The sequence below is a fragment of the Pituophis catenifer genome, unplaced genomic scaffold (assembly GCF_029215685.1).
Source record: "Pituophis catenifer annectens isolate HBS135680 unplaced genomic scaffold, rPitCat1.0.hap2 SCAF_2, whole genome shotgun sequence".
Lineage (NCBI taxonomy): Eukaryota > Metazoa > Chordata > Lepidosauria > Squamata > Colubridae > Pituophis > Pituophis catenifer.
Window position 1 is genome coordinate 105,521,543 of NW_027256882.1, and position 119,698 is coordinate 105,641,240.

The 119,698-nt window shown below is 39.1% G+C and overlaps 3 protein-coding genes across 7 annotated transcripts in view; 2 read left to right on the forward strand and 1 right to left on the reverse strand.

Annotated features, from left to right (window-relative positions):
• Positions 1-7,271, forward strand: part of CCNI2 (cyclin I family member 2) — an 8,574-nt gene extending 1,303 nt beyond the window's left edge. The window contains exons 3-7 of the mRNA XM_070937328.1: positions 966-1,100; positions 2,143-2,217; positions 3,527-3,667; positions 4,753-4,983; positions 6,853-7,271. Of these exons, the coding sequence (XP_070793429.1) occupies positions 966-1,100; positions 2,143-2,217; positions 3,527-3,667; positions 4,753-4,983; positions 6,853-7,230 (960 nt within the window). The 3' untranslated portion in view covers positions 7,231-7,271. The remainder of the gene's footprint in view (positions 1-965; positions 1,101-2,142; positions 2,218-3,526; positions 3,668-4,752; positions 4,984-6,852) is intronic.
• Positions 7,272-15,490: 8,219 nt separating this feature from the next.
• SEPTIN8 (septin 8) lies at positions 15,491-89,644 on the reverse strand. Of its 5 annotated transcripts, XM_070937327.1 has the most exons (12): positions 89,588-89,644; positions 48,287-48,401; positions 45,153-45,348; positions 42,790-42,976; positions 35,656-35,817; positions 33,883-33,979; positions 31,147-31,315; positions 30,724-30,856; positions 27,356-27,546; positions 17,418-17,531; positions 16,928-16,987; positions 15,491-16,206 (listed from the first exon to the last, which is right to left on the reverse strand). In XM_070937327.1, exons 1-12 carry the CDS (start codon positions 89,615-89,617, stop codon positions 16,152-16,154), a joined length of 1,509 nt encoding a protein of 502 aa, XP_070793428.1. In that variant the 5' UTR covers positions 89,618-89,644; the 3' UTR covers positions 15,491-16,151. The 5 variants fall into 5 exon arrangements, with proteins under 5 accessions (XP_070793428.1, XP_070793424.1, XP_070793423.1 ...); XM_070937323.1 differs by lacking the exons at positions 16,928-16,987; positions 17,418-17,531 and having other exon boundaries at positions 42,790-42,970; XM_070937322.1 differs by lacking the exons at positions 16,928-16,987; positions 17,418-17,531.
• Positions 89,645-106,444: 16,800 nt separating this feature from the next.
• SOWAHA (sosondowah ankyrin repeat domain family member A) lies at positions 106,445-107,923 on the forward strand. The gene has a single exon (XM_070933930.1). The coding sequence runs from the start codon at positions 106,445-106,447 to the stop codon at positions 107,921-107,923; it is 1,479 nt and encodes a 492-aa protein (XP_070790031.1).
• Positions 107,924-119,698: the final 11,775 nt, after the last annotated feature.

A 119,698-nucleotide genomic window follows, 5' to 3' on the forward strand; every position in this document is an offset into this window, starting at 1 on the left:
AAAGTATGAAGGCTATTGCTTAACGCATTGTAAGCCGCCCTGAGTCTCCGGAGAAGGGCGGCATATAAATCAAATTAAAAAAAAAAAAAAAGTACTTAAGGTCCATCTTTCCCCCCAAGCGCTGGGATAGGGTGAGACGTATGAAAGGATTTAATTAGGCTGTAGGAAGTTTAACTTTGGTGCCAGGTTTTTATTGTTTTAATAGATTTATGTTATGTTGCCCTTACTGATGTTGTTTTAATTGTTGATTGGGAGTCAACCAGAGTTCATCACAAGTTGGGCAGATACATACCTGTTTTAAATTAAATAAATAAAAACGTTATATTCTGTTCTTGCTTTTCTTGACCGCATCTATGAATACAATTGTACTTTTCTGGGGAAAGGATCTGTATCTAAATCTCCAAAGATGGGTATTACCATATCCTGATTACGGTGAGCTAGACAAAAATCTCGGGTATCTTAAAATGCACATGCCCAATTTTTATCATGTACACCCTCTTATGATCAATGGACTCAGAGAGATTCCAAATGATTATACAGGTAGTCCTTGACTTACAACAGTTCATTTAGCATTCAAAGTTACAACGGCACTGGAAAAAGCGACTTATGACCATTTTTCACACTTATAAACGTTGCAGCATTCCCATGGACATATGGATTACATTTGGATGCTTGACAACTGACTCACATTTATGACTGTTGCAGTGTCCCAGAGTCATGTGATCCTCTTTTACGACTTCCTGAAAAGGAAAGTCAATGGGGAAGCCCAATTCACTTAACAACCATGTTACTAACTTAAGAACTGATTGATTCACTGAACAAATGTGGGGGGGGGAGTCGTAAAATGGAGCAAACTCGCTTGACAAATGTCTCACTTAAAACAACATAAATTTTGGGCTCAATTGTGGTCGTAGGTTGAGGACTATCTGTACTGCTTTGTTCTAAGTCAGTTTTTTTCTGTTTAGGGCACCGATATTTCTCCATTCTCTTATGACAGAACTGTTTTGTGGATTGGAAAGTTAAGCTCACTCTTTCAGTTTTGCTTTCAAACCTTTTCCTTGGCGGTCAGCTTTCTGAACCGGTTGCTGGCATCAGTAAAGGTAAGGACCTCTGGATTTTCCTACTTGTTGTTTCTGTCAATAGTGAGAAGTGCAAAAGGAGCTCTTATCACACGTATAACCTCAGATGATTAAATCTTCAATCCTAGGCATATCTTTTTGGTAAAAAGCTCATTGAGGCTTATTCCAAGTATGGAAATAATTACAGGCTTACAACATAATCCTGTATGTACATTAGGGGTGAAATCCAGCAGGTTCTAACAGGTTCTGAAGAACTGGTAGTGGAAATTTTGAGTAGTTTGGAGAACCGGCAAATACCACCTCTGGCTGGCCCCAGAGTGGGCTGGGAATAGAGATTTTGCAATATCCTTCCTCCAGGAGTAGGAAGGAAATGGGGATTTTGCAGTATCCTTCAGCTGCCACGCCTACCAAGCCACGCCCACAGAACCAGTAGGGAGAAATTTGGATTTCACCACTGATGTACATATGTACTGTATGTATTTGTTATGATTTTATACCCCTCCTTCCCTCAAACCAGCTTTTTCATGGGATCCGCTTTCATGTTTTATCCTTCTAAAAGCAACCTTGTAAATTTGGTTGGACAGAGAGAATGACGGGGTCAGAGTCAACCAATGGGGTTCCATGGCTGAGATCAGACGTGAGCCTGGATCTAGCTCAAGGCTGTCAAACTCCCAATCCGCAGGGCCGGATGAATCACACACTGGCCACGCCCACACCCAGTTTAGCGAAGAGGGGGAGTCCCAATATGTCATGTAACGTGGTTCTTTCCATGGTAAATCTGCCCTGATCCACAGATCCAGCATGTTAGGTACTTTATTGGACACGCAAGAAAGGGTCTTAATTTTATTTGTATTATTCATGTTACATCTTACCCACTATCCTTTTTTATTTCTGTAAACTGTCTTGAGTGACGGAAAAGACAGAATGGTGTGACATAAATTCAATAATAAATAAAATACATTCTAGGTGATTTTTTACTTGATGCACAGGTATAGGTATACAATGTGTGTGTTTTCAGCAACTTGCACACAGCAGTCCTTTATTCTTTATCTCTCCGTTTTAGGCACAGCTGAAACATCTCCGTTGCATTGCAATATCTTGTCTACTTCTAGCAGCAAAAATCAATGAAGAAGATGAGGTAGGTGTCTTATTAAATAAGTAAAAGTTTGGACTTTGTTGAGTAACACATAAGATACTATTAAATGGGCCTGATGGAATGGCTCATTCATCAGTCTTCTTTGTCTTTCCTAATACAATTTTGACTAGAATAGAATTTTTTATTGTCCAAGTGTGATTGGACACACAAGGAATTTTGTGGTTGTGACTTACAATGCCTCAGTCATGATTTTGGTGATGGGGGCTGGCTCCTATCAGACTCTAGTTGGCTGAATGAGGTGCTAGTTTCTAGTAAACCCTTCCTTGAAAAAAATCAGAAATGTACACTGTTCAAATTCTCAGAGTTTTAAACTGTAGCTGTTTAGAGCCGTCATGGCACAGTGGTTAGAATGCAGTACTGCAGAGAATTCACTGTTCACTCCAGGAGTTCAAGCCTGACCAGCTGACTCATCCTTCCATCCTTCTGAGGTCAGTAAAATGAGGACCCAGATTGTTAGGGGCAATATGCTGACTCTGTAAACCATTTACAGAGGGCTGTAGAGAACTGTGAAGTGGTATATAAGTCTAAGTGCTATTGCTATTATACTGTATAGTTGTATAGATTGTGTTTGTATAAATTGGTGTAGAGAAGGTCTATTTCTAAGTAAATATTTTTTTTTCATTCCACTTAGTCATGTCCAAGTGTCAGAGACTATTTAGAAAAGTCGATTCCAATTATTTTTTGGGGGAGGGGGCAAGGTTTTTCAGAATGGTTGGCCATTGCCTCCTTCCTAGGACTGAGAGAAAGTAATAGGCCCAAGGCCATCCAGATGGCTCTGTGCCTAAGGCAGAACTAAAATTCATGGCTTCTAACCTGGTGCCTTACTCATTATACCAAACTAGTTCTCTTCTTTGTTTGTGCTTGTACAGATTGTATCTATTAGTGTTGAGTAGGTCTATTTCTAAGCAAATAAGATAACTAGTGGCTTGAAAAACACAACACTATGACTTATGAGCCAAAGCTTCAAATACAGATTACAATTACACAGTTGAGGCTAATTTTTACATTTCACAATATAGATTACTTCAGTGGATTTAGTCATGTACATCAAGAACTGGTATGGATGAATTAATTTTTATTAAAGTGTATGAGAATATTGTCTTGTAAATACACAGTTGAGCATCCTGGATGTTTTGATTTCACAGAAGAATCGCTTTAGGTGTTATTCATTTTATTACATGGACAGAAAGCAACTCTTCATCTTTCAGAGAATTGTACATACATCACCATTACACAATACTTCATAAGAACTGAGCTTTTTTTTATTATGTTTCCATTTGTTTTTGAACAGATAATACCATCAGTAAAGAAGCTGGCAGAGCAGAGTGATTGCAAGTGTTCTCCAGCTGAGATTTTGAGAATGGAAAGAATCATACTTGATAAACTTCATTGGGATCTTTACACAGCAACATCAATGGATTTCTTAAACATTGTAAGCGTTAAACCTTTTTGATGGTTAAAAGACTAAGCTGACATTTTAAAAACGTTAGTAAACATATATTCCTTTCTAGTTAGGCTCACAAATACATTTGCAGTTACCTGCAAGTATTTCAAAGTGTATTTTTTATCACAAAGATACTGAATTTCCATTTGAACATTCTACTTATTCCAAACACTTAAGCTGATTTACAATGTAAATTCCCATTTTGAAAGGACAACTGAAATGGATGTTTAAAAGAGATACTCATACTGTCCACTAGAGGTCTTCCCCCCCCTTTTTTTTTTCTTTTGCACGCTGCAAAAATATGTCTAACTATCTGAATCTTAATACTGTATGTAAAAAAACTTTCAAAATTTTTGCTACATTTCACAAATAGGTCATCTCAGATCAGCCTTTTTTTTTCACCCTGCATAAATGCACTTGACCCTCATTTTAGTTAAAATAGATCATTCTGATCTGGCACTTAAGTCATATATCTTAACTGCTAAACATTTATAGAAAGAAAACTTCCTTTTAAGAAATTACTATGTGCTATAGTAAGGCAAAAAAATCAAGTGATACAACAGTGTCTTAATGCTCCTCCTTTACCACGAACAAGTAGGTTTTTTTCCTCCCATCCTGGAGAATTTTGGATAAATGTCCTGTTTTAACCAACCAGGATGTTAACTTTATATTCCTGTATGAGTGATTTTTATCACACTCATTTATTTCTTTGTGCTGGCTTGGATATCACTATTTTCTTATTTATACAAATAAAGGAGAAATTGGACTTTCTGAATTTCCAATTGCGACAATGCAATGAATTCAGAATTAGTTACATTCAGTGTAAGCTTAAACATCTCAATATTTGGCAAATACGACACAAATTATAACAATGGAACATAATAATCCCAGTTTAAACATCTGGCTGACTGTGCGACCAACCATTGTAATAGATTTTAGAGGTTCCTGCCACTAATAAGAATTAGTTTGCACTTCTGGTCAATGACATAGGAAAACGTACAAAGTTCGTTGATTCATATATATATATATATATATGAATGATATAATATACTGATTGTTTCTCTTCTCTCCAGTTCCATGCCATGGTGATGTCCAAGTGGCCCCAATTACTAACTAGGCTACCTCAGAGGAATCCTTCCCGCCATGCTGCGTTCTTGACCAAACAGCTACAGCACTGTATGGCCTGCCACCAAGTGTTGCAGTTTAAGGGTTCCACACTGGCCTTGGTGATCATCACCTTAGAGTTGGAGAAGCTGACTCCTGACTGGTTTCCTGTAATTACCGATCTGCTAAAAAAAGCACAGGTAGGAGTCAGGTTGGCCCCTGCAGCTTAAATTGGAGACCAACACCCCGTTTCAAAAAGCAAACAAGCAAGCTAACAAGTTGTTTGAAAACATTGCACGTTTTAAACAATGTACTGTTCAGGAGTGCTTGCAAGTAGTTGTTAGGATGCCGTTTCTGTCCAAGGCAAAAGATCAGGTTAGTTTAATGGGATTTAAAGTTCTGATGAATTAAAATCATTAGTGGGTTATATGGAATCATGAGGTCATGCTTAGCTTAGTTTATATTTTTCAGATATTCCAGATGTTCTTACCTCAACCAGAGCCTTGCCTTTGCTCTGGCAGCTGAGAATATGTTAGCACCACTGTCTTTAGCCGGCTGCAGAGTTTAGCTTTATAACCCACAGCCATGTAATAGGTGGCTTAGTGAACCCAGGAGTCAGGTTTTTTTTAAAATTTCTTAATTACATCAATTTGTAGAGCCACCCATCCTTGCAATTGCGATTCTGGACAACAAACACAGGATTCAAACCACAAAAGCACTGTGACAAATAATAATAATAATAACAATAATGGTGCCCAAGGTGTTAGGAAATTTAAGGGTGGCCACTTTGGATATCAGCCAATGACATCATTCATAGCGTTAACGATGAAAATCATTGCTACGAAACCTTATGGTTTATTCAAAAACTTTGCTTTACTGTATGCATTATGCAGACTTCTTAAAGACAGAAATGAAACCCTTCTACTATGCTCCCATTTCCCTGTCCTCTTGAGCAGGAGTCTCCAACCTTGGCAACTTTAAGACCTGTGGACTTCAACTCCCAGAATTCCTCAGCCAACAAAGCCAAGATTGGAGACCCCTGCTCATGAGTGGTTTAGTACTTGCTAAATAAAGTAAAGGTTTCCCTGTCCAGTCATGCTCATCTTCGTTTCTTGGCCAAGGAAGCCAGCCTTGTCCGAAGACATTTTCTGTGGTCATGTGGCCAGCACGATTATATGCCAAAGGCACACAGAACATTACCTTCGCAACAAAGTAGTACCTATTTATCTACTTGCATTTGCATGCTTTCGAACTGCTAGGTGGGAAAGTGCTGGGGCAGGAACGGGAGCTCACCTTGTTATGCAGCACTCGGGTCTCGAACCTGGGCTGTCAGCTTTCCAGCTGACAAGCTCAGTGTCTTTAACCGCTAAGCCATTGTGCCCCCTTGCTTCATACCAAGGTACCATTGAGTACTGAAAAAAATTATAATGCATCTCTTATAACTCCCAGAACTTCAGGGCTTCATTGATGCATTAAAGTTCTCATGAAACAGAGCCACAATTGGGAACCTGTGATTCTACCATTGTTGTGCAGCTACATTTCCAGCTCAGATGGCTAAGGATAAAAGATAAGGCTTTGCTTTCTTGTCTGCCTTGTTCATCATAGTGCATTTGCACAATGATTTGAAAACAAAAGATAGATGCAGCATTTCTTGCCCCACTAAGCTAAGATAGGAGTCTGTGGCTAAAAACTAAACCACATTTGCTGTGTAATTCTTCTGTTGGTTCAGGACTCATTTCACATCATTTATCTTGAGGAAGCAGCAGGTTTAAAGCAGAGCACTCGCCCTAATTGTGGTTTAAAAGTACATTTACAACATTAAAAAAAATTCTAACATGAAAAGACATAAAAGTTTCACGTCAAGTGTGAACTCGGCCAAAGCATATCCAGATTTTCCATTTGTTGGCGCTGAGTCCAAGGATAGATTTGACTGGTTTTATAGAGCAAACTTGCTGGAATTACTGTAATTAAACGGAAAGACTTTTAAAAATGAATTATTGTTAGCTGCTAAAAATTAAGGGAACAAGGAGAAAATGGTTTGATCACATTATATTTATATTACGTGGCAGATCGATAGCACCAAATTCATCCACTGCAAAGAACTTGTGGATCAGCAGATCTTGGGCTTCCAGCTACCCAATGCTGTCTACATTTTCAACCCTGCAAATCAAAACATCCAAACTCACCTGGCTGAAGGATTACCCTGCTATTATTCCATGGAGAAGAAAGAAATGCAGTTTAACATGCAAAACTCACTCCTCAGAGGCGAGGCTTATGTGGATGACCTCCAGAGTGATGAATTCTATGATGGATTCAAGTACTTGTACAATGAAGATGGGACTTCAGAAGCTGGACCAAACAGTGAGATGGGAAATGATGGTATTCAGGGACCAGAGGAAAGTATCAATGCTTGCCCACCATTACAACCTGCCCCTCATATTGATTAGAGGTTCACATAGGGCAAAAAAGGGACCAAATACTAGACAAAGCCAAGGCTATTTCTAATACTTCATTAGTGAGGACTATGTATTAATCGTATATTGCCTATACTGTAGCTTTCAACTTTGTTTTTTAAAAAATTCTTTGGCCAGACTTATTTTGATTAGATCAAAATATAATCTAAAAAAAACATATTTGAACAAGGCAAAATTTCAGATGTCCCATGCTTAAAAATATTGATCAGTGAGGAATAGGAGCTTGCTTAGGGTAGCTTCTTAGGACAGCTTAAGTTGTTTGTTAATACAGATAGTCCTCAACCACAATTGAGCTCAAAATTGAGCCCACAAATGAGACATTTGTTAAGTGAGTTTTGCCCCATTTTACAACCTTTCTTGCCTCAGTTGTTAAGTGAATCACTGCAGTTGATAAATTGGTAATCTGGTTGTTAAGCGAATCTGGCTTCCCATTGACTTTGAAGGTCCCAAAAGCGGATCACATGATCCCAGGACATTGCAATCGTCGTAAATATGAACCATTTGCCAAGCATCTGAATTTTGATCGCATGATCATGGGGATGCTGCAAAGATTGTTACTGTGAAAAATGATCATAAGTCACTTTGAATGGTCACTAAACGAACTGTTGTAAATCAAGGACTACCTGTATTCAGCAACTAGAAGAATACATGATAGCAGTGTTCCAGTATTTGAGGGGCTGCCAAAGAGAGGAGGGGGTCGGTCAACCTATTTTCCAAGGCATCTGAAGGCCAGACAAGGAATAATGGATGGAAGCTGATCAAGGGGAGATTCAACCTCGAAATAAGGAGAAATTTTCTGACAGTGAGAACAATCAACCAATGGACCAGAAGTTGCCTTCGGAAATTGTGGCAGCTTCATCACTGGAAGCTTTCAAGAAGAGATTGGACTGCCATTTGTCAGAAATGGTGTAGGGTCTCCTGTTTGGGCAGGGGGTTGGACTAGATGACTTACAAAGTCCCTTCCAACTCTGTTAATCTGTTAAAAACTAGCTTGGTTCTCCTATTATTTGTTGAATTTCAGCATAGGAGTTTTCTTGCCGGAGGCTAAGGCTGCAGGTCTGAACTGTTAAGGCCTAGAGCAGAGATTTTCTTGATGGCAATCATCTAAATCACCACTAGGCCATCACTTTGTCCAAGTGAGCTCAACTGCTAGTGAAATAACGGTACAGAAAAGAGGAGGCTTAGCGAGCAATGTAACTTTTCTGGTTGTTGACTGATGTTTTGAACTGAGGCAGCACTGTAATAAATGGTCAGCACACTTCAGAGTAGGATACAAAGGTTTTCAGTTGATGGGTAGGCTTTACAAGTGAACAATTTTTTTTTAACACAGCTGAATGCCGCAGCCATGACTTTCCACCCCTATATAAATAGCAAAATTCATTTCATAGAAAGTTTTCCGTTGCAAAAAGATAGGTCTTGGACAATGATCCCACAAAAATGGGAAAATCCTTTCCCTTCCCATCTACATTGTTGTGTAATCAGAGCTGAATATACACGAATTTATGAGATCTCAGAAGGATAGGAAGTGAAGCAGGATTCCTATTGATCCAGGGCTAATTTTTTGCCCTTTGGATGATGTATTGTCATCCCACAATAAACTAGCTAGAATTATTACAAGGCCTACAGATAAAGTTAGTCTTTTCAGAATTCTTAATTTTTCAGCAGGAGCTTGAACATGATTGACTTCTTCCAGCTCTATATTTGTATGAGTTGTACACATCCAACTGAGAGGCTACCGTGTTTCCCTGAAAATAAGACCCTGTCTTATATTTTTTTGAACCCCGAAATAAGCACTTAGCCTTATTTTCGGGGAGGTCTTATTATTTTGGGGCGCATGGAGTAAGATGGAGCTCCTCTTGCCATCTTACCTGATTTCCAGCTCTGTGTTTAAATATTTTTGGGGAGGGCTTATTTTTGGGGGGAGAGGCTTATTTTAAAGCATGCTCTCAAAAGCCCGATTGGGCTTATTATCAGGGGATGTCTTATTTTGGGGGAAAGAGGGTAATATTTGGGGTAATAATACTGACTACCCAGCCTTATACATTCCCAGTTGAGACCCAAATAAGAATGGCTGCATGATTTTTTTTTTTCCAAATATATTCAGATGCCCAAATACTAAAGTGTCCTGAAGGATGAAAAATGGTTTCAGGGAACAATAAAATGGTTTAGCTAGAAGAGCACAAGCAAGTGATAACTGGTTTGCTCTTCATCTGATCTACATTTTTGTCTTTACCTTAGCCCGTTTGTTGCTCTGAACATTATGAAATGGTGTTGCCAGTTTGTATTCCATTTCCATGGAGAAATTAATTGTCTCTAAACCACATCTGTTTTACATTCTGTGAACTGAATCTTGGAACAGAAAACATCCAGTTGGAAAGAGTATTATTATCTTTAGTTCTTAGCTTGACTGGGCATGCTTCAAAAATAATTTGAATATGTGCACAATCACAATATCTCTCTGCTATTCATTAATACAAGCCAGGGGTGGGTTCTACTTACCTTTACTACCGGTTTGCAATGGGGCCGCTCGTGTGCGCTTGCTTTGTGCATGCATGCTCTTCTGCGCATGCGCAGAAGCATTTTGATGACATCAGGGTCAGTGGGCGGAGCCTCCCACCAATTTTACTACCGGTTCTATAGAACTGGTGTGAACCAGGGGCAACCCACCACTGATACAAGCTGTCTTTTTTCAGGTTGCTGCATGGAACTGAAAAATGTCTTTGTGTTCAGAGTTCAATAACTTAATGAGTTAAGTTAGCTGTTAATGCAGCACCATCTCATTTTCAACCTTGTGCATCATACTTGATGTGGCTGCTTTAATGAATAGAAGAAAGATCCCATATTTGTATAGATTCCAATATATTCCTGAACAGTTCTATCTTCTTGGGCAAGTTTCTTTCTATAAGCTTTATCTGTTTGTTTTCTCAGACATTCTGTGGCTTCCTTCTCTCCTCACATTCATGATCATCTCAAATTCCAGTGGGGACTACGGTACTAGGGACTAGGAGAGCGAAATGGTAGAAAATGAACAAGATGTTTATCATAATTTATACGTCATAACATTTAGCTTCTCCCAATGCAGCTAGTTTTAATACATTGACTTTGGAAAAGCATTTAGGCTTCCCTGTATAGAGATGCTCAAACCTTTGGCTAAATGGATTTCACTTTCAAATTACCTTAGAAATAAATGACTCAAGGAGCAGAGTAGATTCAAAATCTTCTAATTCCCATTGGAGAAAGGACCGAAGAGCACCCACTTCTCCTTGAGTATCCAAGTATAAAATAACCATTAGGTAACCAATGGAATTCTTTATTCTATAGTCTACAATGGGGGTTCTAAAACCATGGTTTGAGTCTCCCCAGGAGATGCCAACAATTTGGGAAGGGTGTCTCAAGCTCCATCTTGTGCACCAATTGCACTCCTTTTGGTACTTTGAGGCTGTTTGCAATCACTCGTGTCTTGGTGGACTACTGCATTCCCAATCCTGCAATGCACTTTACATGGGGCTGTCCTGGAAGAGCATCCCTAAGCTACAGCTGGTACAGAATGCAGCGGCGCAGGCAGTTATGATCACTTCTTGATCAAAGCATGTTGCACTTCTGCTTTGCAAGCTGCACTGGCTGCCAATATTCTTTCACATTCAGTCCATGGTGCTGCTTGTAACCTAGAAATCCCTTTATGGCATTGGACCAAGAGAAACCATCTCTCCTTGTTTATGTCCATTAAGTCTGGCAGGAGGCGTGCTCTGGGTCCCATCTCTATTAGGGAGTACCATTTGGTGGGGCCCAGGAAGATAGCCTTTTTGGTCATTATGCCCACCCTTAGGAATATCATCCCTCCTCCCCCCCCCCAGAGATTAGATTAGCCTTCACTTTGTCATCATTTTGTAGGCTGTAAAGATAGGGTTTGGTCACCAGGCCTGGGAGACAGGATGGTTGGGGTGTGTCGATTCATTTTTGATGAGTTTGATTTTACCCTAACTGTGGTTTCTATGTGTGCTGCCATTTGTTTTTTATTCATTTGTTTTATTTATTTATTAAATTTATATGCCGCCCATATCACTATCAAACATCTTTTGATGTTGCTTTTTTCAAAAACTATTATCAGCGACCCAGAATCATGAACTTGAGAGGGACAGCCGTATAAGTTGGGTGAATGAATGAATAAATGAATGAATGAATGAATGAATGAATGAATGAATGAATGAATGAATATTTCTAAAGCTCATTAGGTTTGCACACACAAGGCAGCAAGGAAAATCATTCTTTTTTTTTTTTCCAAATTATCTCTCAATGCTGTGTATTGCCCAAAGCAGGGGTGAAATGCTCCCGGATCGGACTGGATCGCCCAATCCAGTAGCGTTCTTGGCTGGTGGTTTGGCAATGTGGTAGCGATGGCAGAGTGAAGCCAGGAGGTAATGCTTTTTTTTTAACCTTCTGTGCATGCGCAGGTGTTGCGCATGCACAGGTCTGCGTGTGCCTGTGATGTGCGCATGTGCTTCCGAACCGGTAAGGAAGGCAAGTAGATTTCACCCCTGGCCCAGAGTCTTATGCAGTTGGATGTCCTTCCAAATCCAGCAAATGAATAAACTGCTGACTTGCAAAATTAGTCAGGGCTAAAAGGACCAACAGTTGGTTTCTCTCTTCTGAGAATCTTTTTTCTATCCAATGCTACTGGGATGTAATGGACTTTTCATATGAATGTTGTGAAACAAGGTAACCACAAAAAAACTACGGTTCTCATTCCTTACCTGTTTCCAAGTGGATATTGGACTATAGAACTACAAATGTAAGCAAGTGTTCATTATTATTAGTTTCATTATTTCATACATTTAGAAAGTGAGTTCCCTTCAATGCATCTTTTGGCTGACCCAGGCAGCATTTTCAAATAGTCTGCTTGAAATAGTTGAATACCGGATGATCATGTGAATGAAACAAGCGTAGCAAAAGGTATTGTTTTGGAATATATCAGAGCAGCACCAGTATGAATGCTGTGTCTTTCCCCAAACATTATGCTTTGTGTGTGCTGAAGAACTCAAAATAATGCCTTCACGACTTCACAGTGCAGGCAATCCTTGATTTACGGCTGGTAGCTGAGCAACCAAAGTTATGATGGACCAAAAAACCCAACTTGGATGACTGCCCCCCCTCCGCAGTCATGTGACCACATTTTGGGCACTTGAAGGCTGGCCTACATTTACGGTTGTTTGCAGTGTCCCATGGTTACATGATAGCACTTTACATATTTTGCCAGAAACTAGTGTTTATTTCTGGTTTCCAGCAAAAATGTCCACTGTGGGCAATGGTTCCCTTAACCACATGGTGATTCACTTAACAACCACCAGAAAAAAATCTTGCAATATCAGATACATGATGACCCACTTAACAACCAGTACAACTTACAACTGTAATTCCAGGCTTAATTATGGTCCTAAGTCAAGAACTACTTATATGTGAACATTGTTGATACAATAAGGGACATAGGAATTTAAGTTATGCAATGTATTAAAATGTAAAATCTGGTATTTTTCATATGCTTCGATGTCTCCTAAAGGTCAGTTTGGAAAATGTCTTGACATTCCTTTCAAATTATAGTATCAAAAGCATAATTGTAAACTGTGACTTTTTATATTTTTAATATTACCTATTTGGGGTTTCTCTTTTTTTTTAAAAGAAAGTGGGTGTTTTTGTTCAATAAAATCTAATTTAAAATCTTAGGTCTAATTTGCCTTTCTTGATTTTGCTTTTTTTCTTGGAAATAAGGCATAATTCTTGTGACTTTTGCAAATAGAAAACAAGCTAGTGCATTGAAGACATTGTAGCTCAGGGGTGGGTTCTAAATTTTTTTACTACTGGTTCTGTGGGCGTGGCTTATTTTGTGGGCATGGCTTGATGGTCATGTGACAATTCTTTAGGATTTAGCAGAAGTACTGGTCTACCAGGCTTTTAACTGCTTGCAGAGGTCTACTCATTTGTTTTTGCAGGCACTGGTCTACCCATTTATTTTTGCAGGCACTGGTCTACTCATTTATTTTTGCAGGCACTGTTCTACCCATTTATTTTTGCAGACACCGGTCTACTCATTTGTTTTCTTTTAACACTGATCAGCTGTAGGCAGCCCTTTGAAGCCCAGTGGCAAGAGTTTAAACAGGTTTTTTCCCTCTATACGATCAGCTGGGACTCAGGAGGTAGCAATAGATTGGGGGTGGGGCCAAATAAAAGGTAAGAATAATGCAGGGGGGTTGTGGGGGCAGAACCGGTTGGTGACGTCATATCGTCACCGCTACCGGCTTGGCGGAACCGGGCAGAACCCACCACTGTTGTAGCTGTATAGATACTTATCTGAAATATGCCTTGAACTCAATGGATCTTAACCTCTGAACAGGCTTGCATTCAATGGGCTATGATCTCAGCAACCAAATTTCTGAAATGTCCTTCAATCTGCAAACTATACCTACACAATGCATACTTTCTTATAGAATGAAGCATATTCTGTGTACTTTTACAGCATGTGGGAAATTAGACAATTCAAGGGTTGGGAAAAGAATGTGAAAAGGAGCAAACAAATTGCCATGAACACACTATTCTGTTTTGATTTTTAAATGTAACTATCAGGGAGGTGTATTCTATGGGGAAATTAATATTACCCAGTCACATACGTTCCTCAGATACAACAGTTTTCAGTGGATCTCATGAGGACATTATTTAATGTCAGACTAATATGAAAAAATCTGCATTTGGCTAAGCTTGGACTTGGTATTAAACACTTTTATTCTAACAGAATATAATTCTACAAATATCGAACATATTTTGGATACTATGTATCAGAAAAAAATTCAGTTAGTCTTGTTTTCCAAAAATGAAGAAATTAATATAAAATGCTTTATTCCAGGTATCAGAGTTCAGAGCGTTGAGGAATTTTTTAAAAGTTATATCATCTCTGAAACTACTTCTGCCATTTCAAGACCAAATCAACAATCAGCTCCCAAAAGGGGCCTCTGAAGACTGAAGAAAATTTTAACTGGCTATATACATCATGCTTATGCCAAAAGCAGAATTTCCTTTGCCTTCAGTTGGAACTCAATTGTTTCTTTTTGTTTGTAAAAACCTCTGGGGCAACTGTTTGTTTCCTTCTATCTTGTCACAAATGTGAAAGGCAGAAAACAATGGTAGCTGGATGTTCATAAATTCCAAGATGACATGAAAACACTCTCCTAGATGTTTCACAGTCTTAGCCCTCCAAATTTTCAGATATCTTGGGGAGGCTAGAAACTTCAAAAAAGTGAAGCATTTCTTAGCTGGGTTTATCAGGAGATGGCTCTTATGACCAAAGATGCTGAATGCTATTTCTCTTTAGAACAGATACTTCTGCACATAATCAGCAAATTGGGGAGTGGAGAGGCGAAATAGTGCACATTGTTCATTTTTAGTAAATTTGACCAAAAGCAGCCAGTTACTGCCACTGCTGCAATAAGATCCCTTCAGTTTTTGCATTTAATGATTCTGGTCTCTCTTCTGTTCAGCTTAATGTTCTGATATGGCCTCTTGAGATAACAATATTTGTGGCCACTTTGCTTCCTTCCAAATGTGGCAGCAGAGTTCTGCTGATTCAGCTTACTCCTGCTCGTACCGAGGGGTCCCTGGCCAGTTTCCTGAAAGTATTCCCTACAGGCATTGCTGTGTACTTCAAAACAACATAGGGCACTAAATTGTTGTTATTTTTCATCCAAATACTATAGGTCAGTTTGGATATGCTGGCCTAATTTACAGAACTCTTCTCCCAAAAAATGTCTTGATGTAGAGTCCTTCTACACTCCACTTCAGGTTTCTGTTTTGAATGAGGTGGCAAACTAAAGGACCAAATGTAAATTTATTTTGTAGCTCAACTTGAATGTATTTAGCTTCCCATATTAGAAAGTTTTATGCCAGAACAATTAGGATCTGTGCATCTGGGCTATGCATAAATATTATCCATTTTGCTAAAGGAAGAGGTCTGTAGGTGGTTTTCTTGTCCTATTTCAAGATCTTAACAACAAACCTATTAACCATGGAATTTCTCCACCTCTCCCAATTAGTTGTCCTTTTAAAATGGTTCATAAAAAGATTTTAATTTATTATTTAGAGACAGAAAAGGCTTTGGGCATTGTGGCTTTAAATAAAAAAAAAAGCAGATGCACATACAAAAAGGGAAAAGACAACAATGGTCTAAAGAGACAAGAATGGGAGTGTCCCTCTATTGAGTTGGGCACAGTAATTTAATGAGTTATTTTCCTTTCATACAAAATGTCTCATAATACAGACATAAGGGGGAATTTCTGCAAAGTTAGTGTTAAGAGATTCTAGAATTTCATAGAGAGGTTAGAGATAATTTAAAATGATCTTTGATGCCCCAGTTTGAAACACAGTGACATATTTGGTGTGTTTGTTTGTTTTTTTAAGGTGAGGACTTTTCTCATGTAGGGCTTCTAAATTACAATGTTTTTTTGAAAAATTGATCCATTATAGGTAGAGTCATTTTTAATGGATCCAACTAAACACATCGTGTCTCTGTTTATACTGGAAGTAAAACAATAGCTGAAACATTAAATTCACTGTGAATACCGTCTCAGTGTGTTCAATCTGTCATTAGGAAACTTTGTTGGGCTTTCTTTCTCCACATAGGAAGATTAGTGTTCTTTTTTTATTTATTTTAGTACATGCCATGCATTTAGTCTGAATTAAACATTTATACGTGAGTGATCAGTTTCTACTTAATCAAGGAACCTGATCAGGCAGTGCCGTCCAAACCAATCCTTGCTTTAGAATCTCTTCTGTGAATACATTTCAAGCATTAAAAAAGTAGAAGCACCAATTAAAACTCTTCTGCATGAGATGTTTTGGCCTTAATAAATCTTCTAATTTACATATCTTCCTGATGTAATGGAGCACGAACTGGGAAGACTAAAGAAGCTACAGAAAGAACAAGAAACAATATTTAGATTTCAGGCTCACTTAATTACATCAAACATACTGCAAGAAAACACATTCTGTAAAGATACCACTGCTGCTTGTTCAAATGTCAGCGTTATGATTTTCTTCAGATGGAGAAAAAGTTCAGTGGCTTGCTGCTCTCAATAATTCCAGTAATAAAATAAAAAGAGATCAGAGAGTCAATAAACCGTAATGTTTGTAGATCCGTCGTTGCCATGCAGAATTGAGAATAGATTTGGAGTGGGGGGTGGGGTCGGACTGGGTTAACCGAGGTTCTGTACCTCCAAAAACCATATAAACTCCAATAAGAGCTATAGAATAGGTGATGCATAGTGATAGAAGCTCCCATTTCAGTATATATCGGTGGCAAAGGCACCTTAACTAGCCCTTAATTGATCCGACACAACCATCCCTTGATTCTGACCACAAAACATAGATTTCAACATGAGAAGCTTATTGATAGAACCTTCTCAAAGTCCTTTTTACTACTCAGAATATGAAACAAGAACAGGCCCGCAGAAACCAAATGGTTCCTCTTGACTGCAAATGAAGTTTTTAAAATTTCACTATAGAAAGCAAGCTGCTTTATAGGCAATGTTTGCTTTAACTACTTCGGTAAGGGTAAATCCTTTCAATGATCTCTTCACAATGATACAAATCTTAAAGTCATGGATAAGTACCTATGCACTGATGATGTTACCTAGTTGGATAATGAAAGGTCTGCAAGCAAACAACCAAACTCAGAGAGACACCACAGACCGCTTGCTGCCACCAGTAGCCTCTTACCGGCCAGTACGCTCTCATAGAGAGGGGCTTCTCAGGGTGCCGTCGGCCAAACAGTGATGACTGGCGGCCCCCAGGGGAAGAGCCTTCTCTGTGGGGGCACCTGCTATCTGAGCTCCCCCCGGATCCCGGATTTACGTACCTTCCGCCACGCCCTCAAGACCTTTTTATTCCAACAGGCTGGCCTGGCCTAACCTCCCTTTTTAATTGTAAATTTTAAATTTGTCTATAATTTTAGGGGTGTTTTAATCTGTTCTGGGCCAAATTTATTTAATTAGGTTTTTATACTGTTTTTAAATTTTGTAATTCTGTGTGTTTTATCTCTTGGCAATTCACCGCCCTGAGTCCCTCGGGAGTAGGGCGGTATATAAATCTATATAAATCTAATAACAAAAAAAATAAATAAAAAAATTGGGTTACATGTGTTCTGATTCACTGGTACTCTCATAAAACAGAGCTCATATTCAACAGTTGCCAATTTAAGAAAAAGACAACCAGCAAAAGATACAGTATTCTTCATTCTAAAATGACATATATCTACAATTAGAATCTCATATATTTGCATCTCAATTTTTAAAATGCAATTTGCATTTTTTGTGATGCATTATCCTTGCTAATTAGCATTTTATCAGATTACCTATACCAGTGATGGTGAACCATTATGGCACCAAGTGCCCAAACTGGAACATGCGTGCATGCGCGCGCCGGCCAGCTGGACTTTGGATTTCCGGCACGCGCATGCACTCTGGCCAGCTGGTGTTTACAGGCACCAGAGGACCGGAACACAGCCCAAAACAGATTAAAAAACAGGCTGTTTTCAGGCCATTTTCCGGCTGTTTTTCAGGTTGTTTTTTGAGACTTTTTTTGTCCATTTTCGGGCCAAAAACAGCCTGAAAACAGCCCCCAAATTGGCCTGGAAAACTGCCCGAAAAGGCATGTTGTTTCACCTTTATTGGGGCCATGTTCAGGTGCTTCAGCACCCGTGAAGACCAGCTGGCGGGCGGGCGTGCATGCATGTGTGTGCTGGAAATCAGAAGAGGAGCTGGCGACGGTGCGCGTGCCCACAGAGAGGTTCACCATCACGGACCTATACTTTCATATCGATCTAGTAATATAGTTACCTAATGCATTACAATTTATGTTCTGCTTAAGACAGCCTAATTCAGCAAAACAAAATTAAATATGATCACTGTAGCAGCAGGACACCCTGCATCTATGAGATGGATTAGGAATAGCTATTTTATTCATTATTTTGCTTACACTTTTGCTACCATAGTGCCGGTATTACAAAATCATTAAATACTTAATGGTTCACTTCATAGAACATCAGGATAATTGACCTCATGTTCACAGCCCTCCAATGTCTCCCAAATCTGTTCTGAGGGTTAAAAAAAGGGACATGGACAAGGAATGGGGCCTGTAATAAGAAAAAGCATTATTACCCATCCATTTTCATAAGAACTATAATTATAGTTATTTTTCATTATGGTTGACCTTACTTGTTGATATTCTTTTTTAAAAAAATAACCCCGCTATTCAAACTGTTTTGAATGCAATCCTACATTTTTATCCTCCCGAATGCATATTCCTTATGTTATCTTACCCATCTTTAAAATGTATTTTCAGGATTTTGAGAATTGAAAATTCTCTCTGCCCCATTATCTGTGTGTATGATTTCCACAACTTGAGCATCCTTCAGCTCAGAATTTCCCAGCAACTAAGGCAATTCCACCAGAGTAGTACCTCCTTAGGTTCCTAGCTAAAGTTTTTGAGGCTAACAATGTGTTCTTCTTTCATAATTGAAACCTGATTATGAAATCATCTCTTTTTAAAGTGCAGACAAGCCCTAATTCCACCATTAAAAATTGCTCGGGGTTGCTGGCATCAATGAGAATATGGTTTTACCCCAGGCACATCAGCATTAAGGGTGCAAATATTATAGTTATATAATATGTTACAAGAATTTTTTCAAGTTAGAATTGAATGAAATGTGTAAAAATAAAAGCACAGAACTTAAAATGAAATGTAATATTTAATAAAAAGAAGTACAAAGAAAGCTGAAAAAGTGGTTAAAAAACTACTAAAACCGTAATGTAAGAACAATACATAATACTTCATTAAAAGAAGTTGACGGGTTCTCCTCTTGACACTTTAAAATATCATTCAGTATGATTGTCCAAGTGAACGTTTTTACTTCTGAAAACATAGATCATATACTGAATCATTACTTAAATTATACAAATTTTGAAAAAACAGGAAAATATGGGGTAATTAAAGTCAATGGAAGATGCAGCTCTCCACTAGTCAAACATTATAGAAAATAATGTAGGAAATAAGATTGTTGTGTTTTCCTGTTTTTCTTACTTCACACAACAGAGGTAAATCTTCAAGCTTAGTTTAAGATTTAATTTAAGGTTAGTGTCACATTATAATAGCTAGCAACTTATTAAATAACAATGAATAGAACTACTAAATGCAATTTGGTCCCATAAAGAAATATAAAGTACCAAATCAGACCTCAACCAAGAAAAGGATATTAGTTTCCACGGGACGACTAATTACAAATAGTTTAACAAAGATGGTAGCAAAATTGAGGCCCATATTTCAATGAAAATAACATAACAGGAAGCACAACATAAAATATGCACTCACATAACACTAATATTATAATAATTAATATAACGTACATACATTCTGAATGTCTTCATCAGACATATATTGTCATTTCGCTATGCCTTCTATATATTTTATATTTATTATTATTCCCACCTTCTTAATTAATTTCCAAAATAGGACAGCATCAAACTGAGGTCCAGAAAACCAACTGGACCAAAAAGAAATGTTCTGCATAGAACAGATCTTATTGGCTTTCACAAACTCTTAAGCTGCAACATTTTGCATAATTAATAGAACTCTATTCTACCACCCGGCAGTCTCCTTAGCATGCATTAATTTTCAGGCTCCTAATTTTGCCTCCCAAAGAAACTTTGTTTTACACCTTTAAGTAATCATGTACCAGAACTGCTACTATCTACATAAACAATACAATAGATCTCTTCTGCACTGCAATTCACCTTCAGTAATTATCCAGTTGCATTTTAGAAAATATATTTTATCTTAATAAAGGCACAGCCTTTATAAAAGAAAAAAAGAGATTAAAATGCAAGCCTGAAACAGTATAACTTGAAGAGGCTTGCGGGTTTTTTTTTCTTTTTTTTAAAATTTGATTTATATGCCGCCCTTCTCCGGAGACTCAGGGCGGCTTACAATGTGCTAAGCAATGTAACCTATGCTTACAGTTTTTTTTTTCATGAGGTTTTTTTTTCCCCCTCTTAAAAATATCAAGTAATACTGTAACATGATTTTCAATATATTCAGACATTGGCCGTAGGTTAAATGACAAAAGACTAAACAGTATTTCAACCTCTAGGCAAGAAGCTTCTGCAAGAAAATGTGCAAAACAAGGAACCTCAGGATAACTATATAGTTAAATTCTACTTTTGGAAAGGTTTTAACAAAAAAAAATCCAAGCAATGCTCTAGCACCACCAAAAATTTAAATGGAAGGACAACTAAAACTTCCCAAGCAAAACATTCGGTGAACAGCTGCTCAGTCAATATTAAGGCAACGGAGAGAAAACATGTGTCCATCCAGTTCTATGCAGTGCACAAGCTGGCTCTAACAGCTGCTGTGCATTTGGTTTTCTTACCAATTTCCTGGCAAAGAAAATTTGAATCTTTTTGTGGCAGTAAGGTGAAGCTTCAATAAACTTCACTTAAGCTTGGTTCAATTTTCTGGCAGCTTTATTTATGCAATAGGAATGTTTTGTAATTGATTTTTCCATCAGAAGTCACTGTATAATTGGAAATCTTGCCATTTGTCCAGATCCATTTGAGTCCAGTGTTAATTTGAATCTCCATATGCAATAAATGGATCAACTGGATCCCAGGACTGCCTGTCATATACTAAGTCAGCCTTTTCAGACTCACATTTCAGTTGTACATTTCCCCAAAGCATATAACAAGAGACAAGTCACATTTTAAAAGTAGACTGTACAGTATATAAGTAACAATTTAAACCAGCACAAAATATGATTTGAAAACCACTAAATGTTTTAATTGGCCTAATCTTAATTGGCCTAATTTTTTTCAGAACCCTTGCTATCAATGCCATCTCCATTTTTTTGCCTGGCCTCTATCATATACAACAAATTATAGTACTTGCAGTACTTGACATTTGCAATACTTATGAACTATTTTAAAATAGCCAAACCACCTTGGCTGAAAACCACCTGAGGGAAAAGAACCAACTTTAAAAGATAGAGATTAATGTTGAATTTTATTTTTTAAAGTAAAGTATGACTTTCTATGTTCTACCACTAACTATAGAGCTATTTTCAATTTTAAAATTTGAGGAGAGAATTAATTAAAGGAATTATATGTCTCCACTAGATCCTACAGCAAACTTATATCCTCTTGAAATTTGTCTTGAATAATATTTCAGTCACCAACAGAAATGCTAAGCTTTCTCATACTATAGTTCTTATTTTAATATAAAGTTAAGAATGTTGCCTCAAAACAGGTTTTGATCAGAAGTAACATTCTGGTAATCTCTCCCTCAGAATAAATTGCAAAAATTAAAACCAAAGGTAACTTTTCCCAATGGTAACTTTTACACTGCTACCTCTCTGCCTATATTGCATCTTAAAAATTGACTTGCTATATTTAGGGCCATTTGATACAGAGATGGTGACTTCGAGTTTAGAACAAATAGGTTGCGCTGCAATTACCTTCCCGACATTTCAGAACTAAATGTGTGAAGAATTTCCACCTTGAATCTGCAAAGGCAAAGCAAATCATTCTTTTTCTTAATCATGCTAATTTCCTGCATGGTCACCATCCATTCTTGAAAAAAGGCAGGTGATGAGTTTCTCATGCTGCTTCCTTTGCACAGTGGGATGGCAGAAGGATTCACAAGGTGGGAAAACAACAATTAACATACATATGAATATACAGAATCCACTCATGGCATTGTAATCTATGTGTGAGATTAACTGAAACAAAAACATAAAAAAACATGGATTAAACTATAGAACTCAAATGTAATAAGAACATAATAGCATGAAAAAAATAAGGATGATATGACCCTTTGGGACATGCCATAAATGCCCAACCGAATTATACCCGTCTCAAAAATCTGCCAGAAAGTAACTGCAATTAACACTCAACCACTTTACCTTACTAAAATATTAGATTGACATATATAAAGCCTCATGTTCAATTCCTAGTATTTTCCCACTTTTTAAGATTTGTGGTAGCAAGAGTGACTATCTCAGATCTCAAACCAGCAGGGATTCAGCATGTGGGTACCTACTTATATTCCAAGATATCCAAGTGGCTGCCAAGTTCAGGAACACTAAATTGCATTTAGTGAAAATAATAAGTTTTACAGTCAGAGCAACAGAGTATTTTAAAAAGAAATAACTATTTGAAGCATTAATTACTTGAAACAGAAGGACACGAGCAAGATACTAGTAGCTGTCCATCTTCTTTCAACTCCTGTCCTCTTTCTCTGATTGATCTAGCTGGAGCACATTAATAGGTTGTTGAAGACAATGTACAAATTCTAGAAGTGAAATGAAATAACTGGACGGGACTACCAAATGGTAAATGCATCTGCGCAAGAGTCATGGGCAAGATTCCCTACAGAACTCATATGTCCCCTGCTCAAAAACTCCAATTTGGATCTTTTGGTCCTTAATAACTTAATGTTCAGTTGGTTAATCTCCCCTTTTAAGAGAGGGTAAAACTGAAGATAATCCTGAAAGAAAGGAATAACTGAACTCATTCAGGCCTGATTATGTGACCAAATCAATACTGACTGCCCAGGGAACGAATGTGCCTTTGTTATCTTTTTATCTCTTCATTCCCCCTTTAAATTATTTTATTATTATTAGTATTCATATTTCTATGCTGCCCACTCTCTGAGGACTCTGGACGGCTTACACCAAAGATAGTATACTAAATAGCATATTGCCCCCAACAATCTGGGTCCTCATTTTACCCACCTCGGAAGGATGGAAGGCTGAGTCAACCTTGAGCCGGTGAGATTTGATCCGCTGATCTGCTGAACTAGCAGTCAGCTGAAGTAGCTGGAGTACTGCACCCTAACCACTGCGCCACCTCAGCTCTTGTGATATCCTAAACTAAACATGTGATATCCTAAACTTTCCTTGTAGGTTGTGAGCGAAGCATTACAGTGAAACCACTTTATTCCTAGATTAGCATTAGGTGACTATATCTTGGCTTCCTGGCAGTTATGGAACTCCAAAGTATTCCACTGTTTATAACATACTTTCCAGCTTTTTATAAAAGCTGTTGGAAGCCATTCTTAAGGAATCAGAGGTAAGCCTCGTTGATATGTGACATTACAGAGCAACAGAGTTAGGTACCATCTGAAACAAGAGAAATGAATTCATGCTCTTGACCAATTTCTGGACACCGCAGCAGGTTGGAGGAAGATCAACGGGCCGAGGCTGAATTCTGAAAATATGAGGACAATGGGAACATGATGTTCTCTTGTCATTTGAGACAGGACTGTACATTCCTTGAAAGAGTGCTGTTGGAGCCTCTTTACGATATGAATGGAGATTTTGACTAAATTGTACTTTGTAATTGGTGTGTGTGTCTTTTTGTGTGTTTGTGAGTGTCTGTTTAATAAACTGTATCCTTGCTTTGGCATTTTTACAGTAAAAATATCAGGTATGAATTACATAAATAAACCAGGTAGTATCAACTGGGCATCGTTCAATAGGAGATGTCCATACTGACATTCATCCCAACTCAGATGACAAACTTCGATAGCTTTGAAATGCAATAATGGCTAAATCTTCACATATTAATAAAGAACAAATGAACTATCTGAACGTGCTGAAACAGAAACTCTTTCATTTCAATCCATTTCTTGTCTTTTAGCCTATTAAGAAGGGCGATTTATTCCGGGCAAATAAGTATAGGAGACCGCAACATATATATAAAATCAGAAGATGAATACAATTATACCCCCTTTAATGCAAACTTTTTCATAGAGCAACTGCTCCAATTTATGCCAGCAAAAGAATCCTTTTCCTACAGCGGCAACTTTGTTCCAATTCATTTTAGACATTCCATAATAAAAGAAATAATTGTAGCAAAAGTTACCATGAAATCTTGCTTATTAAAATAAGTAGATGTCACAATATATTGTAATTTAAGATTAATTTTACTCCAAGCAAATCTGTAGTTATGAGTCTCCATTATAGGAGGAGAGGCATGTCAGTCTATGGTAGTAAAAGCTATGAATCTGATAATATCTTTTCATACTAACAAATTTTATTCAAAGACATAAGCTTTGATCAGCTATAGCTCACTTCATCAGATGCACAGAATGGCTAGAGTGCTCTAAATTTTAAACTGGGATGAGCTGGGGGTGGGTGGGTGGGAGAAGGGAGTGGAAGATAGGCTGATCCATGCTCCCTAATGCCAAACATGGTTTTCAAATAGTGGCAAAAGGTCACCTCAGTTAAATTATTTACATATATTTTGAATCTGTATTTTAAATTGTATCTGATTTGAGTTTTTATTGGTTTTATTAGCAGCCCAATTTCTACCTATCTTATTACTAGTGTATAATATATCTTCAGCTACAGTTCAAAATAATAAAATATACTATGGTCATTTCCTAATTAAGAAAAATGATGGACTTAATATTGCATCATTTAAACCTAAGTAATTGTTGGCCAGCTCTGCAGTTAGAGAGTTTATACTCAATGATCAAGATCACAACATTTTTTAAAAGGTAAAACATGTCAAGCCGTATTAAAACGAAGAATTAATTATTGCACTACCAACAGAGACTACCTAATATTGTATGCTATTGTATGCTAATCCCAAAGGTGTTTTTTCAAGAGGCAGCTTGAAATTGCCTCTTGAAAAAGTACTTTTGGGTCAACCATGACCTGGATAACTGAGAATCTCCATAGACATTGTATGCTAATATTTTATAATGAATTTTAGATGTGAAATATACCTCAGATGGGGGGAATCTGCATATGTACTATATCTAATGAAGTGCTCTAAATTTTATGCATCTGATTGTGTTCCACAAAAGCTTAGACAGATCTTAATTTATCTTACTTCCCAGGTTCCATAAAAATATTTTTGCTTTTGCTGCAAGAGACTAAAATAGCCATTCCTCTGGGAAATTATTAGAAGTTCATTGGCTATGCAATTCTCATCCAGTGACTGCTCTAACTTTGCATTAGGTAAAAGTTCATAAACCACCTTGAATAACTTTTTCAAGGGTGGCATATAAACCTTTAATAGGTAAGAAAAGTATTTCCATGGATGAACATATGCTTTGCCTATAATTGGACCCCAGGTTCAATTTATGTGGTTTCCAAATTCATGTTGGAAGGACTCTGGTCAGCCAGGTATCTATAAATAACATTCAAGGAGGATGCAATGACCTTGCTTGACAAAGGACATCTTCCTACCTCACAATGATTCTGCCTTTTCTATCTGTATAGCCTCTCATTTACTCATGCACTAAATGTAATTTCCTGCTATTTGTATAACTTCAGTACTCCTGCCCTATGGTACAATTTCTGGATTCTGCAAGGCATATAAGGGAGTCATCAGACAGTTAGAACAATTAATTCACAACTTGCCTCTGGAAGTTGTGAATTCTCCAACACTGGAAGTTTTAAAGAAGAGTTTGCACAACCATTTGTCTGAAGTGGTGTAGGGTTTCCTGCCTAAGCAGGGGGTTGGACTAGAAGACCTCCAAGGTCCCTTCCAACTCTGTTATTCTGTTATCTCCTATGTGATGTGTGATTTTCCAAATCCAGCTGCCTTTTATCACTGATAAAGTTTAAAAGAGTAGGCACCATGATACGGTACTGGCAAAGATAAAAAGATAATAAGTATGCTGCAGAAGTTTAAAGACAGTCTAAATAGGAAATATTCTTGATTCATTAATTTGGAAGATGGGAAATGTATTTTCTTAAAATAATCTTGTGTAAGAAAACACACATCATGATGCCACTGTATATTAAAGTGCTAACTTGAGATACAATTGCTAAACCTTAGTGTGTGTGTTCTGCTTTTCCTTCATCTTTGAATGCTTATTAAAAGTAAAATTTGGATCTCTTAATTCAAGACCCGATCTACTAGAAGTAGCATAAGCAGCTTTAAATAATCTAAATCTCTTTCATTTTTAGCTGACGTTATATCAAGTAGTAAACTCCAGAAAAACACATTTTGCTTTTAGTTGTTGATTCAGCACAAACAATATGAATTAATGCAAATATTGAAAATGTATCTTATGAATTGTAGGCAGTAAAAATATGGTATGGCCACTGGTTGGGATTGCTTTACAATGGGATCATACAGCTTCAAGATTATTGAGACATCCACAACATCTGAATATAGAGAAGGTTCTGCTATAGGTTATTCAAATCGTACAACTAAGAGAGGATAACTCTATATCCAAACAGCAGACTTTTTAAGAGTGTGCCTGATATTGGATCCAACTTAACAATTTTCATGTTTACTGGCTTTTATTTTTCACAGAGCAGTTATCCAGCATATCTGATTGAAAGGATCTTGGCAACATCATCAGGAAAGGTCTCTGCATGAAAACCTGAAGAGTTGTTGTTAGCAAATAAGTTTAGAGGGTCCAATGTTCACATTTTTGTTTCAAATTCAGAGCACATGATTCAGTTTTAATATACCAACACTGAGAAGGATAAGTGTACATTTATGGAACATAAATCATACTCTAAAATTAAGTACTCATGTATATGCTAAGTGCTTCTATTCCTCAATTCATTGTTTTCTGCTCTTCATTTTGTTGATGTCCAGATCCTGTGCTTCTGGTACTGCTTTAATATCAAAGATTGCAGAACCCAACAGTAAAGAAAACAAACTTCATTAACTTCCATGGGGATTAGCAGACCCAGCATTCCTTGCAGGAATCAGGATAATCAAGCATCAATTAAATAATCTTTTCAGATCTAAGAATCATTTGTCTTTAATTTCTTTAAAAGGTATTCCTTTGGCTTATCCTTTTAGGATTTGAAAGCTTTCTAAACGGGTAATTAAACCTTAGGTTTGATTTTATTACCAATACCTAACCAAACTTGTTACCAAGTTTGGTACTTGTTACCAAATGATTATTTATTGTTGCAAATAATTTATTGCACCAATATTGTTGCAACTTATTTGCAAAATTGTTCCAAATAACCATTGCAACATTTTTATTCGATCAGCTGTGAATCTTGGAAAAGGTAGATAAAGTGGCTTACTTTTTCTTGTCTTTATCTTTCTTCAGTGGCTGCTGTGAAGTGGCTTGCAGGTTCTGATACTGTAGTGTTTCAACTGCCACCTTCCGCCTGTTGAAGGCATTCATCTCCTCCTCTAGCTCTCGTCTTTTCTCCTCTACTTTCCTCTTTTCCTCCTGATGTATTCGCTTGAGATGTTCAAACTTCTCATGCAGCTGGTGGGAGAAAGAAAGGAAATCTAACCCAGGCTCTGTCTGGCACTAAAACCAATTATGGCCTGCAAAAAGGTCTTCTAATGAGGCAGATTACTCCAGAGTATCCATTACACACCATGTCAGAGTATACACTATGTAAGATATACGTAGAATACTGTAGTCATGTAGGATGTTTCAACTACATAGCAAATTTACAAACATTTCATAGGGTTCCTGTTCAGTTCCTAAACTTTCTCTCATAAAAATCCTTCAATCTCACAAATTGGGCCCAAAACATGTTCCTAACTCCTCCTCTTCCTCCTCCTTCTCCAATACCACCTCTATCACCATCACATTACTATTTATGAAAGGTCCAAAGAAAATTAAACAGTACAACCCCTGGACACAAGTGCCCATTTTAGCACTAAAAACCTGCATGCTTCTATTCTAATTTAGGTTGCATTAATAGAGTATGTGAAGTATTTGTACTACTTTGTAAGTCTTAGTAGGACCACTCTTAGAATACTGCACCCAGTTTTGGTCACCATGTTATAAAAAAAGATGTAGCGACTCTAGAAAGAGTGCAGAAAAGAGCAACAAGGGTGATTAGGGGGCTGGAGGCTAAAATATATGAAGAACAGTCACATTAATTGGGTTTGTCTATCTAGTGAGAAGAAAGACTAAGTGTGATATGATAACAGTGTTCCAATATTTGAGGTGTTGTCACAAAGAAGAAGGGGTCAATTATTTTCCAAAGCACCAGAAGGCAAGACAAGAAACAATGGATGGAAACTAATTTAGGAGAGACACAACCTAGAATTACAAAGAAATTTCCTAACAGTGAGAACAATTAACCAGTGGAACGGCTTGTGATGGGAGTGCTCCATTACTGGAGGCTTTTATGAAGAGACTGGGCAGCCACTTGCCTGGAATGGTAAAAGGCCGTGATGGCGAACCTATGGCACATGTGCCACAGGTGGCATGCGGAGCCATATTAGTGGGCACGCCAGCTCAGCTCTGGGGCGCATGCGCATGCCGGCCAGCTGATTTTCAGGCCTTCTGGGCCCAGAAAGTAGGGAAACAGGCTGTTTCCTGCCTCTGAAGGGCCTGGGGGCGGGGTGGGGAAGGCCCATTTTTCTTTCTTACCTGGCTCCAGATCCTCTCTGAAAACAGCCTTTCCCACTCCCTTGGAGGCCCTATGGAGGCTGAAAGGGCCCATTTTCTGACTCCCGGTGGGACAGGAAGTGACGTTTTTTCCTGTCCCCAGCCTCCAGAGACTCCTAGAGAGGCTCCTAGAGACTCCTAGAGAGGCTCCTAGAGACTCCTAGAGAGGTTCTGGAGGCTGGGGACAGCAAAAAATGTCACTTCCTGTCCCACCGAGAGTTGGGAAATGGGCCCTTTCAGCCTCTGTAGGGCCTCCAAGGGAGTGGGAAAGGCTGTTTTCGCCCTTCCCAGATACACAGAGAGGATCTGGAACCAGGTAAGAAAGAAAAACGGGCCTACCATGTGCCAGGAGCGGGGGGGAGGGGGTTGCGCACGCATGCGCGTGGGCACGTGCGCGCGCGACCCTCCCCCGTCCTCCCCTCTCCTGGCACGCGATGGCAAAAAGGTTAGCCATCACTGGTATAGGGTCTCCTGCTTGAACAGAAAGTTGGACTAGAAGATCTCCCTTCCAACTCTGTTATTTTGTTTTTCAGGTAAGATAAATGCATCATGGGTATATTCATTGGGCTCAGAGTTACATGCTTAAAGCCCCTTTATGGAAGCTTCATGACCACTCAAAACAGAGAATCTACAAGTAATTCTGTATAAAATTACTTTTACAATTTCAAGGTAATCCTTCCCTTAAAATATCATTTTTCTGCTTTATATGCTCCCTTATTCTTAATTACCGTATTTTTTGTAGAATAAGACGCACCTTAGTTTTTGGGAGGAAAATAAGAAAAAAGCTGATTGGCAGGTGGATTGGCCTCCCAGAATACCTCCAATCAGCTGTTCCCAGATGTGAATTTTAGCAACAGGTTCCTTGGTTGTGAGCTCTGTGTCTTGCTTTTTTTTCTTTCTCTTTTTTTTCTGCCTCTGAAACTTCTGAAATTCCACTTCAGAAAAAACTTTTTTTCTTGCCTCTGAAAGCCTCCGAAAGCCTCCGAAACAGAACTTTAGAAAAAAAGCCTCTGAAGCTCTGTTTGGGGGCTTCATTTCTGATGCTTTTTTCAGCCTCTGAAACCTCCATTTGAGAAGCTGGGCAGGGCTACATTCGGAGTATAAGACGCACCCAGATTTTCACCCTCTTTTTTGGGGGAAAAAGGTGCATCTTATACTCCGAAAAATACAGTAGCTGGATTATTTCCTTGAGAATGTACAGTATGTAAGCATTCTGTAATGTTGTTAGGTTTATACCAGTTTTTTATATTGCTAAAGTACATCATGTTTGATTGATATAGAGCAGGGGTATCAAACTTGCATCATCATGTCATCGTCACATGACGTATTGTGACTTTTCCCTCCTTTGCTAAAATGGGGGTGGGGGTGGCCAGCACATGACGCATTTGGGTCGCGGGCCACGAGTTTGACACCCCTGATGTAGAGGAAACAAAACGTTCCTAGTTCTTTTTGTTTTAAATAAATGACTTGCTGAATTCACTCTGTGAATTCTATCACAGTTTACTGATTGATACATGGGCAATTCCATCACTGTAAAATAAGCAGGTTCATGGGAAGTAACAATCCTCTATGATGCCATCAATTTGGGGCATTTTAAAACATAACAATTATGTTACCCTTCTCCCTGGGAAATCCGTCTTCTGAGTTTTAAGTCCTATTTAGTTTCACATTGTTGAAACAAAACAAAATTGAATAAATTAAAGAAATGGCAGGACTCTTAAGCTTTAACATCTACAGTGAGATGGGTGGCAAACAAATTTAATAAATAAATAACCAACATCTTATTACAAGCATTTGCATTGCATATATATGCCTACCCACACATGCATATAAGTGCTTTGTGTCCTAATGCTAAATTTCCAGAGGGATTTAATGGATCTACCAGTGGGAAGAGAATAGTAGGCCAGTTTAACCTGCTTAATATTAGAAAGATCTGGAAATTCCCCTTGATCAATACAGGCAAAACAAAAAGAAAAACTCAGTCCTATCTAACGTAGGAATTTGCCTAGTAGAGTCATTGTCTGCCATACTCACTTCTCTCTCCTTTTCTTTTAGTTCTGACTCCGTCTCCTTGACCTTGTTCACAAACATCTGTCTCATTTCTTCCTCTTTTTTTTGCAATTCACAAAGGAACTCTTTTCTTTTGGTCTCATACGTTTCTTGAAGGCTGGTGGAAAAAGCAAGTTCCAAATTGTCCAGACATTAAAAGAAAGATCTAAGATAAACGATTCAAGGTCACACACGTCTGAAAATGCATTTTTTTTTATACCCCATGAAAAAATGTCCATGTGTCAGAAAGGGAAAATATCAACAGAGAGAAAACATGAAGAGATATCATGTCTATCCCACACACTGAAGGTAAAACTCCCACAGGCCCCAAGAGAACATCCAATTTTCACAATTCCCTGTAGTGTATTATTGGGGGGGGGGGGAAGAAGAAAGGTAAGACTTTCTTACCTGAATGGCTGGCTGTCAGGATCTGTATCCTTGAAGCCCATTTCTTCTAGCTTACACCGCCTATAAAGCTCATAATGGCGAGCATGAGTTTGCTCTCGCAGGTCTTCCATGTTAACTCGGATCAGCATTTCCCGCAGCTTCATAAAGTCACAGTGGCTTTCATTTTCAACTATTTAAACAAAAAGCAGATGTGAAAACACATAGGAGAAAATGACTGGTTCACCTAGAGGCAAGCATCTGCACCAGTGGTGGGTTTCGAAAATTTTTACTACCAGTTCTGTGGGTGTGGGCATGGCATGGCATGGTGGGCGTGGCTTGGTGGGCATGGCAGGGGAAAGATAATGTAAAATCTTCATTCCCACCCCACTCCAGGGGAAGATTAAGGCAAAATATATGTTTAAATTATATATTTATACATTTTTGTATTTTATGTATACATATTTATGTATTTTACGTTTTATTGGGTTTGTTTTATTTCTTGTGAGCCGCCCTGAGTCTTACGGAGATAGGGCAGCATACAAATAATATTAAATAAATAAATAAATAAATAAATAAATAAATAAATAAATAAATAAATAAATAAATAAATAAAATCCCTATTTCCTCCCAATCAGCTGGGACTTGGGAGGCAGAGAATAGATGGGGGTGGGGCCAGTCAGAATTTTTACTACCAGTTCTCCAAACTACTCAAAATTTCCACTCCCGGTTCTCCAGAACTGGTCAGAACCTGCTGAAACCCACCTCTGATCTGCACATGTACACGTGTGCGCACACGCGCACACACACACACTCTCCTCTTGCAGGATTAATGCAGCATTGGTATAAAAACAGCATCCTCCAGAAAAGTAAAAGTGTTGGAAGAGAGAGATTAGAAACGATGATAGACTGCAGGCTCCTGTGTATATTTTGCTCAGAAGTTCATCACTCACTTCAAAAGGGCTCTGCTCCCTTGCAGCTGTGTTGAAAGAGGTGCTTTGCAATGTGTGGGAACACAAACAAACCAACTCTATTTGAATCGTTAAAGCAATCATGTGGAAGCCTCTGAAACGTGACATCTCTGCTTGGTTGAACAGCAGAGACTGATTTATTTATCCAGCATTTGTTGCAAATCATTTTGGAAATCCTGTTCTTCATAGGATTTCACTGGAAGCTACTTTTCAGAACCAACTACAAACATTAAAATCAAATCATGTATTGGTGTTATTAAACTGTTACACCCCTTCCTTCTTTTTACTTAATGTGTTCAAACATTTGTATGCCCTTCCACAGATATTAGTTTGGTATTTTGTTTGGGTTTTTTTATACAAGTTTTATTGGTTCCCCCCCCCACATTAACCCATATCTTTCTTTAACAGAGCATTGGCCATATCTTATCTTATACAATTAATCAAATTCAAATACATTTTACTCAATTACAGTTTTTGCCAAAATCTTTTTCCCCTTTTTTTATCATGTCTCAATATTTCTATGCTTGCTTACATAAACAACATCTTCATTTGCCCTTAAAATCTAATTATTGCTATTTATTCATATTTGTTCTCTTTTATTCTTTAAACAATTCATTCTTGATCTTAATATCTTACTGTATTTGTTCGGGATTGCCTTTCTTCCATTTCATCTTTTTTATTGTACAGCAATCTTTCTCCTCAAACCTACCACCTCTCTCTTTTCTTTCCTTCTTACTGTCAAACATTTGCATGCCCTTCCACAGATATTAGTTTGGTATATTGTTTAATGTGGTGACCTAGAAGCCAGGAGACTCTGAATTCTGTTCCGCGTCAGGCACAAAAGCGGCTGGGGCGCTTTCACAATGATTTTGGACTAGTCATTGTTTCTCAGATCAACCTACCACACAGGGTTGTTGTTGTGGGGGGAAATAGGAGGAGGAAGGAGTATTAGCTATGTTTGCCACCTTGACAAACTTAAAAAGTAATGTAGATGGGATAAAACTCAAATAAATAAAATTTTTAGGATAGTTAAACCATCAAACCTTGTAATAGGAAACAGTGGCAAAAGAATAAATAATCTATTCCTGTTTGCCACCTCTGCGCTGATGTGGCACAGTGGTTAGAGGGCAGTACTGCAGGCTACTTCTGCGTCCTGCCAGCTGCCTGCAGTTTGGCAGTTCAAATCTCACCGGCTCAAGGTTGACTCAGCCTTCCATCCTTCGAGGTGGGTAAAACGAGGACTCAGATTATTGGGGGCAATAGGCTGACTCTGTAAACCACTTAGAGAGGGCTGTAAAAGCACTGTGAAATGGTATATAAGTCTAAGTGCTATTGCTATTGCTATTGCTATTGCTATTGCTATTAAATATTAAAATGTATTAGAGCCCAATCCACAGGTGAATATAAAAAAAAAATAACACTTAAGGCAGCAACAACAATAACAAAAATGCTAATGAAATTATCTTTCTGATTGATTATTTCATGACTATGACATTCATTGGCATCCCAAAATTATGTTTTCATAAGCCCACTCCTTGTAATATTTATTGAGTGGGCACTATTCTTTTATTCAAATACATACAAACCTAGACACACATATATATGGGTTAGCCAAAATAGATAAAAAGATGGATAATTAACAGGTGAATAAATATGTCAAATCCAGTCTAAACATCTGGCTCACTGTGCAATCAGCCATAAGAACAGCAGCAGCAATAAATATTTTTTAGCAACCTACAACATACAAGGATTTCAGCCACTGTTAAACTTTTCTGGAGTCCCAACTTACCTTGTACAACACCCCATGGATACTGCCGAGCTCTCACCATTTTATTTCCCACTTTTACTTCTTCTGTGCTTCCCACAACAGCAAATGGCAGATGAGCCTTTGAGGAAAAAATATAACTTGCAATTCAGGGCAAAACAATAGAACTGTCCAAAAGGATTTTTTTTTATTTTACTTTTAATGCAAATTTCCTAATAGAAAACATTTTTTAAAAATGTCTATGGAATCAGCATGATGTTAAGACAGGACTGCCAGGACAAACAAAACAAAGCCTAATTTTTGAAAGATTATTATTCTACAACCCATTAAATAAAAGGCTACTCCTGAATTTGCAATAAAATCATGTATGGAATTTTTAAATCCACCAGTTTTGTGAACAATGTTTTTGGCACTCTTTACATATTGCATTCCACATCTTTGTATCCACACAGAAGTTTATTTTGAGCAATCATAGATAGAAGAATGAGCCAAACAGAACAAACCCTTGTTTTTACAAATCGTGCTAAACAATAGTTTGCTATTCTAGTTACTTGCAGAAATAGCTAAAATAGCAGAATAGCCAGGAGATTTTTCTGCCTCATAGCATGTTGTCAGATTAAGCTAGGGCCAATAATTTTCTCATTTCTACAAGGTAAATTCTATAGGGGATACCAGGTCTAAGTAGATCTTCCCCAATATATAAATTTCCAGGAAGACCAGACAATTCCTATATGAACCATCTTCTAGAAAATTCAAAACCCTTTATTACTTGTGCAATAGCCAAATCCTGTATTGCAATGATGAAAATAAGATATAGCTGCTCACAGACGTAACCACTTCTGTTTTATTCATCACATCAAGTTTAACATGTTAGTTGTCTTGTTTTTAGGTAATATATATGTACACTTGCAGAGGTAATTATAGTACTGTACAGTATATTACATTTTTATTTGGTATTTTATCTTTTTGATGCTGGTGTGTTATCTCATCTATTTGATTTTACTTTTGCATTGCATTTTTTAAAAAATGTGCTCATCACTGATCAAATTAAGAGTATTTCTTTTCTCCCACTTCTTGTGGGATTATTGCAAGAAATTTGAATTCCAAGCTAAATGGGATATAATGTAATACACTAATAAACGGGGAGGGGAGAGTCAATTTGTTATGGTGGCTAAGATGCTGGATTAGAAATTGGAAGACTGTGGCTTTTAGCATAAGCCACCTCACAAGATTGTTACTGAGGAGAAATAGGCAGTGGGACATTATGTATGATGTCTTGAGTTGTGCAAAGCAAAGACAAGTTATAAATGTAATAACAAATTAAAAAAGAAATGGAAACATTTTGCTCTCTCAGATGCTGGCAGATAACAATATCATTTTTCTTTCTCCTCCTTTTCCCTTATCTAAAGAGAGTAGTTACATCCATTAATCTGCCTGATGATATATGCCAAAAATTATTTCAATATTCTCAATCTAAAATGTATCCAAGAATATGAAGGACTTTATAGTGACTTTCCAGACTGCATTACAAATTCATATTCCATTCTAAACATACATTGAACATGAAATGTATCAAGGGAGAAGGATTATATTCCACACCAAATGACTGGATTGTCTTAAATGGCAACCACTCTAGACTGAGAGAATGCCACTGCTTCCTTGCATTTCCATTTGAGAAATGGAAGGAATAAACTCTATTATAATGACATTCACCAGGTAACACAACATACAGTTTCTCAGGGTCACTGCTATAAATACAGAAGCATAGAAAGTCTACAGAAGAAGCATGTTACTTACATTCATCACAGAGTTGATTTCAGATACAGCATCATCATCAGTAGGGAACTGATAAATCTGTACTCCGTTACTGACCAGTTCGCTCATGATCTTAATCTTAAACTTGTGTAATTCACTCTTGGAAATAGTGTCAGCCTTAGCAATGATGGGAATAATGTTCACCTGGAGAGCAGTGAAAAAACAAGAAATAACTGAGCTTTCTGTAATCAGTCACGAATTAGCTACAGAATGGATTAATGCCAGCTAGGAGTGCAGGCAGAATTAAACATTAAATGACAGTGGCTAGAAAATGAATGTAAAAAGATATGGACAAACTGAGATATGAACAAGTTCAGAGAAGGGCTATCAAGATGTAAAGGAACTGGAAACTAAACAATGAAGAATAGTGAAAAGAGCTGTGTATGTTTAGCTTACAGAAACAATGATTGGAAAAACATATAACTGTCTGTAAATTCTTGTAAAGGATTTGTTTGCTGTTGTCCTGATAGACAGGATCTGAATCCATTAAGAAAACGTAATCTAACATTTATTTGTTTGATTATTTATCAATTTTATATAGAAGCCCATCTCACCAAAGGCAACTCTGGGTAGGGCACAGTGGATAAAAAGCAAGAGTATAAAACCAGCAAATATAAATAAAAAAGACCATAGTAATAAATACCTCAAAAATCCAGAAATACAATTTATAGTTGAAATAAATAAATAAAAATGTGAAGAGGTTAGGGCTAGATGATTTCTGAAGCAAATTACACTTTTTCACAATTCTTCATAACACAAAATAAATGTAATTTAACAATAAAAGTGTGAATTAAATAGTTATTTATAAATGCAGCTTAAGTTATATCTCTCCTATTCTCTTTTGCAAGTTATTTCATTTTAGGTTTTGTTGTTGTTGTTGTTGTTGTTCAGGGAAAATATGAGGAATGCATGAGATTTGATAAAAACATGTGGCCTTAAAAAACATTCAGCAACACAGGCTGACCAAAAATAAATAACATTCTTTTTGCTGAATATTAATTGCTTTTGTTGGCACATCAAAAGAAAGGACAGGTGCAAAAATGCACAGATTATGAAGCAAGCAAGCAAGGTTTTTTAAAAAGAACATCATCCACTCTAGAGAAACATCTCCCTACTCTGATAAACAAGCTTACTTGTTTCATTCAGTCTAGAATTCTGGGAGTTGCTGAGGTTGGGAAACGCTGGTCTAGACAAGTGTGGTCTTTTTCAACTCTGCAGCTCTTTCTTCCCTTTCCCTTGGACATGACACTGTTTTGGCTCCTCTTTCCTGCTGCCATTTCGGATACTGATAAGGTGAATGGGAATCTGCCTGGATGCTAGGCCATCATTTTTCAATGATACTTGGGAAACCACTGATCTCCTTGAAAACGTAAAACCAAAAACTGAAGGGGAAGGTTAAGAAGAATGTTCCTCTCAGTTGTGCTTTTTCACTAAGTGCTAATGCTAATCTTTTCAGCTCCAATGATTCGTTGAATACCACCAGGTTGCAGATAGCACTACACTCTATAATGATATATCTAACTGGTCCTCCAAAACCAGATATGCAGAAAATAATCTTTATATATAGTCCTCAATTTACAAACATTCATTTAATGATGATTCTAAGTTACAATGGCACTGGAAGAAGTTATTTTCAGCCTGTCCTCGATATTATGACTGTTGTACATCTCCTATGGTCACAACTGGCAACTTGGCAACCGACTTTCATTTAAGATGGTTGCAATGGCCTACTACAGCCACAGGGTCATGATTTGCAACCTTCCTGGCAGCTTTTGACAAATAAAGTCAATGGGGGCAGCTGGATTTGTTTAATGACCATGTGATTCATGTAATGACCACAATAAAATGTTCATAAAATCATGTCTGGTCACATGATGAAATGACCATATCATTTAATGACCAAAATTCCAATCACAATTTTGGTCATATGACCAGGACTCCCTGTACATCATTGAGGACTTGAGGTGAGGAAGAAGTAAAATGAAAAAGAAGGAGAAAATTGTAGTCCAGTCCTTCTGACTTTTGGCTCCAACTCAACTATCAGTCACAGACATTACACATGTCACATGTAGGCAATTTGGACTCCAAAAGATGGATCCAATCTTTTCATAAATGCAACATGCACATATGTCAAGAGATTATTTCCAGATATCTGTCAGATATCTTGTAGCATATTTTGACCACCATGGAGAACTTCCTGACTGCAGAAGAGCTTTTCTGAAGATCCAAGAAAAGCAAAACTCCTGTTTTCCTGCATATGGTATTTCACATCTCAGCTTTTGCCGTTAACATCCTGGAAAGCTTTATGAAGTAATAGAATTTGGAAACAGTTGGCAACCAATAAACGTGTTAATACTTCTTATAGGAAATTGCTTGACTTTTCATTCACTGGCTTCCCAATTAGTTTTACAAAATGGGTATGTTTCGTTTTTATCCTGTTAAGTGAGAAAAATGTTTGTGTGTGCCAAAAAAGAAAAAAAAATCTACCAGCAGGAAGTCTAAAAGCAGCCTTATAAAAAGAATCACACCACTTCACTGAAATTAAGCTTCATGTTGAACACCTGGCCACATACACAACAGTGAAAATTGCTTTCCTAATGGCTACAGAAACAAAAACACAATGATCTCCAGCAAATTCCAATGGATGGATGCCCAGAATCATATGAGTTGGAAGATCATAGAAGTCATCTAATTCAATTCCTCTGTTGTGGCTCTTACACTCTAGAATTACATCCCTCCAGAGATCCAGATCAGTCCAATCCTCATGACACACAGGAAACTATTAAAGACCTGGCTCTTCTCCCACATTTTGGAGCAGAAAGAAGGTTGAGCCTCTGCTGGCTCATTTTATTTGGTTACAGCTTCCTTCTGAGGTTGTTCATGATTCTTTGTGTTTTGCTTTTATTTTTATTTATTTTTTACTTTTAATTGTAAGCAACCCAGAGTTGCTAGGAATTGGAAGGTCTACAGGTTGTGTACACAAATAAATAAACTCCCTGCCCTCTGCAGGATCTACTAGAGCATTATTTCTCAATCTCAGTATTTTTGACATATGATCATCCAATGGCTTTTTGAAGATCTCTGGTAAAGAAGAACTCATCACATAATGCGGCAGCTTGTTCCACTGGTTGACAGTTCACGCAATCACGAAGCCCCTCATAGTATCTAACTAAACTACCTTCCTACCGTCCCTGTAGTTTTAACCCTCTGATTCTGATCGTGCTCTCTGAGGCAACGGAGAGGAATTTCACTTCTTTTTCTACATGACAGCCTTCCAAATATTTGAAGACTGCTATCATATGTCTCCTCTTTTCTGTAGACCAAATATAGTCAGATTTTTTTAACCATTCGTCATGGGGTCTGGTTTTTCCAAAACCTTCACTAGCTTGATTGTGCTCTTCTGAACTTGTCCCAATCTGTTATTGTCCTTTGGGAACTGTGGTGCCCAAAGCTGGACATGGAGATCTCAACAGAGAATAAAGGCTGGGAAGAATTACTTTTCATGACCCAGACTTTATGTTCTGGTTAATGTACTCCACAATAATATTCGTCTTTTTAATAGCTGGATCATACTGCTTGTCTTTAACAAAGACACCCAGATCTTATTTTTTTTCTTTTTACAGTGAGGAAATTACCATCTCTGGCTAGAATACAAAAAAAAAAAACTATATATAAATAAATTATGTGAATCTGCAGAGGTTCTGGAGTTACTTTTATCAAGTAGCAATTTGCTATAGCACAAATGGATGTTTGGTTTCAGATCCAACTCAGCTACTCTAAAAAAAAAAATCAGAGCAAACTAGGTAAATTTTTATCATATAATTTGCTGGAGATCTCCTAGCAGGAAATCCACTACTCTTAAATATACATCAGTTTGAAGTCTCGTGACATCTTATAGTCTTTTCAGCTTTATCTTCCTGTACTATTTCTTGACTTTAGAGTTTAAATCCTGAGCTCTGGAAATATCACAAGGAAAAACCAAGCCTGGAGCTAGAACAAAAATGCACACCTTTCTATTCTCATTTAACAAGAGCCAGTCACAAAAGTCGTTCTAAAGAGGCAAGTATTTGGCACTATACTTTACTGTTGTATACATACACAAGTTCCATTTGAACAGTAAAGCAGGAAAGCTGCTAACATTCTCTTATTCCTTATGAACTGCTAGAGGTGGATCAGTTCCAGTTTGACTAGTTTGTTTCAACTGCAATTCCAACCACCTATTATTTAACTGAGGAATTCAGCTTTGAAGATGAGTTTTTGGCTGCCTGGAAGTAATTAGATACAGGAGGCAGCAGCTGGTTTGGTTATGAGTTCAGCTGCACACAGATGCACAATGGAAGAGCGGGCTGGGTAAAAAGGTCACCCACTGATGAAGTCACATTTCTGAACAAGATTCCTTAATATCATAGAAAATCCAGACAGTCTGCTCAAGTTTTACATCATCCTGCTGATTCTGCTGAACTGTTGAGCATTGGAACATAATGCCAGATGCTTAATAAAATATAAATCTTTGCTGAGAAGATGTCTGATCTCCAGCCAGTACATGACATGGGTCTCAGAAGAGGAAAGCATCAGGGCAAGAAAAAGAAATTAAGTAGAAAAGAAATTCCTATTTAATTAAATGTCAAATATTTTCATTTTTCAATCTTTCCCATAACTTTCTTTATTTCTTGTCTACCACAGCAGATTCCTCAAAGAAACCAAATTCAAAATAATAGCTGCATCTTTAAGAAAAGACCAGTTTATTATTTGGGGGAGTATTCACATTGCTTGAGTTGGGCAGAAATAAGGAAGAGCCAAATATAATAGAAGTTTTGTGGTAGAGGTTTACGTCCCTAGTTTTCCCCTGTTTTATAACTCATTTCTGATCTGTTGTTTTGATGCAAGATCAATTATTTAAACCCACATCCTTCCTCACCTGGGACTCTTTAGGGCCAGCCCCAGAATTAAAGCACAGAAAAAAGAAGATAGAGCCAAAAACAGCCCAAGGTTCACCTAGAGACAAGCCTTGGGCCCATTCCATCCATGGGAATGAGGTTTATGGGATTCTCCTCTGTAATCCATATCAGGATTAAGCAAAACAAGGATTAAGATTGTGCTCTTCTCCACTTCAGCAGAAAATCTCCCAAAATATCTGGAGAAGTTTTATGACCTAAGTCGAACTTGTTGTTAATGCTTACCAAGTGACAGGAGGATTTCATATTATATGAAAGTTTTCAATTACTACCACGTCCGCTGATATCTCCAGTAGTCAGATTGATATGTGCATGACCCCATACTACATCAAATCTCACCAAGAGTAAGGAAATAATCATATCCAGAAATCTACAGTCATATACAAATGCATTGGTCAACATCTACATATCCAACATGCAGCCCAACTGCAAAATCAATAGCTTATTAGGTAACAAAATCTACGGTGAATGAACTTCTGGGTTGCCTCTAGAAGTTGTGGATGCTCCATCACTGGAGGTTTTTAAGAAAAGAGTGGACAGCCATTCATGTGAAATGGTGTAGGGCCTCCTGCTTGAGCAGGAGGTTGGGCTAAAAGACCTCCAAGGTCCTTTCCAACTATATTGCTACTCTGTTTTGAAGTAGTACTGCTTAAAATCCAGACCACTAGATGACAGCAAAGAGTTGAGGGATTTCTTCACTTCTTTGTTAATATCTATTGGTTAGATTTTTAAAACCCGTATCTGGTTCTCCTAGGACAGTGATGATGAACCTATGTCATGTGTCTCACAGGCAACACTGCACATCATTTTTGGTGACATGTCAGGCCTCCTTCTGAAAGTGGCATAAGAGGACTCTGTTCTTGCACACCTTCTGGAGTCTCTGAAAATCACGTGAGAACAGGGAGTGCTTTCCACTCTTTTTAGAAGCTACAAGGCCATGCAAGAGCATTTTCCAGTGTCCAGGTTGTCTGCCAGAGATAGGAATTTCAAATAAATTTACAATGATGTATTTATTTAATAAATGTTAAGTTTATATAATTCATTGCTCTTTGTTATTGTTTCTCTTTTGTCCATCTCTGTGTGTTGGTGTCTTGACACGCCAGCAGAATCAAAAAGTGGGCACTTTTTTTGAATTTTTGATACGCCAAGCCCAAATGGTTTGCCTTCACTGTCCTCAGATGAGGAACCTCATCAGGATTTCCTAGCAAATTAGATGCTGCTGCTGCTATTTAGAAATAGCTCTGGGTTTGTTGGTTGGTTTGTTTGTTTGTTTGTTTGTTTGTTTGTTTGTTTGTTTGTTTGTTTGTTTTACCTTTTAAAAGGTAAAAGTTTGTTTGGGATGGGCATTATGATTGTTTTTTTGTGTGTGCACATGAATCTCTTTGCATCAATGACCTTTATAGTGTGCCTCCAGTTCTCCTCACAATGTGAACTTCAGAAGATCAGCTGTTCCTCTTTGATCACCATGTAATAAATTAAATTACTAGTTGTCAGCTAGGTTCCCTGAACACAGGCAGCATGGGAACAATTGGCAATTGCCAGTGTTCTGAGGAGGCTCTATGTTTGACTACCACATCACAAAAAGGCTGCTGCTTCAGATGCTCCCACAGCAATGTTTTATATCCTATTGGCTTCGACATCAGAACATCTGCATCTCATAGAACCTGAATCCCGGGCTTTATCTCTCTGCTACTCTTCCAGTGCTATGTTTTCCACCCAGCTGTTGAAATGTTCTAAGGACAGCAATGACTCATCTCCACATTACAATCACACTCACTTTCTTTTGTTCACATCTCAGTAGGATGCAGCTTGTAATGCTGAAGCTGCACCATCATTTTTGAATTGTGAAAGTAATGGAAAAACAGTCAACAGTTTGGTTAAAATGATTCCAATAAAGTGAAGATAGTCTCATAAAGTGAAGGAGTCTCATGAAAACTGGGAAGAGTATGTTTATACAGTTCTACTGAGGGGAGGTATAAAAATCTTTTGATAAAGGGAACGGTCAAGGTTTTTGTTGAAATTATCTTACATTCATTTATGCTTTCAGACAACTGAAGGAAAACTCCTGACCAAGTACATCATTAAGATTGATAATAAGTAAGAAGGGAGAGAGGTAGACAAAAATAAGAGCCAGTACTTGTGATGATGTGGGGATACTTACTTTACTATCCAGCTTTTTCATGGTCACCAGATCCAAGGACTTCAAGGAATGGCCGGTTGGGGTGATAAAATAAAGGCAGACATGGATTCTTGTATCGTGATAGTTAAAAAGGGAACGCCGGATTTTTAGCTCTTCTTGCAAATAATTTTCAAACTGCGTGTCAATGTAATCTACTATTGGCCTGTAACTAAAAACGAATTCCATTAGCAACTTGAATGGTACCATTCATGAAAACTGACTAAACACGTTCAACATGACTGCAACATTTCTATCCACCAAACCTTCATAAAATCTGAGTAAAAGAGATGCTGACTGTCTGAAACAGATTAAACCAAAAGACTGTGCATGTACAAAGTGCTAAACTAGTTCTGAACTGGTGCTGGATTTTACCAAAGACCTTGCAATATTGGCTGCTTTGGTGCACACCCGAAAATTGTAATCTGACAGTATCTGGCAATCATGCATTCTATTTTTTACAGCAATTACAGTTAGCCCTAAACCAACTACAGGAAGTCCTCGACTTATGACCACAATTGAGCCCAAAATTGCTGTTGTTAAGTGAGACATTTGTTCAGTGAGTTTTGCCGCATTTTATGACTTTTCTTGCCACAATTGTTAAGTGAATCATTGCAGTTGATAAATTAGCAACCCAGTTGTTAAGTGAATCTGGCTTCCCCATTGACTTTGCTTCTGAGAGGGTCACAAAAGGTGATCACAGGACCTTGGGGCATAGCAACAGTCATAAATATGAAGCAGTTGCCAAGCAACTGAATCTTGATCTCATGATCACGGGGATGCTGCAAAGGTCGTAACAGTGAAAAATGGCCATAAGTCACTTTTTTTTCAGTGCCGTTGTAATTTTGAACAATCACTAAATGAACTGTTTGTTGTAAGTCAAGGACCTAGCTGTACCCCTGAACTACAGATTGATTACACAGAAGTAACTGGAATGCCCTTCTACAAGCAGTCAATACTTTTCCTGTTGCGCAACTTCCTCCTCGTGGGCACCTTCTACTCAGACAACAATGACCTTTGGCTGCTTCGTTTTGTGAATGAAGATTTGCACACATAATGCAGCCACTGGAAATCCTGGAAGTTCACAGAGTGACTTTGGACATATCAATCTCCCAGATCAACCTATTTTATGAGTGTTAAAAGGATAAAACCTGAAAGAGGGAGTGTTTGATGACAATTTGCCTCCAGAAGTTGTGAATGCTTGCAACCCTGGAGGTTTTTAAGAAAAGGTTGGATAACCATTTGTGTGAAGTGGTGTAGGGTTTCCTGCCTAAGCAGGGGGTTGGACTAGAAGACCTCCAAGGTCCCTTCCAACTCTGTTATTCTAAATTCTAAATGACCTAATCTCCTGGAGCAAAGGCTGGATATAAATCCCATGATTAAATGAACACTTTGGGGACACACAAACAACTTGACTGGAGAAGTTCCTTGCAATAAAAGTAGCAAGCATATCTCATCAATTTCGGGTCCTAAAAACCTTAGCTTTACATTCTCCTTTAGATTAGTATTTGATTCTCAAGTGCTTTACAAATCAAATCATGGATTAACTGCAGAAACTTCAGTCTAGGGCATTTTCTATGTTTTGACTTGAAATACAAGTTTTGCTGTACATGAAACCCACCGGAAGTCATTCAGAACCTCTGGGAATTGAGCACCATGGAAGCCAAAGTCAGAATTAAATAACTCCTGTTTTCCTATGATGATCCTCTGGGAATCTCACATGTAGGATATGAAAACAACAGCTCTCCCCTGTTGCTGTTTAGCATTGGAACAAAAGAGCAGATACTAGCACCCCTGTATTTATTTTTGAAGGAAGTGGTATAGCAGCTCTCAAATGAAATGAACACAACTGATTCCAGCCAACTAATTTTGTGGGGAAATGGGAGGAAGGGAATCAGGATATCTGAGGGAAAAAGAGCTCCAAAGCCTCACTCTTTCATCTTCCTTTCAACATATGCACAACCCAGCAATTTACATTAGAACCAGTGGAGAAATTGAAAATGACTATAACTTGCAAGCTCAGAATCAAAAAAAAAGTAGAGCTTTCATTAACTCTTTAGTTTCCTACCAAGTTTCATGGAAATGTTATTAAATCTGGCAACTGTATGGATAATGTTACAGCTAAGCCACAAGGTGGCAATGGATTGTATTTTATCTGGCTGACATCTGAAATTTCCTATTTCTGTTTTCTCTTCTTCCCGACTACTGTGTCGTCTAAGCTTTCCATTGCAGATATTATAAGCAGCCGATCACAATAAATAAAGTCCTGTATTCCAGGTGGAATATACACATCCTTTCCCCATCAAAACAATGCATATGTTTCTGGAACAAACTGGAAAGTGACTTGCCTTTCATCTTTATTTATCTGATCTCCAAATCCGACAGCATCTACAATGGTCAGTTTCAGGTGGACATTGCTTTCCTGCAGATCATACGTCTGTGGCCGTAAACGGACTGTGTGCTCATAGTGACTAGCTTCCTCTGTCTCAAATGTTGTGTTAAAAAGAGTGTTCATCAGGGTAGATTTCCCGATGCCAGTTTCACCTAAAAAAATATTAAAATGTTTATTCCAACAGTGATCAACGAATGCTAAAAAAAAAAAAAAAGAAAGGAAATAGCATCATGAAGAAACATAATACTATTTTTTTCACATTTAAATTTTCAGCAATTTATAAAGTTTAGTCCTTTGTACTATGGAGCTGGGATACTTTTCCAGATATAAAATGGAAAAGCATCAAAACATCAGAAAGAGTAATGCAAAAACTTCAGTGCCAGAATAGTATTCTACTGTTCATTATGACAAATATATTCCTATGTTTTTTTTAAAAAAAAATGCTTTAAAATTATAGTTAATGGCAAAAACATCCTTTCAGGAATTTCTGCACATTTTAATACTTTATTATCTATCTATCTATCTATCTATCTATCATCTAATTTATGACTATATCTATCTGTCTGTCTGTCTGTCTGTCTGTCTGTCTGTCTGTCTGTCTGTCTGTCTGTCTAATTTATATAGCTGCCCATCTCAACAAAGGTGACTTTGAGTGGCACACAGCAGATGAAAAAACTAGCAAATACAAATCTAAGAATCATAAAAACACATGGACAAGCACAAAAAATTCTTGATGGGGCTAAGTTAGAAGATCACATGAGTATAGAAATGAATAGAAAATGAATCTAGAAATATTTGGATATGGCAGGCAACTACTTCATGCATGTGCAAGAAAAACAGAATAATAGAGTTGGAAGGAACCTTGGAGGTCATCTAGCTCAACCTCCTGCTTAAGCATTTCAGACAAGTGGCTGTCCAGTCTCTTCTTAAAAATCTCCAGTGATGGAATATCCACAATTTCTTAAGGCAAGCTCTTCTACTGGTTAATTGTTCTCACTGTCAGGAAATTTCTCCTTATTTCTAGGTTAGTTCTCTCCTTGATTAGTTTCCATCCATTACTTCTTAACCTGCCTTCTCATCCTTTGAAGAAAAGGGTGACCCCCTTTTCTTTGTGGCAGCCTCTTAGATATTGGAACACTGATACCATGTCATCCCCATTCCTTCTTTTCATTAAACTAAACTTTCATTAAAGAAAGAAACTGAATTATTGGAGTGGCACCAAAGTACAATAAAAGGACAAAGAAACATTCATAACTGGCCCAGATTGTCTAATACAGCAATCCATCTCCATGTATTTGTTCAAGTGATCACTGTTGAATGCAGAACATAGCAAGAAACTTAAACTGTGAGGGAGGAGTTTAAAACTAAAACTTAAAATGTTTCTCTTCATAAAGGCATCACATTACATCTTGTGAAAGACTATAAAGACCAGCAAGTGAAAGCTGAAACTTAAAAATGCAAATATCTTTTAAAACACATCTTAAATCATGTAAGATTTTTTCCAGAAATAAAAAATATTTTAGGTGTCTAAAACTAAACAGTTTGTTTAACAAGTCATTAAATATTGTAAACCCACAATTTCTATACATCACAAGCAGGTGGATTTGATTTAAATCGAGTTGATTTAAATCACAATTTAAATCATAATTTAAATCACTAGTAAAAAGGCTTGATTTAAATCAACTCGATTTAAATCATAATTTTTAAAGAGCAACTGTCATCTCTGCTACTCCTTTGACCCACTGATGACTCACCGATAGTCCCAGTGTTGCAGAATATACAGCCTCATGCTACATAACTAAGCGCCATTTCATGCTGAATAAACTAATTATTTAGTTAATTTAAATAGAAAACTATCTTACGATAGATTTTTACCCCAAAAGTTTTTTATTAAAATAAATTCGATAAAAATCAAAAAAATCCAATTTAAATAAAAAAAATCCAATTTAAATAAAAAAAAAATCTGATTTTTTTGATTTTTTTAAAAAAAATCATTGATTTTTATCCACCCTGATCACAACCCAGGAATGGTATAAACTCAATCCTGGACCCATAAGGGTGACAGAATTAGATAGTTGAACTTTCATTCTGATTACCAAAAGTTCATTCGCTCAATGGAGTAAAATGACATTATTCACGTAAATGTTTCAAACTGGGTTCTGTTCTCACTCAGAAAAAATGTAAACAAGGTCAAGATTCTGGAAAAAGAGTTAGCTTCATTTCAAGACACAGCATGTGATAACCCACATTTGGAAAGTTTAATTTCTTAGCACATTGGCTATATTGTTTTGACTCGAAAAACCAATTTTTTGTGTATGTGTGTGTGTATGTATATATGTGTATATATGTGTGTGTGTGTATATATGTGTGTGTGTGTGTATGTATATGTATATGTATGTATGTATGTATGTGTATATATATATATATATATATATATATATATATATATATATATATATATATATATATATACTGACGCAATGTATTGTGTAAGTCAGACAGATAAATTCCCATAAAACAGTAGGGCAAAAATTCAAATAAATCACATTATGTTTTAAAGTGATATGGGAACCTAGCTAGTAGTATAAGAATACAGGACAGAAGTTCCCTTTTATATCATTTTCTGCCTGATCTTTTAACTGAGATGGACTTTTAGATACGTTTCTACCAGTGGTGGGTTTCAAAATTGTTTACTACTGGTTCTGTGGATGTGGCTTGGTGGGCGTGGCATGGCTTGGTTGTAGTGGCAGGGAAATAATACTGCAAAATCTCCATTCCCACCCCACTCCAGGGAAAGGATACTGTAAAATCTCCATTCCCTCCTCACTCCAGGGGAAGGTTACTGCAAAATCCCCATTTCCTCCCGATCAGCTGGGACTCGGGAGGCAGAGAATAGATGGGGATGGGGCCAGTCAGAATTTTTACTACCGATTCTCCGATTTTTGCTATTGGTTCTCCAGAACTTGTCAGAACCTGCTGAAACCCACCTCTGGTTTCTAGTAAGCTTTCCCCTTTATCCTTACAACATGGCAACTTCTGGCTACTATTCAGATTCTAAGCATTCCACTTCACAATAAGCACTTTACTGACCTACACAGAGGATGTTGAAGCTGAAACCTTGCACCACTGATTTGCTGACCAGTTGATCAGGAAGACTGTCAAATCCAACATGGCCTCCCATAGATAGGTTTCTTTTCTCTTCATTCTATTAAAAAGAATGACACCATTTTTGCAGGGGTTATCTGGTGGAAATTACATCATCATTATTCATCATCATCATCATATCAAAAATGTAATGAAAACCCATCAATTTTACTTGAAATGCAGCAAACTCCTAACTGGAGAAGCATCTCTCCAGATGGTCATTCAAAGAATGATCATGTTTTTATATGCCACATTCCAGACATACTATTAATTAAAGTCAAGCACCTGGGAAAAAAAAGGGGTGCGGATTACAGAGAATTAAAGAGATTAAAGACTACTTTGTGCCACTTTGTTGAAAGGACAATTGCCTCCCAAGGATCTTATGTCAGACATGCATTGCTTCAGGAATTACTATTGGTAGCCATTAATAGCCTAATCCTTCATGAAGCTATCCAGTCCTCATTTAAAACCATTGAGGTTGGCTGACATTACAACTTCTGGTAGCATAATTTATTCACATATGTTGTGAAATACAGTATTTCTACCTATCAGTCTTGTTGTTAATTTTTTTATTGATTAATCAGTAGTAGTTATTTTCTAAAATGTTCAAATCTGAATCATGTCACTTCAAAGAAATCTTTAATACATTTTCTCAGACTTTGCCATAAGAAACTATGTTCATAAGCAACATTTGCTTTATATCTGTGGGAATATTGCTGCAGGCAACTTCCAGATTGTTGTGCATCCAGCACACTCCCAATCAATCCTAATATCCATAGCAAAACAAGCATACATGCCATACAGCTCAGATAGCAAAATAACAGTACATAGTAATAGCAGAATAGAAATGGAAACAGTATACTAGGAGCCTTCCTCTATTCCATACCATTAAAGATACAATTTGGTGGACAGGCTGAATGTATCCAACAATATTCACGATGACAATAGTGAATCATCTTATCTTGTCATCTGGAACTATATCTATTTCCCTTCTTAAAGCAGTATCTTGGTTCTGTTCTCATCTCTTTCTCATTCCTTCCATCTGTTCTTTTTCTCTCAGCATGGAGAAATAAACTGACATTTTCCCAGATGATTAGTTTATTAGATGGCTAAAAAGTATTTTGACTTTAAGCCATGTATAAATCACAAAATCAGAAAGGATCAAACAGTAGCATTAAGAGCAGGATAACTCCTGTATTTCATAGCGTATTTTACTGCAAGTTGTCACATAACATTTAAGCTGAATAATTCCACCAGCTGCTCAACCAAGAAAGCGCAAATGCGTTAAGTTAGGATCTTCAGCAAAATTGGTCTTAATATAAACAGACTGTATATGTTTGTAAGGCACATCTGCAGGGACCATTTACTTATGTGAATATCAGACATATTAGATGATGGAAAATTTGTCTCTATATAAAATTTTGCTAAAACCTAAATATATACCAAGAGACATCCTATCTATATATGACATCCCATATAATGTTATTCTGGCGTAAACATGTGTAGCTCTTTCCTAACCATTATTACAGTATGTTTATACTGTAAAACTAAAGAGCAGAGTGCTGGAAAGATATAAAGGGTGCATGAAAGAGAGTCTGTAGTGAAGATAAAAACAACTCTTGGCAACTATCAATAGTTCTGATTTGTGTATCTGCTGCTTTTCTACAATTACAGTGTGTGCAACATACAAGAGATTCTTTTGCACTGAAGCAAACCCTGTCTGGACCAGAATTTCTCCAACACATATGGAGAAGAAAGAAGAGAAATATAGGTGATAAGACTAAAGGCTAAACCACAGTCAAGCCTCTTTCTATGTTTAAGTGTACAGGAAAGCCAAGAGGAAACACATCTGTCAAAAAGTTTAAAAGTTTTAAAAAGTTAGTGAAAATTAGAAAGACTAGTGTTGAGTCTTAGTCCATTGCTGCAACTTGCATGAGGCACTCCTATGTATAACCTACCCCATACACCCATTAGCAAGACGGCTATAATAGATGTGACCTGGATTTTGTAGCTGTCTAATAGTATTTCTTTGTTGATTTTCAGAACATAAGCAATAAGTAGGAACAACAGAAGCTGGATTTTGTAATGTGTACTTTGGTAATCCTGGTAGTATGAAAGAATGAACTTATTTCATGATTTACCAGGCCTTTTCTTTCTGATCTGGAAACCCTTCCTTCCACACCACAGGAAATCAGATAAGTTACTTTTTTCAAGACCAGCTCTACTATCCAGACTGTGAACATTATATTTATGAATGTTCATAGAAGTACTGTATATAAAATACAGTATATTTCGACTAACAAATGCTGTCCTATGGGCTAGGAACTCTTCACCCTCACTTTGTTTAATGTGTAAATGAGATGATATTATGAACAATAAAAAAACAAAACAAGAAATAGGCAAAGGTTCTGTCATCTCCACAGTCTGGAAAGGAAGTAAACAAGCCTTTGCCAAAGTGCTATGATTAGAATATGAATGCGCCAAAAGACCAGAGAGATGTTCCTAGGCAACAGCCAGAATCTGTGTTAGGCAGGTTTTGGGGGGAAATCTCTCTCACTGCTAAGCCTGAAGTCTCAAACTCAGATCATCTGGAAAGGGAAGGAAATGTGCCTTTGGGGGAATGATTTGTTCAATTTCTAGTTGACCACCCAATCCTTTTCAGCTTTTTCCCCTCCAGATATTGATATATTTATTTCAAAATAATATTATTTTCTAACATTCGTATTCCCAGTGTGGAAAATCAGTGATCTGGCTATAAGAATTTATTGATATATTTTAGTGCAAATATTTTGTCCACCACATGGAGCGTGTTAAGAGAATAAACAAGACTCTACCTTTTGGAATTGAGATGAATCAATACAGTCTTAAATCTTGACTACTTTAATATATATCCTTGGGCCCTGTTCTTATTGAAGGAATGATGGAGTATAATATCTGCATTTAAGGAACTTAATTTTTTTTAAGTCCGGGCTACTTAAGGCTTCAAAGGGATGCTCTGTTCTGGTGTGGCAAAATGTAGTAGCATCAAAGGAAACACAGACAAATCAAAATAAGTCACAAGAAGATAAAGACATTGAATAGATATTAACAATAAGTATTATGAATCAAATAGATAATTCTTTAAGAGTTTACAATAGAACAGAGGAAAAAAAGAGAAAGATCTCCCCAAAATAATGAAAGGATTATAGATGGGTATTCAAATGACGCAGCAGAAGGAGACAAGGGGTAAGGCAGAGGGAATATTCAGTTTGTATAAAAATGCTAGAAAGAGAGAAATATAAAAGTCAATAAATGATGGAATTTTAAAAGGGCAAGAGATGATGGATAGAAATAAAATACCTTTCAATACGGTGACTGTATTAAAAATAAAATAAAAAATAGAAAATACAAATTGGGAAAATAGTAGTATACATACTGATATATAATAGAATTTATTATAATCATAAGCATATTAAGGTTAGAAGGTGGAAGACTATGGTTAGGTATACTTAATTCAGTGGTGGGATTCAGCCAGTTCGCACCACTTCGGGAGAACCGGTTGTTAACTTTCTGAGCAGTTTGGTGAACTGGTTGTTGGAAGAAATCATTAGGGTAGAGAACCGGTTGTTAAATTATTTGAATCCCACCACTGACTTAATTGTATTATTATTACTAAGAGTGTGTAAAAAGTATATTCAAACTTATAGCTCTCAAGGACTATAAATTTATGGGACTTGGAGATATAATCCCGGGACTGACTAAACCTTATTAATAATTGGCTTTATTGGTGTTCCTAGATAATTGGGATATTGGAATTATGGTGGAATATTGAGTAATTTTTAATATATTAAACTATTAATGACTCAACAAGGGACATCAAATACATTATATGAAGAAATGTTATTGATGTTTAAATGTATTTATGAAGAAGTGACAAAGAATCATAAGGAAAATCATAATATATAATGTATATATATAACATAATATATATAACATAATATAGGAAATACTGGTAGGATCTTTGATGCAGGCAGAAAGCACTTGAAGCAGCCAGCCACATCAAACTACCCCACCTCAGGTGGGTTGCAGCACCTTTTGGGGGGCATTTTTTGGCTTCAAATAAGATGGGTCTTTTGTTCCAACTCTTCTTGATGCAAAGTAAGCCGTGTTTTACGCTGGTACCCATTCCTGTCAGTTTTCCCATGAAGAAGCAAGACAAACAAATATTATATATATAATATATATATATATATATATATATATATATATATATATATATATATATATATATATAATATTATATTTATTTATTAGTTTTTAAATTCAGAACCAAAAAAGAAAAAACCAGCAAAACACAAAGAAAATAGTGATGGTGATAGATAAATTGTCAAAGAGAAGATATGAAAAAGTGCCTTACCAAAAAATGAAAAATATGAAAAAAGGGGGGGGAGGGGGAACAGAGTGTCATTATAACAATAAGGAATTACATTTCTATATGCACTTGTCTAATTCAAATATTATTCCACCATATATGTGTGTGTGTGTGTGTGTGTGTGTGTGTGTGTGTGTGTGTGTGTGTATGTATATATGATACATTTATATATGTGTATGTATATTTATATTCTACTGCATTCTGTATAAACGAGTCCCGTATTTTATTATACTTGTCCCTAAAAGCTATGTCTACAGACAATCTGCTCGTAAGGGGCGAGTGCAATCGGGTCTTCAATCCATTGAATAAATGGACCATGCATTTATTTTCCATTGCTGCAAATATCAGTCTTTTAGCTGCAGAGCTTTTCAAAGATACAGCTTGGAAAGAGATCTGTCACAGTGATTGACAGGAGCGCATCCTTTACAAAGAGAGCACTTTTCTCTTTAAACGCTATCATGGACCACACAGAAACAGAGAAGCTCTTTAGAATGCTGACCATAAACTATTTAATAATGAACAAGTCAAAGGCTCATCTGCCCCAATGTCAACAATATACAAGCTGAGAGTCCAAGGTCAAATGGGGACTCTGTGGGCCCTCCAATAATTGCAAGCAAATTGATATTTTAACCTATAGAAAACATGGGTAGCAATCATATGAAAAGCATTCATTCCATTTAATATAATTCTGAGTCACTGTAATTTTAAATAAATTAGATTTTTATACTGCTCCAACTATATTTGGGAGAATGACCTGTATTACATTATCCAAATAGTTAACCATCTTTTGGCCCTGGGTCAAAAATGAACTACTGTATACAAAGAGTAGCAGCTTACAAATGAGACTAAAGTAGGTTTGTTAGTAACTTAGTTTGTTAGTTTATGCAATTGTCCTAAGAATAAATTCCTTCTTGCAAGGTTTAGGAAGAGGAGATCAGGGTTGAAAATCATCAAGTGATGTCTCACTATGCCAAACTGTAATCAAATCCAGCTTGGATGGGAGGGGTCTGTCACAATGGTTATCAAAATCAACAGAACTTCACTAATAACTGTCAAGTGCCAGGTAAATCAGAAGATCCAGGCAGTTCAAATGGGTATAAAGATTTATTGCAAGCTTAAGCTACAAGGATATGAACTACTAACTGCCAAAGCAAATTGGCGGTTGAAAAGAGTCAAAGGAATTCAAGATGGGCTGGACTTAGATCGCTTATGGACATGAAGGGACTCGTGACTGATGATGTATTTGACCCCTTCCTCAGGCTCAACCAGGTTATCTTCTATAGTAACAATGCATTTCTAGATGTATTAAAAAATAAGTTCCATTTACTTCTCTGATGATCAAGTGAGAATAGGAATTGCTGAAGAGAATGGACACAAAAAGGAAGGAAACCAAGATTATCCGAAAAGCTTGCTCTACTGAACCCACATCCATCCACATCATGATCCCACCAAATGCTACGAGAAAAGGATCTAAGAATTTGTGTTTGTTTGTAAAACTATACAGTAAGAATAGTTTATATTACTTGTAAGCTACTTTGGAAGATTTGTTAGATTTGTAATTTGAAGGGTAGAATATAAACACTTATAATCTGTTAATTAATGAAGAGGTCTTGTCTCTATTGTTGTACTTTGAAAGAAAAGCTTTTGATTTATTTCAAGTATCACAGCAAGCTACATTTGGAAGGCAAAACGTTTTAAAGCAGTTTTCTATCTTGCAAGGAAAAGCAAATGTTCAAACAAAAAAACAAGTCCACTCTGAAATCAAGGGCTCAGATCATGGTCTGAATATGTACAGATGAATATTCCAAAGCCAAGTGGTCAGTTTTGTCCGTGAAAATAGCTGGAAAACTGAGTAAGTGAAACTATATTTAGATGCTTCACAATAGTTCTATATTCGGAATCCTTCTTGCCTGTTGCCAAAGCAGCTGTGAAGTTGACAAAGGCTGGGGGTTAAAAGAGAAAGGTTTTTATTATTATTTCTACCAATAAAACAAGAATATAAATTTGGATCAATTTATTGGTTACTCCACAGATTAACATTAACATTTTAATTATAGGTAGTACTTGATTTATTATCACAATTGGGACCAAAATCTCAATTGTTGAATGAAGTGATATTTAAGTGAGATACTCACATGACCAGTTTGCTCAAATGATCACAACCCCAGCTCTCCCAGTTGTAGTTGTTATGTGTGAGTCATTAAGGGGACAGAGCGAAAGACCACGCACAGAAGGAAAGTCCTGTGGAGGGCTGCACAAATGAAGCTCGGATCTTCAGGTAAGGATATTAAGTGAACAAAAGAATGGGAGTTTTAGGCTTTGAACTACAAGCCAGTTAACCAATCATACTCCCTTCCCCAAATAATTGTGGATATGCTGCTTTAGCAAAACCACATTAAGTTATAAAGAATCTGTTCCTAATGTCCTCCTTTCCTGTCTTGTCATCCAGCATGATCTATTATGCTTGGAATAATTGAATTGGCCTTTAATTTGTTATCAGGGGGACTATTTAATTCAATGAAAGAGTACTAAGGTAAGAGGCCTCCAAATACATTGGAGGCAGGAAAAACCCAAACTTAACTCATCTTTTCATCATTAATTACATGACAAATAACAGTCTAATGAAAGTCAAACATCAGGTAGGGGTATAAACCCTAAAATAGAAACCATGTGGAGTTTATTTAAAAAAAAAAAAACAGGAAATATAAAAAGCATTAAAAATTGGCAATTATACATATTAAATGTTCCCTTTCTCTTTCCATCATTTCCTGCACTTTACATTTATGTAAGTAATTACGTTTGATGGAGTTGCATCCTGCTTTTCCTTCGGGGGCTCCAAGATGCTTCTTCTTCTTGGTTTTTTTCTTCCATAGCAAAAAATAGTAAGTGGTTTCTACTCATCTAAAACTGGGCTGTTCCCAGAGGTAAACAAAAGAAACCACATGGTTTCTTAGATATTCAGTTTATTTAGAAACATTTTTATAAAAAAAATTAAAGTGTCTGCTTTTGCACTGCTATATAATCCTGTTTCTAAAAACAATCCTATATTTTCAAAAGTAATCATTCAAAATAAAAATTAAATGATGTTGCTGTAGAGGAGATGGGTTATGGAGTTCATTACTCAATGCACAGATTGTGAGAAAGCTGGCACTAACCCTGAATTAGTCTGAAATAGGTGGTGTACATTTGGATTCAATTTACATAGTTTAGGGCCAAGATGGCAAACCTATGGCACACGTGCCACAGGAGGCACACGGAGCCATATCTGTGGGCACGCAAGCATTGCTCTAGCTCAGCTCCAGCGCGCATGCGTGCGCCAGCCAGCTAATTTTCTAGCCTTCTGGGCTGACTGGAAGTCAGGAAACTAACCGTTTCCAGGTTCCGGAGGACCTCCAGTTGGGTGGGGAAGGCTGTTTTTGCCCTCCCCAGGTTCCAAGAAAGCTTCTGGAGCCAGGGGAGGGCAAAAAATGGGCCTACTGGGCCCACCCTGCCATTGCGTGCCAAAAGTGGGAGGAGTGCGGGGGGTTCGCATGTGCGTGCACGGGGGTGGGTGGGGCACATTGCATTATGCATGTGGGCACACGCACACGCTTTTGACACGCAACAGCAAAAAGGTTAGCCATCACTGGTTTAGAGCATATCTGTCCAAAACAAAGAGTTTGTTCACTTGGAGCACATGCACATTCCTGCATCCCGTATCATTCATCCTGTAAATTTGAGCAGCTCATAAAATAGCTTAAGAAAGTGTATTTTTTTTTCTATTATTATCTGGAAATAAATACAGTGAAAATTGTCTATATATCAAATTTAGTTTGGTCATAAACTATAGCCCATAGGATGCTCAACAGCCTTCTAATAATACTTCAAAAAAAGAGTCAAAAATGCCTAATTAGTGGCTTCTGGTGCAGGAATGATTTCTAATACAACATAAGAAGGGGAAAGCAGAAATGCAAGCAACATATATTTTCCTTCTTTAAAAAAATCTCATTTCAGCAGTGCTACAGGCTGAGAAGCTAGGGTGCCTTTTCACATCCACTGAGTGGACATTAGTCAGGCTTGCTGGAGATGAAGTGGGGCACGTGGAGTATTTTGGGTACCCAACTGGACTCAAGGCCCTTTGTCACATTGCCCTGGGCTTGCTAAATGAAGCCTGTTGAGTATGGTTGTTAGGCATATCAACTCACACAAACAACCAAGCAGTAAAAATACAGCATAAACAAAGAGAAAACAACACCCCCAACTCTGGTAGGACAAGATACTGTATATCTGGAGTCCTCAAACTACAGCCACGGGCTGGATATGGCCCGCCGAAGCCATTAATCCGGCCTGTTCGGGACCATGAGGCTGCCCCACCCACATCACCCCCCCTATCCACCAAACTCCTAGAGGTCAAGGTCAAAAACGGGACACGTGGAGGCCTCAGGAGGCAAAAAAGGGCCCATTTCTGGGTGGCAGAATGGTACTGGAGTGGTACTGTTATCCTCTCTAGTCTCCAGAGAGAAAGATAGGGAGGGAAGGAGAGAGAGAGACACACACACAGGGGGGAGGGAGGGAGAGAGGGGGGAAGGGAGGGAGGGAGAGACACACACACACAAACAGAAATCCCTCCCCATCCCCCAAGGCAGCCACATCCCTTTACTAACCTGCTTTCCATTTAAAAAGTTTGAGGACCCCTGCTGTATATAAACAAACAATAAACCTTACTCTTTCGTAGCACTGAAGATGTCACCTAGTTGGGTAACAAAATGTCTGCAAGAAAACAACCAAGCTTGGAGAGCAGCCAGGATTCTGCAGTTCAACCCTAAACTGCGTATATTCTCTTCTACTAAGACATTATACTATTGCAGCTCCTGTGTTGGGATGCTGTTATTCTATCTGCTCTATGTAAGAATTATCTATCAGAGAGAAACTGATCTGAACGTCTGATTAGTTTTACTGATTTATTCTGTCACATCTTTAGACTTGCTAAAAACAAAAAACATTTTCAGAGGGGTTGTTCCCTTTCAGAGAAACCTATCATGAAATGTCCAAGAATAAGCTTTCAAGCTATAAAGTACAAACTGTAAAAACTGATATTTAGTATATCTGTGCAATGCTACATGTTTAAGTTGGAAAAAGTACCTTGAAAGATGTGGTGTGAGCACACAAATGCAGAACCAGTTTGTGGCTCGTTAAAGCAACTTCATTTGCTCCAAATGAAGCCGTTTTAATGAATCACAGGTAGGCGGTATATTTGCATTTGTGCAAAATTCCAGCGCAATTCTTCCAAATGGAATCCAAAGCATTGGAATGGGCTTCAAACCAAGATAATATAGTCTCTTACAACAATGCAGTAAGTAAAAATCACCTATTTCATCAGGAAATTGGTAAATGTATCTTCAGCAGTTACCAATCTTGGAGATGTAATCAAATCCGCAGATTACCCCACAGTTCTTGATTATGGCATCTTAAATATTTTTCTGTAAATTCAGGCTGTAAACTATTATATAATTTTATGCTCAAACTGAACTGTTTCTGCCATTTCACAGACCATATGAACATTAGGAGACTGGCTGTATTATTTGAAATTATCCAGTGATAAGCAATTTGGTCTTATGTGACAGATAAATCATCAAGTGAAATTAGCAAGGGCCCATCATACTACGGGAAACGGAAGTATTTCAAATTATATTTTTATGAAAGACACATTCCTTAGCTTTCAAGGTGATAGCAATTGTGCATTCAAATTAGAAAATTTAGAGCACTCTATAGGATCCATTGATTACTTTAAAAATAAACCAACAGAAAACAGTCTCTGACCTGGTTAAAGCCATCAGGGTGCCAATTACTTGGAGGCTGAATCCACAGTATAAATCTATTGGCATGAATGCTTAAATGCTTATTTCAATTTCAGAAAACCCTGGCAGGACATAAGCAACAATTTCGGAAAGAGGGTCAAGGCTTTGAAAAGCTGATGCCCATGAGAAAACAGTTGCTTTCTTGCAGACCTTTGATTACCAAACTAAGTAACATCATCAGTGCTAGAAGAGAGAGGGATTTGCTTTCATTTTATATTCTAGTGATCACATTGGAACAGCTTTCTACCCTATCCTATTGGCTTTTCACAAGACCTGGTTCTTCTTTTAGGAATTGGGATCTGGATATTAGCATGGCAGTTCTAGTGATTTCATTTTTTTATTGAGCCTCAGTGCCGCTTTAGTTGGGTTCTTTTTTTAATGAAATTATCTGTTTTTAATTTTTTTGCTGCCCCAAATTTCTGGATTAGGTGGGTGGCTATATAAATTGGATGGGTGGATGGGTGGATAGATACATGTATATGAAAAGGAGTCTAACCCTTTTTAGTTTATGGGTACAGATTTTCAAAACTGAAAGCATCACAGAGTAATGTATGCACTGAGCAAAGAAAAACACGAGTATCACAGAAGAGATGTAAGTATACATAACAGACAAAATATCAGCTAGGAATGACTGCTGCATACAGCTCCTATAAAGTTTTGGGGTGTTTATTTTTATTTAATTTTTACAGCGGCTCATTTCAACAAGTGTCTCTGGACACATACATCCTTAAAACAAGCTATTATTCATTTATTCAACTAAATATACTAAATAGTGATGGTCGTGCAGTCCACTGCTCCTTTTATATTTCTCAATTGGCAAACTGCTCAATGCTCAATTCCAAAGTTATCATCATATTTATTCAACAGCTAAAACACAAAGGAGCATTGCAGATACATTCAACTCCCAATGTCTAAAGCTTTTTACATATGAACATTTTTAGTAAGTAGTCACACTTCCTTCAGGCCTTATCCCACCCCCATCTTCTCATCCATCCACATTTGTCTAAAGTTGGTTGGTCAAATATTTGAGGCTTTCCAGAACACCAACAGAAAAAGCAGTTCTGTCTAGTCTGTGCTGCTTTCTGTCAATGCAGAAAATGTGACCTCAGCAACTCCCATCAGCTGTAATCCACCTATTAAATGCAGACTTGTTAGCTAGAGTTGACTTTGCAATGACTTATTCTTAATGATTAACTGCAGGCAGAAAATCTGGCAGTTTTTTAAAAGGTGCAACAATATTGCACCAAACACTGACCAGTTCTAGTTTTTCCAGATATAGTAAAACCACCTCAAGGGCTAAAATGTTTTATATGTGAAACCAAATGGTAAAATTAGTTGTGGAACAAATCATACATCACACATTTTTGCTGTTGTTGCTGTTTTGCGTATTGGAGGAAGAATGCTTCCCTTCAGCAATCTAAAATAGTCAAGGAGAAATCCTCTTTTCCTGTGTGCTGCTCCCACTATCCAGGAATGGGTTAATGCTTCAGCCTTTGGCAAACAACTGAGTGTTAAAAGTACTAAAACAAAGGACTTCCCCCTTTCCCCTCTGCCTAGCCACACCCCCACTCCCATGATACCCCGTCTTCGCTCAGTTGTTTGGCAAACTCTGAAGTGTTTCCCGGGAGCTCCTGCTTTAAGGTATTGCTTCCCTATTTCTTTGTGCTTTTTGCTCTCCTTCCCTTCTCAGGGACGCCTAGGATTTTATTTTATTTTTGAGTACCTCTTCCCCGGGAGCTTTCCTCTAGATCGCTGCCTTTGTTTCAGTTTTTTTTGCTTTTTCTCCTCGTGTGCAAATCGCCGCTCAGAGCGGCAGCGCTGATCAGCTGGGCGTCGGGCTTGGGAAGCCGAGCCGCCCACGCAGCGCTTTCGGCCGGCGCTTTCGGCGCCAATTTCAAAATTGCTTGGAGCCGAGCGGGGCGAAGAGGAGGACGATCGGCTCGGATCCACGCCGATCGCACCAATTTAAGCAGCGGCAGCCGCAGTTCGCCCGGCTAGCCCTGCCAGCCACCGCAGCGCCTCAGAAGGCCCCCCACCGAGCGGAAAAGAAGCGCGGCAGCTGGCTGGACCCTCGGGCCTCCAGCATAAGTCCGACGCTTACCGCAAGGCACCGGAGCCGCATCCCACGTGGCGCCCGCCATCTTGAACACCACGTGGGCCACCATCTTGGGCAGTCCTTCCCTGCAGCTCCGACAGGCCCACTGAGGCGGCACCTGGCAAGCCTGCAAGCGGGGGGGCCTAAGAAGAAAGGGCTCTCAGCTGCCACCACCAATCGGGCGAGGCGGAGCACTCGAGCCTCTCTGGAACCACACAGCGGAGAAGGGGAGCTTTGCTCAGAGAACAGAGCACATCACACCATGTCTGACTCCCCTTTCTCCTCAGACCCTGAACTCGAACTGAGCCCACCTCACAAGGGGGCTAAATCATCCAAGAAGAGTTCCAAGAAGCGGTCTGGAAGTTCCAGCCACAGATCCAAATCTGGGGCAGGCCTATCGTTCCAGGACAGGGACGCGCAAAGACGCCATCAGGCGCTTGAGAGACAGTGCGCCAAGGCCCAAAAGGCACTGGCTATGTCTCCCACCAGGGGGCCAGGACCAGAAAACACCACGCTTTCCACGCCCAGGGAGTCTGGTTCCGCGATGGCCACCTGGACAGATCTGGTGCAGACCCCGGAGACCCCGGCCCTGACGGAGAGGGGGCACCAGCAGGTCAGTTCCCCCGCCCCTGGCCGGAGTGAAGCGGCGCCCACCTCACCAGCGGGGCCATCCACCCCCGCCCCGGGCGCGGGAGCTCAAGGGGGGCCACCACCACCGCCATCACACCTGGACTTCCAGGCCATGTTTTCCACGGCGCTATCATCCTTCTTAGCTGCCAGCTGGCAGCAGGCAGCCCATCCTCCTCAACCAGCACAGGGCTAGGAGCCTCAGCAGCAGCCCCGCAGCAAGACTGCGGCCCCCTTGGCACCAGATCCTTCCTCTGAGGAGTCAGATCAAGCGGACGAAGCCCCTGAGGAGGTCGAGTTCTCAGAAGATGAGGGCCTGAACCCAGACACGCCTGCCTTCACTGGCCTTTTTCGTCCAGCTCTATTTAGGTCGCTCCTCCACAAGGCGCGGCTCACAACTAACCTGGGAGTCCCAGGGGAGGTGCAGTCCACACCATCCTCCACGGCGGGGCCACACGATGCTCTGTTCAAGTCATCCAAACAGGAGAAGGATTGCATCCCCTGCCCACAGCTGTTCTCGGATGTCATCCAAAACGCCTGGGGGCAACCCGCTTCCCAAACTACGCCAAGCAGCCTAGACAAGAAGCTCTACTGTTCGGCCCCGGAACTGGAGGATCTACTACTCCTTCCTACTGTGGACCAGCCGGTCGCAGCTCTCTCATCTTCATCGCTGGTCTCCACGGAGGCACTGGATGGGCTCAAGGCGGAGGAGAAGAGAACGGAGTGGGCCTTCCGCAAAACACACCAAGCAGTAGCCTGGGCGATCAGAACATCCACAGCCACGTCCTTCTTCAATAGAGCGGCCCTCATTTGGCTGCGCCAGATGCAAGAAAGACTCCCCCCGGAGGACACCAGGCTACAACAAGACATCAGCAAGATTATTGCGGCCACCGAGTACGCCTCTGATGCTTCTTTAAACTCGGCAAAATTCGCATCAAGGGCCCTAGCCTCCACCGTCACGGCTAGGAGGCTCTTCTGGCTGCGCCCCTGGAAAGCGGACCTTAAGGCTAAATGGAAGCTGGCTGCAGCTCCCTACAAGTCACCGAACCTCTTTGGGGCAGCCCTGGATCCGGTCCTGGTCGAGGACAAAGATAAGAGAAAGATCTTGCCATCGGATAGGTACTCTCCCTATCCGGCTCAACAGCCCTTTCGGCCTGGCTCAGGGCCCAGGGGGTCCTTCTCGCACCGCTCCAACTACATGGGAGGTGATAGACCACATGACAGACAACAGTCACGGGACCGGGGCAGGAATCAACAATCCAGGAAGCCCTTCCGCGGGGCAGGCTTCAAGCCCGCCAGGAGAGGGAAGTGACTCCAAGACCGAGGGGCCCATAGGGGGAAGACTGCTCCTATTCCACCACCAATGGGCCCTGTCGACCTCGGACTCCTGGGTAAGGCGCACCATCTCATCTGGACTATCAATAGAATTTGCAGGTCCACCGCCTCAGCGCTTCGTGCGGTGCCCGGTCCCTCAGTCTTCCGAACTGCGGGCCCTAATGTCTCAAGAACTGAACCACCTTCAGGAGGTCAGAGCCATAGAGATGGTACCTCCAACCCACCAGGGCTCCGGGTTCTATTCGAGCCTCTTCCTCGTTCCCAAGAACTCAGGGGGTTGGAGAGCCATCCTGAACCTAAAGAAGTTGAACCTGTCTGTGCGATACCACAGGTTCAAAATGCACTCACTTCAATCCATTCTAGCGGGGGTGAGACGAGGAGACTTTCTCCAATCAGTTGATCTCCGGGAAGCCTACCTTCACATCCCCATTCACCCGGACCACAGGCAATTCCTGAGGTTCGAATACGCAGGCCAACACTATCAATACCGGGCCATGCCCTTCGGACTATCGTCGGCGCCCCGCACTTTCACCAAACTGGTGGCGGTGGTGGCAGCCAGACTGCGAGCCATCCCGGTCCGGGTTCTCTGCTACCTAGACGACATCCTGATACTCTCGACAACTCACGATCAGGCGGTCAGGGATTCACACCTAGTCCTCGAAGCATTTCAGAACCATGGGTTCACAATCAATCTCGAGAAGAGCCACCTTCAACCATCCACTCGGATTCTGCACCTAGGGGCTGTAATAGATTCCTCCAGAGGGCAAGTCTTCCTATCACCAGACAGGGTCCAGAGCCTCCAACAACTGGCCCTTCAAATCCTGTCAGGGAGGAAGGCCACCCTCCTCCAACTATCGTGCCTCCTGGGGAAGATGGTCTCCTGCTTCGGCATCGTTCCGTGGGCACGCAAACATTCGAGGGCCCTCCAATGGCTACTACTCCCTTACCAACGCTCGGGGAAGGCCAACTCGAAGCGCAGGGTTCACCTCACTCCCAAGGTGCGTCTCTCCCTCAGATGGTGGACATCCACTGCGCTCCTCAAGGGCTCAGAGTTCCTGGACCCGGACAGACTGATCCTCACAACGGACGCAAGTCTTCGAGGATGGGGGGCGCACCTGCACAATGGGGTGGCACAGGGCCAGTGGACCAAGACCGAACAACACAACAGCATCAACCTACTGGAACTCCGGGCGATCAGGTTAGCCCTACGCCACTTCCAGTCCATGGTTCAGGGCCACCACGTCCTGGTCCTGACAGACAACATCTCGGCCAAGGCCCACGTGAACAGAGAAGGAGGCACGAGATCTCGCACCCTGATGCTAGAATCCGAAGCCCTATTCGAGTGGGCAGAAGAACACTTGCTCTCGATCAAGGCAGACCACATTTCAGGGTCAGCCAACGCGAGAGCAGACTGGCTCAGTCGAACAACGATAGACCAGGCGGAATGGCAACTCCATCCTCGTCTCTTCAGAAAACTCACCTCCAGGTTCGGGAGACCAGTGGTGGACCTGTTCGCGTCTCCAGCGAACGCTCAGCTTCCCCGATTCGTATCACGCTACCCGACGCCTCAAGCAGAAGACCACGATGCCCTTCATTGCAAGTGGCCAGCAGGCCTCCTCTATGCATTTCCGCCAGTCCCTCTGATCCCTCGCCTGGTTCGGAAGTTGCTGGCAGAGAAGGCCGACCTACTCCTGGTGGCCCCAAATTGGCCTCGAAGACCGTGGTTCGCCGACCTGGTGGCCCTGTCGGTGGAGCAACCGTGGGTGATCCCGCCACACCAGGTGGTTCTGTGCCAGGGCGAGGTCAACCACCCAGAACCTCAGTGGCTCCAATTAGCCGTCTGGCACTTGAGCGGGTCATCCTGAAAAAGGACAACTTACCTGATAGCGTCGTCTGCACTATTCAGGCAGCCAGACGCCCGTCAACAACTCGTATCTACGAGGCATCCTGGAAGGCCTTCTGCAGCTGGAGTTCGGGTCACCATGTGGATCCCACCACGGCAACGATTCAAGACATTTTACTGTTTTTACAAGCAGGGTTAGACAAGGGGCTGGCCCCAGCGACCCTAAGGCGGCAGACCGCAGCCTTATCGACGGTCATCACTTGTGCTCCATACCAGACTCTGTCACACCACCCACGTATCAGAGGGTTCCTTCATGGGGCAACGAACTTACGCCCACCAGCAGTACACCGTTACCCGACCTGGGACCTGTCTCTAGTCTTACAGGCCCTGACAGGCCCCCCCTTCGAACCGCTAGATTCAGCCACTCTCAAGCACTTGACTCTCAAGGTGGCTTTCCTCCTAGCAATCACCTCGGCGAGGCGAGTCTCAGAATTAGCAGCGCTTTCCGTGCGTAAAGACCTTTGCATCTTCAAAGCATCCTCGGTGGTCCTCCGGCTGGACCCAACCTTCATCCCGAAAGTGAACTCCTGGTTTCACCGAGCCCAGGAACTCATTCTGCCGGACTTCTGCCCGTCACCAAAGGACCACAGGGAGAAACGCTGGCACACCCTTGATGTCCGACGGGCGATTCACACATACATACACAGAACGGCGGCCTTCCGTCGCACAGAAGCCCTCTTGGTCTCCTTCAACCCGGCGTCCATGGGCCAGAAGATCTCGGCCCCCACGGTCAGCAGATGGATCAGGGCCTGCATCGAGCTAGCTTACGACTTGGACTCCAGGCCGCTTCCGGGCAACATTGTCCCCCACTCAACTAGAAGCGCGGCCACGTCGGCAGCCTGGGCTACCCAGGCCTCTGTTGCAGATATCTGCAGAGCGGCGACCTGGTCCTCCTTGTCGCCGTTCATTCGGCACTACAAGATCGACGCTTACGATTCAGCAGAGGCGGCGTTCGGCCGCTGGGTGCTCCAGCGGGTCGCGACGGGAGTGGACCTTGCAGGCAGTCAGCCCCCCACCCAGGGGATTTAAGCTTGGGTATATCCCATTCCTGGATAGTGGGAGCAGCGCACAGGAAAATGGACGTTGTCTTACCTGAACGTCCCTTTTCTGGGCGCTGCGTACACTATCCAGTCCCGCCCGCATAATTGGGCTTCCTGCCCGGTGGGATTTTTCCCGTTATACTGTTCAACAGGTTGAATTTGGGTTTGTTAATAAAGTTATGGTTTTACTTCATCATGGTTTTGTCACTAGTTATTTTTCGCCACACCTTCGCTCAGACTGGGGTATCATGGGAGTGGGGGTGTGGCTAGGCAGAGGGGAAAGGGGGAAGTCCTTTGTTTTAGTACTTTTAACACTCAGTTGTTTGCCAAAGGCTGAAGCATTAACCCATTCCTGGATAGTGTACGCAGCGCCCAGAAAAGGGACGTTCAGGTAAGACAACGTCCATTCTGAAGGCAAGCTGTTCCACTGGTTAATTGTCCTCACGCTTAGGAAGTTTCTCCTTAATTCCAGTTGCTTCATTTCCACTTAGTTCATAAACAAAATATTCTTGCACATAACCAAACAGGTATCTATCACAAATTATAATGATAGAATAAAGCCACCAAAAATTCTGTTCAAACAGCTACCCTGTTTCCCCCAAAATAAGATATCCCCTGATAATAAGCCCAATCGGGCTTTTGAACGCATGGTAATAAGGCCAAGCGCTTAATTCAGGGTTCAAAAAAAATATAAGACAGGGTCTTATTTTCAGGGAAACACGGTACCTCGCTAATAACAAGTAAAAAATTACTTCCAAAAAGCAAATAATCCAGATGGCATCTATATTGAGCAACACAGTAGCCAACTTGGACAGATTGTGTGACTTTAGAAAGAACACAAGAAGATTTATATTCTTCTCAGTTTGTTCACTTACAGACAAGTACAGTTCTGAAGCAAAGAATCTTTGCACAGTAATTTTGTTAGAATGAAGCAGAAAAACGTTCAAAGTATTGCTATAACTTCAGGGCTGACAAAACAAATCCTATTGCATTTTAGATGGGGGAAAGCAAGGTGTCAGGTGAGATATTTATTTATATAAAAGTTATAGACACCATCCAAACAAAAAGTCTACATACAAAATTTTTCAAAAATAATAGCTTTTAAAAGAAGCAAGCAAATCCTAAGAACCAAAATATATAGAGAGATCCAAATGGTATACAGATTTGCATAAGATTCGGTTAAACCCACAACGGCGATACACCCACTGTAAAAAACATCATCATTATGAAAACATTAAAAAAAAGCTTCACTGAAACATAAACAGACATTTTACATTGAATTTGCTCTTTTATTTTCTTAAACGTTTCTCTTGCTCCAACACATTTCATAGATAAATATACCAGTGTTAATATCCCACTCTGGTTATGGCAACCACACCCAATCTGATGTCCTCCATTATGTGTTGAACATCTACCTATTTCCTATATTAGTAGCAACTGGAAAAACACCTGGAACACTGTAGATTGGAGAGGGCTATCTTCTGCTATCCACCATAGCCACGTATGTGCTACATAGCAAATAGCAAGTTTTACTATTAGTGGAATCATAATAAATCACTTTGCTGCCCTTTCCAACCCATAGGCCAGGGATGGTGAACCTATGGCACGTATGCCAGAGGTGGCACACAGAGCCCTCTCTGTGGGCACACGCACCATCGTCAGTTGCTCTTCTGGTTTCTGGTGCGCCGGCCAGCTGGTCTTTGTGGGCACTGGAGTGTTGGAAAACAGCCCAGAAAACGGCCCCCAAACAGGCCAGTTTTCGGCCTGTTTTTCAGGCCGTTTTCTGGGCTGTTTTCAGATAGTTTTCAGGCCATTTCGTGGGCTGTTTTCAGGCTGTTTTTTGAGCTGTTTTTGGCCAAAAACCAGCCTGAAAACGGCCAAAAAACAGGCATGTGCATGCCGGCCAGCTGGCCTTCGGGTTTCCGGCGCTCTAGCATGTGCACATGCACACACATGCACATGCGTTCCGGTTTTGGCACTCGGTGCCATCGAAAAAGTTCACCATCGAAAAGGTTCACCATCACTGCCATAGGTTCTCCCCTAACCTATGTCCCCAAAACATAGAGCTTTTGCTCTAAGAAATACTTAAAACAGTCAACAGACTCTTTATGCTCCGCTCTCTGCAGAGCATAAAGTGATGCAATTGGAAACACACACAAATGCAATTTGCTTTTGCTCAGCCAAGCAGATGCTCTGTTAGCAATGACACTCTCTGACCTTGCAAAGAAATGTCTACCATGCATAGGCAGTAAAACTGTCCTAGTTGATTTACAGAAGGGCTCTCTAATGTAGCAAGCAAGCTGGTTTAGCTAAAGGAGAAAAACTCCCCAAAAGGTCCATTTAATTAAAAAAAAAAAAAACCTTCCCCTATTTCAATAAGTGAGAGAGTGAATGAATCCAACTTCTTCATTAGGGTCATGTAAAATCCCCAAATGGTATGTTACCAAAATGATGCCTAGAGAAGACATAGGAATTCAGAGTTCACGCAAAACCTCTTATCTTCTTTTCACAGGGTTTATATTCAGCTTGATGTAGATTTGGTTTCAAGAGGGCTCCAGACAGAGGGAAGGAGACAAACAATTGCCATAGATATTTTAATTATAAAAAATAAAATATAGTATAAAGTTTAATTTTTTTTTCTATGAAAGCACCATCACAGCATCCCCACCAGTTACATGATCAAAATTTGGGTGCTTTGAAACTGGCATGTATTTATTTATGAGAGCTACTGTGTCCAATGGTCAAGTGATCACCTCTTGCAACCCTCCCAGCTGGCTTCCAACAAGGAAAGTCAATGGGGAAGCCTGATTTGCTTAATGACCCCATGATTCAATTAATAATTGCAGTGATTCACTTCACAATTGTGGGGGGGGGGGGGAAAGGGTAATAAAATTGGGTGTGACTTACTTAACAACCGCCTTCCTTAGCAGTGGAAATTCTGGTCCCAATTGTTGTCATTCAAGGACTACCTGTATAAAAGACTTTATATACATAAAGTCTTGTAATTACAGATTGCATTGTGTTTGCATAGTAGTCAAGAGAACTCTCTTCACTCATCAGCTGCCTATGTTGACTGGCTTTCTATCCATTCTCACCCTCCGACACCAAGGCACCAAGATGATAACCCTACAGCCTTTTCCTAAGAAACTGCCTTTGTTAACTCAATCTGAAAATAATTCCTTCCAAGCGAGATTCTCAAAAGTCTTCTCTTGGAAGATGGACTAAGCTAAGGGATGGGATTATAAAGATTCCAGCTTCTGAACTATTTTCCATTTAGAACAGGGTGGATAAAAATCAATGATTTAAAAAAAAAAATCAGATTTTTTTTAAATCAGATTTTTTTTATTTAAATCGGATTTTTTTTATTTAAATCAGATTTATTTAAATAAAATGCTTTTTGAGGAAAATATATTACCATCCAAAGGTTATTCCATCATGAAATAAAGATTAGTTTTTTAATTATGTAGAATAAGGCTGTATATGTTTAATTTTTTTGGTAAATAAATTTCATTAATCCATTTACAATGTCATGCTCTTCCAGAGGTTTTTGTAAGATTATTGGGCAGTTTCTCTGCCTACAAGATATTATCACAGATGCTTGGTTTACTTTTGCAGTTCTCAAAACTGAATTTGACTCAGCAGAGATCACATGCCTCTTCTTCACAGCAAAAATGTTATAACATGAACAGAGTTTAGAAAAAGACCTTAATCCTATTGTTCTACAAACCTATGAATACAGAATCAACCCCTTCAGTGCTAAGTTTCAAGAAGTTCAGTGAATAGAATAGAAACAATATTTTTCTGATTGTTTGGAGTGGAATAGATCTGCACAAGAAAGTGAAACTAAGTGTGAGGAGGAAGGGGCAAACAGACAAGCAGTACAAAATGAAAGTGAAACTTTCTGAGCACAATACTGCAGAGCCACAGACAGACAAGTCTTTGGATCTTTTTCTGTGTATGACCTGAGGTTTATCACATTCTTTCCTTGGAGGAAAAAACCTATAATGGCAGCAGGCCGTAAAAGAGACCCAGTTTGACAATATTTTAATGAAGTTCCTTTACCTATCGGTAAGGCAGGCATGCGTGCAAACTGCAAACACTGCAACAAAGAAATGCAAGGCCTGGTGGCCCGAATGAGGCGACATCATGAGAAGTGCTGTGATGAAGATGACCAAAGAAATACATTTGAACAGGCAGGATCTTCAGGTTGGTAAACATTTTTACTGAATCATATTTCTAAAGACTGCCTTGAACTGTCATGTTTGAGCAAAATTATATTTCTTATTATTACTGCATGTTACTGTCATTTGGTACAGTTATGAAGAAAAGCAAATATTCCTTTTGGGGCAGTGCTGTGTACAATAAGAAGAAATTGTATAAACAATAAAATAACAGCATTGACTTTTTTGTTTAGGGGAATTCATGGATTCTGGAAACTATCCACCTTCAAGATCACCATCCTCCTGTTCTACAGTTTCAGAGTTATCCATCCAGGATAGTGCTTCATTAGCATCATCATCATCAGACACCCACAGCCACATATCACTATCACCTAAAAGAAAGAAAAAACCCTTCCCTCCTGGAACCACCATAGATAAGTTTGTTATAAAAACTAGCAGATTAGAAAAAGAGTTAATTGATGAAAAAATTGCCCAGTATGTTTATGCAACGAACTCTCTAACTGAGAACCCACATTTCATTAATATGGTTCAGTCACTGAGACCAGGATACAGTCCACCCAGCAGAGCAGATGTTGCAGGAAAACTGCTGGATAAAGTGTATGACAGAGAAATGGAGCAATGTGCAACAGCCCTTGAGGGTAGAATTGTTAACCTAAGTATTGATGGGTGGAGTAATGTCCACAATGATCCTATTGTATGTGCTTATATAACAACAGAAGAAGGGAAAGTCTTCCTTGCACAAACAATTGATACGTCAGGAAATGCACATACAGCAGAATACTTACAAGAAGTGGCAGTAAAAGCTATAAGAACATGTGAACAAAAATTCAAATGTCTAGTACGCAGTTTGGTCACAGACAATGCTGCAAATGTATCCAAGATGAGAAGAAATTTAGAAGAGCAGGAAGGGAATACAAAGCTAATAACATATGGTTGCAGTGCTCATTTGCTGCACCTCTTAGCCAAAGACTTAAGTGTTCCACAAATAAAGACTAATGTTGTTGAAATTGCTAAATACTTCCGTAACAATCATTTTGCTGCAGCAGCTCTGAAAAGGATGGGACCAAGCTAACACTCCTACAAGATGTTAGATGGAACTCTGTGGTGGACTGTTTTGAGCAGGATATCAAGAACTGGCATATTCTGATGACAGTTTGTGAAGAAAATCGAGATAAAATAGATGGCACTGTCACGGCCAAAATCTTCAACACTGGGCTTAAGAGAAATGTTGAACATATGCTGAGCATCCTGAAACCCATCTCTGAAGCTTTAAACAAAATACAGAAAAATAGCTGTTTTATTGCTGATGCTGTTGAAATTTGGAAGGAACTGAATTAACACTTAAAAACAGAACTACACATGGACAGAATTAAATTACAAGCATTAAAAAAACGAATGGGACAAGTACTGTCTCCAGCTCATTTTTTAGCAAATATTGTCAATATCCAGTATCAGGGTCAAAACTTAAATGCTGAGGAAGAGGAGTTAGCTATGACATGGGTATCAAGCAATCATCCATCTGTAATGGATGATTAAGAGCCTGGTGGCGCAGCAGACTAATAGCCTGTTATTAACATTCAGCTGCCTGCAATTACTGCAAGTTCGAATTTCCCCAGGCTCAAGGTTGACTCAGCCTTCCATCCTTTCTAAGGTAGGTAAATTGAGGACCCAGTTTAAGCTGACTTTGTATAAATATACAAAAGTATGAAGGCTATTGCTTAACGCATTGTAAGCCGCCCTGAGTCTCCGGAGAAGGGCGGCATATAAATCAAATAAATAAATAAATAAATAAATAAATAAATAAATAAATAAATAATAATAATAATAATTATAATAATAATAATAATAATGCCAACTATAATAAACTTCAAAGCTAAGGGGGAACCATTCAAGAAATATATGTTTGCTGAAGATATTTTAAAGAAAGTCACACCAGTGAACTGGTGGAAGTCACTTAAGCACTTGGATTTAGAAGCTGTTCAAGTAATGATTTCACTTTTAACAGCAGTAGCTTCTTCTGCAGGCGTTGAAAGAATATTCTCCTTTGGACTCATTCATTCTAAATTGAGAAATCGTTTGGGACCCAATAAAGCAGGAAAGCTTGTTTTTCTTTTCCAGATTATGAACAACGAAGAAGATGAAGATGACGAGTGAGCTACAGAGGACAGTATTTAAGTTTTTCATGTGTAGGCTGGGCTGACAGTCTAAGTTTCTTAATATATATATATATTGTTTAGCCAAATTAGTTAACAAACATGGATGTTTGTTTAAGCAAATAACATATGCTGTAATGTTATTGTTTCAGTTGAATAAATCTATTTAAATTGTTATTATTAAGGTAATGATTATTTTTCTCCTTCCTAAGTACAACAGAAAAGTTGTCCAAATATGAATGATTAACCTATTAAACTGGGGATAAAAAAATTAATATGAAAAGTTGTTATTCTAAAAATCTTCATCTACTTGCATATTAAAGTTATACCAGCAAGAATTAGTCTTTATGTAGAAAACTATGATTTAAATCAAGCCTTACTGACTAGTGATTTAAATCGTGATTTAAATCAGTTTGATTTAAATCAAAACCACCCTGATTTAGAATCTACCTTGCTTTCCCAAAAATAAGACAGGGTCTTATTTTCTTTTGACCCCCCCAAAATAAGTGCTTGGCCTTATTTTTGGGGAGGTCTTATTATTTTTGAGGTGCAGGAGGCGACGACCATGGTAACCTCATGGCTGCTGCTGACACAGCTGCTTGTCAGCTGTTCGCCCCTGAGGCCGTGCATGCGCTTCCAGCCATGCTTTCAAGGACTTTGTACCATGCCATTGGCCCAGCCACACCACTGTGACCGGAGCATTAGCATGACAGAAGGGGTGCGGTGATTAGGGTTGTGGGAGTGGCTGTTAGGTAAGGGCATGTGGGGTGCGTGGAGCATGTTCCCCCTCCCTTTCCCCCTCCAGCCTTGCCTCTTCACCTTTTTGTTTTTGTGGCAAGCAAATAGAGGAAATGGCGGGGACCGGCTGCCCATGCGGTTAAATATTTTCAGGGGAGGGCTTATTTTTGGGGAAACAGGGTAATAATCTCCTTATTTATTCAGGTAGAGATACTTTTTTTTAAGTTTCTTTCTAACAGCCTTCATATTAATTGATAAGATGGGCAGACCTATGCACCGGAAACAGAGGAGCTTCAGGCTGGCCCTTTATAAAAACTGCCTTCATCAATTTGTGAATTAACTATTGCAACCATTTTCTCCTCACCTGCCGCCAAATTTCAGGGCTAATTCTATCTGCTACAAAACTCAGGTAATGACTCAGTTAAAAATTGCCTCTCTACAATATCTAGGTCAATTGGGATAAAGTATGATAATACAATAAACACACAAGGGAGTATGAATTTATGGTGAATGACTCTTAAGTCACTCTTAAGTCATGTGACATATCAGAAATATTTTGGGTTTTTTTTCCCTGCCTGAATCTATTGATAGGAAGCTGTCAACACGTCACAAAACTAAATATGACTCAAAGAGACTAACTGAAAACTGGATGTCCCTTTCTACCACACTGAAAAATTAGAAATAATTACCATGTTCACACTTACAAAAAAAGTCCAAGTTGTTTTCTTCATATTAGTTTGTTTTCCCAAGATAAAAATAAGAAATTTGGAGAAATCCAATTGGGTTCTTCATGTTTAATTGCTTATTCATTATACATTCTGGCATAATTACAGCAGGAACTCCACTGCTAAATGAGAATGCAGAAGTTTACCCATATGTTTTCTAAGGGAAGATAAACATTCACAGGCAAAACATGTACATGTATTATTTCCCATATGCATTCTAAAAATACTAGCATTCCAAGAAGATTGAATTATAAAACTTCTCTAAATGTGAATGGCTTTGTAAGTGACAAAGGACGACAGATGTTCCAAATGATCATATGAAGGCAGGGCAATGTTATGATCTTTTGTACAACATAAAACAACTGTAAGAAACTTTTATGTCCATTTTATTAGCTTGTAAAATAATTATATAATTTCCCCACAGGGAAAAAAAATTGCAGCTTGATGATTTTCTTGTTTAATCCATAAATGTTTCAAAATGACATAAAATATTCAAATTAGGTTAATCACGTATCCCTTACACAGCTCCTCAGAGTAGTCAACCCAGCCATCATACTGCTTAAACTTTTATTCGAAACAGATCAATTCTTTTATCTTTTCTGAAAATAATGTTTAAAAAAACATTCCAGGCAACACAATTGCTAACCCACAGGTTAAATCTTTTAAGAAATCAAAATTCTATCACTATGAGACGCAACATGGAAAGGAGACAGTTTATACTACTTGTTGTTTAAATGACAAAATGAAGCATTATGGAATTAATCAAAACCACTCTTATACCAAATCTCAATGGATAAAAGTGCTAAAAGTGTCACAAAGACATCCCAAATCCATCATATTTTTCTAGCCATGAAGTTATACCGAGGCTTCAAAAAACTTGTTTGCATGCAATAAATGTTCATTTAAAATCATACCCTCTTCTCCAGTCCCCATTGCTCATCTGGCATAAAGACTGGAAACCTTCTTTGCCATATTTAATTATACAATTATTAGCAATTGCTACTTCTCTCTAAATCTAAACAAACACATTTCCAACCCTGTTACCCAGAAGCAACACTAATAAAGCTTCTGGCCTCGCTGAACAGAGTAAACTGGGTTGACTAAAACAGAATACGTTTTCTAGGTCCTCACAGCAAAAGATAGGAAGGATACAAAACTCATGATCCCAAAACTCATTCTTGCATTCCTAAAGAGTGCTTTTGTGTAATACACAAAGGTAGATAGATTTATATCATAGAATGAGTTACTCCATGCTCTGTTCAAGCCTTAGTTTGTTGAAATTACACTTGCAGCATGAGTATCATGCTAAGCCACGGGTGTCAACTCACCACGTCATGTTGCCGTCACATGACGTTTGACCCATTTCCGGAGCTGGGGTGGGTGTGGCCTGCGTGTGACGCCTCTGGCCCATGGGCCGTCAGTTTGACATCCCTGCTCTAAACCATTCACCACAGTTTTCAATCCTGGTTAAACTGGCTTCACCTAATACGTGAAGCTGAAACTGAACCATGTTAGAGTACACTGTTTGAGGGAGATGGCTGTTTTGGAAATATGAAATTTAAATAAATAAAAATGATGTATGTACTTATTTACAAAGAAAACCAATATTCCTCTCCAGTGACTATTTCTACTGGGATGTTCTATAGAGGTAGTCCTCAACTTAAGATCATTCCTTTAATAATCATTTGAAGTTATGAGTGTTGAAAAAAAAGGTTTATGACAGGTCCTTGGACTTATGACCACTGCAGCATCCCCATGGTCATCGGATCAAAATTCAGGCTTAGCAAGGTTGCAATGCCCCTTGATCATGTGATCATCATCTGCCACCTTTCCAGGGGGCTTCTGACAAGCAAAGTCAATGGGGGAAGCTGGATTTATTTAACAACCACAATTCACTTAATGACAGTGGCAAAAAGTCAAAATCAGGTGTGACTCACTTAACAACTGCATAACTTAGCAACAGAAGTTCTGGTCTCAGTTGTGGTCATTGGCTGAGGACTACCTCTAGTGGTGTAACAGGTCTCATTCCAATAAACCTGACAATAAAGTGAGATATCCTTAGCATCCTTGGAAAAGAGCTAACTACAATATAATGGCATTGTACTGCCTTCTATAAAAGGCACATTTTCTGCTTTATAAAGGCATGTGTCACATTTAATCCCCTGCATATATTAAAGACTAATCTTGAATTTGTTCTTAATGCAAATGCATCGCTTACCTTTGCCTAACGATTGCTTAATTCCTCAAAACTTAATTGCCATCAAGCCACACAGTACTGCAGTTAGCAAAAACTTCAGTTGTGAAATAACTACATGGTCTAGAAACAAGCCTTCTCCAGGTTGCCCAGCCCATTATACACCCACACCCCTGGCAAAAAATTGATTGCATGCTCACACCCTTGTCCTTTCTTTTATTCTGGATTAACTTAATAGCTTTAGTAGGTGTGAATGCAAGGTCACAATATACCTGACTATAATGTTGGACAAAATAATATATATCTCACCAAGATCAAATTATAGCTTCGACTTTCCTATAAATTTAGCCACACATTTGGGTATATGGAAACAAAGAATCTCCTTGATTTATTACTGTTTCCTCAACTAAAACAGAAATGGAGCCGAAATACCAAAGAGACATGGGAACAGACCATGTAAGACATTCAAAGAGCTAAGCAGCGTAGAAGCACTTTTTGAACTTTGTTCTCTACCACAGCTTTTGTTTCCCTCAAAAAATCTTTCTTAGCACTGAGAGCCCTCCAGAAAGATAATGTAGTACAAAGGAAATGAGTGTAGAGTTTAACAGAGAAATCCAAAACACCAGATACACAAAGAAACAATTCTGAACTGATACAGAATCATTATTTCCTCTTAACCTGAGGTTGCCTCAATTAGCCCTTGATTCTGAACAAGACTAATGGGTGCCTGAACTTTAGACATGGTAAGCTTTAGTTTAGACATAGCTGTTTCTTGATTGTGTTAATGATTTGGGTTTGATGTTTCTCCACTGCTTTGTATTTTAACTTTTGTAATTGTTTGTATTTCATTTTAATTCTGTTCACCAACCAGAGTCATTGTTGAGATGGATGTTCATATAAATTGGACTGATAAATAAATAAATAAAATGCTTCAGAATGCATGCAAGCACCACCATAGCCCTTGTCTTTCACCAAAGTAGCCACACTCTTTTCTGCAGCAGGTTCAATCCTAGGAAAAGGTGCATATGTTTTAATAAGTTGCATGCAAGGCTTTGCCCATATTTTCAGAAGCAGTTCTAAAGCTGAAATCAACAGCGCTGCTCAGAATCAGTCAATGGTGGGTGTCTGAGATCTTTATAATAAAGTTTTTCAGTAGCCAAAGTTAAGACAAAAGACATCACTGTTTTTCTGTATCTCTCCGAATCCTCTGATTAACTTGTTGCCTTAAGTTTTCTTTGTGCCCTTGAGGATCACAGCTTGTTTGGCTTGCCTTCTTGGAGTTGTTGTTTTTACTGCTACCTCGTTGCTTTACTCACTTAAAAAAACAACACCTCCTACTATCCCTTCTGCTGAATTTTCTGCTCAGACAGGATATAGTCACCATGGGAGAAATTTTTTGTACTCCTCCCCCACACCCCCAGCGGTTTCTCTGACTGGTGACCCTGATCTGACATGCATATCAGCTTCATCTTAACAGCAGTAGCATTTCATTTTTTAATTCCTCAGAAATCTGAGGAGATAGATGCATTGAATGCCTTTCAGTTTGTTTGGTTAGGCATTCTGTGAATATTTCAAGCATCAGAATTGTGCAAAGTAAACACGAAAAACCACATTACTAGAGTCCAGGGGATAAAAACAAGCAACAGAAGAAATATGGATTCAGGTATCTAATGGAAGCTATTTAGATTATAATTCTGTTATTCCTAGGAAAGTTGGGAGTATCTAAAGATCAGTGGTGGGTTGCTCCCGGTTCTGTCCGGTTCTTTAGAACTGGTAGTAAAAACGGCAGGAGGCTCTGCCCATCCACCCAGATGTCATAATTGATGATCTGCGCATGTGCAGAAGCTTCTGCGTGGGCGCAGAAGTGCAAGCCAAGCAAGTGTGTGCACGCACTCCCGTTGCGAACCGGTAGTAAAGGTAAGTAGAACCCACCCCTGCTAAAGATGCACTGAGCACCGAGTTTGTGGTCCTTGAATATTCACTCTTCTGATTGAATAAAGTTTTGGGACCCCTTGCAGCTAGTGTATAAAAACTTAAAAGCAGAGCACAGCCATTTCTTATGCAGAACTGTTTGTACTTACATGTGCCACACAATTTGAATAAACAGATTTTGCGATCACGCTGTGAAAATTCAGCAGCAAAATAGTAGAATCTGAATGGCATGATTTTTAGATTAAAATAGGAACAGGAATGCACTCGGGTACAGTCCTGTTCCTGTTCTTAACATCTCCCACCAAATTTTGATAGGACATTGTCCCTTCCCTCATTGGAGGGTTTTCTGCACTGTTACTAACCAATTGGGAGGCTGAATTGCAGCCTTTGACCTGAAAAATATTGCTCATCACAGGATACAGGGACCCTTTTGCACATACGTAATATAGTAGATAGAGAAGAGATGCTGTACCAATAACCAAATATGCTTTTACAAGCTTTACAAGGCAACTGGACTTCCTCTGTTTTTCTTGGAAGAGGTTTCACTTCTTATCCAAGAGGCTTCCAAGAGTTGTCATGGAACAGTAAACTGAAGAAGCTGCTTGGATAAGAAGCAAAACGTCTTCCAGGAAAAACAAACTCCAATTGCCCTTTGAAAAAGCACCGTTGGGATAACTATGACCTGGATGACTGAGAATCTACATAAACAAGGGATCCTGTAGGTATTTTGGGCAACAGGTCCCTCAATTCTTTGTCATTAACCATGGTGGCCAAGACTGGATAGATTTTAAAAATTGATCTGGGAAGACTTTATCTTCCTGCTCAGCTTGGAAGTATGTTTTCCTTTTTTGGCCTGACCTATCCCTGACCTATCCTTTTCCATAAGGATAAATCTTACAAATGCATTCCTTGAAGAAAGGGTGTTCCACTGAAGGCCTGGGGCTTAAATATTACATTCCCTGGAATTTGTCTCATCCAGTTGCAAGCCAAACCACGGCTCTTCGATTTGAGGTCCTAGTTTTCAGGTTTGTGTGATGTGTTAGTATGATATTTTTTCCAGCACTAAGGAGATCTGGGTCTCATAGTGAAGTTTGAGGATATCTTCTTAGATGTTTCTTGAGCAGGGGCTTGTCAGCACTACTAATTTGACCCTTTTTTAGATTGTTTTCCTTTTATTTTCCAGGGTATTCTCATTTGGGGAATGAAATCCTTGTCCTGCTGAAATTGTGAACTCTCCCATGCTTTAAGGTCATTCTGGAGGAAATGTCTCTCGTTCTTTTGTTTCTTGGTTTCCAGCTGCATGTTTAAGGCCTCCCGAAGCCCATTGGGTGTCAAAAGAAATATGGCTGTTTACAGCAATGGAGGCCTAATTGGTTTCACTTGTACTTGGCCACTTGAAGATAATGGTAGGGATTCATATAATTTCACATTTTCTTCAAATACAGTAGGTGGCTGGGGGAATTCTGCATTGAAAACTAGTGTTGTCCTGTGTTGTCTTTTCTCTTTTCTGGAGTCATAAAACTGAGGTGTCAACAGAGCCATGAAATAATCTGAATCCCACCATCAAACTGAATTGGAACCAAGGTTAATCAGTTCTTTTAAGCACAAGAGTGGAATGAGTTGGGTCCCTAAACTGCCATCCATACATGCAACAACAAATCTGATGGGGCAGAATTCTTTATTCTCATCATTTCTGAAACCTGACTGTATGTAGATTAAGAGAGGGTAGAATTTGATCTGAATTATTTTGTTTAATCTGGAGTAGATGCTGCTGTTTTTTTTTGACGGTAGACTTCTTGTCTTACAGCACTGTTTCTCAGCCTCTGTAATTCTTAGGATATGTGGACTTCCATTCCCAGAATTCTCCCGCCAGACCGCACATCATAAAATTGCTGGGTTTTTAAAACTCTGTCTTACAGAATGATGTAGAGAGCTGTGTGATCAGTTGGTGGATAGACAAATAGGTAGTGATAGTACCCTTTAGAGACAGTCCCATAGCCCATGAAATGACTTGCAAATATATCTTCATTCGCTCTATGATTATGATTGCTTAAAATACTTAAAATAGTTGGTGGAGGAACAAAATGCAGATTTGTTGAAAAATATGTGTTAGTACTGTTTTTTAGAAGTCCAGTTTTTCACAAGGGAATTTGGTGATTTTTATTACTGGTATCTGGAAAAACATTTTCATCTTGTTCAAGTATAGCTGTCTAATCTGGTTTCCCACATCTGCTTCTGTCTGACATTTCTGATGAAACTCAGGCAGCCTATCTCAAAACAACAGGCTCATCCCGCTCCCTGCCTCCTTCCACAACCCTGCATCTGCCACTTACTCACACTCCACTGCAGAGTAAAACAATAGTTTCCTCTCCTTGTTGACTAATCTAGCATACCTGACTGCTGCCTATGGCTTTGGTGTTTGATAAAGGAATACATCAAGATACACTTGCATTCTCCTTCCAATGAAGGCTTGTTTTTCTCCCGTTCAGTCGTGTCTGATTCTCAGAGACTGTTTGGACGTGGTGTCAAATGAGATGGTGACATGTTCACCTTGACAGCAGACCAGCACTAACTGCAGGGAAGGTGAATGCAAAGAAGATGGAGCTGCCGTGGGAGAGAAAGAAAAGGGTCATTGCTCTAAGTGTGTTCCTGCTCTAGAATCGATTACAATTCCTCCAGAAGAGCAAATGCAGGCGCTTCTGGATTTGGACCTGACTTCAGAATCCCAAACTGACAGAGCAGCTAGGAATGTCTTCTAACACCTTCAGCTGAAAGATTATCTGCATCCATTTGCATTAGAAAACAACCTAAAATTGTAATGTATGTTGTAGTAACCCCTAAAAATTACTACTGCAATCTCTTCTATGTATGGTTACCTTTGCATGTGACTCAGAAACCCCAGCTCACTCAATTTTAGCCAGGCTAATCTCACTGGTACTCAATGAAGTCCCTTTGAAACAACTCATTTAGAGAGAGACCTCTTCTGCATGATCCTCATGGCTTATTCAGTTCCACGAGGAGGTCCACCCACAGCTGTTCCCACCAGCTTCTCTGACAGAAACTCAAGACTAGGCCTTCTGGGCAGCTGCTCCTCCTAGGCCAGTGATGGCTAACTTTTTGTTGTTGCATGCCAAAAGCATGTGTGTGCCCGCACCCATAATGCAATGTGCACGCGACCACCCCCGCGTGCCCTCCTGTGTATGCATGTGTGATTCCCCCATCCTCCCCCTGCCCTCCCATGCATGCACGCGCACCTCTCGTGCTCCCCACCCGTGCATGCGTGGCAGAAACCTGAAAATCAGCTGGCCGGCAGTAGGTGCATGTGCATGTGCAGTGGAGCTGAGCGGGGGCAACGGCAATGGCAACGGCTCGCGTGCCCGCAGAGAGGGCTCTGCGTGCCACCTGTGGCACGCGTGCCATAGGTTCGCCATCACAGTCTTAGGCTGTGCAATGCATTCTTAGAAGTAAAAGGACATGTTTAGTGGCTTTTTAAAAAGCCCTAAAATGATTGTTTTTGTGGCCAGCTGGTGTTTAATAATTTGAATTATTTCAATTGTTTAACCTTCTTTGAGAAGGTTTGTTACAACTACCAAGAGACAAGTAACCATTAGTATAGAAATATATCAGTAACAATAAATGATTCCAAGATCACAGGAGCATTTTGATTCATCCATACATTCCTGGGTACAATAAGAGCTAGTTATTTCTATTGTACTAAACTTTTCTTTCTGTTTTAATCCTTATCTGCCTATTTCAATTATGAGCTGCTTTTTATCATTGCTAAGAATGCTGTCCCTATATAAAGATATTTCCTAGAGTAAAACAACAAAGATACAAGCATGCTTAGGTTAGCCGAAGTAAAATAATGCAGGCAGTAAATAAAGAAAATATATGCCATGGTGAGAAAAATCTACCCTACAGCTTTCTCAACTGCTTTAGACTTTCCTTTCCTCTTTCCCTTCCTTCCTTGTATCTTTTATAAGGTAACAAATATGAAAAGCCAGTTCTAAGGCAGAAAAGAAAAAAAATCACACCCATCAACTTTCCCACACCAACCTTCACAGAAGATTTCACAGTTGCGGTCTGTTATGAAATGAGAGCACAGTAGCATATAACCAGTTCTCACACTCCAGTATCAGATGTTTGTAACATTGTTGAACCTTTTTTAAAAATTAACTCCTCTTTTTGCCAAGGGCTTGCTGTCATCTCGAAGCTTTACAGTACGATTATGCAGCTAGCTAAGCCCAACATTATGAATGTTTTCAAGTTCTGTGTAGAAAGTCCGTCTTCTCACATTATCCAACATCGGTTATCAGCTCCTTGTAATTCTTTCACTTATATTTTTGCATTCAGCCAAGAGGGTGGGCAGATGGTGGGAAGATGACGACAGATTTGGAAGCAATGGGAACTTCCCCAAGTCACTCAACATGCTTACCCTGACCCCACTGTATCTAAAATGTTTCAGACAGGTCAATAGTTAACAAGAAAGGACAAAATATTCACCAAGGGCCTCCACTTTAGGAAGTCTCTTTCATGTATGCATAACAGGGTCATTTCCAGTGAACAAGTTTTGATAGCCTTCCACACAAAACCACCCTACATAAACCACACACAGCAGATGCCCAGAAAGGATTCCCTTGCCAAGGTTCAATCACAGCACTAAGGGATTGAAAATACGGGTAATCCCGATTTACGATCACAACTGAACTCAACATTTCTGTTGCTGAGTGAGACAGTTGTTAAGTGAGTTTTGCCCCAGTTTACAACCTTTCTTCTCACAGTTGTTAAGTGAATCTGGCTTCCCCTCTCACTTTGCTTGTCAGAAGGTGGTGATCCTGGAACCCTGCAACCATCATAAATGCATGCCAGTTGCCAAACATCCAAATTTTGGTCACATGACCATGGGAATGCTGCAATGGCCATACGTATGAAACATGGTGATAAGTCAATTTTTTCGGTGCCTTTGCAACTAAACGAATGATTGTAAATCAAGGACTACCTGTGGACACCAGGCCAACAGAATCTGACCTCAATTTTTTTAAAGAATGTCAATAATCCAGTTACACCAGCAAAATGTCCATGGCTATTCTCAGTCATCCAGGTCATGGTCGTCCCAAAGATGCTTTTTCAAAAGGCAACTGGACTTGTTTTTCCCTTAAGATGTTTCACTTCTCATCCAAGAAGTTTCTTCAGTTTTGACTGAAGAAGTTTCTTGCAAAGTTTCATCCAAAACAAAGTCCAGTTGCCTTTTGAAAAAGCACCTTTGGGAGTTACACCAGCCATACATATATGCTCAAGTAAAATAATCTTTTACAAGATTTTCTAAACTTCAAAGAAAAAGAGAAAGGGTCAAGCTGAGAGTAAAAAACTACAGGAGAGGGATTTTTTAAAAAAATAACTATATTTATTTTCAGTGGTTGCAATGCATAGTTTCATGCTGTTACTGAAGAGCAGGTAATTCACACTGGATATTTACAACTGAATGTTTAAGGTATGACTCAGCCATTGTTCTTCAGGACATCATACATTGCTATTTTCTAGGTCACACAGAACTGCTAAAGGACCTGTTATTTTGAGAATTTACTGTGTGTTTCAACAGCATGCTTAATGTTTGAGAGACTCAAGAATAGCCCATGAAAACTTCCTTACAAGAATTTAATAAATAGCATAGACAACTATTTCTTAGAACCCAAGACATTTTCCCTTCATGTGTACTCTCTCCCGCTCTCACGTTCTCTCTCTTTCTTCAGTACACTGTGGTCAGCTAAGGAGTTTTCAGTACATTTAAATTGGTAAATTGAGGTTTTCAACCTCATTCAAACTGAGAAATTGAGGTTTCCAGCATCACATGTTCTGCAATGCTAAATATATGTTTGATAAGAAGTCCTATTAAACTCAAAGAGCTCTATTTTCTAATAAGTTCAATTCTGCATCGTAAACATATATTCTCCATATTAAAAAGTAAAACACTCAAGGCACAGATAACCGAATTGTCATCTTTGGGACACATTATGCAAAGACTTCACTTTCTGAGGAAGGAATATTATCACCCTCCTATCTACTATGACCTAAACTCAAAGTTATCTTGAAGTCTTCCATTAAACAATGTCGGCTGTCGGCCCCTAGGGGGAGAGCCTTCTCTGTGGGGGCACCGACGATCTGGAATGAGCTCCCCCCAGAGATACGGAGGATTCCGGATCTGCGCACCTTCCGCCGCGAGTTGAAGACGCTTTTATTTCATCAAGCTGGCCTCGCCTAAATCTTCTCCCTTTTAAATGTAAATTCTAAATTTTAATGGATTTTAAAATGGGTATTTTTAAATGGGTATTAATTCAGCCAAATTTATTTAATCCGTTTTATTCGATTTTAAATTTTGTATATTTATGTGTTTTACTTCATGGCTGTGCACCGCCCTGAGTCCTTCGGGAGTAGGGCGGTATAGAAATTCAATAATAAATAAATAAATAAATAAATAAATGCCTTAACGTGCTTATTTTGGAAAATTATTGTATCCATCTACAGTAGGTAGACAACCAAGAACAGTTTGGTTCCGAGTATAGGTGGAAAGATCATATTTGATTTATCAACAATTCTAATGAAGATGAAGGAAATCATGAATGTTAAATCCAGGACTGAAATTTTTAATACTGTGAATAAGTATGAATAAGATCTACAGAATATTATGTGTACTACTTCTTACATGTGTTCACAATTTCACTGTTTACTCAAGAATCAAAACTAATCCTCAATTGGGAAGAGTTACTTGAATTATCCATAGCAGAATTATGGATATATATATTTTAGCGAAGGCTCTCAGCCCATGGAGCTCTCTCAACTTTATTTTAATAATTGTAAATAAGTAAAAATATTTTTAAATTACTTTTTACCTTCTTGGCATGCAAGCAAAGGGAAAACTCAAGATTCCAAATCTTTCAATGAAAGGTACAGCACAATCTTATGTTTGTTTTGTTCAGCTGAACGTCCCATAAAGGTCAACATGACTTCCAAACATATGTAGGAAGGCAATCATAGTTCTTTTTAGAATATGTATACAGCAGGAAAAAACAAGGAAGGAAGGAAGGAAGGAAGGAAGGAAGGAAGGAAGGAAGGAAGGAAGGAAGGAAGGAAGGAAGGAAGGAAGATGGATGGATGGATAGATAGATAGATAGATAGATAGATGGATGAGAAAGAAAATGTTTTCTCCCTCCAGTAAGAAGAGGACATTAAAAATCATGCTTTACCTCAAACCAGCTAGGGAGCTTCATGAATGTACAGAGATTATTAGTTGGCCACCTCAATAATTAGTATTGATGTTATCTGGAGGCCAGCAAGATACTGTTGCATCCAAAATATCCTACTGTGCTTCAAAAATCTTTCGTAACAAGGTCAGATAGAAAGACTATAACAATATGCTATTTTTTATGGCTACATTACACATACAGTTTATATCAGTAAAAGAGACGACTTCAGAAGAATCACATTTTCATAATTTACCATCACTAACCTATTATCAAGAAAGACCATTATTTTCAAACAGGGTACTTCGTTTTTTGAGAAGGTCCTTGAAGGAGAAGGGAGCTGTTTGTTGGAATCCCAAATCTCCACAGGCACCAAGTTTTAGAGCCCCCAGGTTTTGCACAGAGATTTAGGTCAAAATATGTCACAATTAAATATCCAGATGCCATCAACCCATTTGCTACTCTGTCCTTTCAACAGAAGCTGTAAAAAAAAAGCCCCAAGTTAGTTCTGTGTTCTCCCCAAAAGTTCCCCAAGATGTACATTCTTATTCAGAAAACTTTGGAAGTTCAAAAAGAAAACATATTTGTGAGGATAAGAGAGAGAAAAGAAATATACTATTTGGAAGGGAAAATATTAATTCATGACACTGGTTTGAGGTAAAGCATTATTTATCTTAGAATCTTTTCCTTAAGTTGTTCATTATTCAAATTCCATCAGAATTCCATCAGAATAAAGGGTAAATTTTTGAACACCACCAATCATCTATACAGTTCAGTATATGGGAATAATTATATAGTACATATCACCTGCATGCTTCAGCTGTTCTAAACATTCTTTTAGACTTTTTTTTAAAAAAAATCAAGCTCAACTGAAGTAATTCTTAATTTATCTCTTTGTTACATTTTCAATTTCAAGTGCTTCTAACATATGTATGGAAATAATTTTCCTCTGAGCTAGAAATATCACAAACATGTGAGCAAGATTTCAAGGCATCAAAGCAAAACTGTAAAAAAAATATTATTTTTACCTTTCTTATTTAAAAACTAATGTCTTTTTTAATACCTGTGACATATCATTTTAGAAAAATCTTGCAAGGGAATCTGACCAAATGGCTTGTAAATCCTCCTCCTTGCCTTTTTATCAAAAAAGAGAACCATTAAATATGGATACAGAACAACTATTTCCAGGTATCTGTCAAAAACAGATTCATCTTTTGCCTTAGCAAAATAATTAGCTACCGTATATTGCAGGCTTACAAAATCCAACATTCTTTTTTAGTATATTGATAAATTCTATAAATGAGAGATATTACCAACAACAAACACATGATTTTCTTTTTTGAACTTCAGAAAAAAATGCAAAACCTATTTTAAAATAGTTTTAAACACCTTAATTTTAGACTTTCATTTTTATGGCTAAAAGGACAAGGTAGAAAAAGGATGTGTTACTGGGCACAGGGATGCCCTGCATATATGTATAACCCTAGTGACCATATGATTCTAAATTATTGATGTCTTGAAGAGCAAAGGTTTATTTTTACCAACAATTTCATTCTCCATATGGAACAGCCTATCTTGAATGCCTCCTCATCTATCTGAGAATTCAGTAGAGCTTTTTTTTCCCCCAGACTCATCCAAACAATTGAATTGATTTTCCAAATCCTTTAGAATCACATCAGATAGGAGCCAAATAACAGGCTTTAAAGGTAAGAGACAACATTTCAATTGACACACTATTTGTTTCTTTAACATATTTTGTATATGATTACCTTCCCACAATCAATCTCACTTTAAACCATCTTGCTGTTTCTCAGTTTGGCTGGTTCATTGTTTGCATACATTAGATACTTGCAAGCATACGCTGCAATTCACTAAAAGTCATAATTTGTTTTGGTATCCTTCTTAGTTGCCTTGGGCCACCCCACCCTTCAAATCCATATAAATATCAAACGCCCTAGAGAAAATCTTAAAGTTATTTTCTCCCAAGGAACTCACACAGTACACAATACTATTTCAGTTTCCATTAATAGATCTTATCAATCCAAGGCAGGCAATTCAGCAACAACTAGTGGAGAACTGCCATGGAAAACAATGTCTGAACAAGCAAACATGATTAAAACAGAAAGACGTAACTCTTTAACAAAGGCTTAAAAGTATGTTTATGGTTAAAGGTATGTCATGGGTGACTTTGGACCAGTCACTCTCTCTCAGCCCAACTTACCTTGAGGATTGTTGTTGTGGAGAAAGGCAGAGGAAGAGTATTAGATATGTTTGCCACCTTCAGTTATTTATAAAAATTAAAAGAGGTAGGATACAAACAAACAAACAAATAAGAACCCATACAATCCTTATCGCAAGTTGTCCAAGAAGCCACTGCTTTAACATTCAAATCAACCAGTATTAAGGTCAAAATTGATTCCCACAGTAGTTTCCCTTCATCTCAAGATGAGTTTTCCAGATTTTGTTAAACAAAATTCATTTAAAGAACTGGCATTTTGAGCAACTGCCAAAGGCAGAAGCCAACTTGCCAAATCCAAGCTGCTATTTGTGTGGCTGCCATAAACCAAAATGCATGTTTTTAATGACACAGAGTTCCAATTAGCTATTGCCAAGGGATGTCAAAGAAAGATGTCTCCAGATGGGAGGAGAAAATGCTTGGGTGCAACAGCACAAGTTAAAAGGCACTGCAGGAAATCTTGTAATTACTCAACTAAGCAGTCAGAAACTATACAAACTTACAGGCAATGCCAAATTCCTTTAACCAAAGTTTTCCACTGAGAGTATAAGCATTCACTCCTTATACAATGTATTCAATATATGCAGGCAGCTGTACAATATGTATATAATATTCCAATTATTCTCAACAAGAGTGTCCTTTCACACTCAAACATGTCAGTATACAGAACACACTCCTCGTTTTCCATCTGAGATCCCAAACACAGCCAGCCACAGTCTAGTTATGTGTTTTATGAATGTGCAAATCCAACCTTTAATTGAATTTACCACTCAGAGATATGCACAGGGTTGGCTTTGAAAGCCATTCCTTACTTCTGTCTTGTTGGAATGCCAACATTTACACAATTAAGGATTTGCAATGGCCAAAGACATCTGGCCACACAAACAAAACATTAGCTGTATTCTAGATAACATAATGGCACAGATAGAAGTCTGACAATCAGCTTGTAAAATGTTACTTGGAAAGTGGGGGAAATAGCTGTTTGTTTTACAAAGGACAAGCAGAATACTGAAAGATTAGAGCAAAATAAATACTCCATTCCTATCCTACATAAAAAAAGGTTAGAAAGACAGCCTGAACTGGTTATTTGGAATCCACCACAAATGTCAAGCTTCATTCAGAGTGAGCTCTATCTTACCCAATGCATTGCAGATTTCTGAGAAATCATTTGCAGAAAGAAAATGCTTAAAACGTTAAGAAAAATGCTTGTAGCTCAAACTCTCTGATCTGGTCTCCATACTCTCATCCTGAAATTCTTGCACCAGATGTAAGGGCAATATTCATTAATAAAAAGTATTTTCATAGAAGCAATGGGCTTTACAATTGAAGTAATTGTTCAGGGGAATACATGTAGCATTATCAATTTATTTATAAAATCTAGTCCCTTGGAATAAAACCCATCAAATAGAAAATATGGGTCCAATAGCTATCTGAATACATATAAAGCCCAAAGACAACATAATAGAGTTCCCAAATCAAATCTGGAAAAAAAAATTGAATAACCACTAATTAGGCAGCAAAAAGTTAAGTGTCCTTCAGTGTCATCTAGTGATTATTTAGATTTATGTATTTTTTGCAAACCAGACCAGATAGCCTTAATCTGTAAGCAGGAAAGCTCAACAACTGTAGATATTGTTCATGCTACTAAGTAGGTGGCATTAAATGCATAATCTCTCTCCCCAAGGAGAAATCTCATTCATTTCATTACCTGTGAAAGGGGCTCAACAATTAAACCCAGCTGCCTTTTTTTTTTTACCAATTGCACAAATTAGTTTCTGCTTTCAGTGGGGTTCACTGGGGTTGATTGGGGTGAAAGAAATTCCTCTGAAGGTAATGTGACTTTATTGGATGTAAACATCTCAAGGACTGGGTAGTACATATGCTCACAATTACAGCTATTAGTATCATTGCTGGAGCCCAACCAGTGATCTCCTACCACAGCAGAGCTGTAAAAAAAAATAATACTGCAAGACAGAATCCATTGGAAAGCTCAGGTTCCCAACAACTGGGGAGAAGAGATGATGGGTGTCATCCTAACAGCTCAATACCTCTCTGGCCACAGGGACCATATCTACAACTAGAACGTTTGGCTATGCATATGGAGAAGATCCTAAATGCACACCTTGTTTACACACACACTTAAGTAAATTAGCAGACCTTCCGCTCGGATCCTAGATATTTCCCCGTATGAGCCACCTTCCTGCCTCAAATCCAAAACCGCATTTTAAGCTGGGGGGGGGGGGGTAGTAGCAACTACTCCCGATTCAGGAGTGCGCTTAGGTACAAGCGCTTTCGCAAGAGAAGGCGACTCCCTTTCAAGCCGAGCTCTAAAGCTAGCTTGGCCCCGCAAGGCTCTCTCAAGAGAGAGAGATCAAGCAAAAAGATCCCAGAGCCCGGGCACAGGAATCTAAGCCTCCTCCCTCCACTTTACCCAGCCGATTCCCCCGATCCACCAAGGAAGCGGACGGGCTGCTCCAAACCCATCCAGTTCTTTCCAACGCCGGGCGAATGCGAGCGCGCACACCGCCTCTGCCCTTGTCCTAATGCCAGCGGGAGGGAGGGGGGGGTGCTAAGGGACGGGCAGCAGAGTCTTGTTACTCACAGAAAACCGATCCAAGTCCGTGGCAGCCATAGCCGGGCACCTCCGGAGGTCAGTGGCCAGGAGTTCCTTCTCAGGCGCTAAAAAAAAGTCGTCTCACCCCAAACCTGCTCTCCTCTTTCGATTGATGCAACTGAATGAATCCAATATGGCCACTTCCTGGAAACTCCCCCTCGTCGGCTGGGGAGAACGCAGACGCGGCCCGCCCCTTGGCGCCCGGGGCTCCCAGCCGTAGGGAAAGTCAAGGAGGGCGCTTTTTGGAGGGAGACCCCCGTGAGCCCCTCCGGCTGGAGAAGCCTCCGCGGAGAGGCGAGAAAAGCACCGCGTTAACTGCGGCTATCCGGCATTCCATCGAAGGAATGCTGGGAACGATCGCCTTTTCCCTGTCTCGATCCCAGGCGCATTTGGCCAGTCTGTTTGGCGGGTCTGTGTCTGTGCGGATGTGTGTGTATAAGAGAGCTATAAAAAACAAAACCAGTGTATAAAGATAATGCCCCAGCACCATTCATTTTAATATAGCATCATCGCTTTGCAACAGCTTCGGAAAGAAGTCTGATGTTCCTTAACTCAAGAGTGCAGGGGTCCAGAGAGATAATAATTCATCTTAAAAAGTTGCTTAATTTAAAAGTAAACTTTATTGGGATATAACCAGTGGTGGGATTCGCACCAGTTCGCACCACTTCGGGAGAACCGGTTGTTAACTTTCTGAGCCGTTTGGTGAACTGGTTGTTGGAAGAAATCATTAGGGCAGAGAACCGGTTGTTAAATTACTTGAATACCACCACTGGATATAACAGAAATGGGCAACAGCTTTGGGAAGAAAAACCTTGCCAGTATCATTTTTTAAAGTAGGTGAGGCCTGGAGAAAATAGAAAAAAAAACATCTTGGAAAATCCAAAAAGATCTGAAAGAGAACACAGGTTCTAAAGCTATATATACTCTTAAATTTGGGGCTCACAAGGATACTGTGGTGACTATATGTGGGTCATAAGCTGTGCGTTGTATAGGACTGCAAACCTGATTCTGTTTAATCACTATAACACAAGCCAACAGTTTTGTGCGATCATAGAAATTTTCATTGCAGTTGTTTAAAAATTTAATTCAACCTTATCTCCAAAACAAGCATCACGCTGTAGCTCCATGCTCATTTATTTAGGAACAAACCCTAGTGAGCTAAGTAGAGCATTCCCAAAAAGACATATATAGTATCATTTATTTATTGCATTTATATTTTTATGTTCCTCAAAAAATTCAAGGTGCTGGTAGCTCCTCTTTCCCCTGACATTTTAACTTCATAACAAGTACATGAGATGGATTAAGATATACCCTCTAGGCCAGTATCATCCAGTGAATGTTGTATCTGAGCAGAGATTTAAAATCTGAGTCATGCCAAGTAGCAACACCTAGCTAAACTTGGCTGATCTTCAAAAATGAATCAAAGACATACCATGCTAGTATTTGTATGAGAAACCACCTGGAAGGCCAGCATTACAAACTAGACTGAAAGGTGATGGCAAATATTTCCGTGTTGCTGTCAAGAGAACATTGGGCATATTCACACAACCCCCAGGAGGCAAGTTCAATCTGAAGGAGACCTTCATTGTAATTTCCTCAGTCTTAGCCTAGCAACCCAATCATGATACAGTGCTGGTTGTATATCCCTAAAGGCACATCTTAAAAACTGCACTGAGAATTATTTTTCATCTGTATGTCAAGCCTTTGGGTTTTATTGTTGCTATTTCTTGTTGACAGCTCAATTCAAGTAGATAAATAGCCCAATACTTGGAGAGGCAAATGTTCAAGGATGCCAATGAAGCAGAATGGCTCCATTCCTGTATATGGTGTTGTGTCTCAGCAGCTCCTTTAATTCTAATAGTTTCTAGGGCAGAGCTGTCAAACTCGATTTTATTGAGGGTTGTGTTTGACCTGGGGGGGTGTAGGTGTGGTAAGTGTGGGTGTGGCCATTTCAATGTCATTCAGGTCCAGGGCACCTGTGGTGGCCAAGTACTAAGGCAGGACTTCACTGAGACCTTCCCTCACTCTCATTATAATCTCCTTCCTTCCTTCCTTCCTTCCTTCCTTCCTTTTCATTCCCTCTTCATTCTCCTTTTGTCTTCCTTCCCCTCTTTCCTTATTTTTCTTCCTTGCTCTCTTCCCATCTTTTCTTCCTTTTCTTTGTCTTTCCTCCTTCCCTTTCTCCTTTCCTGTCACTTCTTACATGCTCAAATCAAAAGGGGAAACATTTCTCCTTTTGTTTTGTTTTTAGTTTGCTTTGCTAGCCCTCTGCCAGTGAAAACGGAACCTACAGGGCCACCCCCTGCCCCGTTTTCACACATCCCTGCCCCGTTTTCAGCCACAATGGCCTCCTGCAGCCCTCTGCCACCAAAAAGGGAGTTCAGGGACGCCGCTCAGGGGGAGCTCCCTTTTCGCTGGCAGAGACACCATGGGCTGGTCCTTTGCTGTTTCTAAGGCAGCCTGGTGGGCCAGATCTAAGCACTCTGGGGGCCGAATCTGACCCACGGCCTTGAGTTTGACACCCTGTTCTAGAGTGTTCTTTCAGCATAGTCCTGGCATAACGTTTTGCTTCCACAGAATAGAAAAAAAAGAAAAAGGGCCACAAAAGGAATCACCTGACTTGGGACATGGCAACTGTCATAAATATGAGTCAGTTGCCAAGTGTCTGAATTTTCATCACATGACCATGGGGATGCTGCAACAGTCATGTGAAAAATGGTCATAAGTCACTTTTTTCAGTGCCGTTGTAACTTTGAACCATCACTAAATGAACTGTTGTTAGTCAAGGACTAGCTGTATATCAGATGTATTATTACAATCAAAGATCAGGATACCGTATGTATATTCATTTTTTACACTGCTACAATGTAAAATGCCATTTTTATTTTTGTGTCATCGTATTAGGTCTCTTATGTTTTTCCTTCTTGTGGGATGCTTTTCATTTGTTACACAGTAACATATTCTGCAGTTAAAAAGACAACATCAATAAATAATTTGCTAGTGTTTCCTAAAATATATATTCCTAATACTTTTCCTTTATTCACAAGATTTAGGAATCACTTCCCCATTTTTCTTGCCCATTTATATTCAAACAGGAACTATAGTGTCTTCAGGATAACAATGGCTTATCCCCTCATAGTAACATCCAGATTTGATGCTGTTTAGACTGTTTTAGTATATAGGACATAATATTTGTATATTTGTATTGATATAGATACATTTGTGAGTCTATCTTGCACACAGCACTGTCAACCCAACAACTAGAACCAATATATGTGACGTAGGGGAACACAGAGATGCCTCAACAAAACAATAAGCCCCTTTACCGAATCCTGACATTCAGCTATGGATGAAAATAACAAAAATAGGGAGGTTTCTGGTTATCTTAGCACCAAAATCAACATATTTAAAATCTAATTTGCAGTCTTCTTAGGCTAACATTATATCTGGAAAACAGAAAGCAAAATTAAGATAATTAAAGGTCTGTCTGTGAATATAACATGGGATGAGTTAATCAAAAATAACTCCTCTTGAAATCTATGGGGAAAAGGAAATATGCTGCAATTTATCAGAATATATCTGCTAAAAGGAAAAACCTAACTGTTGTTCTGTTTGTCTAAAAATATATTATTTCCTTATTTATTTACATAACCATTTCTCCCCTATAAGCCAGTGGCCACCACTCATAAATTTAGGCAAAAACTAGCAATAGGTACAACAACAAACACTTCAAAAAAAACCCCACTTGTCCATCAGTCCTAAGCAAAGAAAGATGTGATATAAGCCTATAAACAAACAACTGGTATCGATTGTTGACTGACTTGTGGTTGTTTTTTTTGTTTTTTTGTTTTTTGGTCACATTCAAGTTTTTATTCTATGCATATAAGGGTAATCCTTGTTTAGTGACCAAAATTGAGACTGGCAACTCTGTTGTTAAGCAAAGCATTCATTAAGTAAAACACAACTGTGCTTATGATATTACTTCAGCTTTCCTTTGCTTTACAGATCTGCAAAATCACATTTTCATCACCATCATAACTCTGAATGATTGCTAAACAAAGCCGTCTCTAAACAAGGACTACTTCTGTACTGTCTGGTAACTTTTATTTCTGTTTTAGAATCTACATTTCAGTGTAGTCTTGTCCTGAATGTATATATGCAATCCCAGGGTTATTAGAAAACATGTGAGAAATGACTGTGTAATATAATTCTTTATACATGAGCAGCACAAATATTTTCATGTCACATGTTGATCAGTAGCTGAAATAATTTTCTTCATCCGGTTTCAGCAAATTATTTAATGAACTATTCCTTTACTTAGATTGTGCTAGCTAAGTTAGTCTCCAACGTCTGTTAAAATGGCAATGCATGAGACTGTAAGTACCTAAGCTCCATCTGATAATTTTAAAATTCATTCTGTAAATAGTGGGTAAGAGTTTTTGAAGAATATGGGCATTAGTATCTATGTAAAAAGTTGGACTCCTGATAAGATCTCATCACATGCCATGGTGAGGTTACAACCTAAAACAAGCAGGCCACAGGGCAGTGTCAAAATATAAATTCCAAACATTCTTGGTTTGTGGTTGTTCATTTTAGCTATAGATCAACTTTCCATGACATATCATAATGTTCTTTTATACAAGAATATTAAATGCCTATCCTATATCTGCTCTCCATACTTAAAATCACTTGCATATAAGGGACACAGGAGCCTGATACTTTTGCAGGTATCACCTCACACACATCTCTTCTGTTTAAACCATACCTTTAATTCCACAATTGTTATACATGTTTAAGCAAACGTGAACAGAACCTTCCCCTTGAAGGTTTAGCTACTCAACAAGATCCATGTTCTGAGAAACCAATGAGAGCGTGAATCTTTGTAACCCACGTAGATGCTAAATAATCTGGACAAAAGCAACAAACTTACCCAAAGATATATCTAACCATTTAAGTTAGATGCACTTCTATGTCATTATATGCTTATTGTGCCTATGCTAGAATCAGTGAGGCATCTTATGATTCAGCTATCCTGCATCCTAAATTATTGTAGATTCTGTTACAATTAACTGTACCTCCCTTGTTCTGAAAGAAACTATTTTCCCCTCCATAATTACCTTGCAAATAGCTTGCGATCTAGGCAACTCACTTTATAAAGTAGAGAAGTTCAGCACTATGTTCTGACTCACCTGTGTGGGCATATGCAGTAGAAAGAAAAATTTCCCGGAACAGAGGTATACATTTCTGTAATGCATCATTTACAGTTTGGACACCTAGAGATCTTTCATAACGATACACATATTATATTTCTTTATCTTTTTTTTTTTTTAATTTGATTTATATGCTGCCCTTCTCCGAAGACTCAGGGCGGCTTACAATGTGCTCAGCAATAGCCTTCATCCTTTTGTATATTTATACAAAGTCAGCTTATTGCCCCCACAAACTGGATCCTCATTTCACCTACCTTAGAAAGGATGGAAGGCTGAGTCAACCTTGAGCCTTGGCGAGATTCGAATCCTGCAGTAATTGCAGGCAGCTGGTCTTAATAAGCTTAATAACAGGGTGCCTTAAACCCCTGTACTACCAAGGCTCTTTGATCAATCTTTGATTGATCATTGAATTTAAATAAATTAAAATAAGAGCTGGGTTTTATACAAGCAAGTCATTTACAGCCCTGCTTTTTACCTCCATTCTTAGAGATTTTCCTTAGACTCCTACTAGAGTCTCAGGGGAAAAAAGGCCCTTCTTATTAGTGTTAAATTTCTTGTGCCACTTTTATTTAACTTCCTACATACAAAGGAAATAATTTTAATAGTCATTTGACTTTTAACTAATCTAGTACAACCTGCAATTTAATCCTCCTCCTTTTTAAAATTAATTTTATTGAAGATTTTAATTACAATAGTAAAAGCAAATACAAACTAAACTCAAAAAAGAGAGATAGAAAAAAAGAAAAAGTGAAAGAAAAAAAAGAAAAGAGAAAGGAAAAAGTAAGATAAATGATTTTTGATCTTCATCATGATATAAAAAAATAACTCTTCACCCCCTAAAAGGTTACAAATGAACATCTCTTCTTCCTATATAACCTATCACTTATCTAAATGCAAATTCATAAATCATCAACTTTTCATACTGGTATCAGCAAAAAAATACCTAATGAGTTACCAGAGCTTTATAGAAAAATCTCTGATTTTAACTTTGGTCAAACAAAAATATCCCTTCCTTTTACTTCTAACAATCTTGATCTTTAATTCATTTGTTGTTGCAGGATTTGGTGTCTTCTCAATTTTTCTTTTTCTTTTTCCATCCCAAAAGCTTCTTCTTTTGTAAATCCAATAAAAATTCATTGCTCTGGTTGTTTTCTTGGTTTATCATTTGTATTTCCACTTTAATTTTCAATCCTTCAATCAGAAATTTAAACCTCCTTATCATCTACTATTCTTCTAGAGAATACTTACAATATATATGTCAAATTTCATGTCTGTCAACAAAATTAGCACCATCCTGTTCTCCCATTTTTACCCAGGCATGGATATCAAAACTGCATATACATAATTCAGAAAAGAAATGTCATATAATTCTTTCTTATTATTTCTGAAAGCAGCTGAAAAAATACTAAATGGTTCCATAATTTTCCCTTCTATATATTAAAAGGCTGAACTGTAGACATTTGGAATTCCATATTCCTTTTCCTACAGAACAAAAAAAATTGAAGATTGAAATATTGCCTTATGGATTTCTCCACCTGAATTCTGAAGAACATCATCTCACAATATTGATCAGGTCAAGTCCATCTCAAGTATAACTCCACTTTAAATAAAATACTTAGCTTAGACAAAATATTATTCTTCAACAATAACACAATTCAGTGATATCTTTGCCTTCTTGAAAAACAATGTGTGATATTGTCCACTATTTTACATGGCACAATACACTGTAGAATTGGCTCTTGATTCATGTGAATCTCTACTTAAATGGTGCCTTTTATTTGTGAATGTTGTCTCTTCCTCAAGCTATCTGATATTTATTTATTTATTTTGGTCTATTCAAATTTTGCCACTCTCCCCCCTAAACAATGGAAGAATTGTTTGCCTTCATATAGCATATCCTTTGTTCCAAAGGAAAATATAATAATTTGATAGCTCTGACTGTTATGATTCCATTGCCCATAGAATTTGTTGTTGTTGTTGTTAGTTGCGAAGTCATGTCCAACCCATCACGATTCCATGGATAATGTTCCTCCAGGCCTTCCTGTCCTCTATCATCCTCTGGAGTCCATTTAAGCTCACGCCTACTGCTTCGGTGACTCCATCCAGCCACCTTGTTCTCTGTTGTCCCATTCTTCTTTTGCCCTCAATCTTTCCCAGCATGAGGCTCTTCTCCAGTGAGTCCTTCCTTCTCATTAGGTGGCTCATAGAATAGAAGATCATACTCCAGTAGCAGATCAGTTCTGCTTTGAAGAGTTAAAAATGCCACCATTTCACCCTCACAGATGAAGAATAAGGATCAGCTTTTCTACCATTTGTGAAGAAAATTTTCAATTTTCTGTTCAGTAACATTCAAGCTGCAAGGAAAAATTCATATTATGCCTTTGCTGTTCCCCTTTCCAACAGTACTGCAACACAGTGCTACGCTTTTCTTACAACATAAGAAAAAAAAATACTTCAAATACTTGCAGTAAAGTTTGGTTATGAAAGAATATCACGCTAGAAATATTCTCATACTGACCCTGAACTTTTAAGTTAAACTAAAAGACTATGTTTTTGACATAATCATTTAACCTTTGTGATCTTTACAAAGAGCAAGCATAAACTGAAACATACAAACATTCAGTCCTACCTGTATTTCAGTTACCCTTCCTCCAATGTTGAAACAGAAAGCACTTTGAGACAGAGATTCCTAAGTTTGCTTTTCCAAAAATTCTCTTTTATCTGCATAAGTAATAATTCATATCTTGAGTGGTTTCGTATCTTAAAACCCAATGGGAATTTATTTCTGATTAAGGCTACATCAGCTTGCATTGTAAGCTTGGCCTTGCTTCTTCCCGAAGTCAATGATAAAGGTCTGTGGAATAAATTCAATCTCATTATTTAGTGTATTTTGACACATTATAGTACATGGATTTTGAAAAGTATGCCCTTACATGTTGCACATATCTAGATCTCTGCATCCAACTCTGCATCCAATTGCTTCCAACAGTGGAAGACTGGAGCAATGCTACAATACCAGCATATAATTTAGCATTAAAAATCTACAATAGAGAATGACACTTAAATTCCCACTCCTTATTTTATTTAATCTTTTCTCTAAACAGATAACATTTATTTTTATCACCAAGCAGCTCAACAAATATCACGGGGGGGGGGGGAGAGGGAGGGAGGGAAGGGGGAGAGAGAGAAAGAGGCAGGCAGACAGACTTACTGTATGTAATCTATTGAATTCCTTTTTGTCACAACCATCAGAAAATGTTACAGTCTTTTTCTGCAAGGGAAAACAAAAGTCCATCAAATGCCTGAGAGGCCCTATCATTATATGGAGAAAAGGAATACATTCAGACACACCCTTATGGGATACTCCCTTAAGAGCCCTGCAGTTGTTTTAATTAATCATATTGCTTCTGTGTATTTTATTAACTAGTTTGAAAGACTATTTATTGTATTTCTATATATTTACTTAATGAACAGGAAGATTGGTGGGCTGATAAGGCAGGTCTTAAGGTAGCTCCATGTTTAGATAAAGTGCGCCCTCTGGGAACAAACCTTCATATCTAGATGTCATTACAAAAAAGGTCATCTCCACAAAATTCCCACACACATCACAAGTATCCTAGGCAAAGGATGAGGTAAAAATGCATCAATAATGTGAAAGGCAGGGCTACAAAATTTCACTTGAAATTTTGAACTTGAAAAGGCAACATGAGGATTACATTGTATTAAGAGAGTATTAGCATGGAAAGCACATAATTTGTTGCAAATTGGTTTGGTCAAAAATTACTTTTTTTCTCTCTTGACTTTCTTTCTCATTTGATCTCTGAATTGTAAGAGGGGAATATGAAGTTGCACACAGCCTATAATCCGGTCACATTGTAAAATAAACATCCACTGACATAAAGGAGCTTAAACTGAATTTTGCAACATTGGAGGCATTTCCCTCACTCAAAGGCTATTCTTAAAAGAGTGCCCACCCTCCCCATAGAGCAGTGAGGCTTTTCAATGCCTCCAAGTCTGACAGTGACATAAAAGAGAACAGAGACCCAAATGGTGTGAAGCGTCTAGGGGAGGACAGTGTGTCTACATATGACAGTGGAAATATGTGGGTAAATCTGTTTCACTCTAGACAAATATGTCAGGCAGAGAAGTTTCTGGGAGTTGGCCTTTGAGTAACACACTCAGGGCTGCATTCCAAGTAAAATGGGCAGAGTCATAACAACATTCAAATGTATATAATCACTATTTAATATTAATCAAACAGTTAATATTAAGAATGTGCAGATTGCCAGCAGAGGCAAGTTGTTCTGCCTTGGCAAAAGAGCTGAGGTAGACCAAGCCACTTCAATCAGCCAATCTGTTTGCAAAGTGATTTCAAACTGACTGGGTTAACTTTGAGTGCAGCTGCCAGTGCCCATGGTTGCAGCCAGTTTAGAGCGGAACAGAGACTGGAACAGAGCCCCCATCCTTCCATTAATGAGCTTAACCTCACTGAAGGTTGATCGGGGTTATGGAAAAAGACTTCTGTCTTTTTCTCCACTTGCAGTAAAAGAGTTAAGATTGTCTTAGAACCTTTTGGGATGTTCTAAGAAGCTTGGTAACTGCACTTCTTATAATGGTGTTTTATAAGTACGAGTTCTACTACCTGTCCTATTACTAGTACAAATACCGACAGTTGCCTTAACTGAGAATATTTGAACCAAGCAGTTCCTATGAGGCCTAGAAATTAATAGCAGCAGCAGTGTTTTTTAAAAAAATTTAACATACAGTTGTAACTAAGTTCAGGATAAAAAATAAAACCATGATAAACAGGGCCTGTTTTTCAGAGTTATAGACCATCGCTGTTGCAGAAACTTGTCCCAAGAGTCCAGAAAATAAAAGAGAATATCTGTAGCTCAGGATTGAAATGAAGGATTCCTGGTGCTCTCTGAGCATAGTTTTCTTGCAGATGTCTTGCACCCAATCATTGACTAGTACTGACAATGTTACCTAATTTGGATAGTGAAACATCTCCAAGAAAATAACCAAGTTCAGAGAACACCAGAGAACCCCTCAGTCTAGAAACTATAGTAGGGATCCAAGTTCATCAACTTGCTTCTTGTTAGGTAGGAGATTTGTGACTAGTCACAGTGTCCCAAAGGTGCTTTTTTTCAAGAGGCAACTGGACTTTCTGGTTCTTCTTTGAAGACATTTCGCTTCTCATCCAGTGGTAAAATGTAAAATTTGTTACTACCGGTTCTGTGGGCATGGCTTGGTGATGGTGGGGGTAATGTGACTGAGTGGGCATGGCCAACTTTTTTTTTTTTTACTTTTAAAAACATTTTTTTGGCCGAAGAGGTTGTAGAAAAAATGCTTTTAAAAATTAAAAAAAAGCCTCTGATGATCGCATGGCTCAGCTGGGCATTTTCATTTTTCATTTTCATTCATTTTATTAAATTTGTATACCGCCCTGCTCCCAAAGGACTCAGGGCGGTGAACAGGCACAAAATAAAACACATAAGTACAAAAGTTAAAACATGATTAAAACCCAATTAAATAATTTTTGCCCGAGACAATTTAAAACTCCCAATAATTTAAAACGAATTAAAATTTCAGTTTAAAAATTTAAAAGAAGGGGAAAAAATTAGGCCAGGCCGGCCTGCTGGAATAGGAGTGTCTTCAAAGCATGGCGGAAAGTGCGCAGATCCGGGATCCTCCGTATCTCCGGGGGGAGCTCGTTCCAGATAGTAGGTGCCCCCACAGAGAAGGCCCTCCCCCTAGGGGCCGCCAGTCGACATTGACGGCACCTGGAGGAGCCCCTCTCTATGAGAGCGTATCGGCCGGTGGGAGGCTGTTTGTGGTAGTAGGCGGTCCCGTAAGTAGCCAGGTCCTAAGCCATGGAGCGCTCTAAAGGTGGTAACCAAAACCTTGAAGCACACCCGGAAGACCACCGGGAGCCAGTGCAGCTCGCGCAGGAGGTGTCACACGGGAGCGCCATGTTGCTCCCATAACCACCCACGCAGCCGCACTCTGCGCCAGTTGGAGCCTCCGGGTGCTCCTCAAGGGGAGCCCCATGTAGAGAGCGTTACAATAGTCCAGGCGGGAGGTAACGAGGGCATGAGTGACTGTGTGTAGAGTCCCGATCCAGAAAGGGACGCAACTGGCGAATCAGGCGAACCTGATGAAAGATCCTCCCGGTCACGGCCATCAAGTGCTCTTCTAAAGACAGCCGTGAGTCCAGGAGGACGCCCAAGTTGCGAGCCCTCTCCGTGGGGGCCAGCGATTCGCCCCCAATAGTCAGCGATGGCGTCAACTGACTATATCGGGACGTCGGAAACCACAGCCACTCGGTCTTGGATGGATTGAGCCTGAGCCTGTTCCTCCCAGGCATGGGGGAGGAGCAGGAACTTTTGCTACTGGTTCTCCGAACCACCTGCCACCCTTGCTACCGGATCGGGCGATCCAGTCCAAACTGGGAGCATTTCACCCCTGTTCTCATCCAAGAAGCTTCTTCAGCTCTAAAGAAGCTTTTTAGATGACAAGTGAAACGTCTTCAAAGCAAAACAAGAACAAGTTGCTTCTTGAAAAAGCACCTTTGGGACAACCATGACCTGGATAACTGAGAATGTCCATAGACAACTAGTCACATTCACTATGGCAGTAATTTTGTGCCCATAAAATGCTCCCAAAATTCAAAATGTGCCCTCTAACCTCAAAGGGTGCAGATTCCTGGTATAAATGTTTTTCCAAATAAATAGGGCAGGCTAAGGCAATCCACACTCTTTAAAATTGCAGCTTAAGCAGATACATCTTAAGGACACCTTAAGGACAAAAGGAACTTCATTTTCAGGAATTGTTCTGAAAGCTGTGGTTTTGGCATAATAACTGGGAGCAAAAATAATTAATTACTTAAGGAAATCCTGACAGAAATAAATCAAGCAAACACTTTACCAGCCAAGCCAGTTTTGCCATAAATATTCTGTGCTGTCTTGCCTTTAGAAGTTAAAGGACACATTTGTTCATACTGTGTCATTTTTTCCCCTACTGAAGCTAGTAAAATTTGGCTACATAAACACATCAGAAGCAAAGGCAGAGGCCTCAATTTTATTGGGCATGTTTTAAAGTGTAACTTTGCTTGTTCGGTATTTGCTTTTTGAGTACCGGGTTTTTTAAACTGGATTACATTTTAATTTGTTTCTTCTCATCCATTGCCACCTTCAGATGATTTTTAGTACCTTCTATAGGAGACAGGCGAACAGAAAAAAATCAGTGCAACTCTCTTAGAACAGCCATTGTGAGTTCTGAATTTATTTTGAGGATTTGCTAGTTTATACCTCTGTTTCAAACATGTTAAATTCCAAGTGGTTAGTATATTTATTAGATCTTAAATCCCACCTTTATTATTGTACAAGTAACTCAAAGTGGTGACTATACCAAATACTTCTTTTTCTTTCTATTTTCCCCACAACAACCATCCTGTGAGGTGAGTTGGGCTGAGAAAGAATGACTGGCCCAAAGTCATTTATGCCTAAGGCGGCAGTAGAGCTCACAGTCTTTTAGTTTCTAGATCAGCTCTTTAATCACTAGCCAAACTACAATTCAATAGAATGTGCAAATCTGGGATTTAATGTAAATTGGTTTGAAAATGGATTAATAACACTTACAATATACTTTTTTTTTTTAAAAAAAAAGGTTGTGCTTATCTCTAAAGACATCGGTCACTTGAGACTTGCTTATTGATGGGAACATTCACACCAGGGGTGGGTTCTACTTACCTTTACTACCGGTTTGCAACGGGGCCACGTGCGCGTGCTAGCTTTGCTCACATGCGTGCGTGCTCTTCTGTGCAAGCACAGAAACTCCTGCGCATGCGCAGAAGCATTTTGATGATGTCAGGGTCAGTGGGCGGAGCCTCCTGCCGGCTTTACTACTGGTTCTATAGAACCAGTGTGAATCGGGGGCAACCCACCACTGATTCACACCCATATGACCTTTGACTCTTCCTCACACCCTTACAATGGCACAAAGGTATATAATTGGCCTCTGAATCTGCATAAACTTGTTTCATTGCCTTGCACTTTTTCTTTAGAGATTTGTCAGTGGGCACATTTGGAATTGTAAGACCATATGACAGATGCAGTCACCAAATGGCTATCACAGGAGGTTTTTTTCCTATTCCCAAAATGGCTGCCAAGATGTGCCATAGCTCTTCCAGGTATTTTCTGCCATGCTGGACTATGATGGGCCCCAGATACACCTGGAACTTTGGTTTGAAACGTATTAGCTTTCTACATAACTATTTCTTAAAGACAGCAGTCACAATATTCTTAAAATTCTTCCAAAAAAAAAAAAGAGTTAGTCCTGGAAGACATCTTTTACTTCAAAATTGAATTCAAAATTCAAAAAGAATTTCCCCCAGAACACAATATCTTCCAGAAACTATACTATACTGTAATTACATGATTCTAATTAGTTAGAATTCTTTGCAGTCTTAGAAGCAGCATTTGAAATCACTGGACTTGCCACCGAAACCCAAGAAAACATACCGCAGACAATCGTACCACAGACCAGAAGAACAAAGAATCAGAACCAACTCAGAGGACAGCACAGCCCACAAAAACGTATAGAAAGATCAAACCATCAGCACCCTCCCAGCAGATAAAGAATGTACCACAATTGTCATGGACAGATCACTATATATACAAAAAGCCAAAGAATTACCGGAAGACAAAGAAACCTACATCCCAGTAACACAACCTAATACAGAAAGTAGACAATCTGATCAAGCCTGTTAACAATCTAAGAAAGGTCAAATCAGAAAAGAAGAAGAGAGTAGATGAAAAGCAGTGGTCCCATCTTCCCATGCTTCTATGGATGCCCCAAAATACAAAAGTCCAACATATCTCTTTATCTAGTTATATCATTACCCGGGATCCCAACATACAACATAGCTAAAGAAATTGTAAAAAAGCTTGGACATCTCACAGAGGGGAGCAAATATTCTAACAACTTTCCATTATGACGGTCCAGAAAATCAAAGACTCAATAAGAGAAGGTGGGATTATAATTTTATTTGATGTCACAGCACAGTTTAAATCCATAAACTCACAACTAGTGAAATAATTCATAGCAGCAGTACTACATAACACATCTTACCTTATCAAATACACTAAGACCAAATGACCCAGAATCATGGATCTCTTCAACTTCTGCTTTCAGTTTGATGGTCAAATATACCAATAAATCAAAGGAACATCCATGGGATTTCCACTCGCAGGACTCATAGCAGAGATTCTAATGCAGCATCTAGAAATATAGCACTGCCATACATAAGTAAGTGTTTTTTCTCTGGTGGGACCGGTCTATCAGGGCAACCTGGTCTACCCAATTATAAGACGGAGCATACTGCTTCCATTGACGGTCAAATATACCATCATGCAACCAAAAATATGGATACAGTATGTGGATGACACCTTCATCATAATAAAAAAGGAACAACAAGAGAAGACACATGAAACAATCAGCAACATCTTCAAAAGAATAAAATCCACTAGGGAATTAGGCAACAGCAACACACTATCTTTCTTGGATATTCTCAGCAGCATAGGAAATGGTAGCACATTAAAAATACAGTTCTATCAAAAATCCACCCACACTATCCAAGCACTCCACTGTCAAAGTAACAACCAAGAAGAGTTATGTAAGAATTATTCAGATGAGTACAAACGCACTACAGCAATCCAGAACACCAGGAAAAGGGAACAGATCAACGTCTTCCACAAAATGGATATCCAGGCAACTTTATCAAAAAGCGTCTAACCACTCAACCCACTACAACACAACCAACTCAAGCTATGAAGAAGGATAATACTGACATACATCAAAAACATTTCAGAAATAAGCACTTACTATTACAACCATATAGCACACAATCCAACTAAAGCCCTCCAAAACTTCTTAAGTAAACCAAAAGGCTCAGTGGCCCAAGGGGGGGAAAAGCATGAGTTATCTACAACACACTGTAACAGCCACTACCTGTGTAGGACAGACAGGCAGAAGACTAGCAGAACACATCCATGAATATCAACTAGCAGTCAGAAGACACGATGAAAACGCCTTAATTTCACAATATGGGGACAGACTCAATCATAGTTTCAACTGGGAAACTAGCTAAATCCATAAACACAAGGGAATTCCTGGAAGTTAACAGACACATCATCCATCAATAGACACATAGAGATAAACTACATTGACAAACTATTCAAAACCGACAATAAGAAAACTAAAAAGGAAACAAAAAGCCCACAATACATCCTTTACAGCCAGATAAGCAGGTATGGATGCCAAAGAACCAGAAAACAATATCCTAATAGCAATAACACTTAGACTTATATACCACTGCACAGTCCTTTACAGCCCTCTCTAAGCGGTTTAGAGTCATCCTATTGCCCCCAACAATCTGGGTCCTCATTTTACCCACTTCAGAAGGATGAAGGCTGAGTCAACCTTGAGCCTGGTGAGATTTGAACTGCCAAATTGCAGTTAGCTGGCAGTCAGCAGAAATAGCCTGCAGTACTGCCCTCTAATCACTGCGCCACCGTGGCTCAAGAACTACAAAGACGCCCATGCTCCCACCAACACTGGCAGGGCAAGTGACTGTATATTGTACACAGGGAGCAAATCCCACATTCACTAGCACTAATGACGTTACCTAGGTAGGTAATGAAACGTCTGCAAGCAAGCAACCAAGCATCGAGACAGGGTTCAACCCTGAACCACATATATTCTCTTCTATTAGACAGCATGAATTGGAGAGAGCACCAAGTGGACTCCCCAAAGCCCATTCTTGCTTCAGACAGAGGCAAAGTGATGGGAGGAGGGGAGGAATGTGTGGCCCCAGCAGAAAGGGTGTTTCTGTACTATATTCACACATATATGCTCTTTTCTAGGAGGCTGCCATTCTCCAACACTGCAGAGAGCTGCAGACCAACACCATCTTCCAGAGCATATTTCTATGTCAACAGAACTATTTCTCCTGTCAAGCCCACGCAGTGCCATATATTAAAAGGCGTAAAAGAGCGCCGGGGAGTGCTTCAAAATAACTCGTTGCCAGTCACTTTGCTGCCCTGGCCTCTTTGCCACGCTGAGCGGTCGATTTACCTGGGCCATACCAAGAGGGCTCCGCGCGTCTCGGGGGGGGGGGCGAAGCTGCAGAAAAACCAAAAGCCCAGAAACGCCCCCTGCTTTTTTGTTTTGTTTGTTTTTCCCAAAGCAAGAGTGGAGGGGCGGGGGCGCTCCTCGCCTTAGTTTGACGCACGTGGTGGGACGGAAGGCGGGAGACGCCTGTTGCTTGGGTAGGCAAAGCGGAGGCAGGACGATCTGCGGCTGCGCCTGGGGAGCCGCCTCGGGTTTCAGAAAAAAACGCGGCGTTCGAACTCAGGTGTGTGGCTCACTACAAATCCCAGCCGGCTCCGCGGCGGGCGGTTTTTGTCCCGCACTTTACCTCGTGCGTTCTCGGCCAGCTGGAAAGGAGGGCGCCAGAGAGAGATTCCTCCACAGCCGAGGAAGCGGCGGCAGGTGGCTGGAGCCTCCCGGGGAGCGGTCACCGTCTCTCCCTCCGCGGCTCCCACGCCCGTCGTCCGCCCTGGCCGTAGCGGGCATGGCTGAATTCTTGAATCAAGCCGCCGTGGTGGGCTTCCTTCGGGAACACGGCGGCAAGGTGCGCAATTCGCTGCTGGTCGACCACTTCAAGCCGCTGCTGGACGTGCCCAAGGCGACGCCGGAGGTCCGAGCTGTTCTCCGCCAGCGCTTCATCTACTTGGTCAACAGCGTGGCGGTCGTGCAGGTCTCGGAGGGGATCAAGTTGGTCGTGCTCAGAAAAAGGCACCAGTTGGTCCCGGATTCCTCCGATGCGGAACCGAGATCGTTCGCCTTCGGGGACCTGTCTGACGAGGAAACAGAAGGCGCCGATTCTGGAGCGCCCGCTTGCCCTGCCGGCTTCGTGGCGCCTCGGAGCTCGCCTGGAGAGGAAGACCCTGAAGCGCATCGGACGATCCCTGTGATCCAGTTGAAGAACCTCTTTCAAAGGGGAGGCTCGGAAATCCTCAAAGTTCCCAGTGTCAAAGACCATTTGGCCCCCAAAGGTGCCTCCCCAAAGCCCTGCATGCTGCCAGTCCGCTCTGTGCCCCCTTCCAGCAACGCTAAGAGATCTGAGGAATTGAACCCTGAGCAAGACAGGATCCCAGTCCAAGATGCTCTCCAAGTGGCTCCCTCTGCCATCCTCCCTTCTACCTCCCCTCATACTAAGAGGCGGCAGCTAAATGAAATGGGGCCCAAATCCCCTTCCCTGAGAAGGGGGTCAAAACCACTAAAGGTGGGCGAGGAAGCTGACAGCACGGCCGATGTGCCCTTGGAACCTGCTGAGCACAAGTGGGTGGTGAACGTCACAGCCGGCCAGTGGTCCCAGCAACTTCATGGCTTGCTGCTCATTGACCTGAATCTGGCGAGCAAAAGAGATTTCATGAGCGGCTTCACAGTTCTCCACTGGGCAGCTAAAAGTGGAAATTGCAAAACGCTGAGCAAAGTCATAGAAATGGCTGAGAAAGGAGGTATTCACGTTGATGTAAATGCTAAGTCCTTTGGGGGTTATACTCCGCTCCATATTGCTGCTATCCATGGGCAGGAAGAATTTATTGCCCAGCTGGTCAAAGTTTACAATGCCAAAGTCAATTTAAGAGACTATAGTGGGAAGAAACCATTCCAGTATTTAAAAGAAGGCTCTTCTTTTGCAGTCAGACATCTCTTAAATGACCCTGGTCTTCACACCAACACTGGACAGAACCCTTCCACCAAGAAGAACATAAAAGTGGCTGCTTCTATCTTGAGTTCCACCAGCACTGTCCTGGGGCTTTTATCTGACGATATTGCCTTCTATGAACTGACAAAAGGCTTGAAGAAACCTGCTCCTGTCAATAAATTTCTTAACATAGCCACAGCCCCTAGGAGGAAGTTGAAATCCAGAAGGGCTTTTTCTTCTTCTTCTTCTTCCTTGTCTCAGGCCCTGGAGGAAGAACAGAATGAAACTGCATCAAAACATAGACCAATTTCAGAATTGTTCTTTGGTCACTTACCTCACTGACTTCGAGTAATATCAACATTTAATTAGACTTGGGAAGATCTCACATTCACAGAAAAACATTTTGCTTTGTAGTTTTGAATATGTTTCAATTTAAGTCTAACCTAAGGAGGAAAAAGAATCATAGGATTATGATTTAACTTGATAGTTGCTGCTTTCCAGCATTTGATAAAACAGATTTTTTTTTCAACCAAATCTTCATTTATTAAATGTGAATTGTTGAAGTTTCATCTGAATTTTATCCATTGGGTGGGAGTTATTTTTTTCCCCAATAAAAGGTAAGATTTAGGTGCAAATTTCCATGAAAATCAGTTTAGTAAGGCAACAGTCCTGCAATACTTGAGGAAAAAATCCTACTGAAATCAGTGGACAGACTTCTGAGTAAGCACTGATAGTATCAAGAATTGACATATAAGATATATATCAGATATATATTGACATATAAGATATAAGATTATTTTACTTTGAAACAAAAATATATTTTATTCATGCATGCTGTTCTCAAAAGTCTCTTAAATGTCCTGTTGTGGGAACAAAAACATTTTTATCATTTCTTGGCATCCTATCCTATTCCATTAGATTTAGCAAATTCATTTGTAGTAGCTCCCATCTCCTAATGATGTGCCATTTATTAGGTTTGGAAATGATTTTTGTACAATAATTGAACAAGGTCCCATTTTATATCAATCTATTTTTCAGCTGATCTGATTTATGCAGTTGAAAAGAAAGCAACTGTAGTAAAACTATATTTTTGTTTACAATCTAAAACTTCAGACTGATACTTTTCCATTAACTTTTTAAAAATAAATTGGAAAAAGTAAACACGCATGGCTTTTAGTAGCCAATTGAAGGTTAATTTATTTTATAAAAAATTAAAAGCCTCTATTAAATATGTTTATGCATTTACTATGTGTAGAATATAAAATGAAATTATAAATCTAGCTCATGCCAACTTTAAAACAAAAGAGAAGATTAATACCTCTACCTCACTACAATAGTTATATGACTAGTTAAGACTTTTTATTTAGAAAAAGCATACAATCCTAATTGCACAATTATTGCCTTCAGTTGATAATACATTGGCAATTATAATATTCGGTCCTAAAAAACATTTGAAAATATAGTAAGAAAAATTCTATTTAGGATATTTATTTTTACACAAGAAGGAATCAAAATGTAACATATTAAGCAGTTATTTTTATATTATTAATTGTATAAATATTCAAAGTAAATCTGTTTACAGTTTCAGCCTTAAAATTCATTCAATATAGGATCTTAAATTTATTGTGAAATTCTCAACATCAAGTCCTCCTAGATTTGAAAATGCTTTTCATAAACTGTTATGAAAGCCTTGTATAAATGAGATGACACCAATCCCACTTTACAAATAGATGTATAGTCGTTTTGTGTATATTGATTTAATACAGTTAATTACTCTTTGGAATTAAATAAGGACTCTGAAACTGATATGGGTTTACAGGGAAGAACATCCCAAGCAGGGGTGGGTTCTACTTCCCTTTACTACCAGTTCGCAACGGGGCCGCGCAGAAGCATTCTGATGACATCGGGGTCGGTGGGCAGAGCCTCGCGCCAGTTTTACTACCAGTTCTATAGTTTTACTACCAGTTCTATAGAATCGGTGCGAACTGAGGGCAACCCATCACTGATCCCAAGTAAATGTATACAGAAATTTTGTGCCTTTCTAATGCTGTTTGTACAATGTATAAGTGCTGTTATCATGATGGAATTTATTTTTATGTTATGTTTCTAAGCCAAAGCCAATTTAAATCTGAAAAATTCGCATGAACTGAAAACATGATGTGACAAATATGACGGTACAGTCTAGAGATAAGAAAACCATCCCCTGTAGTAACTGTAGTTAATAATTCAGCTACAAACAGAAGTATAATAATTATCCCTGTTGGAAATCATCTTATGTAGGAAAAGACTTCCTTAACTGAATATCTGATTTGACTTTCAAAATGTATTCACAGATATATGACACATATTTCATGGAAGACATTTACTTTGGAAAATGAAAAAAATATTTAAGTAAAAACTGAAGCATAATTCTATAGGATCATGCATAAAAGCCAAGTGATTATTTAACTCCATATTTCTAATGCTGAATAGCAAAATATAAACTAATATATATTTGTAAACTTGTAAATCTGACAGATTTAGCAAATGCATCTTGAGTGGTATACAAGCATGCCTGCAAAATCCATGTAGTTTGGTTGGGAATATAACAAGGTCAACAGGCAGCTTTAAAAAAACATCTCTTTCTCTGATGTAATTTTCTTTAGAACTGTCTTGAGCGTCACAGATGGTGTTTTTAAAAATCCATTGTTCTGCTATAACAAAATGGACAAACAGGCTAGCATATCTGTTTACAATAGTTTGGTTGTTTAATCTGCATTAGTAGTTTCAATTTTCAACTGTGGCATTTCACTAGACTACTCTGAAACTCTTTTCAAGGTCAATGGTTTTCAGAATGTTTTTCTTATCAACCTTGCATTAATAAAGGCAATGCTTCTTATTTTTGCATATGTATGTTCATGTGTGCATGGTATAATATATCAAACCCTACAAAATATGGCAGCAAATGTGCTTTAATATGAAGGAGATATGAAATATTTACTGTTCACATTCTTTGAAAATAATTTCCAGGGACCACAGTCTACAAAATTTGGATAATGTACACTTAACATGTGGCATATTATCACAGGTTTTAGGATCAGCCAGTTTAATGAAGGAAATGAAATGGGGTTCCCAGTTTAGTAGAATTAGGGATAGACAAGAGTAGCATCCTTCTCTTGGTCATTTAACTGTGAAACATTTTGCCCTAATTATATTTCTTTCAGCAGTACTCTGTTCTGATACTAAATCTTGAGAACATTTAAAAAGCTAATGGTGATTGCACAGTTCTTGTTTATATAAAGCCTCTCTCATACTTCTAGAATGGGAGGAACACAAGATAGTGATAATAGAGGTAGAACAATCTATTCTGTTCTCACTGGAAAAAAATTGGGAGGAAGAATCAACCCTGTAAAAGTGGAAATAAAATGAGGGGATTCTTTTCAACATATACAGATGCATCCAAAAATATTGGTACCCTCCACTTTGGTGATGTTTGTTAAATCATACGTCAAAGTATCTGCTTTGTAGATTATGGACTAAAGAATGGTGGATGCCATTTACAATATCAATTTCAATATATTTCATGGTAAATTGGGATTCTTTGAGACAAAGGGGAGGGGTACCAATACTTTTCCAATATTAGTCTACATGGGCACTAACAATTGACAACAACTTGGTGATACGCAATTAATGAATCCAATACTTTTGACTTTTTATATATATGCAAGAGTGTAGATGGTTTTGAGCAATCTCTCTCAGTCCAGCTCATGTCACAGGGTTGTTGTGAAAAACAAACAAGAAAGGCCAGGTACCCCATCTTGAACACCAAAAAATATATTCCAATTAATATTGCTAATAAATTGCAATAATTAGTATTGCTAATAAAACTGGACTATTGTTTACAATGTTATAAGTGTGAGTTCCTGTCAGAAAATGGGAGAGCTCTATTTCAGAAACACTGCACCCCTGAGATACAGTTTTCACTACCTGCATCTAAAATTGATAATGCACTTTCCTTTCTTAGGAGGGAATATATTATTATGCACCTTTAAAACTCTTGAAACAAAACAATTGGAACTTTTCCATAAAGCGTTATTTTTCATTTCCCAATACTGTAATATGATTTGCTTCTGCAGAGCAAATACTTCTCCTATAATGAGAATTGAATTAGTTATGGGTAATTCACCCTATTCAAAAGATATAGTGGATAGTTAACATCTAATATTACTGCTCAGAGAGTAACAGGCAGCCTACCTCTGAGTTAGACATAGTTAGACCATCTAATGACTCAAACCAGAGCAAAAAGGGTGGAAATGTTTATGTTTTGCATGTCAATCTTGCACTTAGAAAGCTGTAAACACTTACAAAAAAGCAATCTTTATACAGTTATTCACTTGCCAGATAGAGATAGAGAAGAAATTGATTAGAACCAAAGGACCTTCAAGATAAAGTTTGTATCAGTGGTGAGTTTCTACCGGTTCGGCCTGGTTTGGGTGAGCTGGTACTGACAATGGTGAGCTGAGAGTGAACCGGTTCTCTCTGACAGTTAGGTTGGCCCTCCCGCCCACCCGTGCATTATACATACCTTATATTTGGTCATTTTTAGTCCAGCTGAAAGGCGCGGCAGAGCAGATTGCCGCATCTCAGCTGTTCCGTAATACACTGCGCTTGCGCAAAGCACGTGCATGATACAAACCAGTGGTAACACCGGTTGAAACCCACCACTGGCATGTATGCAGTGGTAGGTGCTTTCTTGCTTCTTCTTCTTCTTAATAATGATGAATCTGAATGAAGGATTCAAACAGAACTTCTTGTTCCCAGGGAACAATAACTAACAGATTACAATACAAGAGGGGGTGGAGGAAGAAAGATGTGAGAGACAATGGGAAGAAATGTCTAGAGAAGTGAGGAAATCTTTCTTCCTTAAGAGATTAAGAATGTGGTGTAAAATTATCACAAGTCCTACTAAACTGGTTGGTTGGTTGATTGATTGAATGATTATATGCCATCAAGTCATCTTTGACTCATAGTGATCATATAGACTTTCTCCGTGACAGTCTATATCTAACCTATACCTTTAGGCCTCCCAGCGGTACACTTGTAACCAAGTCCATTCATTTTGCTGCTGGTTATCCTCTTTTCTTTCCATCCACCTTTCCCAGCTCTCAGGGCCTTCTCCAGAGGGCTGGATCTTTGCATAATAGTGTTCCAAAATAGGATAATTTGGACCTGTCCATATGTGCCACGAATGAGAACTCTGGAGTGACTTATTAGTTGTTGGGGAGGGGTTGGCTTCCAGCACGTAGCATAGTTATTTGCCAGCCAAATAGCATAGACAGTCAGTTTTCATCTCATTGTGAAACATTATTTGGCCAGGAACTGCGGAACAATTTTGTTTTTGGAAAATTTTAGATACCAATGCAGCAATCCACTGCATGATTACTCAGCAGTACAATTCTTAAATAATTCTTCAATATTTTATTTCTAGTTGCTGTGACTAATGCTCTTTAGCTTCAGTACTACTTGTTTTTAAGGAAGCATAGAAGTAAGTGTGTGTTTGTGTGTGTATGTACTTAAAAGTGACCTCTACTGGGGTCAATGACCTAAGCATATGCTGCCTGAAAATCTTATAATTTTTTGTAGGGAAATGATGGCAGTTAGCCATTTCTCTCAGCTTTTCCTGGCATTGTTGTGAAGATGCTTTATCTGAAATCAGGCCATATTCTGAACCTTCTTGAACACAGAAACTAAGCTATCTAAGACCATTGACCTAGATTCAGCTGGGATCCTCCAAATCATGAGACAGAAACATCATTGCTATATGCTTATTCTGTGAAAAAACATCATTTCATGGAGAACTTCATGCTTCCCTGTGGCTTTGTGCATTTTAGTTTGCCTGACCTACATTCCCTTGGTGTCCTTTGTTGCTTTATTTGAATGTGAATCAAAGTAGGCAATTTGCTAGCAGTGGATATGTTGAACTGGTAGTACCAACAACAAAGTATGTCACTGAAGATATTGATGACGCACCCTTGGTATTTGCAATTTACAACAATACAAACAATATAATAAAAGCATCAGGCCAGGTACCAACACCAATTTGTTTTTCAGGAGAGAAGGACTCTTTGTCTTTGCTTCAGTTGAGATAGGTAGACTGATATACACACAGACTTTCCCCAGAGACAAAACAATGAAATTTGAAGGAAATTGCCCTTGATTCTATTCTATTCTATTCTATTCTATTCTATTCTATTCTATTCTATTCTATTCTATTCTATTCTATTCTATTCTATTCTATTCTATTCTATTCTATTCTATTCTATACACTCTGCTCCGCTCCGCTCCATTCCATTCCATTCCATTCCATTTCACATTCTACACTCCACACTCCACACTCTACGCTCCGTTCCATTCCATTCTATTCTACACTCTACACTCTACACTCTACACTCTACACTCTGCTCTGCTCCGCTCCGCTCCGCTCCACTCCACTCCACTCCACTCCATTCTACATTCTACATTCTACACTCTACACTCTACACTCTACACTCTACACTCTACACTCTACACTCTACACTCTACACTCTATTCTATTCTATTCTATTCTATTCTATTCTATTCTATTCTATTCTATTCTATTCTATTCTATTCTTGGTGAATCCCTAGTCTGTCTTAATACAAGGCACCTTTGCGAAAAAGAACCAGGAATTTTTAGAGTTTGGGCTCTTGATTCTTCATCCTCATCCTCATCTCTTCTATCCATTGTCTATCCATTGCAGGGTAAAGGCCTCTTCTGCATGTTTCCAGTCAATACGGTCTTGAGCTTTCCTTTGCAAGTTGGGCCTGCAATACTTGCTGATGTCATCACTCCATCTTGTTTTAGGTCTCTTTCTTGGATGCTTTTTATCAAGTGGAATCCATTCTGTGACTGCCTTAGTCCACCTGCCATCAGTTGTTCTTGCTATGTGACCAGCCCATTTCCATTTCAATTCTTTTATTCTCTTGATGGCATTGTATATTTTCATTTGTTCTCTAATCCATGTGAAGGTCTTTCTATCTTGTCTTGAGATGCTGAGCATGTATCTTTCCATGGATGTATCCTTCCATCTTGATTCTTATTACAATGAATTTCTATTTCAATAGCTCATCGGTTTAAAATATGAAATTAAATTGACTGCTTTTTCCAATCAATGTAATAATTGATAATAATTAAAATGGACAATGTAATACATATTACTATTTGGGAAATTAAATATAGTTTCCAATGACACTAAAATATTGTTGCCTTATTTATTAAATTTGTTGCCTTATTTTTCCCCCCACCTTATGTAAAAGTATGTAGGATAAAGGTACTTCCTACTGTGCAAACTGTGCATGCTTTGGAAATGATTCAGAAGAAGCTGCTTTGTCTCGTGTGCAGAGATGAGCAGTCACATTTTTGCAGCCTAATAAAATAAAGTCTTTGCTTTAAAAGCTGCTTCACTGAAATCTTCCCTTCAACTAACTACATTTTAAGGCTCATACAGAAGCCTGAAAAAGGAAATTTCTGTCATTAATAGCAGAGATGTTCAGTGTTCACAAGAGATCTGAAGCACTTTTTCAAAATAATATAATATAATATATATATATAACGGTGTGCCCAGACCCACTGGAAACCAATTTTTCCTAATACAAATCTCTCAGACTACACACATATATGAAATTGCTGAAGGAATAATTTACACACATATATTTTATTGCTTTTGGTTGTTGAATTCATCAATCACTATTTCTATCCCTACTTACACTGCACATGAACATAGTTATATCAAAATTGCAATATTTTATACAAGAAAAGCTCTTTCACTGGATAATTAATGTTTAACTCCAAGTTATCAGTGGAAATAAAGGTATATGAGAAATAATAACTGACTGTTCCAAGTTTCTTTGCAGATCCTGTGAAATGAAAGTAGATATAAAGCAGTGACTTTTTTTTTTTCAAAATCTAATGGCTGAGATAGTAGCTTGGACACACATTTGCAGATCTTTATGAACAAAATCTGGATTATAGGATTTAAAAGGACTTGCTGGCTTAATCTAATACTGATTTAGCCCCCAAATCTCTATTTTAGCTGAAAGGGAAGGAATATAAATTTAGCCATTATGACTTAATTATGACTCATGGGTGCAAAGTTCACATTTGCATGCAATGTGATCATTCCAAATATAATAAGGGGTGAGGTTGGAGAAAGATAACTGCATCATTTCCATAGATGGACTTTGATACAGTACCTTGGATGTATTCAACAGCTTTTCAAAAGTCTTTCACAGCTAAGCTCATATTAGCAGCAGCAGCAATAACTATCTTCACTGTTTCAACACGGCAGCTAACATGAGCTGATCAATGTTGGGATCAAATAGCTGAAGAGCTAATATATTATTTATTTATTTGTTTGTTTATTGGAATTTGTCAAACAAAAACGAGAACAAGAATAAGAGAATAAAAATACAATGACAGGGACGATAGCAGTGGTGAAATTCAATTTTTTTTACTACCAGTTCTGTGGGCGTGGCTTGGTGGGCTTGGTGTGGCTTGGTGGGTGTGGCTTGGTGGGCGTGGCAGGGGAAGGATACTGCAAAATCTCCATTCCCTCCCCACTCCTGGGAGAAGTATATTGCAAAATCTCCATTCCAGCCAGAGGTGGTATTTGCTTGTTCTCCGAACAACTCAAAGTTTCCACTACTGGTTCTCCAGAACCTGCCAGAACCTGCTGGATTTCACCACTGGATGATAGGCATGTTAGTGCACTATATAACTCAGTTTCTTTCATGCTGGGCTAAACAGGGCTTTAGTCTGAGCTAGATTCTCCTGTCCTCTGACTAAGCCAATATTTTTGCTTTCCTGTTGTCTTTCCTTCCGTGCAAATCCAAACAGTGCCAATTTGGTGTACTAATTAAAGTGCTGAACAAGAAACAAGGACATTTTGAGTTCTTAGGCATGAAAGCCAGCTGAATGATTTTGAGCCACACGTTCTCTCTCAGCCCAGCCCAATCCCCCTCATTAAAAACTAGAAGGCGAGAGCAAGATTCAAATCTAATAATGCTGCATAGAATCGAAATGGGGGAAGACGTGATGGCTTAGCGGTTCAAGATGCCAAGTTTGTCAGCTGCAAATCTGACAGTCCAGGTTCGAGAGCCAAGTGCTGAGCAATGGGGGTGAGCTCCTGTTACTTGCCCCATCTCCTGCCCACCTAGCAGTTCAAAAGTATGCAAATGCGAGTAGATAAATAGGTACCACTTTGCTGGGAAGGGAACAGTGTTCCGTATACCTCAGCATATATTGTTTTCTTCCTATGAGATCAAAGTTCATCCATTTCCAAAATGTTGACCACATTTTTAACAGTAGCCATGGCTTGTAAAAATCACCTGATACCTCCTTCACACTGCTAATTGTTTCAGGCTTTGTTGTACAATTTTATTGTCATTTTATGTTTGATATACTGTTCTATGGTTTTTTAAAAATTGGCCTCAAATAAAACAGCAATAGTGTCTAAAGAGAAAATGTGTGTCAACAATAATAAAACCTCATTATAGAAAGTTGAGTAGGGTTATATAATAGGAGAAACATTTACATAAGTGGATATTTAAAAAAAAATAAGCTTATGAACATATAAACATTTTCATGCAGACTTTCTGTAGCACAAAAGGTCAGAATATTTTCAATCTTGCTACGTTTGCCTGGACTGGACAAGTTTAGGGCTGTCATGCTCCCTTGTTGGTGCTGTTATTCCTATTTCTTCAAAACTCTGAGTTTTGTTTGAAAAGGAATAGGAATCCAGAGATGGTAACATAAGGCTTGAAATGGAACGATAATAAAAACAACAGCAATTGCTCTCCCTCCCAAAGGGAGACCAGCATTCAGGTGTTTGTGGTGTAAATGCTCTGTTGAGGACTAATCAAATAGCACATGACTTGTTTATAGGCAAGCAAAATTGTGAGGTAGAGATGAGAAAGACTACAAGGTTGAGATTTTCTGTTATACAAGGTTACCAGAAGTCTGGATATCACTACATGGACACAGAAATAGTAAGTAGATTCTTTGCTACTACAGGTAGTCCTCAACTTACAACCATTCTTTTAGGAACTGTTTGAAGTTACAATGGCCCAGAGGTGAAATCTACTTACCTTCCATACCAGTTCGGAAGTACACACGTGTCACATCCACACGCGGACCCTCTGCACATGTTCAAACCCTTCTGCGCATGCTCAGAGGGTAATAAACAGGTTACTTCCTGGTTAAAACCAGGAAGTAACGATGACTGGGCTGGTGGGCGGAGCCTCGCCCTGCCATCACTACTGATTCTCCGAACCACCCACTGCCATTGCTACCAATTCGGTAGAACCGGTCCGAACTGGTAGCATTTCACCTCTGCAATGGCCCTGAAAAAAGTGCTTATGACCATTTTTCATTTACAACCATTGCAGCATCCCTGTGGTCACGTGAACAAAATTCGGACACTTGGCAATTGATCTGTACGATTTATGAGGGTTGCATTGTCCCGAGGTCATGTGATTACCCTTTGCGACCCTCTGACAAGCAAAGTCAATGGGGAGGTGAGATTCACTTAACCGTGATACTGACTTAAGTGCAGTGAGTCACTTAACTGTGACTGGCAAGAAAGTCACAGTTGGGGCAAAATTCACTTAACAACTGTCTTGCTTAGCAACAGAAATTTTGGTTTCAATTGTGGTCGAGGACTACCTGTATCTAGCGGTCACTCAGATTTCTCCAGCTCCAATTTGGTACCTCCTAATATATTTTCCCCGTCACCTTTAACCTACTTACCAGGGAAAAGGTATTTATAGGATTGGACTGCTACCGAGATTTTATCTGGAGTTGTTGGTTTTCTCTCTTTTTGCATATAAGCTGTGGTTGCACTTTCTGCACTCTACTTCTCTTTACTTACCAAAAAAGATAAGGAAAGTTACTTGATTCCCAGCTAAAAGGCCAGATAGAATAAGAGGCAAGGGATAATTTTGGCCACTAGAAGGTGCTCTTTCACCTTGCAGGAAATGTTTCAAAGTGTTTTAAATGCTTAAACTGGGGAAAAAATGAGAGATCAGATGAGTTTCAAACTGCAGAGGCCTGACTCTGGTAGATAATAAGGCTGCATTACACATCCAGAGCCCCAGGCTCAAGCAGAGTTAATGTCTCTGAAGAAGTTCTTGGCTTTCAAATAACTGAAATAGTCAACATCTGCAGAATCTCCAAATTAGAGTTATCAGATCTAGGGGACAAAATCCTAATCATCCAGTAGAGGGAAGCAAGCAGAGTTTTCTATACCCTCTGCCCTATTACTATTAGTGTGCTTTATGGTTTCACAAGGTCCTTCAAGTGGCTAGCCCCTTAGGCTGTTCCAAAGTGGACCGAACAAATTACAATTGGGGCTGAATAGTTTGATAATGGAGCCAGGTTGGTACTCAATCTGGACTATGGACACCACAAGTCCTTGCTGGCCAGGCTGCGTCAGGGTAGGTGCATCAGTGTCTGCTGTTTTCTTTTACAGGTTGTTCATCTCTCAGTACTCCTTGTTCTTTCCCTTTGCTTTTCTAGACATTTTCAAACATGAATATCTTCCTATGCCCCTTCCCACATTCTCTTATTTGAGACTAACTCAAGACTTTTCTGTTCCTCCCCATCATACTGTAAGGAAATAAATATACTGAAATACTAGAATTAGTAGAAACTTGCTAATTGTTTCCTGCAACATATATATGTCCTGCAACATATAAAGACATATATGATGTCTTTGTATACCTGCATGCTGTAAATATTTGTTTCCTGGAACACATACATATATTGTGCCTTTAAAGTTGTAACACAAATATGCCACATTGACTAACTTCCTGGAACAAACATATATTATTATTGGAGTCTATAAAGTATCTGGCATTTGTCAAAACATATGTTCCATCTTTTGATCAAAGCCTTATCTCTGTATCTGTATCTTGAGTTCCCTTCACTCCAGGGGGCTAAATAGCCAAGTGTGAACACAAAGAAGATGATCAGGAATAGATAACGCTAATGGTGCTAATCAAGGGGCTCTACCCTGTTCCAGGGGAAACACAAATCAAAGATGCCAGAATTGGAGGTTTATG

Excerpts from the sequence above, each read along its gene's own strand:
- SEPTIN8 (XM_070937327.1), bottom strand. The coding sequence starts at position 89,617 with ATGGCTGCCACGGACTTGGATCGGTTTTCT. Across the intron at positions 30,857-31,146 it reads CCTGACAGCCAGCCATTCAG|CCTTCAAGAAACGTATGAGA; the intron begins GTAAGAAAGTCT and ends TTTTTCCACCAG. Across the intron at positions 16,207-16,927 it reads ACCTTTCATTATCCAACTAG|CTTCTTTAGTCTTCCCAGTT; the intron begins GTAACATCATCA and ends TTCTTTCTGTAG.
- SOWAHA (XM_070933930.1), top strand. The coding sequence starts at position 106,445 with ATGGCTGAATTCTTGAATCAAGCCGCCGTGGTGGGCTTCCTTCGGGAA.